The following is a 144,179-nucleotide window of genomic DNA, read 5'->3' as shown; positions in this document are numbered from 1 at the left end:
TGCTATGCACCAAAATAAGATGTTACCTGTGACAAGTCCTGTTCCCCAACAACCCACTGGCTTGCTGTTACGATTGTCCCTAATCTGCAATGTTTGTCAGGCTTGTGCTGCAAAATGTATCATGGCTACGAGAGTGTTTGGCGTGATGGTGCATAGGAATGATGGCATTATGTTCACCTGTAAAGTCGCCATGTATTTTTTGAGTGCTTTATACATGCTGATACCTTATTTTCTTTCTTTTTTTCTTCTTTTCTTCTCGACAGTCCACTCCCTCTCCTTCTGCCGACCTCTTGGGCCTGGGAGGTCCATCGGCGACCAGCCCAGGTGCGCTCCCTGCTGCTTCATCTGATAGTCTGCTTGTGGATGTTTTTGCTGACCAATCGCTGCCAGTTGCTGCTGTCACTACAGGGGAAGAAGATAACTTTTCCAGGTAGGATGCTAATGCTCAAAGGGGGATGCGAGATACGACTTCATAGGCTAGTACATTGAGAATGTTTTTTGGATAACCTAATATTGCCATAAGATTTGCCTGGGACAGCTATGTTTTCATACTTGTCTGAATGTAAGCAGACTAAAGTGTATATGTAGTCAAGATCTGAACACCTATTCAGCATAGTTCTCCAGTACATTACAGTTCCCAGTGTTCTGTCGGTTTAAAAACACTGCAAGTACTAAATACCAGATCCTCCTAGAAATACAGTCGGCTCCTAACTCCCCGTAATGGGGTGACAACATCATGCCCCTTGATGCACTGAAATGGCAGGAGAGGGGAAGAAACGGCAGGCAGCTGGTATGGGAGTGCTGAGAATATAAACTACTGAGCGTTATGGAGATGTGGTGAAGGAGACGTGTTGATGTCCAGCAGAGATCTCGTCATGGCAGACAACGGTGCTTGGGATTTCAGTACAGCAGTGGCAGAGTTGTCTGCTCACTACAGAAAGTTAGGAGTCCACTGGATTTCTGGAAGGATCATCCGGTATTTTCCATGTCGCACTGGATCTCTTTGAGAGGAGGGCATGTATATGAAGATCTGTGCTAAATATTTTTAGATTTTGCCTACACATACACTTTAAGGCCCAGATTCTCAAAGGGCTTACGACGGCGTTGCGCCGTCGTAAGTCCTAATCTGGGCCGTCGTATCTATGCGACTGATTCTTAGAATCAGTTGCTCATAGATATCTATTAGATCTGACAGGCGTAAGACTTGCGCTGTCAGATCTTAAATGCATTTTTTTTCCCGTCGCTAGGTGTCGCCTCGTCGTTTTCCCCGTCGTCTATGCAAATTGGCTATTTACGCGAGATTCCCGAAAGTACGCGCGGTCGACGCAGTGAATTTACGACGTTTCCGTAAGCGTAAACTTACCACTGCTATATGAGGGGTACGTTTACGAAGGTCCGTCGTATGCCATGTTAAGTATGGCGTCGGGTCAGCGTCGTCTTTTTCCGTCGTTTCCGTCGTTTTCCTAAGTCGTTCGCGAATAGGACTTTACGTCAATGACGCTCACATCGGCGTCATTGACGTTTTCCGTCGTGAGCTGGAGCATGCGCACTGGGCTATTTTTACACCCGGCGCATGCGCAGTTCGATCGGCGCAGGGGCGCGCTTAATTTAAATACAAGCCGCCCCCTTTGAATTACGCGGCCTTACGCTGAGCCATTTATACTACGCCGTCGCAAATTACGGAGCAAGTGCTTGGAGAATACGGCACTTGCTCCAGTAAGTTGCGGCGGCGTAGTGTAAATGGCTTGCGCTACGCCGCCACAGATTCTACGAGAATCTGCCCCTAAGTTGCATTTTATTAGTGTACATGCTGGGATTAGGGGAACTAATGGTGCTCCGTGTTGCTGCCTCTCTTCCCCTTGATTTTCTTTCTACCTGCCGCCGATGCCCGATAAAGCGAAGTTCCAACTTTCTCAGAAGGGGCTTCTGGGGAGCCAGACCCTTCTGTACATGATGCAGATGATTCCTACTACAAGTAAGCAAACCAAACCCAATCAGACAGGCACATCTGGATTATCTAACCATCCTCCTTTCCTACTGTAGTCTAGCTTCTCATTTCTAGTTGTCCATGGTATTAAAGCAGCAGTGTGCGCTCTCATACAATAGGCAGGGCAGAACGCCTAGGGAAAAGTTTTTTTATACTTATTTAATGCTTTTCAAGTGAAAAATGCTTTCTAGTCCCTATAGTTTTAGGTTGATGTATATCATAAAATAAAGGGTATTTAGTCCTAAAAAGGTGTATATACTTAACCTGAGCCATTTCTTTCATAGGGAGTGCTGCTCTGTATTGCAGAGATCTAAATGCTATGCATGCAAACTAAAAAAGGAAATGGACCTCCTATCTGGCTCACCAGCACCTGCAGTTTCTTGGTCTCGTCTCCATTAGTTTTACTGGCGATATCCCATCTAGCAGCCCCCCTAATAATTATGAATGCATAGTAACTAATATTTAATCCTGGAAAGAATTGCAGTTCTTTTATAGGGGCCAAGACAAATATTTGAAACAATAATTTTGAATGTCTCTTCGGCCATATTACTATATATTTAAATAAAAATAATATAAATTGTACTCATCCACTTGTCTGTCTACCCTGTGTGCCCAAGATGGGTATATCTGCCACTAACGTATCCATTTACCATTGTTTTAAAGGATAAGTTCACCTTTGGGAACATGTTACATGTCCCATCTGTGTTTAGGGAGGAACATGTAACATGTTTTGGCTCCTGCAGGCTCTCTGCAATCCCCCTTCTAATTTTGACAGTGGGACGGGGATCTTCTCCCCGCATCCGCTGTCACAATTTGAAAAGAACACAGCTCTGCTCACACGGCCATGTCGGTCATTTACAGAGTTCTGTAAATGAATGAATTAAAAGTGCTGACAGCCTTTGTAGCTTGTAGTTCTCATTGAATTACCAGGGTGCTGGTGGGCGCTCTAGTAGTTCATTGATTCTTCCTTACCTCAAATGTTGACTTTCCTTGGGTAGACACTGCTGCTTTAATCAGACTACTGTTACATGCAGAAATCTTCCATCTACCCATGTAACAAATACCATGTATCAGAGGGCCCCCTGGAGCGCTTTGATTTTTGCATGCATTGCAGTAGGAGTGCCCTAGTTTCCATATATCTAACCTGGTTCTGACTGAGAGACACTGCCCACATCAGATTAAATAACCTGCTACTGGTGGTCTCCCTGCCAGATAATCTGTGTATGCTTCTTTTATAGTATTAATAGTATTTCCTACAGCATTTTACTGAATCTTCAAAATGCTGCCATGTATGACTATAGTAGATTTACTAAAGTAAGGTCTGTGTCTTCACAAAGAGCGCCAATCTTTTTACCTTATTTTTTTTAACCCTAACTTCTCAATGGCATCTTAAAGTAGACCTGCAGTAGTCATAGTGCTGCAAAGGATTACAAGGCAGGTAGGCATTGTGCTTGCTTATTTCGTTAAAAAAATAAATACAATTACCCTCACAGGAATCGGTATGGCACATGACCGCATAACCAAATTACCTTATTTTTTTTGGAGTAAAAATAATACTTGGTAATGAAAATAGGATTTTATACTTCCTGTAAACTCCTTTTGTTTGGAGTTAGTTTAGGAACATTTGGGTTATACTGCCACCTACAGGGGGATTTGGGCACTGGAGAACAAAAAAGTGGCCAGTCTGGATCTCTTACTGGACATTAAAACGAGAAGTTGCAGACTGATGCGTAGATCTCTCTGTACTCTGTCCTCTCTATAAGCGTGTCCCTTGTTAGCACTGCAGTAAACTGACTGGCTGTATTTTCTTCTCCCAGTCTCAGTTTTGCTGTACATTGGACTGCGAGGGGCAGGTAACAACATGTTAAATTCAATTGCTTGCATTAAGGAAAAATACACTAGATGATGCAATCAAATAGAGGTTTATTTGTGAGATATAGATAGATAGATAGATTATATATATATATATATCTCTATCTCTGAAATTCGGTTTTCAAAGCAAACCTTGGAAAAAATATAGGGATAGCTTTTGCTGACCACCTCCTAAAATAAAAGTCTTGTTATGCTGGCTCTCTGGTTCCAATACTTTCTGACCTGGAAAGAGGATACAGACCAGGAATGCTAAAGTAAAGTTGATGGCCTTTTCTGCAATACGTGTTCCAGGTCTGTGACTTTTTAGTATTGAAGGCAAAGGGTCAGTATGACAGCCTGGCAATGGGCATTCTCACTTTATCAACAATGTAAGCCTCTGTATTACTCTAAGACCCCTTTCACACTGGAGAGGTTTGCAGGCGCTATTGCAAATTGACCCTAAACAGCTCCTGCTGTTTCTCCAGTGTTAAAGCCTGAGGGCTTTCACACTGGAGCGTTGTGCTAGCAGGACGGTAAAAAAAGTCCAGCTAACCATATCTTTGGAGTGGTGAACTAGCGGTGTGTATACTGCCGACGCTGCTCCCGCCCCAGTGTGAAAGGGGCTTTTATAGAGGGTTTACTCTCCTGTGTTCTTATTTTCTATGCATTTACCATTGTAACACCAGCAGGTAAATTGAGTGAGACACAAGAGAACCATTGCTCAACCCAGTTGTTAACGATTGGATTGGAAAGAAGTGAGGACATGCTGTGATCTTCTGGTCTCAAATAAAGGTGGGAGCGGGAAATTGTTCATATAGAGCAGGGCTGTCTCCAAACATTTCAAACAAAGGGCCAGTTTATCGTCCTTCAAACTTTAGAGGGGACGGATTGTGGCCAGTGGGATTAAAAAAAAAATTCCTGGGCCCAACATAAATGAGATAAACATGCCCTTGGGGTTGGTGGTCAGTAAGAGGCGGAGGAGGAGGAGTAGTACCCCATCATTGGTGTCGGTGGAAAAAATTAGTGCACCATCACTAATGTCAGTGGGAGGAAGAGTTGCCCCATCATTGGTGTCAGTGGGCGGCTTTGTACCCCATCTATACTAGTAGGAAGAATAGTGCTCCATCATTTGTGTCAGTGGCAGGAATTTTGCCCCACTTGGTGTTAGTGGGAGGAATGGTGCCCCAAAAAGGACTGAATAAAGGCTAGCAAAGGGCCACATCCTTGGGCTGCAGTTTGGAGACTGAGTGGTGTTAGTAGAGTAGGATAACATTCATGTACAGAGTTAAAACGAGGAACTGCTGAAATCAATATGCAGTCCAGGACCTGGCACACTACAAGTATTTGTTTTTACCCTCCCCTGTATTCTGCTGATGAACTGAATAGTTTATGAAGAGCAAGACACAAGGGTAGTTGAGTCTTTTGCCATGATCTAGGCTATGGCATCTTAAATAAGGCACATATATACTATTCCCAATGTTTCTAAATTGTTGTGTGCACACACTAAAGAGGAATAGTGTTTGGCTTTTTTCTTTAATGCTGCACCGTTGGAAATTCCCAAACTTTTATAATAAAAAAGCACAATGTCTACCGCCATCATTTTTGTAGTAGTATTATATTGGCTACACAAAAGCAGGTCCACTTTGTGAAATTTTGCTAGTTCAAATCAACTGCCGTCATAAGACAAATTATTTGTTCTGGCCTTTGTCATTCCCAGAATTCAATGTCATAACACTTAGAATGGAAACACATATGTCATTTACATTCTATGTGGCATTTTGTGCTTGCAGAATAGCCGTCAATAGAGAACCTTTCCTTGATGGCAGAAGTTCTAGTTCTCAAAATGCCATTTTCCTTTTAGTGCTTTAGTAAATTTAGTCATACTTTTTCCTTTACCCCTCATTAACGTTAAACTTTTTTGAACTCTTTTTTTTTTTTTTTTTCTCTCCTCTCAATAAGGGATCATTAATTTTATCTTTGTCCTACATTTTGAAGGTTTATCTGCAAAAATAATGGCGTCCTCTTCGAGAATCAGCTACTGCAGATTGGACTGAAATCTGAGTTTCGCCAAAATTTGGGTAAGCGTTAGTAATGCAATCTGAGCTGTTAAATGTTTATCCAAGCGGCAAAGATCTGTATAACCCCTAAATGCAGGGAATATAAATGCAGACACGATACTGGAAGCAATACAACTCCTACAGGTGTGCAAAATACGTACAATGCAACTGACGTTGGTTATTTTTATATTAATTCTCCTTTGTGGGTGATCATGTTTTAAAAATAGCGATTGGTTTATGTTTCAAGAATAAAGGTTTAGAAGGTTGTTTAAATGTAAGTTTCTCCTGCTTTAGTATGATGTAAGCTTGACAAAGGCCTGAAAGATTGAAGCATTGAATATATTGAAAGAATGCATAAGCATAGGTTTTTTTTTTTCATTAAGAAAACTGCATGTCAGACAGTCAGTAGATCCAGAGACTCGGGTTCAGTGCCAGGACAATGTCATTAACTTGGATGGCAAACCTGCGCCCTCCCTACTAAGGTGGATGAGCATTATGTGTCCGCAAAACCTCCTCCCTCCTCCCCAAAAAATCAGGCACTGTTCTGCACGTTTACCCCCTCAGCATAAATTCTCTTTGCAAGCCGATTCTCCCCAAACACAAATTTCCTTCTCATCCCGCGATTACAAGTCTGCCTTTGAGAAAATCATCCCTCCCAGTACAAATCTTTGCTCCCTTATTTCCCCCCTCCCACCTCAAATTAATTTCTCTCCCCAAATCACCCCTCTTAGCACACATATACCCTTCCACCCCCTACTAGCACAAATCTTTCCTTGCGCCCCCAATCCCCTCAAAGTGGTTGTAAAGCGGTTCTCCACCCTAAAGTGAAGTCCCGCTCATCGGAACCCTCCCCCCCTCCGGTGTCAAATTTGACACCTTTCAGGGTGGAGGGGGGTGCAGATACCTGTCTAAAGACAGGTATTTGCACCCACTTCCGGCCCGGCATTCACGGGCAAAAGACGGGCATTGCGTCACATCCCGTCGCCCCCCCGTTGTGTGCTGGGAACACTCGGCTCCCAGCACACAGCGGGAGCCAATCGGCGGGCGCGGCGCGACTCGCGCATGCGCCGTAGGGAACCGGGCAGTGAAGCCGCAGCGCTTCACTTCCTGCTTCCCTCAGCGTGGATGGAGGGGGGAGCAGCAGGGTGACGAGCGATCGCTCGTCATCTGCTGCGGACAGCGCTGGACTCCAGGACAGGTAAGTGTCCTTATATTAAAAGTTAGCAGCTGCAGTATTTGTAGCTGCTGGCTTTTAATATTTTTATTTGGCGGAACAAAAGGGGTTGTAAAGGTTTGTGTGTTTTTTTTTTTCACCTTAATGCATCCTATGCATCAAGTTGAAAAAACACATGGCAATCACAGGCCCACCAACCCCTCCGTTTTTTACTTACCTGAGCCCGTTCACCTGCTGTGCGCTTCCCCAGCTTCCTCTTCTCCATTGAGTCTCGGCATTGATTGGATAGATTGATAGCGGTGCAGCCATTGGCTCCAGCTGCTGTCAATCAAATCCAATGACGTGGCCACCGGGGGAGCAGGGCCGAGTCATATACTGGGCGGCTATGTATGCCGAGTGTATGACATGGGAGCGCGCCCGCAAAGTAACCCCCTCGGAAGAGAAATTCCCAGAGAGGGGGTTAGCTATTGCGGGGTGGAGCCACAAGAGTCGCAGTCCGACCCCAGAACAGGAGGATCGGGGCCACTCTGTGCAAAACTGACTGCACAGTGGAGGCAAGTATGTTTTTTAAAACCCACAAAGCTTTAGTATCACTTTAAGGTGAAAAAACATCTGTGCTGCAGCAACCCCCCCCCCCCTCACTTTTCCTTACCTGAGTCCATCCAATCCAGGGATGTGCACGAGTGCATCAGCTCCTGCCGCAGTCTCCCTCTAAATTAAACAGATTGATGGCAGCGGGAGCGATTGGCTTCCGCTGCTGTCAATCAAATTTGGGGACTGGGCCAGGTCTTGCTGTTTGTGTCAATGAATACAGCAGCCGGACTTGGAAGCGAGCACGCACAGGTGCCCCCAGGGAAATCGGCACTTGATGAAGAAAGGGGGCCTGGAGTGCCGGCGGGAGACCCCAGAAGAAAAGTATGGGGGGGAGGGGTCTGCTGAGTGCAAAACCATTCCACAGAGAAGGTGTAAGTATAGGCATGTTTATTTCCTACAAAAACAAAGCTTTATAACCACTTTAACACAGCATCGTCAACGACCACCCCCTTCCCTCACCCCCAACAATAAATCTCCCCTTACAACATCACCCCTTATAAAAAAAAAAAAAGCCTCCTCCTAGAACAAATCTCTCTCCCCCGTCACAATCCAAGTCCCCCCCCTACGTATCTAGTATGTGACCCAGTGCAGAAGAACGACTCTACCGCCATACTCCTATGGGAGGCGGTTGGCAAGGGGTTAATTTAACACAGTTGCCTGCTTGCTTAAGAATATAGAGCTGTTGCATCTGTAGCTTGCAGGTGGCAGTCTAAGCATTTATTTTTTTAGCCATGTCTTGATCTTTTTATTTTTTTTCTAGGTCGTATGTTTATTTTCTATGGCAACAAGATGTCTTCTCAGTACCAGAACTTCACTTCAACACTAATTTGCTCAGATGAACTTAAAGCCAATATCCTTTCCAAAAATGAATGGCTGTGCTTATGCACAAGTAATGGTACTCTACTTGCAGTGCAAACAGAGGTTGTGCAAAGCACAGAAAATTTTGTGTAAAGCGTAATAATCCTATAGGACTGGTATAGTATATATGTATACATTGTTCTTCCCTCCTTATGTCCAGCTCCAAAACATCCCGTGGGAATTTCTCTCCACTGCCTTGATGTAATGCCCGCTGAGAGCCCACCTCTTGGCCCCAGCCTCTCTTAGGCAATCGTATTCCCACTTTGTTCTTCCTGAGGGTTCCCTGATTCCTGCTTTTATATTGCCAGGTGGGTTAGACCAGTTCGCATTCAAGTCTATAGTCTAAAGCAGCCTTTCCCAAATTTTTTTTTTTTTTTTTTACTTTGGCGTAACCCTTGTCAAATGTTTGAGATCTCTGCAAATCCCTGAAAATATTTTCACATCTGCAGCTCACAGAACATTAATGTGTTTGATGGTCAGTGGTAATCCCTCCCACCGTGCCATTGTTCTCTCCCAGCGGAGGGGGCAGGGGGTTGTCAAGTTTTTTTATTCTTTTATTCCTGTCCTGCCCCTGTTGGAGAGCTTCACCCCCTTTATTTGTCATGTTTACCTTTTTGATGTTATGTCAGAGGCCAGGGCTAATGGTCATCTTTCAGGAGGCGATCATTCCACCAAACAGAAGTGTGACTAGTAGACCTGGGCGGATTACAGAGATCACTCCAGCACTCGGCGCCCCTCTTCATCAACACACATGGCGAACACCACTGAGCAGAACCCTGGCTGAGACACTCAAAGGATATGGTTCCTCCGTTCCTTGTTAAAATGCAATCTACCAAACCTGGCAATTTATTTTTTTCAGATTTGCAAGATTTTTTGACACCTGGTCTTCTGCTCACATTTGTTCTACCAGGAGGATATTGAGTTCTGAATGTTCAAAAGTAAATGTAAAAATTGCCATATTCTGGCAGATATTCTCACCATTTTATGCGGAATCTAATTGTAGTTGGTACACTGCCTTTTCTTATTATAAAGTGATCTCCAGTTAAATATTGTATATGCAGACGTAGTACAACTTTTTCAAATAGCGTACAGTAAGACACACATTAACCACTTTCCCACAGCGCCATAGACATTTTACTGCTACAGCGCGGTGGAGTTATTCTGGGAGGACGTCCCGTCCCTGTGACGTCCTCCCAGAATCCTTTACTCGCGCGCCCCCGGAATCATCTGTGAGACCCGGCGCATCACAGATCGAGGTAAATTGCCGCTGATAGCGGCCGTTTACCACGTGATCGCTCCGTCAAATGACGGAGCGATCACTTGTAAACAAACCGGCGTCATGTCATGACGCCGGTTCCTCCCTCTCCTCTCTGTACCGATCGGGATCGGTACAGTGTGAGAGGAGAGGGGGGAGAGCGGAAGCAGCAGCAGCTGCTGTGGGCTGGATCTGTGACAAATGCAGTCACAGATCCAGCCATCCCTCCCTGCGCAATACTCTGCAATAACACCAATACTCTGCAATACCCCCCATACTCTGCAATACCCCCCATACTCTGCAATACCCCCCATACTCTGCAATACCTGCTAATATGACAGAAACACAATTTTATTTTTTTACAGAATTTTCAGTGTTTTTTCTTTTATAGCGCAAAAAATAAAAAACCGCAGAGGTGATCAAATACCACCAAAAGAAAGCTCTATTTGTGGGGAAAAAAGGACAAAAATTTCAGATGGGTACAATGTTGTATGACTGAGTTATTGTCATTCAAATTGTGAGAGCACCGAAAGCTGAAAATTGGTCTGGTTAGGAAGGGGGCTTAAGTGCCCAGTGGTCAAGAAGTTAAAGGGGTTGTAAAGGTTAGTTTTTTTTAATTTCTAAATAGGTTCCTTTAAGCTAATGCATTATTGGTTCACTTACCTTTTCCTTAGATTTCCCTTCTAAATTTTTTTTTTTCTTTGTCTGAATTTCTCTCTTCCTATTTCTCCTCAGTAAGCTTGCCCCATTCATCCGAGCCATTCTGGCTGGGGGTTAGTCAGCCAGAACAGTTTACTGAGGAGAAACAGGAAGTGAGAAATTCAGACAAAGGAAAAAAAACATTTTGAAGGGAAATCAAAGGAAAAGGTAAGTTGCAGTAGCTTAAAGGAACCTATTTAGAAAATAAAAAAACAAATCTTTACAACCCCTATGAGCAGTTAGTCACTCATACACCATGTCCATATCCTTTCGTGTAGACATCACTGTGGGGAAGATTTACCTAAACTGGTGCACTCCTGAATCTGGTGCAGCTGTGCATAGAAACCAATCGGCTTTTAAAGCGGGGGATCACCCAAAAATCAACTTTCTGCCATTAGATCCAGCATACTGCTGACATCTGCAGTATGCTGTGTTTTTTTTTTTTTGTACTTATCGTTTTATCAGCCGTTGTTATCCGGCTCCGAGCGGGGATTTCCTTTCCGGGTATAGGCGTTCCTAAGCCAAGCGGAGTTGATTGACAGTGACGCTCGAGTGTTTACGGCGCAGTCAGCTTTACACGGCAGGCGCAGGCGCCGTAAACTCTCGAGTGTCACTTCGGGTATTTTTGGAAGGCGTGACGCGCTTTAGCAGCCCGTCAATCAAATCCGCTTGGCTTAGGAACGCCTATTCCCCACAGAAATCCCCGCTCGGAGCCGGATAACAACGGCTGATAAAACGATAATTACAAAAAAAAAAACGCATACTGCAGATGTCGGCAGTATGCTGGATCTAATGGCAGAAAGTAGATTTTTGGGTGAACCTCCGCTTTAACTTCAGCTTGTTCAATGAAGCTTTGACAATAAAACCTGGAAACTGATTGGGTTCTATACAGATCTGCACCAGTTTTTGCACTTTCTAGTTTTAGTTAATCCCTGGCATTCAGTATGTCTCCTCTGATGTTATAATGTTGCCGTCACTCATATTTTCTTGATTCTGCTATTGCTTTTATGGGGTCTCTCCAGCGAATCAATGTTATCTTTTTTCACAACTCATAAATCTTCTTTCTTTTTTACGATTGAGCTCATTGCCACCATTTTAAAACGGATTGTTGACTGGGGACTTGTGTACTTCCCAGTCTGCAGTAGTTACAAACAAACTGACAATGTCTCATCTCCCATAGATTTTGTAAACCGCACATTTGGCGAAATGCCATCTATTCAATGATCTGCTATTTTAGCAATTATCTTTCCTCTTCATTAACAGTCTTTTCACGCTTACTACTACACAGCTGCGTGCCAGTACCTGCAAGATGTTGACACGTTTTTCTCTTAACCACCTTAATACAGGGCACCTTCCTGCCCAGGCCATTTTTCAGCGCTGTCACACTTTGGCGATTGCGCAGTCATGCTACACTGTAACCATGTGAAATTTGTATACTTTTCTTCACACAAATAGAGCTTTATTTTGGTAGTATTTAATCACTTCTGCGTTTAAATTTTTTCCCATAAATAAATTAAAAAAAATTGAATTTTTTTTTTAAGAAAAAAAACGTTTTTCGTGGTTTGTCAGTAAATTTTGTAAATAAGTGATTTTTCTCCTTCACTGGTAGGCGCTGATGAGGCGGCACTGATGGGCGCTGCGCTGATAGCCAACACTAACTGTCATCACTAACGGCCACTGATTTCTGGCACTTGTGCCTCATGTGATCTCAAACTTTTATTGAGTAAATATGATTATTTGCTTTGTTTTCATAAAAACACATTTGCAGATAAGACCCCTTTCACACTGGGGCCGTGCCACGTCCGTGCTAGAGCGCCGCTAATTTTATCGGCTCTTTAAGCATTTCTTTTGGCCATTAGCAGGCCGCTTTTAACCCCTGCTAGCGGCTGAAGAAAGAGTTGCTTTTCAGGCGCTGTCCGTTCATTTCAATGGGCAGGAGCGCTCCCAAACCGCCCCAAAGATGCTGCTTGCATTCTAACGTCCTGCAAGAGCATCTTCCCAGTGTGAAAGCACTCAGACTTTCGCACTGGGGTGGCATGGGAGGCAGTTTTCAGGCGCTTTACAGGCACTATTTTTTTGCGCTAAAATGCCTGAAAAATGCCCTCAGTGTAAAAGGGGTCTTGGGTTTCACTGATGGAAACATCAAAAACCTGCTCTGCTCTGTAAGACTAATCCATTGATGTTACATGTTCAATATCATATTTGCAGTGTAAAAGTAATATGTGCATTTTCCAAGAGCAAGGTCTCTCAATCAGCAATGCCTTATTCTCCTTGACGGCCTTTCATGTCTGAATCTCCAGTCTAAGCCAGTGGAGGATACAGTTGATGGAGGTGCCCAGGTGCAGCAAGTGGTCAACATTGAGTGTGTGCAGGAGTTTGTGGAAGCCCCGGTTCTCAACATCCAGTTCAGGTATGGCCACCCTCTCATTTCTGTTGTGAGGGCGTTTCTGACCCCCACATCCTATTCAGCTAAGCTATTCCTTTTAGTCTTGTTGTGTAACAATGTCACGTGTTGCTGGAATTTTATATTGTACCTGTAGCATCCTGTGATACAATTCAGTTTCAGCATAATTTCCTTTCCTATACAGCTAGCAGGGGATAAAAAAAACGAAAGCTGATAATAAATTCAAACTGTGAATGAACACACTTCATGTACAGCATATAGTACTAAGCGGAGGTTTTGACAGCCCCTTGGTAAAAAAAAAAAAAAAAAACTTAAGTTGGAATACTAACAGTATGAGCATTTGAACTTTCCTTGGTGATTACTCTTATATAAATATATTTCAAGTGCTACACTTAGAGGTGCCCCTCTTCTCTCTTATACTCTGTAGCTCCTAATGTAGTTTACCTCTAATCCCCTTGTGGAGGCCGCCATTTGTGGATGGACATTTTATGGTTGCACAACCTATGGGTTACAAATAAAATTGGATCTGTAGGTTTGTTCTTAAAGCGGGAGTTCACCCAATGATGTTTTTTTTTTTCTCTTTTCCCCTTAGATGGATGCTCGTTTTGTCTAGGGGAATCGGTTAGTTGTTTTAAAATATGAGCCGTACTTACCGTTTTCGAGATGCATCTTCTCGGCTGCTTCCGGGTATGGGTCTTCGGGAGCGGGCGTTCCTTCTTGATTGACAGTCTTCCGAGAGGCTTCCGACGGTCGCATCCATCGCGTCACTAGTAGCCGAACGTCGGTGCGGCTCTATACTGCACCTGCGCACCGACGTTTGGCTTCTTTCGGAAAATTGTGACGCGATGGATGCGACCGTTGGAAGCCTCTCGGAAGACTGTCAATCAAAATAGGAATGCCCAGTCCCGCAGCCCATACCCGGAAGCGGCGGAGAAGATGCATCTCGTAAACGGTAAGTACAGCTCATATTTTAAAACAACTAACCGATTCCCCTAGACAAAACGAGCATCCATCTAAGGGAAAAAAGTGTTCTGTACGGGTGAACCCCCGCTTTAAGTTGAATCTGTTTGGAAGTCAGAACAGGTTCATTTTGTGTAGCTCCAGCCAAAAAAATATTTTTAAACTTTTTGGATAGCATAGGGAAGATTTATCACCCTGCAACATTTGTTTTGCTGTCTGTGCCCCTGTTCAGAAGCGTTCACCTCACTTTCTGTCCCGATGACAATTGGATTTTGAAAATTTTGGGTTGTTGTGGAAACCAGCCTTGGTGATAAAGCTTCAGTATCTTTTTCCCATTAAACTCTTACAAGTGAATTTCCCTTCCTAGGGGTACATTTTCTCTCACTTGTTGTCTCCCTCTGTTTGTAAGTCGGATATTTTGTAACTAGGGGACCGCCTGTTAGAATAAAAAATAAATGCATACATCTCCCCCTCCTGCTGCCATCCGGTGCTTCTCCAGGCTCTCCTGTGCCATCGGGGACCCAGAGAAAGAATCGGCCACCGCTGATTTTTTAAGAACAGGGCAAAAGTGATTCAGTGCTAAGTGCTGTATGTCTCCTGATTTGAACAATCGAACACCTATAGGGAATTCTGAAGAGACAAGTTGAGCATCACTCTCCATCCAGACTCTAAAATGGGTCGTTCCTAAAGAATGGGAAAAAGATAGATTTTGCAATACATTGTTCATTCCATGCCTAGAAGACTTGGTGCTATCCTTACAAATCGTAGAGGTCATACAAAATACTAGATGGAGTAGTTTTTGTTGTGGGTTGTATTTACTTTTCCATCAACTAATTTGAGTAAAACTAAAGATTTTGTAATCCAAGTTATATTATTAACCTTACTTTCATGTAATGAGCCAAACCAAAAACTCAGTTTTGTCAAAAATTGGGAAATTGTTCTTGTGTTAAGATATTGATTAAAATCTTACTTTTCAAAAGGGGTGTACTCATTTATGTTGATAGATATAGGGATATAGATAGATATAGGGATATAGATGGATATAGGGATATAGATGGATATAGGGATATAGATAGATATAGGGATATAGATAGATATAGGGATATAGATAGATATAGGGATATAGATAGATATAGGGATATATAGATAGATATAGGGATATATAGATAGATATAGGGATATATAGATAGATATAGGGATATATAGATAGATATAGGGATATATAGATAGATATAGGGATATATAGATAGATATAGGGATATATAGATAGATATAGGGATATATAGATAGATATAGGGATATATAGATAGATATAGGGATATATAGATAGATATAGGGATATATAGGGATATGGATGGATATAGAGATATGGATGGATATAGAGATATGGATGGATATAGAGATATGGATGGATATAGAGATATGGATGGATATAGAGATATGGATGGATATAGAGATATGGATGGATATAGAGATATATGTGTGTGTGTATGTATATGTGTATATATATGTACATACAGACACACACTTTACAATTTCTTTAAATGTACACTTACCTGTTTAAGAGCACATGGCTTCCCATGATCTGCTACATTCTGTATCCTTATAGAGATTAATAAGGAGTTAGACTGTGAAAGCTGAGTTTGCATGGTGAAAAAATTACACCATATTTGGCTACTTAAATGGGGGAAGTATTATCCCAAACTCATCTCGAAAGCCTTCTTTGTGATTTGGGGACAATGGGAATTCCATATAAGGCAAGGTAGCCTTGATGAAGGGAGACTGCATGTTCCCGAAATGTCAGATGTGTGACAGCAGTTGTCAAGTAAGCACCCAGAATGCATTTGCCGAGTGCTGGTCTTTTCTGTGCTGTCTGAAGAGTGAGGAGAGAGACATGTCCTACTGTGAAGCGATACAGAGCATACCATGGTGTATGAAATTAGTAGCTGCGATACCAGTATGTATAAGTGTTTAATAGACATTTTATGGTGCCAGGATTAAGACCATTGATTTGGGGAGGCATATTTTGAACACACCATTATGGGGATGTTGGAGTGTAAAACAGCTTGACTTTGCAATCTTCCCCAGATTATAGAGCTCAAAATGGTGTTGACTGTAGAACTAGCAAGTGTACCTTTTTAAAGAGAACCTTTACCCCCAGGTCATCTAAAGCTCGGTGTATGGAAACCCCTTTCTTCAGCAGGAATTGGCACTTTTTTTCCCACTGCAGCGATACGGGAACCATGCAAATCCACTGCATGTTCCAGCATCGCATGTCTCTCGGCGGCAATTCACACTGCCCTATGCAAACTGCTGGGAGTGTTGGATCTGTGGTTTGTCATACCAACTCAGTGTGGTTTGGAACTCGGAAGAGGCAGCCGCTTTCCAATGACTGAGGAGGATCAAGATGGTAACTCAGTACCTGGGCTTTTGCACCTCATCAGTGGATCCCAGCTGGACAACATTGGATCCGCTGGGCAGTAAGAGTATCTGAATTCAGCAATTCCCCTGCCAGCACTCCTGGCTGCTCCTCGTTCCAATGCCCCCTCGTCGCTAGCTTTGATTGACAGCACTGCTCTGGCCGCCAATGGCTCTCAGTACCCCAGCCAAACCAGTAAGACATGGAAGTGAGGGGAGAGATGAGACATGCACTGGATTGAATGAGGTCTTGGGTAAGTATAAGGAGGGGTCAGGGGCCAAAATCGATGCTTAAACATTTTTTACCGTAATGGCGGGAATGCATTAAGGTAAAAAAAAAAAATTAGGCTTTAGAACCACTTTAACGTGTCCTAAGATGCGACTGTGAATGTTTTATGGGATATTGCACATTTTTAAAGCCAGGCAAAGCACAATATGCTTTGTTCAGCCTGGGTGATATAATTCTAATGTACATTAAACATGCTATGTTGGCTAAATCTGCTGTTATGTTTTCTATAGGTACGGAGGAGCTTTCCAAAATTTCTCAGTGAAGCTTCCCATCACAATCAATAAATTCTTTCAACCAACCGAGATGGAAGGCCAAGACTTTTTTCAACGCTGGAAACAGCTCAGTGGGTAATGTTAACTCAGTTACTATATCATTTGAGTAATGTCGGCTCATTGAACAGCACATCCTGTGATTATCTAGAGCAGTGGTTCTCAACCTTTCTAGTGCCGTAACCCCTTGATAACATTTCCAAACTTGTGGGGACCCCTAACAGTAAAATTATTTTCGTAGCGTGGGATGCCCCCCTATAATTCCCTCCACTTCGGTAGACTCCAATTATTATTATTTTTATTAGTCTTTAGGTGATGGACCTGTTCTCCCCAGGGAAGTATTTTTATTTTTTAGCAATTTTTTTCTTTTCTTTGAACCTTCTATCAGCATCTGACTGCTTACTATACTGGGCTATCTAGCAGTTTCCAGATCAGTGTGTGCCTTGAGAACTGTACTTGGACCCCACTGTGTGCCTCTGGCACCAGATCCTGTGCTCACCTTGGCATGTAGTTGGCTGAAGAGCACTATAAGGGCGAGTTCACACCAGATGCAGTTCTGTGCACTTTTTTCTGCACTAAAAATGCATGCACAGTGTTTTCCATGTATTCCAATGGATCTAGTTCACACCAGTCTAGTCGGTTCCAGTCAGTATTTTAGTCAGTTTCTGCACCGTAAACTGACTAGAACTGACTGCAGTGGTGTGATCTAGATCCATTGGAATACATGAAAAACACTGTGGAATTGCATCTGATGTGAACTCTCCCTTAAGATCCAGGGCCTGGTCTATTTCTATGGTTTACCTTCTAAAAAATGCTAATACACCAAACCGGCTTTCATAAAAATGGCTTACTGTAATTTGTAACCTGAAGAAATCTACAAAATGGCTAGGTAGTAAATGGTAGTAAATGTTCCACTGGGATAACTTATACGGTGTAATTTTTTCCTTTCTAAACTGTTTGCTTGGGCGTTTGTAAAGAAAACTTCAGCAAAGTTTTCTTTATGGGTCTACCGCATGTCTATTGAGATGGGCAGTGGGTACATATTTTGTAACTGGTCATTTACGCTTTTCCAAATAGTTTACACAATATTTGCTAAGCTGCCCGATCTTTGCTCAACACTTGTGTACTATTCCGTTGCTCCTGCAGGCCCAAGCAAGAGATTCAGAACATTTTTAAGGCAAAGCTTCCGATGGATACTGAAATCACTAAAGCAAAGGTTGGTGCCCTACATTTAATTCAAAGACATCAAGAAGTTGAGGATTTGTGTTCTTTTAGCATTAACACTCTGAAAAATCTTATTGTATAGCTTTATCAAAGCTCAAACAATATATTTTGTTGGATGTATCCTATGATATATACGGATAGAACAGTTACCAGTCTTTTGCATAGCTTGGGTGATTTGTAATAGCAACTTTTGGCCTGTAGATGGCACTACTGGGGTGCCCTAAAATGCAAAAGATGTAAGCATAGAAGATAATTGGGTATCTTAAGTCAAAGCAGAAGATTCCAGCGCAGGGTCTTATTGACAAAGAATCCCAGTGAAAGAGCGATATATGTGCAAGTTGGTTAAGTTTATTTGAAAAGACTGTGACTAGGGAGAGAGGGGGGGGGGGGGTAAACTGCTGCCTATATGAATTGCAGACATTGAAAGTTGCCTGCACCAGCCTCCCAAAGCTCTCTGTTCTGAAAGAATTTTAGGTAAAGTTCTGGCCTTTCCTGATGGTTCTGAGGCTTGCCTTCCTCCTCTATATTGCGGTTAGGAATGTGTGCAGACGGGGGGATAGTGGACAAAAGGCCCAAGGTTTGGGAGGCTGCTGCAGGCATCCCCTATGTGTCCATTTATCATATTTGCTGTAGCAGTTTGGGGTTACAGACTGGGTTGGTGTAAGGACTGCAGACGGGGATATTGAAAGAAAAGTTAGTATGATGTCTTGGTGTTGAGGCTGAAAGCTGCCAGCACCAATGTCAAGCTGGAAAAAGCGAACTCTAGTGCAATAGTTAGTGATTATTGTGCATAGTTATGGTGTGTAATATCTCTTTTTTTTTTTTTAATCGATCAGCTTATTGGATTTGGACCTGCTCTTTTGGAAAATGTTGATCCAAACCCGTCCAATTTTGTGGCAGCTGGAATCATTCAAGCAAAATCCCGACAGGTGGGATGCCTGCTACGCCTCGAACCCAATGTGCAGGCACAGGTGAGTGATCTTAGGAGAGCTTGATAGCTGGTAATGGTCCTTATGGAATCCTCCAAAAAGACTACAGTTGTCTAATTTTCTTGTGTAAAATTAATTATAGCCACTTCAGCTCCAGGGATGTACCTGTATGTTGCTGGACTTTGAGTGCAGCTGCAGGCATCATCCCGGTATTGTTTTTTTAGAACCAATGGTCGGCTTTCTTGTAAAAGCAATCCTAATGGCTAATTAACCACTTGATTGCTTTTATAAGCAGCAGGAAGGGATGCCTTCCACAGCTTTCTCAGGCTCTCCTGTCCAAACTGGAAGACCCAAGTGACCGCCGGCTGATCATCGAAGTAATCGGACAAAAGCATGGCTCTGATGTCGGAAATGGGCAGCGAGCATACATCACTTCTGGTTTCCCTGGATGTAAACGGCACCATTTTTAGATGGGGAAAGCATTTGATCACATCGATCTTGACGTGACCAAATGCTTTTTGGGCAAAGGGGATATCTGTGGTCTTAGACCCCAGATCTCTCCATAAAAAGTACTTGTTGCTGCCTATTGCTATCACAGGGGATTAAAGAGGATTATAATGCGAATATTTTAACATCCTCAGATAAGTTGTGAAAATAACCCAATAGTAGTAGTAGGAGGAGGTGGGGGGAAGGGAAGGAGGCTTGGGGGAATAACTGGTAGAAAAAAAACATTGTGTAAGATCAAATGCATCAAGAGGTGAAAAGAAGACCAACGCATGAGAAAGAGAAAAGGGAGAGAAGAATAGAGTAGAGATGGGTAAGGGTCAACCAAGAACTTGCAAGGGCATATAAAGGATCAGCTTTGTAGATTTTTTTTTTGGGAACTCCTCGGGCAGTTTCTGGGAAAAAGCCGTCTCTGGGGATCTACGAATATTTACTCCCGACACTGAAGAAATAATATTGAACATTCAAATCCCAAATCTTGATACTATGGGGCATTGCCACAAAATGTGGTACATTTGTCCATTGCGCCGGAAACGGGAGGGAAATGCAGCAGAGTACATCTTTGCAGCTCATGTGGGAACCAGGTACCACATTGGAAGTGTTTTATAATTGGGTTCCATCAATTGTTCATCATTTTGGCACTTTTTAATTAATCATCATCGGCCGATTGTTTTAAAAAAAAGCCGGTTTTCTTCAGCAGGACTTGCAAAGCTTCTGTATCATAGAAGTCAATGCAAGTTGCCTGAAGTTTCATGTGGAGACTTGTCTCTGGGCAGCCTGCCAAGTGTGAGAAAAGATACCATGTTTCTACTTATCAATGATGTGTGTAGAAGTTCTCAATTTAACCATTTAAAGGCTAATTCTTTTCTGACACTTGTTGCTTACAAGTAAAAATCCTGTATTTTCGGATAGAAAATCACTTAGAACCCCCAAACATTATATATATATATTTTAGCAGAGACCCTAGGGAATAAAATAGCGGTTGTTGCAATATTTTGTCGCACTGTATTTGCGCAGCTGTCTTTCAAACGCAATTTTTTAGGGAAAAATACACTTTAATAAAAAAAAAAAAAAGTAAAGTTTTTTTTTTCCGTCCAAAAGTTTTGATTACCTGTTTTGTGCCTGCTTCCTGATTCCCTTACCGAAGATGGCGGGGGCAGCACCCGAGAGTATTTGTAGCTGCTGACTTTTAATTTTTTTTTTTTTTTTGGCGGAACTCCGCTGCTTTCACACTGGAGCAGGCAGGCGTTGATGGTAAAATGCCGCTAGTTTTAGCGGCGCTTTACCAGAATTTTAGCGGCGCTATTCGGCTGCTAGTGGGGCGCTTATAACCCAGCTAGCGGCCGATGAAGAGGTTAAATGTGCCCGTGTAGCACCGCTGCAGAAGCGCTTTGCAGGCGCTTCGGCAGCAATGCCCATTCATTTCAATGGGCAGGAGTGGTGGAGGAGTGGTATACACCGCTCCAAAGATGCTGCTTGCAGGACTTTTTTTTTTTTTTTTTAACGTCCTGCCAGCGCACCGCCTCAGTGTGAAAACACTCGGGTGATGACACTGAGACTGCAGGGGGAGCCGTTTTGCAGGTGCTATTTTTAACCCAAAAGCGCCTGAAAAACACCCCAGTGTGAAAGGGTTCTAACTGTTAGATTTAATGAGATGAAGAAACAAAAAATGAAAAATCGGCCCAAAAAAATCGGCATTATACATCGGCCACCGCAATTTCTAAATATCGGCATCGGCCAGAGAAAAACCCATATCGGTCGACCTCTAGTTAAAATATTCTCTTGGTTACTCTTTCACTAGTGTAGCTGCCATTACAGACATGTTTTTCAGGGTGCAACCTCTTGGTCTGTCAACTTTGCTTTTGTACTTTGCAGGTATTAGACGTGCTGACATCTGATATGCAAATGAGTGTGCCAGGAGATTGATTTATAAGTAGAGAAGGGTGACGGGCACAGAGTTGTCACTTTTCAAAAATAAAACAGGAAATTGCTCATAAAACTTTTTTTTTTTTCCATACAGATGTACCGGCTCACCATCCGCACAAGTAAAGAAGAGGTTTCCCAGAGACTGTGTGACCTGCTCTCCGAGCAATTTTAGACCTCAACCGATTTGGTTCCAGAACCCATGTCTTTGTGATCTTCCCTTACTGCCAGTTCCTTCTCTCAGTAAAATAAATATTCCTCACACATTGTCTGTTTATTTTTTTTCATCTGATCCAGAATCATACAGTACATGTCTCATTATTGCATCAGCTGGCTGTTGTAACTTTTATAAAGACTGGCAGCAGAACTTTAGGTGGAGAAGAGAAAATGGGTAATATGAAACAAAGTGAATGATAAAGCCTTGAGCAATGTTCTTCAAATGAATGATAAAGTGTCTACAGTAGGCATTCTGCAACTGCTATTTTACCTACCCCTACTTTTTAATCCACGTTTTCTCTGCAGAATAGCTTTTCTTGGACTCTGCCCCCTCATGACACCATTAGAGTAGTCCAGTAATCATAAGCAGGAGTCAATGGGATAGGCCTCTAAAGGTTTTAAACTCCTGATGGGCTTCAAGAATACAACCAAGTTTATTTAGGGATTGTAAAGCACTGCTCTGCTCCTAATCAGAAAGTAACGTGTATTTATATCTAAATACAAAATAATAAAGATTCTTTATGCTTTTGGCACACAGGAAATGACATAGACAATTAACACCCTGCTTTAAAGTGCATCTACTACACTCAAATTTTATTTTTCAATAGAATAGGAAAAGTTAAGAATTCCTGTTTTGTGATACAAAATAAATGGGATGCCTTAAAGGCATAGTCCAACTTTACAAAAAAATGTAATAATTGCACCCACATGCTGGGATGACATCGCCAATGCTGCCTGGACTGGTAAGTGCAGCCAGTTGTCCCTTCATTCACAGCCAGGAGGAGGTGTCTGGTGGAGCTTTGTAAGCTCCCGGTTACGTGTCTGTGTTGTAACAGTTAGTGGTTGTGAGGGGTTGCTCCATGGTGCACTTATCCAGGGGTAATGTTAGAGGGGAGAGCTGAGCTCTTCCATCTCCTGTTGGGTTAATGATCAGGGTACAGAGCCGAGTTTGCTTCCAGTGATCAGTGCCCTGGGTCTGTAGAAGAAAAATCTGTTGATTGGAGACACACTGATTTTGAGCCAAAAAGTAAAATTTTGGTCTCGTCTGACCAGAGCCCCTTCTTCCACATGTTTGCTGTGTCCTGCAAATGGGACTTATGACTTTCTTTTAATTAGGGTTGTCCCGATACCACTTTTTTAGGACTGAGTACAAGTACCGATACTTTTTTTTTTATGTACTCGCCAATACCGAATACCGATACTTTTTTTAAATGTGTCCCCAAACATATGCAGCCATGTCCCCAAACATATGCAGCCATGTCCCCAAACATATGCAGCCATGTCCCCAAACATATGCAGCCATGTCCCCAAACATATGCAGCCATGTCCCCAAACGTATTGCAGCCATGTCCCCCCACGTATTGCAGCCATGTCCCCTGTACCTAAATGATGCCGCTGCCGCGTTAATCACCGCGCGGGGAACATTACAGTCAGCTTTCGTTTGAATCGCTGTTTTCCCTGCCGCGCTGTGTATGGAGACACTCCCCCTTGCTCGCGATTGGACAGATCCGTCCAAGGGGGAGTGTCTATGCGCGGCGGGGAAAACAGCTATTCAAACGAAAGCTGACTGTAATGTTCCCCGCAACGCGGTGATTAACGTGGCGGCGGCTTTGCGACACGGGGGGGGGGGGGGGGGGGGAGTCGGGGAAGTATTCTATTTTGGCATCGGGGGTATTTGCGGGAGTACGAGTACTCCCGCTAATACTCGGTATCGGTCCCGATACTGGTATCGGGACAACCCTACTTTTAACAATGGCTTCCTTCTTGCCACTCTTCTATAATGGGCAGATATGTGGAGTGCAAGACTAAGGCCCCATGAATAAGAAGCGTTTTTACAAGCAGCATCGGGTGTTTGTTTTTTTTTTGTTTTTTTTTTTAATCCTACTGCTTAAAAACGTCTCTCCATGTTATTCTAGGGCAGTGATGGCAAACCTTGGCACCCCAGATGTTTTGGAACTACATTTCCCATGATGCTCATGCAGTCTTCAGTGTAGTTTAGTTCCAAAACATCTGGGGTGCCATGGTTCGCCATCACTGTTCTAGGGCCTCATGCACGTGCGCGCACACACAGGCTTTTAGGAGCTGTAAGTGGCATAGACGTTTTTGAGCTGCAAAAAACCCTGGCCAGCACGTTCTGAGGACCGGCGTTGTAAAAACATCTGACGCGGCTTAACGCTGGATACAGTCGCGTTAGGTTTTGTCTATCGTTATTTTTATTTTTTATGTAAAAAATCTATGGTTCCCTATAACAGCCCATTGATTTGAATACAAGTCACACCCCAAGTCGGATCATTGAAAAAAAACAGGACTTTAAAAGAAGCAGGCAGGTGTAAGGAGTTTAAATTTATTGGTAATCAATGATGAGTTCCATGAGGGTAATCCTGAGTATACATAGAAAACCAATATAATTCAGTGGATATACATACAGCAATTGCAATTTTCCACTTAATACAAATCGCATAATACAAATGATCATTAAGTTAGGTAAAACATATACCGTAGTTTGGCATAAAAACACGGCATATAATGGCTCTATGCATTTCGCGGGTTCATCCACTCTTCAGGAGCATGCATGTGGAAAGATTATTGCTGTAGTATAGTAATAATAGCAAGAATATCTGTATGGTCTCACCCTGTCACTGAAAGGAGATTAAAATGAGAATTAGAGGGAATATTTACCTAGGAAACCCCCCCCCCCTCCCCCAAACCACTCTCAACAGTACTTACATTCTCTGTATCTATGCAGTAGCAATGTGCCAACATGGATCGGGAACCCCTAGGGGTATCACTGGCATGAGCAGAAGTGGTTATGGCAGACTGGGACTCAAGGATGGTTTCCAAGGAAGGAAATTCCAAAAGATGACCATAAATGCTGAAAACAAAGGTACAATTGTAAGATAGACTGGGAACTCATATTATGTGATACCATAGGTCATCCGCCTTATACTTGATAAAGGATAGGGTAATGAGATGCTAATGAGTGTGTAGGTCAGGTTAGTGAGAGTAGAAGTAAAAATGATAAAGAGGTGAAAATACATTAAAAAAATATCCAATTCCTCTGGTGCCATTTTTTTTTATAGTAAAATGAATGTACAGCATGAATTAATGATGAACGAATGAAGGTCAGATTACCTAAATAAGTGATCCAAAGAGTGTCCAAGTAAGAAGCTGGAACCACTAAGTGAGTCAAACTGCCCCAGAATGGCTTATAAGGGCTAGGCTGCCACACCCACCAACGTCACGTGGGCGTGCATTGTGGAGAGTAGGCAACTGCAGCTGGGCGGACACGCCCCCTCCCCCCCCCCCAAAAAAGACAGTGCCAAAATGTCCCTTCACCTGGCCGCTAGATGTGAAAGGCGATGGGAAGCAGTGGTGCCATAGGCGTGGCACAGCAGTTCCATTGCATAGAGCGTGACGTCGATGACTACTACAGGGCTGTCCACCCACCCTGTGTGAAGGGGAGGAGGAAGACCTGTAGTACGCCTCACAGCAACGAGTGACACACGCAACTGCCAAAGATATTAGACTAACTAAAATGGGGGTGGGGGGAAGCAGCCCCACCCTATGGGGATTAGCCGGTGGAAGCAGGGGGAATTCCTTAATTGGGTATAATTGATATAAATGGCTATTAATCAGACCTGAAATTATATAAACAAGCGTGCTTCCATCTCTATTTTTTTTAGAAGAAAAATAAAACATTGGGACTTTAAATGAGGCGGTGATCGGGTAAGGTCAATTGATGATCTGACTCGCGGTGTGGCTTGTGCGCTGAGGATCTTGAAGGGGGGAATCCTCACCAAAATGGAGGAAAAAAACTGGTGTGGGGTTCCCCCCCTAAGAGCATACCAGACCCTCATCCAGGCATGCAGCCTGGCAGGACAAGAAAGGGAGGAGATGAGCAAGTGCCCCTCCTGGACCATATCAGGGCACATGCCCTCAACATGGGTGCGAGTTTGCTTTGGTGCAGGGGGGCCCCTGCGCCAGTTTTTTTTTCTCATTTTGCAGAGGATTTCCCTTCAAGATACTGATCATTATCTAACTTGTGGTGCAACTTCTATTCAAATCAGTGGGCTCTCATAGGTAACTATTGATTTTGAATAGAGGCAGAGAAACGCCAGGCGAATAATGGACGTGGTTTCAGCGGAATAGTGGGCTTTGCTTAAAAGTGGTGTGGCTCTAAGGGGGTGTGGTTAGAGTCTGAGGTGAACGAGGGATGGAGGGAGAGAAGGAGAGACAGCAGGCCCAGATCCTACACAACAATAGAAATATGTGTATTCCAGAAAGTTTAACAATCAGCAGATAAAGATACTCCAAACACCTGGTGTTAATGCTTTAATCAACCCGGCACCATGGTTGTTATGGTGTCAGGATGATTGAAGAGCATTATTTATATTATTACATTGTAATATAAAATGAAATCATTCAACTCGCCATAATGCTGAATCAGTGGGAACCCAGAGCGTGTCACCTGCCACCAGATACCGTCAGGTGCCCCCAGCAGAGTCTGTCGTTACATCAGGTGCCCCCAGCAGCGGAGCCCATCCTTACATCAGGTCCCCCCAGCGGAGTCTGTCCTTACTTAAGGTGCCCCCAGCAGAGTCTGTCCTTACATCAGTGTCCCCAGCAGTAGAGCTGCTCCTTACATCAATGTGTCCCTGGCAGCAGAGCCCCTCCTTGCATCAGTGTGTCCCTGGCAGCGGAGTCCCTCCTTACATCAATGTGTCCCTGGCAGCGGAGCCCCTCCTTATATCTGTGTGTCCCCACAGCAGCGGAGCCCCTTCTTACATCAGTGTCCCCCAGCAGCGGAGCCCCTCCATCTGTGTTTCCCACAGCAGCAGAACCCCTCTGTGTGTCCCTGGCAGCAGAGCCCTTCTTCATGCCGCGTCTGTCCCCTTCTGTGCTCAGTGGAGAGGGAAGGGGCCTCTGGGCCGTGCAACCAATCGCCTTCCGTGTACAAGAGTATTATCTACTTGTACACTGAAGAGAGAAGCGATTGGCTGCCTCTCCCTTCTCCACTGAACACACAGGGATTAGTCCTCACGGCGGCCATCTTTTCCTAATTTTCCTGGGACAAAAGCAAAATAAGGGGTATTGAATCATAACTTGATTGGGACGAGGGTCCAAAAATCGGGATTGTCCCAGGAAAATCTGGACTGTTGGCAAGTATGGCCATGTCTTGGTAGGTTTGCAGTTGTGCCATACACTTTCCATTTTCGAATGGTGGATTGAACAGTGCTCCATGAGACGTTTAAAGCTTAGGATATTTTTATAATAACCTAACCCTACTTTATACACTTGCTGACCAGCCGCCACAGTTATACTGTGGCAGGTCGGCTCTATTGTATGAATCGCCGTAGGTGTACATCTCTTCATGCAATAGATACAGTGGATGCACGCACGGCACAGGAGCCGATGCGCCTGGCCAGCGGCCGTGATGTCCATCGGCCACCCGCGATTGCCCCAAAGAGCCAGAACGGGAAACTGTCAATGTAAACAAACAGATCCCCATTCTGTCAGGGTAGTACAGTGTGATTGTCAACAGCGATCTCTGTACTCCTTGTCCGTCCCCTACCCCCAGTTAGAAACACCTCTCATGGAACATGTTTTTTAACCCTTTGTTTGCCCCCCTAGTGTTAACCCCTTCCCTGCCAGTGCATTTTTAACTTGCTGATCACTGTATAAATGTCACTGGTTCCAAAAAAGTGTCCGATCTGTCTGCCATAATGTTGCAGTGCCACTGAAAATCACTGATCACCCCCATTACTATTAAAAAATAATAACGATGCGATAAATCTATCCCCTATTTTGTAGACGCTATAAGTTTTGCGCAAACCAATCAATATACGCTTATTGGGATTTTTTTTTATCCCAAAAAAATTTGAATACATATTGGCCTAAACTGATGAAGAATCTTTTTTTTTTTTTGGGGGGATATTTATTTATAGCAAAAGTAAAAAATTGTTTGTTTTTTTTCTAAATTTTCAGTCTTTTATTTGTTTATAGCACAAAAAAAAAACGCAGAGGTGATCAAATACCACCAAAAGGAAGCTCTATTTGTGGGGGGAAAAAAGGATGCAAATTTTGTTTGGGTACAACATTGCACGACCGCACAATTGTCAGTAAAAGCTACGCAGTGCCGTATCACAAAAAATGGCCTGGTGATTAAAGGGGTTGTAAAGGTAAAAAATCCCCTTTACCTTAGTGCAGTCCTCCTTCATTTACCTCATTCCTCAATTTTGCTTTTGAATGTCCTTATTTCTTCTGAGAAATCCTCACTTCCTGTTCTTCTGTCTGTAACGCCACACATTAATACAAGGCTTTCTCCCTGGTATGGAGTGTCGTGCTCGTCCCCTCCCTTGAGGGGGAAGGGGGCTAGCAGGAGAGTCAGGACGCCCACTAACACACAGCTCCTTTCTCTATCTGCAAAGTAGAGCGTGTCCTGACTCTCCTGCTCGCCCCCTCAGGAGGCTTTCGCCACACCAGGGAGAAAGCCTTGCATTACTGTGTGGAGTTACAGACAGAAGAACAGGAAGTGAGGATTTCTCAGAAGAAATAAGGACATTTAAAAGCAAAATCGAAGGATGAGGTAAGTGATGGAGGACTGCACTAGGGTAAAGGAAGCTATTTAGGGGATTTTTTTTTTACCTTTACAACCCCTCTAAGGGGGTAAATTCTTCCAGGGCTGAAGTGGTTAAACTTCTCCACAGCTTTATCCCTGACCTGTCTGGTGTGTTGTTTGGCCTTCATGATGCTGTTTGTTTACTACGGTTCTCTAACAGACCTCTGAGGGCATCACAGAACAGCTGTATTTATACTGAGATTAAATTACACACAGGTAGACTCTATTTAATAATTAGGTGACTTCTGAAGGCAATTGGTGCCAATAGATTTTAGTTTGGGGTATCAGAGTAAAGGGGGCTGAATATAAATGCACGCCACACTTTTCAGATATTTATTTGTAAAACATTTTGAAAACCATTTATCATTTTCCTTCTACTTCACAATTATGTGCCACTTTGTGTTGGTCTATCACATAAAATCCCAATAAAATACATTTACATTTTTGGTTGTAACATGACAAAATTGAACATGTCAAGGGGAATGAATACTTTTTTTTAAGGCACTGTACAGACTGATTTTACTGTTGTGGGTTTAATAACATTTTAATGGTATTTCTGCCAATAGGATTACATGATTAAGTCTTGTCAGCAGCTGGTTACAGTAAATATTCTGGCATGATTTTATCATCTAACTAGCTGAATACCCGGCGTTGCCCGGTCTTCCTATCTTGACCTTTTGGGGAGGAAAATCATAGTAATATAAATATACCCATCTTTTATATAAGGGTGTAGGTAAGGGTTAATTTAACTGTCATATATTTTTATTTGGCATATAAGTAATATGTGTACCAGGTATTATTAAAATATCTCCAGGCGTACAGAAGTTATGTGGGAACATACATTTCCCATTGATTTGCATGGGACTTTAAACAAAAACCCCGACCCTCACAAATGGGGGTAGTTAAGGGATAAATTAACTATCCTATAGTTTAAGTGGACATATAAGTAACATGTGACCAAGTGTTATCGAAATATCTACAGCCGTTTGGAAGTTATGAAGTAACATGTATTTCCCATAGAGTTGAATGGGACTTTAAAGGAAAACCCCGACCATGGCAAATGGGGGTGGGTAAGGGTTAAACCACCTATCCTATGTTTGTTGCTGACATATAAGTAACCTGTGTGCCAAGTTTCATGTTAATATCTTTAGCCGTTTGGACGTGATGCTGGAACATACATACATACATACATACATACATACACACACACACGTTGAGTTTTATATATATAGACTTGGCAGACTTGGATCTAACATTCTAAATCTGTGAGAAGTTGCAGGATGTTGCATGTCAGTGACTCAGGAAGAAGTGAAGTCACAGGGTCAGCATATGAGGAGGTCATGAAGCATTTTCAGATGGAGGTCAGGAATTGTGCAATTCGCACTGGAGCCGCTGTGGAGATGTGTGAACCGGCTCCATAGAGAGCCGATCACAATCTCCTGATATGCGGAGAAAACTTGCATACAATTTGCACTGGTGTGAACCCAGCCTTAAAGCGGGGGTTTACCCCAAAAAAAAAATGTTAACATTAGATTTTTTTTTTTTATCCCTGTACATACCGTATTTTCACCGCCGCTTCCGGGTATGTCTTCTGCGGGACTGGGCGTTCCTAATTGATTGACAGGCTTCCGACCGTCGCATACAGCGTGTCACGTGTTGCCGAAAGAAGCCGGACTGCGAGTCGGCTCTATACGGCGCCTGCGCACCGACGTTCGGCTTCTTTCGGGCAACTCGTGACGCGCAGTATGCAACGGTCAGAAGCCTGTCAATCAATTAGGAACGCCCAGTCCCGCAGAAGACATACCCGGAAGCGGTGGTGAAAATACGGTATGTACGGGGATAAAAAAAAAATCTAATGTTAACATTTTTTTGGGGGGTTTCTGTCATTCTGACAACTCGGCTGAATCTAATGTTAACATATTTTTTTTGGGTGAACCCCCGCTTTAAGTTAAAGAAGCGATTTGGGTGTCTCCATAAAGAGGACCCGTCATCCTTATTTCTATTTCAACATTTCAGAAAATTTTAAAAATAACAAAAAGTTGAAGAAAAATAAATGTAAAGTGAGTGAGAGCAATAATTGTAGCGCTAGACCTACTCTGTACCCCTAAACCGGTAAACCGAAAAAGGGATTTAAAACGTTTCCTAAACGTTGCCTATAGAGATTTTTAGGTACCGTAGTTTGTCGCAATTTTAAAGCGTTATATATTACCTCATCTTTCAAATTTTCCCCCAAAATGGGGGTATATCTTTATTGTATTTCGACCTAAAAAATTGCAATGATCAAAATATAGACCCTCTGAAATAAAATGGCAGAGTTTAAAAAAAAATTCTAGAAAGAAATACTGATTTTAAACTTGTAAACAAAGTGCCAGAAAAAACTGTGATTGGCAAGTGGTTAGTCTCCTCTGCTACAGTGACCACTGCTGTCTTCTTGGTTCCGTCACTTGGCTACCCTGCTGCATAGTGAACATGGGGTGGTTTGCTTGGCACGGCTGATATACGTACACACCCACACACACACCCCTTGCATTTTTTTTAACAAATGCAAAGTACATTCTGTTTCTACAAGGTGATGTCACCACTCCAATGCTCCACCTTGTCCAAGCAGAGACTTCTAGCATTCAATGAGAAAAATTCAAGGTCTTCTGTGAATGACTGTTGTGTAGGGTTATACTTCATATTCCCATCGCACACATTCCTGGGTACGCTCTTGGGTTTGGGTGCTCGTAGCAACAACCAGCTGGATACTGGTACACGTTACAGTAGAAATATTTGCCAGCACACCATGGAACGACGTAAATAGCGTCCAAATGGATGATTTATTGCATGATCACAACACAAAGAGAGTGCAACGTTTCGGAGCCATGCAGGGCCCCTTCTGCTCACATGCCTGACGAAGGGGCCCTGCGTGCCTCCGGAAAGTTGCACTCTCTTTGTGCTGTGATCATGCAATAAATCATCCGTTTGGACACTATTTACGTCGTTCCATGGTGTGTTGTGTAGGGTTGACACATCATCCCTTTGGCTGGGTTCACACTTGTCCGACAAACGGTCCTACATTGGGAGCCTCATGTAGCATGACGTGTGAAAATCAATGTTTCCCTATGAGAGCTGTCTTAACTGGTCCTACACAAGTCGGTCCGACTTTGAAAATGCTCCCTGTACTACTTTTGGTCCTACATTGATCCTACTTCAGCCCATTGAATATCATTGAAGTCGGACCAAAGTAGTATCCTGTTCATGAAAGTAGGACCAATGTAGGATAAATGTAGGACCAATGTAGCAGAGCAAAGTAGGATGAAAGTAGTGTAGTAGTGTGAACCCAGCCTTAAATCCAGGACACATATTAATTACACATGGTCTGAGGCTGATTTAATGGAGATAAGGCACCAAGTAAGTTTAATTACCTTAACCACTTTCGGACTGGCGCACACCGATATACATCGGCAGAATGGCACGGGCAGGCAAATGGGCGTACCTGTACGTCTCTTTAAATTTGGTGCCCAGCGGGTGCGCCCGCCGCGTGCCTAGGGAGTGAGCTTGTGGGTCCCGGAAACTCGATGTTCGCCTGCGATTGCGGTCGGGAGAGGCAGAACGTTGCATACTGCGCGTCACGAGTTGCCCTGTTCTGCCTAGTGACAGGACAGTGATCTACTGCTCCCTGTCATCGGGAGCAGTGGTAACTGTCATGTCACTGGTAGCTCAGCCCCCCACAGTTAGAACACATCCCTAGGACACACTTAACCCCTTCAACGCCTCCTTGTGGTTAACCCCTTCACTGCCAGTGGCATTTACACAGTAATTAGTGCATTTTTATAGCACTGATCGCTGTATAAATGACAATGGTCCCAAACGTGCCAAAAGTGTCCAATTATTTTTTCTGAATTTAGTGGCATCCTTGAAGCATGTCCACTATTTTCGTAATTTTTTTAAATCTTTTTTTTATTTACCTTTATATTGTTCACTGGGGTAGAAGTAATACCCCCGTATAGTATATAACAGTATAGAAGCACAGTTTGGTTGCATATTCTGACATGATATTGATTTTTTTTTTCAGATATTAGGATCCCATAAGCCCTCTCCACATGTCACCTATTATCATAAAGTTGTTATCTTTTGTTATGCACCTAAAGTCCCCCCCCCCATGTCTAATCCTCCTAAAAGCAGCAGTATAACCCGAACCTCCTTTATCCCTCAGTGGTCTGCAAGAAATAGATTTTATGGTGAGTATAAACATTCTATCTTAAGCGTTGGAAATTTAAAAAAATACTCTACACAACTGCTTATGCATGAACAAAAGCTGCTCTGTACTCTATAATTCTGATTTGTTTTATTATGATAGAGACATGCTTTTACACACAATAGAATTAGACCGAACAATTGAACTATCCCTATCCATACATACTATGCTTGCAAATACGCATGTCTGCTATGATGATTTTCATCTTTAGGGCAGGCACTTTTTCTTGCAATAAAAAAAAAAAAAACTTGCTAAATACACAGTCTGTTGTATAGTTTTTTAAAATTGTATTTTATAACCTTTGCTTAAGTGCCTGCCCATCTATCATAATTTGATCCATTAGGCCTAACATAACATAAGCTCTCTTAAATGAAACCTATCTTGAGACATATGGGGGTGACCTTCAGAATATACTAACTGCCCCTTTGACTTCATTACTTTTAGCCACTGACAAACATTCAGCAAGTAAAGTCACAATAACCTGATCTGTATATTTGTTTCAGGTTAAGGACTCTGAAGCAAGATGGTCAGCAGGAATTCAGAAATTTCAAATGTTTTGATTTCCTGATAGGTTCACTTTTATTTTTAAAAATGGCTATCTTAGACATCTCTTAGGAAAGCTTCCATTCCTTAGAACACATATCAACTCCGTGGTGATAACTTTACCCACCATGCATCTGAAGACAATCAACTTTGTCTTCCTTTCTGTTAAAAAAAAAAAAAATCAACTTTATTGCCCTTAAACTCCTGCTACCAATGCAACACATATGTGCAATGCCCACATGCCGCACATATGGGTGGCAGACCTTTCTGTGCTAAGAGCATAGTGACCAATTTGCCAAAGACAGCTCTCGATCGCTTCTAATGACCAAAAGCCAATCCTGTGGTCGGTCATGTGATTGGCCAGTCCTTCCCCCCTCCCTTTGGGCATACAGACCCTCCTAAAGGGAAGTCAGGGCGGGACAGGAAGGAGTTAAAATATTATGCAGCTTTTAACTGTGGAAGTGATTGCTTCAATCAGAGTTGTCAGAGACTAATGCCGCGTACACACGATAATTTTTCGGCATGAAAAAAAACGTAGTTTTAAAAAAATGTCATGTAAAATGTGGGCTTCACATCATTTTTCAGCTTCTGAAAAAACACAATATTTTTTTCAAGCATGCTGCATTTTTTAACGATGTTTTAAACAATGTAATTTTTCGGGTTGTAAAAAATGATCGTGTGTGGGCTAAAACGACGTTAAAAACCCTTGCATGCTCAGAAACAAGTTATGAGACAGGAGCGCTCGTTCTGGTAAAACTAGTATTCGTAATGGAGTAAGCACATTCATCACGCTGTAACAGACAGAAAAGCGCAAATCGTCTTTTACTAACACGGAATCAGCTAAAGCAGCCCAAATGCGAATGGAACTTCCCCTTTATAGTGCCGTCGTATGTGTTGTAGGTCACCGCGCTTTGCTAGATCATTTTTTAAAAACGATGGTGTGTGGACAACGTCGTTTTAATGATAAAGTTGGGAAAACTTTGTTTTTTAGACATGCTGAAAAACGATGTTTTCTTTCAGAGAACATGTTACAAACGGTTACATTTTTATATGTAACAACTTTCTGTTCAACATCCAGATAACGCAAGCGTGTGTCTAAAACCAAACGCAGAAGATGACACTTATGCATAAAGACAACAGTTTATTATTTAAACTGTTAAGAAGCATTTCAGGTTAAGCATAAAGGTCTATTTTACACGTTTTTCAGATCTGGTGAATAAAATTGGTTTGAATTTATAAGACAGAATACATATTGATGCAAGAGAAAACATTTATTTGCTGGTGGAAATGCAATTAATGGTAACTTGCATTAGAACATGGTACTGTGTTACATTCACATTGTTCAATTATTTTGATCTGTACAATAGATTTTGATGAGTCGGGACAGTGAAGTTCTAGCGGTTTTACTGAGATTCTCACTGGACTGCAACAGCGGCAGCTTCCTTCAACTGCTTCAAATCCATCATGATACCTGAAATAAAAATACAAAAAATGTGACAAATTGGACCCCTTTTTACATTATATTATGCCAGCCTTTCTCAACACTGAGGAATCCTTCAAATAGCTTTCCAGTCTCAGAGAACCCCTGATAAAAATTACCATATCCATAGGTGCGGGCACAGGGTGTGCCAGGTGTGCCCGGGCACACCCTAATGACCCTGTGCTGGGCAGATTCCCCCTGCTACTTGGCTGCAGATAAAGGAACTGGGGAATCTCTTTCCTCCTGTTCTTTCTATGTCTCAAAAGCGAGACATCAGGGGTCTGTTTAGACCCCTAATATTTCACCTAGGCCACCATGGGGCTCCAAAAAAATGTAAAAAAATATATAATATTGTAAAAAAAACTGAATATATTGTAAAAAAAAATGATAAAATTGTGAAAAAGTAATAATAAAAAAATATAAAAAATAAACTGACACCAGTCTCTGCCCTTTCCACATTGTCCACTGCTCTACCGACACTGTCCATTGCCATATTGCTTTGGGGTGCACACCCTAATGCAATAGGCTGCGCACACCTATGACTATATCTACAACTCATGATACGTTAGTGTGATGGGCAGTGGGAAGAATGCTCCTTACACTTGTAGTCATTGGGAAGAGTAACCCCCTTACCAATGCCAAATCAATGGTGTCAGAGGGAACTTATCTGAGAGATACACAGCCCCTGTATACACATGGCTAGAGGGCAGAGAACACAGCCTTTGTTACTGATTGATGGTCTGCAGTGACAGCTTACTGGCGATATAGCTCAGGAGGGTTTGGACTAGTTTCTGAATATACCTGAGCTCATCCCTTCATGCTATGGAACATGTTGGCAGGACACGTGAGCATAGCTGATGACATAGCAGTATGTTGCTGTTCATTCATTGTCCAATCAGGTGAGACCACCGTAACTGGCGGCATCCTCCTGACTGTGTAGTCAGGCAGAGGTGTGTGAATCACAAAACTGGTTGGGCAGGCAGATAAGATGACGTTTTATTGGTATGCCTGAATCTCAGCTTTAGAGCAGAGTTCCACCCAAAAACCTCCGCTTTAAGTGCTGGTGACCCCCTGACATGCCACGGATACCCTCTTTTTAGGCATCTAGCTCCCACTCCCTCCCAGGGCTCTGTGGCACCGGAAGGAAGTTCATCTCTCCCCCTCCCTCCCTGCAATCTTCTGAGATGCGTCACAGGTCCCAGAAGACTGCCCGGCCAATTACAGCATGGCTCGCGCATGTGCAGTGCATGCCGGGCTGTGAAGCCACAGCCGGGCTCCCACAATAGTGATGCTGGCGCCGTGGAGAGGAGCGGGGCTTCGTATGCCCGCTTCGCTGGACCGTGGGACAGGTGAGTTTCTGATTATTAAGAGTCAGCAGCTACACATTTTGTAGCTGCTGACTTTTAAATTATTTTTTTTTCAGCGGAACTACGCTTTAATTCCCCAATATTATTCAGGTGAATACATTTTACTATTCTGCCAATCTGTGTTTAGTAGTGTAAATGAGAGTCAAAATCAAATATAAAAGCCATTAGAAGCTCCATTAGTAATAAAATGATTGGTGAAAACAGAATAATGTATTTTTCCCTTACCATGATTCAGACTCGCAGTATCCCTGACACTTGGTCAGTGGCACTTCAGCCGTGCAATTATCCTTAGTGATGGTGCCTTGGTATTGATGAGGGCTACAGCTGGTTTCTAAAAGAAAGGACATAAATGAATACGTTGCTTTGAAAGAAGGATCCCTTACATCATTTTCCTTTCTTATAATACAGTATACAACAATAGGGCTTCTCTTCTATGATTGTGTCTGTTTTTGGTCTACACTAGCATAGAAACACTGGGCCAGATTCACAAAAGAGATACAACGGCGTATCTCCGAGATACGATTGTCGCATCTATGCGACTGATTCATAGAATCAGGTTACGCATAGATATCCCTAAGATCCGACAGGTGTAACCGTCGGATCTTAGGCTGCAATTCTAGGCCGGCCGCTAGGTGGCGATTCCATTGCGGTCGCCGTAGAATATTCAAATGACTAGTTACGCCGATTCACTAACATCCGCTTTGCCCGTCGATCTAAATTTACGTCGTTTCCGTAGAGATGCGTCGTGTAAAACTAAGCATGCCCTCTAGGTGGTGTAACCAATGTTAAGTATGGCCGTCGTTCCCGCATCGAAATTTTAAATTTCACGTCGTTTGCGTAAGTCATCCGTGAATGGCGCTGGACGCCATTTACGTTAATGTCGAAACCAATGACGTCCTTGCGACGTCATTTAGCGCAATGCACGTCGGGAAATGTTAGGGACGGAGCATGCGCAGTACGTTCGGCGCGGGAACGCGCCTAATTTAAATGGTGCCCGCCCCATTTGAATTAGGCGGGCTTGCGCCAAGCGGATTTACGCTACGCCGCCGCAAGTTTACAGGTAAGTGCTTTGTGAATCAGGCACTTACGCTGTAAACCTGCAGTGGTGTAACGTAAATGGGATACGTTACGCCGCCACAGCGTAACAGATTTCTACGTGAATCTGCCCCACCATGGCTGTATAGTAGTTTTATCTCTGACAAATGTACTTTAATGATGCGTACACACGGTCGGAATTTCCGACAACAAATGTTCGATGTGAGCTTGTTGTCGGAAAATCCGACTGTGTGTTTGCTCCATCGGACATTTGCTGAATTTGAGAGCTGGTTCTCAATTTTTCCAAAAACAAAAGTTCTTGTCGGAAATTCCAATCGACTGTATGCAATTCCGATGCACAAAAATCCTACGCATGCTCGGAATCAATTTGGCGCACGCTCAGAATTATTGAACTTCATTTTTCTCGGCTCGTCGTAGTGTTGTATGTCACTGCGTTCTTGACGTTTGGAATTTCCGACAACATTTGTGTCACCGTTTGTATGCAACATAAGTATGAGCCACCAATCCGTTGGAAACAAATCCACGGTTTTGATGTTGGAAATTTCAACCGTGTGTACGCGGCATCAAACTTGTGCGTTCTCAGCCACAATTAACATCAGCAAGGTTCCCCAGTTGGGCTCGGTTTCTCACTGCTGTCACATGGGATCCAACTTGTGAGATCCCCAAGTCACATGACATGTCAAATTTATTCTCTCCCTAGGAGAGCCGTTTTAACTGATAATACACAAGTCGCTACAACTTTAGAACTACTTTGGTATGACTTGGGTACAATTTCAGCCCTTGTACAGGCTCCTAAATATCATCCAAGTCGTAACAAGTCGGAAAGGAAGTCGCACAACTTTGCCATCACAGCAGTGTGAACCAAGCCTTAAAGGGGTTGTAAAGGTAAATGTTTTTCATCAAGGTGAAAAAACATCATCGCCACCCGAGCCCCCGTCTTACTTACCTGACCCCTCGAAAGTCCCGCACTCGTCCATGTCATCCTCTTCGGTTCTCAGCCTGGCCGTTGATTGGCTAGGTTGGACGGATTGATAGCAGCGCAGCCATTGGCCGGCGCTGCTGTCCATCATATCTGATGACGCCGCGCGACGGGTAGCGGGCCGAGTGATACAGTCGGCGGCTATGCCCCGTCGCTGTATCACGGGAGCGTGCCTGCAAAAGCTTTCCACCATGTGAGCTTGCTCGCATGAAGGTGGAAAGCTCTTGAGGAGGGGAAGCCATGACAGCCGTCGAGGGACCCCAGAAGGCGTAATCAGGGCCACTGTGTACAAAACGAGCCACACAGTGGAGGCAAGTATAACATGTTTGTTATTAAAAAAATAAAATAATTGTTATCTTTAGTGTCGATTTAATTGATGGATTGTATTCTCCTGACAATCATGTCATTTCACAAACAGTTCACTGCTCTAATTACAAACATATGTTAAAGTAGAACTATAGGCAAACTTTTTTATTTTATTTCATTTTGGATAGAGTAACGAAGATTTTTTTTCACCATCTGTGTCCTGTTGCAGAGATTTCACTTCCTGTCCCATAGCCAAACAGGAAGCAAGAGGAAATCCCTGCAAGTTAAGGGAATTGCTTGGGGCCCCCAGGTCACCACAACGTGTGTCCTCATTGGAAGATTTCCCCTCTATTACTTTTTTTGGGGACAACCCAAAATGTGGGACTTTCTTTTACTCTCACTTTCAATGATAATGGTAAACAGGAGACATGGAAAGGATGCACAGACAGTGACAGAAACTGATGTGTTCTAATCCATCTACACTCTATCCAAAAAGTTTATGTTTTTCTAATACTTTGCCGAATTGAGGCTCAATTCACATCTATGCATATTGGTTTTGAACGTTTCTGCACTGCTTTTTTACTGCAAATTTTCTGTCTCGCGTCAGGTCTCCATTTCTAAGGACATGTATGACAACCCCAGAACACACACATTCAAAAACAAGGTAACAATGAAGGTTCCCTATTATTTTCATACATTTACTTTAGGGGCATTAGTAGGCAGGATCCTTCAAACACTCATGGTTCCAGCTCTAGACTGCTACAAGTATTTGCATTTTATTAATAATAAATAAAAGGCTGGAGACTACGTACGTGGTTTAGTTGTTGACTGGTGTGGCATGGTTACATTATTATCATGAGCTGTTGAAGAAAAATTAAAATATTTTAAATAAAATAAAGTACATATAGATTTAAAGAATGTAAAAGGATCTCAGTGTCACATTTGCTTAATCCCTTTGTATATGTCATCTAGATTTCCATCAGCCTGCTTTGCTTCTAACAGAAATGGCCACCCTACTACCTAGCAAAAAGTGCATGTACAGCTTCATTGCAAACACACTTGTTGTCTGACATACAATTCACGCATACAGCCTCGGGGGGTCAAAGAAGATACAACAAAGTCTGTCTTTGAATATATGATTTGTAGGTTTTCTGTAATGTGACACAAACAATTACATTTTCAGGTAAACCCTATGGTGCTATATTCTATTTTACTTTGCCACAGGCACATATTGCTCTATGACCTATTCTATAAAGTTTAATATGTTCTACTCCAAAAGTTCTCTTGAAAGAGTTTTGTTACATCACAAAGTTCAAGACAAGACCAGGAGCAGAATATTTTGAACGTCATGAAGTGAATCACAAGAGAAGGCCTGTATAGGTAACATTGAAACAAGGACAGTAGGCATTAGAGACATAGGCCGCGTACACACGATCAGTCCATCCGATGAGAACGGTCCAAAGGACTGTTGTCGTCGGTTAACCGATGAAGCTGTCTGATGTGCCTACACACCATAGGTTAATCAACCGATCGTGTCAGAACGCAGACACGTAAACCACGTTCAACGGCACTATAAAGGGGAAGTTTAAATCCAATGGCGCCACCCTTGGGGCTGCTTTAGCTGATTTTGTTTTAGTAAAAGACGATTCGCGCTTTTCTGTCTGTTACAGCGTAATGAATGTGCTATCTCCAAAACGAACGCTAGTTTTACGAGAACGAGCGCTCCCGTCCCCTGATTTAGTCTGAGCATGCGTGGATTTTTAACCGATGGTCGTGCGTACTAACGATCAGTTTTGACCTATCGGTTAGGCGTCCATCGGTTAAATTTTAAAGCAAGTTCCTATTTTTTTGACTGAAGGTTAACTAACCGATGGGGCCCACACACGATCGTCTGGACCGATGAAAACGGTCCATCAGACCATTCTCATCGGATGGACCGATCGTGTGTACGCGGCCTAAGGCTGGGTTCATACTGGTACGACACAACAGTCGTACTACTTTGGATCCGACTTTTCCCTGCGACTTGAAGTCCGACATGTGTCCGACTTCAATAAACAGGGATCTGACTTCGATCCTGACAATACCTAGCACTGTGTCTGGTATGTATCTTGAGGGGGAACTCCACGCCAAATTTTAAATAAAGAAACAGCATGGGTTCCCCCTCCAAGAGTATACCAGGCCCTACATTGTACCCCTACTCATTCACCTGAAAAAAAAGTGTCAATAAAAAACACACACAACACAGGTTTTTAAAGTAATTTATTAGGCAGCTCCGTGGGGTCTCTTCCGACTTCTTCTGTCCTCTCCGACTCTTTTCCGCTCACTCTGGTTCTTCTCCCTCTGTCCGGTGTCTCCTGCCGGGTCTCCTCCACTAGCTTCTGCTCTTTTTGCATCAGGCATTAAAGTGGAAGAGAGCATTGCGTCGACATCGGAAGAAGAGAAGAGGGAAGAAGATGACGAATACCAGGCAAGAGCTAGCAAAAGAGCGGGGCAAAAGAGCAGAATATAGCAGAGGAGGCCCAGCAGAAGACACCGGACAGAGGGAGAAGAACCAGAGAGAGTGGAGAAGAGCCGGAGGGGGCAGAAGAAGTCGGAAGAGACCCCCGGAGCTGCCTAAATTACTTTAAAAACCTGTGTAGTGTGTTTTTATTGACACTTTTTTTCAGGTGAATGGGTAGGGGCACAATGTACCCCCATATTTATTCACATAGGGTGGGGGGCCGGGATCTGGGGGCACCCTTATTAAAATATAAAACATTCTGATAAGCCCCCTGCCCGCAGCCCCCGACAACCAAAGGCCAGGGTTGTCGGGAAAAGGCCCTTGTCTTCATCAACATGGGGACAGGGTGGTTTGGGTTGAGGGCATGCTGCCTGGTACGGTTCAGGAGGGGGGGGCGCTTGCTTGTCCCCACTCCTTTTCCTGATCGGCCGGGCTGCGTGCTCGGATAAGGGTCTGATATGGATTTTGGGGGACCCCCCGCCGTTTTTTGTGGCGAAGGGGTTCCCCCTAAAATCCAAACCCGACCGAAGGGCCTAGTATGCTCTTGGTGGGTGATCCCATGCCAGTTTTTTTAATTGCTGTGGAGTTCCCCCTCAAGATCATCAGAACACAAGTCACATTTCAAAGTCGGATCATGCAAGAAGGCGATCCGACTTTGATCCGACTTTAGTCATATTCAATAGGCTGAAGTAGGATCAAAGTCGGACCAAAGTAGTTCAGGGAGCATTTTCAAAGTAGGACCAACTTGTGTCTCACCAGTTAAGGTGGCTCCCATACGGAAACGTTGATTTTCACACGTCATGCGACATGAGCTCCCAATGTCGGAGCGTTTGTCGTACCAGTGTGAACCCGGCCTAAGGACCCTTTCACACCTATGCTTTGCGGAAACAAGTGCTTTACAGTGTGCTCCTGCAATGCATGGCATTTTGAATGACACCTGAATGCACTAATGCAGGTGTGTCCAAACTTTGTTCAAAGAGAGCCAGATTTGATGAAGTGAACATGCGTGAGGACCAGGGGAGGGCTGGCAGGGGGGGCAGGGTGGAAATCTTCCCCCGGGCTGGTGACACTATGCACAACCACCGGCCGCCACTACCAAATGCTGTTTTTGCCAAGCAGGAATATGCCTGCTGGAGCTCTGTTAACACAGGTCACGCACGCTGCTCACCTCCCACTGTGCAGCCATGCCTGTGTCAGCTCCGAGGTAGATGGCTGCAGAGCTGAGCTATGTCTCGTCTCACACATAGCTCAGCCTCAGCGCACACCAGCGCTGACATCCCCTTCTCTCTCTGCACAGACACGAGGAGAGATAGAGCTCATCTGCTCCTCCTCCTTCTGAGTCTGCCCCGGGCATGTGTGGGCACATGTTTGAACCCAAAAAAGCATCAGACAGCCTGCCTGCACCTCTGCCTCCATCCTGGTAAGCTCACCCTCTCTAGTCTCTCCTGCCTCCCAGTGTATAAAAAGGGGTGCTTTGTGGACTTTGTTAAAGGGGAGAGGGCAGGCTTTGGTGAGCAGAGACCCTCTTTACACATTAGTCCACAGCATGCACCCTTAAATCAAGTTTCCCAGAACACCCCTTACATCAGATCTGATGTATATAGGGTCTGTGCGGACTCTGATGTAAGGGGAGGCTCTGTGCGGAATCTTGTGATCATGAAAAATCTTACTGTTTTTCTCGATCCATCACTTTTCCACGCTCCACTTGACTGGACTTGCCCCCCAGGCCTAAGGCTGCCAGCCCTCCCCTGGTGAGGACCGATTATTTTGCCTGACATTCTTTGAACCATTACAATTAAATGCAAATTTACTATTTTATGCAAAGTTTATGGAAAACGGCATACTTTTAATTTCGTCACATGAATGACAAATCTAAACAGGTGTTAAATCACTCTGCCTTTCTTATCTGAAGGCCAGATGAAAAAAAAAAAAAGGACGTCCAGATTTTAACGTCACAGATTTTAATCTATATCATCGTGGCACAGGAGAAGCTCTGACTCTCTTTCTAGATAACACTCTCACTGCCAGACCTGGTGCTTGATTGGCTTGTGGAGTTCATACCTTGACAGTGAAAACTCTATGTGAACTTTGCTTTACTCAGGCAGTGGGCGATAAGGAGGACAACAACAAGAAGGTAGTTGCATTCATCAGGCAAGTGGCCCAGGACTTTAAGACCCCTTTCACACTGAGGAGTTTTTCAGGCGTTACAGTGCTAAAAATAGCGCTGCTATACCGCCTGAAAAACTCCTTCACTGCATACTCAATGTGAAAGCCCGAGGGCTTTCACACTCAGGCGATGCTCTGGCGGAAGAGAAACAAATCTCCTGTCAGCAGCATCTTTGGAGCGGTGAGAGGAGCGGCGTGTATACCGCTCCTTCACCGCTCCTTCCCATTTAAATGGGAAACCATGGGAAATACCGCCCGCAATGCGCCTCTGCAGAGGCGCATTGCGGGTGGTATTAACCCTTTATCGGCCGCTAGCGGGGGTTAATATCGCCCCGCTAGCAGCCGAATCCCGCGGCAAATCCGACGGTATAGCCCCGCTATTTTTAGCGGCGCTATACCGCCACTACGCCTCCCGCCCCAATGTGAAAGAGGCCTAAGTGTTTGCAGTGGATCCCCCTGCTCAGGATCCACCCAGAGTGGCTTTCAATTCTCCAACTCCAAGAAGTATTCCGCCTTGATCAGGAGGAAAGGCACACATCTATAATTTAGACTACCTTCTTCTCTCTCAGTACAATGAGCTTCTGCTGGAGTACATAGATCAGGATTTTTTTTTTTTAGCAAAACAAGAAAAAAAAAAAAACAGCAGTGATTAAATACCAGCATAAAAAAAGGCTATTTTTGTGTGATTTTTTTAAAATAAAAATTCCTTATAGGTACAGTGTTGCTTTACCGTGCAATTGTCATTGAAAGCGTGACAGCGCTGAAAGCTTAAAATTTGCCTGGGAAGGAAGGGGGTAAAAGTGCCCAGTATTGGAGTGGTTAATGCATTCCCTGCATTAAGGAAACAATGTTTAGGTAGCAGGATCGCCCCCTCACCCCACCTAATACTCACTCAATCCAGCCTGTCTGGCACCATTGGTTCCTGCTGCTGTCAGTCAAATCCTATGACAAAGGAGCAAGGTCGGGGCCTAGCTGCACTGTCTAAATCTAGGGATGCAGGCAGCACAGATCAGGATCTAGCCTGTATAGGTGTCAAGATGGCAAGCAGTTTGCTATGGGGCATTTTCATAAAAGGAGGAGCCAGGAACGCTGGCGGGGGACCCCATTGCGCTGAGCAATTATAACATATTTGTTATTTTTTTTTTATTAAGACTTTGCAATCACTTTAATGTAGACTTTCATAAATGAGCATCATATTTCTAGTCACTTTTAGTTTCGAAAGACAACTGCAATATACTGTATATAAGATCTTGCATAAAAAATATTCTTACCTGGGGTGGATTGTGAGTGTTTGGTAGAAACTGATGTTGATATGGTAGTTGATACTGTAGAATATGTGGTGGGTTTTGTGATTGTTGTCGTGTGATTAGTGGAAGGTTGTGTTGCTTTAGTGCTCATAGTTGGGTGACTTTTAGTGCCTGCAACAGACAGAGCTGTGGTTAGAGTCAAAGTTAATGTCAGTAATGATGATATAGATCTTGTAGTTGGGAAAAGAGGCATTGATGCATAAATCAATGGAGTTTTTCCAGTAGTAATTTGGTGGACTTGGGTTGTTCTTGGGGCTAGTGTAATTAAATTGATGGTAATTGATCTGGCAATGGCTGAGTTATTAGAAGTCAAGTGAGTACTTTGTAGAGTATTAGATTCGTTGGGATAAGACTGTTTAATGGGAACAGCTGGGGCAATAATTGTGGTCGATGGGGTTTTAGAGAAAAAAAAGTTGATTGTTATTGGTGTTATTATACTTGTAGTGCTGTAAATACCTGTAGCAATTAAGGGTGTTGAGGTACTATCTTCAGTAGGGGAAACAAGGAAATTGTTTTTTGGAATTTGTGAGGGTGTTGTGTTAGTTAACTTAGTTAACTTACTACCAGCAGTCATGGAAATAGACGTAGTAAAAGTAGAGAAAACAGCATCTAGATTTGCACCTACTGTGGACTTTATGTTGGAAAGAACAGATATAGTTGATCTTGGCTTAAGGACAGACAAATTGACTGATAGAAAATGTCTTCCTGGACCTAATACAAGTACTCTACTTTGATCAGGCTTAGCTGACCAAGAAGTTGGAATGAATTTAGTAGAGTAAAAAGTTGTTCTAGGGAATGTGACTAACTGAGTTGTATAAGAAGAATAAACTGGGGTTGTATAAGAGGAAGCTGATATGGCAGGCAATGTGTTTGAAGAAATAATAGACGTAGAGGGGATGTGAGAAGCTGGTAGTGAACTTTCTGTGGATATAGTGATAAGGATAAATGAGTTTTTTGAGAAAAGAGTTAGTGCTGATGTACTGAGAAGAACTTGTGTAGTTGTTGAGTTGATTGATAATATAGTATTAACAGGTCGAACATTAGTAGTTTGAGTTGGAATTAGTGTTAGCCTAACGTAGGAAAGTTAAAGGGACTGAGGTGGTAATAGTAGGTAGAACAGAAATAGTGGGCACCTTGGTCAAAAGAACAGTTGATATTGGTGATTGTGTTACCGTTGTGGTGGTTATTGGTGACAAAGATAAAGAAACGGAAATACAAGCTATAGTTGGGGGAAACAGAAAATTTGGTACAGGATTTATGGAAGTACACTTCAGAATGGGTGTTGTAACTAATGTGGTTGAGGAGGTAGTGGTAGGTAATACAAGAGAAGTCAATATAGAAGAAAGAGTGGAGGAGATGTCAAGGAGCGAAGACTTTAATGGTGTCTGAGTCAATCTTGATACTGTTGTTAATGGAACTTGAATTGTTGATTTTGTAGTTGTTGAAAATATATTGAGACACTGTGTAGGTGTTTGAGCTAGGGGAAGATGGGTTATTTGAATTATAGTTATTTTGGACACAGTAGTAAGCACAGTTAATTTGATTGGAGTAGTACTAGTAGCAACAGGGAAATATGGTTTAGAAGAGACAGAGTATTTAGTGGTGGGAGAAGACTTAGTAGTTGTAGCAGTATTTAACATCGTTTTTGGCATAAATGTTGATGTAAAAGGAATTGTAACTTTATCATAATCTGTGATGGGTTCTGTCGTTGCTATTGTGGAAGTAGATGATAGGGAAGGGATTGCATAGCCTGAAGTGAAAAGAAATGTAGGTAGTGCATAGGTTATGGTGGTTCTGCTTTGCCATGTGGATTCTGCAGAGAAAAATTGTCAATAGCATGAGAGTAATCCTATAAGAAAATCTCAGTAACAATCGTTAAAAATAATCATAGCCACAATAAAAGTTGCTAGACTATGACTTCCCTCAGCATGAGTTATCCAAGGCAACATTAAAGTAAACTTGTATGGATATAAATATGGAGGCCACCACAGCTGACCTAATTACAATTACTATCTGCTCTGCTTTCTCTACCTTCAATCTTTAGAATTATTGTCTTGGAACAAGCATGTAGAAAGTCATAACTCCCAATCCACATACTTATTGAATATCAGTGACTCACAAAGTACTGAAGGCTCTGGCTAAGCATGACAGCCAGGAAATTAACAATTTTAGAAAATTTTTAGAAAATGGCAACCCTCATCGTCCCATGATTCCAATACCTTCCACCCTTGGTCCTGATACACAACCTTGTCTGAAAAGATCCATTCAGTATAATCATCATTAATTTTTTTATTTTATTTTTAGAAAATCAATCAGTCAAATACGTGCACAAATCTGTGTCGTCTGTGTGGTTGGTACCAAACAACAGATCTAAAAACATCCATAATTGGGATTAACATTGTTTTAAAAAATGATCAGCACTGTGTGTTCAGTTTTCTAGTTTGTTGGGAAAGTAGCCCCTTAATATATATTTCAGATAAATCCTGTTTTCAATTTCTTTTTATTATTCTTTTTCTTAAGTACAAATAAATTTACGTTTATACAAGATTCGTTACACTATGCATTTGTTCCCTCTCGTTGTTCGATATACAGATAAATTCTTATACAAGTCAGCACAACATTTTTATGTAGATTTAGGTATTCTGTGACCTAAATATGACAGATCTGATGTAGTTGGATGTAAACAGATACACGTCTTATTACATCCTCTGTCAACAGACCTAACATGGGTTTGTTAAAGTAGAACTAAATCAGCAAAGGTATTGGTTTTTGGATATCAGAGCATTGACCCCATGTACTGGTGCAAATACTCGGTAGAAGCACAGATGCGGGTATTGATGCTACCCTAGTTTTTTCTTTTGCCATCTGTGTCCCATTGGGGTGATTTCCCTTTACTTCCTGTCCCATAGCCCAAACAAAGTGAGAGGAAATCCATCCAAACTAAAGGAATATATATATATATATAGCACTACCCCCGAGGGAGCTGCTGGTTTAGATTTGGGGCTGCACATTACCTCACCATTCGTTGGCTATGGAATGAGAGTCTATAGAAACCTCAATGTCCACACAAGTTGTAAATCCTTTCCGTTAAACTTTATTTCTCACAAACTTGCACAGGTAGAGGGATGGAGGGTCAGTGTAAGGTTCAGGCACTTGATGCAGATCACTGGGGAGCTTTCAAGCTTCAAAAGTCACACTCACCACTTTCCTCCAAGTGGGTATTGCTCACCAGGATAGGCCCCTCTCACCGGCCTAGCAGCCGAGATAATGCACAGACAAAAAAAAAAGAATAACAGTCTCTGCCACAGACTTTAGTGCGATAAAGATCAACTGTTCAAAAATCCTCTGCCACAGGATTTAATATTCGGATATCCAGCCTTACAGTTTAGAGCCTTTAAGCTGACCCGGCACACTGTAAGGCATCATAGAATACGGTGCATCCTCCAATAAAGTGACCAGGCCTTCCCCGAGATACCAGCCTTCTGCTTGGTCCTCTCCTAGACAGGTCCTCCCCTGGTTTCCTCCATTGAGTGGCTTGCTCCCTTAGGACAGACAGTGCAGGACCACTTCCAAAGTTGAACTTTTGTTCACGACATTACGTTTAGGAGTGCGTTTTGTACAGAGTGCGTGGTTCAGGAGTGCATTACGTACAGAGTGCGTGGTTCAGGAGTGCGTTACGTACAGAGTGCGTGGTTCAGGAGTGTGTTACGTACAAAGTGCGTGGTTCAGGAGTGCGTGATGTACAGAGTGCGTAGTTCAGGATTGCCTTACATGCAGAGTGAACTTCACTCTGCATGTAAGGCAATCCTGAACCAGAGTGGGAGAGAGTGAGAGAGAGTGGGGGGGTCAGAGTGAGAGGGGGGGTCAGAGTGAGAGAGGGGGGGTCAGAGTGAGAGGGGGGGTCAGAGTGAGAGAGGTGGGGTCAGAGTGAGAGAGGGGGGTCAGAGTGAGAGAGGGGGGGTCAGAGTGAGAGAGGGAGGTCAAAGAGAGAGGGGGGGTCACAGGCAGAGAGAGGAGAGAGAGAGGGAGCAGGGTCTGGTCGAACATGCTCACTAACTTGGAATGTTTCCCGGGGCTGGCTCACTGGTTCATTTAGCAGTCAGTGTGGATGCTTGTTTTTAATCTTCCCGCCCACCTCCCCTTCTTCACAGACGAGCACACAGGAGGGACGGGACTCAGGAGAAGTGAAGCACTGAAGCTGTTTGGGACTTGGGAGATTGGATTGGATGGAGCACACAGGAGGGGTGGGACTTGGGAGAACGGAGAGTGATTGGTGGACACTGGACAGTGAGTACACATAGCAGAGCGCCCTGCTGGAGGGGGGGGGCGGGTGATTTCTGAAGACATGTAAGAGCAGAGAGCTGCACGAGGGGGGGCTTTTCTTGTTCTGCACCGCGGTCCCTGCTCGGCACTCGGGGCTCGTAATAGAACACTACATGTCTGAGCCAACCCCTAACGGCGCGCCTGACCCCGCCCCTCCTTCTCTGACGCCCGCATTAAGCGGCCGGTGATTGGCCAGACCGGGTGCATGTCATACCAGAGCCGGCCGTTTAATGTGGGCGTCAGTCGCTCCCTCCCCCTGGCCAAGTACGTGTACGCCCCATGTATGTAGCGTAAGTGCAACGCTACAGGCCGCCGCGCCGGGGGCTAAATTTATAAGGGAGCCGGAAGCCGGCCGCGGGACCGGCCCGCAACCCGACCAGCCCACTGGGAATTGTCCCGGGTTCTCCCGATTAGCCAATCCGGGCCTGGACTATAGGAATAATTAAAGTGGAAACTCTTCTTTCAAAAGAAGTAAAAAAGAAATTTTGCTCATTGTGTACCCAAGTAAGGCTCTGAGAAAGAGGGTAACCTCGAAACGCGATTTTTATGTTTTAACCACGACACAAGTACTGCTTTGTGAGTACATTTACCTTCTCTTTGCCTAATAAAAACATGTATCAAAGATAATGCACTAGGCCTACGCGCCTTCTGTTTTCTCTTATGTTTCCAGTGCCTTTGGACTTTGCCAGTCTTTAAAGGGCAGCAAGGTGCATAGTCCGCATTTACACATTAAATGGGAGCAAATTGATAACACATTGGGACCTATTACACAGCGGAGGAGAGCGAGCATTGTTACATTTTAAAAATTCAGATAATTGAAAATAAAACATTTCACCTGACTAACTGAATGGTACCACAGGTGTATTACATTTTTTTGGGACTATTTAGCGCAGCTTCTCTCATCTTTCTATCTATTACAGTGTGTATCTCACTTCAAGTTGCTGCTTTGTTTATATTATTTGTTTTGGTACACTAGCACGGTTTCTTGCCTAATACTGTATTAAAAATGACTCCTTTAAAGTTCCTTTGACAAGCAAAGTATACAAAATACATTTTTTAACTCTGCATATGATGATGTCTGGACTGATGATATAACACGATATTTGATAAAAAAAGAAAAAAAGACATTCAAGAAAAAAAAAAAAACACATTGGCCCGGATTCAGAGAGAATTTACGTATCTTTTTTCTGTATTTAGAAAGAAAGATACGGCGACATTAGCCTAAGATACGACTGGCATAAGTCTCTTACGCCGTCGTATCTTAGGGTGCATTCTCACGCTGGCCGCTAGGTGGCGCTCCCGTCGTTTTCAGCGTAGAGTATGCAAATTACCTAGTTACGCCGATTCACAAACATACGTGCGCCCGGCGGTAGTTTTTTTACGTCGTTTGCGTAAGTCGTTTTCATCGTAACGTTGCTCCTGCTATTAGGTGGCGCAGCAAATGTTAACCACTTCCTTACTGGGCACTTATACCCCTTCCTGACCAGAGGACTTTTTGCGATTTGGCACTGCGTCGCTTTAACTGACAATTGCGCGGTCGTGCGACGTGGCTCGAAAACAAAATTAACGTCCTTTTTTCCCCACAAATAGAGCTTTCTTTTGGTGGTATTTGATCACCTCTGCGGTTTTTATTTTTTGCGCTATAAACAAAAATAGAGCGACAATTTTGAAAAAAAAAAAATATTTTTACTTGTTGCTATAATAAATAGCTCAATTTTTTTTTTTTACGTTTTTTTTTTATCCTCAGTCTAGGCCGATGCGTATTCTACATATTTTTAGTAAAAAAAAAAAAAAAAATCGCAATAAGCGACTGGTTTGCGCAAAAGTTATAGCGCCTACAAAATAAGGGACAGAATTATTATTATTATTTTTTTTTTTTTTACTAGAAATGGCGGCGATCTGCGATTTTTATTGGGACTGCGACGTTATGGCGGACACATCGGACACTTTTGACATGTTTTTGGCGCCATTCACATTTATACTGCAATCAGTGCTATAAATATGCACTAATTACTGTATAATTTTTTTTTTTACTAGAAATGGCGGCGATCTGCGATTTTTATTGGGACTGCAACGTTATGGCGGACACATCGGACACTTTTGACACATTTTTGGCGCCATTCACATTTATACTGCAATCAGTGCTATAAATATGCACTAATTACTGTATAAATGTGACTGGCAGGGAAGGGGTTAACACTAGGGGGTGAGGAAGGGGTTAAATGTGTATCCTAATTAGTGTTCTAACTGTGGGGGAGGGGGGGTGACTGGGGGGGTGACCGATCTGTGTCTCTATGTACAAGAGACACAGATCCGTCTCCTCTCTCCCCTGACAGCACCGCTGTCTGCGAGAGCCGGGAATGAGAGATGATCTCATATGTAAACATATGAGATCATCTCTCATTGGCCGCACAGATCGCCTAGGAAACGGCCGCTCCGATTGGCCGTTCACGGCGATCTGTGACTGGCTGTGTCCAAGGGACACGGCCAGCACAGCAGTTCCCCGCTGCGCGCTCGGGAGCGCGCGCGGGGAACGCGAAAAGGGGCGGCCGTAAAAACACGGCCTCCCAGAGAAGTAGAGCAACCCGGCGGCCGTATATAGTCGTACGGCCGTCGGGAAGTGGTTAAGTATGGCCGTCGTTCCCGCTTCGAAATTTGAATTGTTTGCGTCGTTTGCGTAAGTCGTTCGTGAATAGGGCTGGACATAATTTATGTTCACGTCTAAACCAATACGTCATTGCGGCGTACTTGAGAGCAATGCACACTGGGATATGTACACGGACGGCGCATGCGCCGTTCGTAAAACACATCAATCACGTCAGGTCATAATACATTAGCATAAAACACGCCCCCCCTCCCACATTTGAATTACGCAGGCTTACGCTTTGTGAATACTGCACTTGCTCCTATAAGTTGCGTCGGCGTAGCGTAAATACAATACGCTGCGCCGCCGTAACTTAAAGCGCAGCTACCTGAATCTACCCCATTTTGTTGGACCAGTAAAAACAGCGTGCATTAAACGGTACTGTGGTAAAAAAAATATATAAAGTGTAAAAACTTACTTGAAGTAATTGAAGATGTTCCACTTTCAAGAGCCGCAGAAGATGGATGTGTTGACGAATAAGTTTGAATATTAACTGTAAAAGAAGTAGAACTGAAAGAAGGTGAATTAACGGTAATAGGGCTAGATAAGGTGGAGGGTGTATGTGAAGTCACAGCTGTGGTTGACATTGGTGTGGTTGTCTCTGTTTTCTTAGTAGATATAGTTGTGTGAGTTGTTGCATTCGAAGCAGGGGTTGAAATTGAGTGTGTTGTTGATGTGGTAGATTCAGATGTGGCTGGTGTATTTGTTGTAAGAGTTGTAAATGGTGTAGTTGCAGTAGATGTGGGTTCAGTGGTTGAAGTACTAGCAGTAGTGGAAGATGTTAATGTTGTGGTTTCAGTGGTCGTTGATGTTGTGGTTATACAACATGTGGGTGGTGTAGTTGTAGTTGGTGTTGTCGTATAAGATGTATAAATTGTTGAAGTCGTAGTAGGGGTTAATGTAGTGGTTTCAGTGATGCTTGGAGTATGAGTGGTCACTATTGTAGTTGGTGTTGTCTTACTAGTAGAAGTTGTTGTGTGAGTGGTTGAATTTGTAGTAGGTGTTGATGTTGTAGTTTCTGAAGTGGTTGGTGTATGTGTGCTATTTGTTGTAGTTGGCATTGTGGTGGAAGTTGTGTGAGTGGTTGAAGTAGGCATTGATGTTGTGGTTTTAGTGGTAGTGGAAGTATGTGTGGTCTCTGGAGTATTTGGTGTTGTCTTAGTAGTTGAAGTAGTTGTCTGAGTGGTTGAAATTGTAGTAGGTGTTGATGTTAAGTGTGTTGTTGATGTAGTTGTCTCTGAAGTAGTTGGTGTGTGAGTGCTCACTGTTGTAGATGGTGTTGTAAATGGCGTTGTGGTAGAAGTTGTGAGAGTGGTTAAAGTAGGAGTAGGTGTTGGTTTTGTGGTTTCAGTGGTAGTGGAAGTATGTGTAGTCTCTGGTGTAGTTGGTGTTGTCTTAGTAGTGGAAGAAGTTGGATGAGTGGTTGAGGTTGTAGTAGGTGTTGATGTTGAGTGTGTTGTAGATGTTGTAGTTTCTGAAGTGGTTGGTGTTTGAGTGCTCACTGTTGTAGATGGTGTTGTAAATGGCGTTGTGGTAGAAGTTGTGAGAGTGGTTAAAGTAGGAGTAGGTGTCGGTTTTGTGGTTTCAGTGGTAGTGGAAGTATGTGTAGTCTCTGGTGTAGTTGGTGTTGTCTTAGTAGTGGAAGAAGTTGGATGAGTGGTTGAGCTTGTAGTAGGTGTTGATGTTGAGTGTGTTGTAGATGTTGTAGTTTCTGAAGTGGTTGGTGTTTGAGTGCTCACTGTTGGTGTTGTGGTGGAAGTTGTGTGAGTGGTTGGAGTAGGCATTGATGTTGTGGTTTGAGTGGTAGTGGAAGTATGTGTGGTCTCTGGTGTAGTCTTGGTAGTTTCTGAAGTGGTTGGTGTCTGTTTTGTGCTTTCAGTGGTAGTGGAAGTATGTGTAGTCTCTGGTGTTGTCTTAGTAGTGGAAGAAGTTGGATGAGTGGTTGAGCTTGTAGTAGGTGTTGATGTGGAGTGTGTTATAGATGTTGTAGTTTCTGAAGTGGTTGGTGTTTGAGTGCTCACTGTTGTAGATGGTGTTGTAAATGGCGTTGTGGTAGAAGTTGTGAGAGTGGTTAAAGCAGGAGTAGGTGTCGGTTTTGTGGTTTCAGTGGTAGTGGAAGTACGTGTGGTCTCTGGAGTATTTGGTGTTGTCTTAGTAGTTGAAGTAGTTGTCTGAGTGGTTGAAATTGTAGTAGGTGTTGATTTTAAGTGTGTTGTTGATGTAGTTGTCTCTGAAGTAGTTGGTGTGTGAGTGCTCACTGATGTAAATGGCGTTGTGGTAGAAGTTGTGAGAGTGGTTAAAGTAGGAGTAGTAGGTGTTGATGTTAAGTGTGTTGTTGATGTAGTTGTCTCTGAAGTAGTTGGTGTGTGAGTGCTCACTGTTGTAAATGGCGTTGTGGTAGAAGTTGTGAGAGTGGTTAAAGTAGGAGTAGGTGTGGGCTTTGTGGTTTCAGTGCTAGTGGAAGTATGTGTAGTCTCTGGTGTAGTTGGAGTTGTCTTAGTAGTTGTGTGAGTGGTTGAAGTTGTAGAAGGTGTTGATGTTGAGTGTGTTGTTGATGTAGTTGTCTCTGAAGTAGTTGGTGTGTGAGTTCTCACTGTTGTAGTTGGTGTTGTGGTGGAAGTTGTATGAGTGGTTGGAGTAGGCATTGATGTTGTGGTTTGAGTGGCAGTGGAAGTATGTGTGGTCTCTGGTGTAGTCTTGGTAGTGGAAGTAGTTAAAGTTGTTGGGTGAGTGGTTGAGGATGTAGTAGGTGTTGATGTTGAGTGTGTTGTAGATGTTGTAGTTTCTGAAGTGGTTGGTGTTTGAGTGCTCACTGTTGTAGATGGTGTTGTAAATGGCGTTGTGGTAGAAGTTGTGAGAGTGGTTAAAGTAGGAGTAGGTGTTGGTTTTGTGGTTTCTGTGGTAGTGGAAGTATGTGTAGTCTCTGGTGTAGTTGGTGTTGTCTTAGTAGTGGAAGAAGTTGGATGAGTGGTTGAGCTTGTAGTAGGTGTTGAGGTTGAGTATGTTGTAGATGTTGTAGTTTCTGAAGTGGTTGGTGTTTGAGTGCTCACTGTTGTAGATGGTGTTGTAAATGGCGTTGTGGTAGAAGTTGTGAGAGTGGTTAAAGTAGGAGTAGGTGTCGGTTTTGTGGTTTCAGTGGTAGTGGAAGTATGTGTGGTCTCTAGAGTATTTGGTGTTGTCTTAGTAGTTGAAGTAGTTGTCTGAGTGGTTGAAATTGTAGTAGGTGTTGATGTTAAGTGTGTTGTTGATGTAGTTGTCTCTGAAGTAGTTGGTGTGTGAGTGCTCACTGTTGTAAATGGCGTTGTGGTAGAAGTTGTGAGAGTGGTTAAAGTAGGAGTAGGTGTGGGCTTTGTGGTTTCAGTGCTAGTGGAAGTATGTGTAGTCTCTTGTGTAGTTGGAGTTGTCTTAGTAGTTGTGTGATTGGTTGAAGTTGTAGAAGTTGTTGATGTTGAGTGTGTTGTTGATGTAGTTGTCTCTGAAGTAGTTGGTGTGTGAGTTCTCACTGTTGTAGTTGGTGTTGTGGTGGAAGTTGTATCAGTGGTTGGAGTAGGCATTGATGTTGTGGTTTGAGTGGCAGTGGAAGTATGTGCGGTCTCTGGTGTAGTCTTGGTAGTGGAAGTAGTTAAAGTTGTTGGGTGAGTAGTTGAGGTTTTAGTAGGTGTTGATGTTGAGTGTGTTGTAGATGTTGTAGTTTCTGAAGTGGTTGGTGTTTGAGTGCTCACTGTTGTAGATGGTGTTGTAAATGACGTTGTGGTAGAAGTTGTGAGAGTGGTTAAAGTAGGAGTAGGTGTTGGTTTTGTGGTTTCAGTGGTAGTGGAAGTATGTGTAGTATCTGGTGTAGTTGGTGTTGTCTTAGTAGTGGAAGAAGTTGGATGAGTGGTTGAGCTTGTAGTAGGTGTTGAGGTTGAGTGTGTTGTAGATGTTGTAGTTTCTGAAGTGGTTGGTGTTTGAGTGCTCACTGTTGTAGATGGTGTTGTAAATGGCGTTGTGGTAGAAGTTGTGAGAGTGGTTAAAGTAGGAGTAGGTGTCGGTTTTGTGGTTTCAGTGGTAGTGGAAGTATGTGTGGTCTCTGGAGTATTTGGTGTTGTCTTAGTAGTTGAAGTAGTTGTCTGAGTGGTTGAAATTGTAGTAGGTGTTGATGTTAAGTGTGTTGTTGATGTAGTTGTCTCTGAAGTAGTTGGTGTGTGAGTGCTCACTGTTGTAAATGGCGTTGTGGTAGAAGTTGTGAGAGTGGTTAAAGTAGGAGTAGGTGTGGGCTTTGTGGTTTCAGTGCTTGTGTAAGTATGTGTAGTCTCTGGTGTAGTTGGAGTTGTCTTAGTAGTTGTGTGATTGGTTGAAATTGTAGAAGTTGTTGATGTTGAGTGTGTTGTTGATGTAGTTGTCTCTGAAGTAGTTGGTGTGTGAGTTCTCACTGTTGTAGTTGGTGTTGTGGTGGAAGTTGTATGAGTGGTTGGAGTAGGCATTGCTGTTGTGGTTTGAGTGGCAGTGGAAGTATGTGTGGTCTCTGGTGTAGTCTTGGTAATGGAAGTAGTTAAAGTTGTTGGGTGAGTGGTTGAGGATGTAGTAGGTGTTGATGTTGAGTGTGTTGTAGATGTTGTAGTTTCTGAAGTGGTTGGTGTTTGAGTGCTCACTGTTGTAGATGGTGTTGTAAATGGCGTTGTGGTAGAAGTTGTGAGAGTGGTTAAAGTAGGAGTAGGTGTTGGTTTTGTGGTTTCTGTGGTAGTGGAAGTATGTGTAGTCTCTGGTGTAGTTGGTGTTGTCTTAGTAGTGGAAGAAGTTGGATGAGTGGTTGAGCTTGTAGTAGGTGTTGATGTTGAGTGTGTTGTAGATGTTGTAGTTTCTGAAGTGGTTGGTGTTTGAGTGCTCACTGTTGTAGATGGTGTTGTAAATGGCGTTGTGGTAGAAGTTGTGAGAGTGGTTAAAGTAGGAGTAGGTGTCGGTTTTGTGGTTTCAGTGGTAGTGGAAGTATGTGTGGTCTCTAGAGTATTTGGTGTTGTCTTAGTAGTTGAAGTAGTTGTCTGAGTGGTTGAAATTGTAGTAGGTGTTGATGTTAAGTGTGTTGTTGATGTAGTTGTCTCTGAAGTAGTTGGTGTGTGAGTGCTCACTGTTGTAAATGGCATTGTGGTAGAAGTTGTGAGAGTGGTTAAAGTATGAGTAGGTGTGGGCTTTGTGGTTTCAGTGCTAGTGGAAGTATGTGTAGTCTCTTGTGTAGTTGGAGTTGTCTTAGTAGTTGTGTGATTGGTTGAAGTTGTAGAAGTTGTTGATGTTGAGTGTGTTGTTGATGTAGTTGTCTCTGAAGTAGTTGGTGTGTGAGTTCTCACTGTTGTAGTTGGTGTTGTGGTGGAAGTTGTATGAGTGGTTGGAGTAGGCATTGATGTTGTGGTTTGAGTGGCAGTGGAAGTATGTGTGGTCTCTGGTGTAGTCTTGGTAGTGGAAGTAGTTAAAGTTGTTGGGTGAGTAGTTGAGGTTGTAGTAGGTGTTGATGTTGAGTGTGTTGTAGATGTTGTAGTTTCTGAAGTGGTTGGTGTTTGAGTGCTCACTGTTGTAGATGGTGTTGTAAATGACGTTGTGGTAGAAGTTGTGAGAGTGGTTAAAGTAGGAGTAGGTGTTGGTTTTGTGGTTTCAGTGGTAGTGGAAGTATGTGTAGTATCTGGTGTAGTTGGTGTTGTCTTAGTAGTGGAAGAAGTTGGATGAGTGGTTGAGCTTGTAGTAGGTGTTGAGGTTGAGTGTGTTGTAGATGTTGTAGTTTCTGAAGTGGTTGGTGTTTGAGTGCTCACTGTTGTAGATGGTGTTGTAAATGGCGTTGTGGTAGAAGTTGTGAGAGTGGTTAAAGTAGGAGTAGGTGTCGGTTTTGTGGTTTCAGTGGTAGTGGAAGTATGTGTGGTCTCTGGAGTATTTGGTGTTGTCTTAGTAGTTGAAGTAGTTGTCTGAGTGGTTGAAATTGTAGTAGGTGTTGATGTTAAGTGTGTTGTTGATGTAGTTGTCTCTGAAGTAGTTGGTGTGTGAGTGCTCACTGTTGTAAATGGCGTTGTGGTAGAAGTTGTGAGAGTGGTTAAAGTAGGAGTAGGTGTGGGCTTTGTGGTTTCAGTGCTAGTGGAAGTATGTGTAGTCTCTGGTGTAGTTGGAGTTGTCTTAGTAGTTGTGTGAGTGGTTGAAGTTGTAGAAGGTGTTGATGTTGAGTGTGTTGTTGATGTAGTTGTCTCTGAAGTAGTTGGTGTGTTAGTGCTCACTGTTGTAGTTGGTGTTGTGGTGGAATTTGTGTGAGTGGTTGGAGTAGGCAATGATGTTGTGGTTTGAGTGGTAGTGGAAGTATGTGTGGTGTCTGGTGTAGTCTTGGTAGTGGAAGTAGTTGAAGTAGTTGGGTGAGTGGTTGAGGTTGTAGTAGGTGTTGATGTTGAGTGTGTTGTAGATGTTGTAGTTTCTGAAGTGGTTGGTGTTTGAGTGCTCTCTGTTGTAGATGGTGTTGTAAATGGCGTTGTGGTAGAAGTTGTGAGAGTGGTTAAAGTAGGAGTAGGTGTTGGTTTTGTGGTTTCAGTGGTAGTGGAAGTATGTGTAGTCTCTGGTGTAGTTGGTGTTGTCTTAGTAGTGGAAGAAGTTGGATGAGTGGTTGAGGTTGTAGTAGGTGTTGATGTTGAGTGTGTTGTAGATGTTGTAGTTTCTGAAGTGGTTGGTGTGTGAGTGCTCACTGTTGTAGATGGCGTTGTGGTAGAAGTTGTATGAGTAGTCAAAGTAGGAGTAGGTGTAGATTTTGTGGTTTTAGTGATAGTGAAAGTATGTGTGGTCTCTGAAGTAGTTGGTGTTGTCTTAGTAGTTGAAATAGTTGTCCGAGTGGTTGAAATTGTAGAAGGTGTTGATGTTGAGTGTGTTGTTGATGTAGTTGTCTCTGAAGTAGTTGGTGTGTGAGTGCTCACTGTTGTAGTTGGTGTTGTGGTGGAAGTAGGAGTAGGCATTGATGTTGTGGTTTGAGTGGTAGTGGAAGTATGTGTGGTCTCTGGTGTAGTCTTGGTAGTGGAAGTAGTTGAAGCAGTTGAAGTAGTTGGGTGAGTGGTTGAGGTTGTAGTAGGTGTTGATGTTGAGTGTGTTGTTGATGTAGATGGCGTTGTGGTAGAAGTTGTGTGAGTGGTTGAAGTGGGAGTAGGTGTTGGTTTTGTGCTTTCAGTGGTAGTGGAAGTATGTGTAGTATCTGGTGTAGTTAGCGTTGTCTTAGTAGTAGAAGAAGTTGGATGAGTGGTTGAGGTTGTAGTAGGTGTTGATGTTGAGTGTGTTGTAGATGTTGTAGTTTCTGAAGAGGTTGGTGTGTGAGTGCTCACTGTTGTAGTTGGCGTTGTGGTAGAAGTTGTGAGAGTGGTTAAAGTAGGAGTAGGTGTCGGCTTTGGGGTTTCAGTGGTAGTGGACGTATGTGTAGTTGGAGTTGTCTTAGTAGTTGTGTGAGTGGTTGAAGTTGTAGAAGGTGTTGATGTTGAGTGTGTTGTTGATGTAGTTGTCTCTGAAGTAGTTGGTGTGTGAGTTATCACTGTTGTAGTTGGTGTTGTGGTGGAAGTTGTGTGAGTGGTTGGAGTAGGCATTGATGTTGTGGTTTGAGTGGTAGTGGAAGTATGTGTGGTCTCTGGTGTAGTCTTGGTAGTGGAAGTAGTTGAAGTTGTTGGGTGAGTGGTTGAGGTTGTAGTAGGTGTTGATGTTGAGTGTGTTGTAGATGTTGTAGTTTCTGAAGTGGTTGGTGTTTGGGTGCTCACTGTTGTAGATGGTGTTGTAAATGGCGTTGTGGTAGAAGTTGTGAGAGTGGTTAAAGTAGGAGTAGGTGTCGGTTTTGTAGTTTCAGTGGTAGTGGAAGTATGTGTGGTCTCTGGTATAGTTGGTGTTGTATTAGTAGTTGAAGTAGTTGTGTGAGTGGTTGAAGTTGTAGTTGGTGTTGAAGTTGAGTGTGTTGTTGATGTAGTTGTCTCTGAAGTAGTTGGTGTGTGAGTGCTCACTTTTGTAGTTGGTGTTGTGGTGGAAGTTGTGTGAGTGGTGGATGTAGGAGTAGGCATTGATGTTGTGGTTTGAGTGGTAGTGGAAGTATGTGTGGTCTCTGGTGTAGTCTTGGTCGTGGAAGTAGTTGAAGTAGTTGGGTGAGTGGTTGAGTTTGTAGTAGGTGTTGATGTTGAGTGTGTTGTTGATGTAGATGGCGTTGTGGTAGAAGTTGTGTGAGTGGTTGAAGTAGGAGTAGGTGTCGGTTTTTTGGTTTCAGTGGTAGTGGAAGTATGTGTCGTCTCTGGTGTAGTTGGTGTTGTCTTAGTAGTGGAAGAAGTTGGATGAGTGGTTGAAATTGTAGTAGGTGTTGATGTTGAGTGTGTTGTAGATGTTGTAGTTTCTGAAGTGGTTGGTGTGTGAGTGCTCACTGTTGTAGATGGCGTTGTGGTGGAAGTAGGAGTAGGCATTGATGTTGTGGTTTGAGTGGTAGTGGAAGTATGTGTGGTCTCTGCTGTAGTGGAAGTAGTTGAAGTAGTTGGGTGAGTGGTTGAGGTTGTAGTAGGTGTTGATGTTGAGTGTGTTGTTGATGTAGATGGTGTTGTGGTAGAAGTTGTGTGAGTGGTTGAAGTGGGAGTAGGTGTCGGTTTTGTGGTTTCAGTGGTAGTGGAAGTATGTGTAGTATCTGGTGTAGTTGGTGTTGTCTTAGTAGTAGAAGAAGTTGGATGAGTGGTTGAGGTTGTAGTAGGTGTTGATGTTGAGTGTGTTGTAGATGTTGTAGTTTCTGAAGTGGTTGGTGTGTGAGTGCTCACTGTTGTAGATGGCGTTGTGGTAGAAGTTGTGAGAGTGGTTAAAGTAGGAGTAGGTGTCGGTTTTGTGGTTTCAGTGGTAGTGGAAGTATGTGTAGTATCTGGTGTAGTTAGTGTTGTCTTAGTAGTAGAAGAAGTTGGATGAGTGGTTGAGGTTGGAGTAGGTTTTGATGTTGAATGTGTTGTTGATGCAGTTGTCTCTGAAGTAGTTGGTGTGTGAGTGCTCTCTGTTGTAAATGGCGTTGTGGTAGAAGTTGTGAGAGTGGTTAAAGTAGGAGTAGGTGTTGGCTTTGTGGTTTCAGTGGTAGTGGAAGTATGTGTAGTCTCTGGTGTAGTTGGTGTTGTCTTAGTAGTTGAAGTTGTTGTGTGAGTGGTTGAAGTTGTAGAAGATGTTGATGTTGAGTGTGTTGTTGATGTAGTTGTCTCTGAAGTAGTTGGTGTGTGAGTGCTCACTGTTGTAGTTGGTGTTGTGGTGGAAATTGTGTGAGTGGTGGAAGTAGGAGTAGGCATTGATGTTGTGGTTTGAGTGGTAATGGAAGTATGTGTGGTCTCTGGTGTAGTGTTGGTAGTGGAAGTAGTTGAAGTAGTTGGGTGAGTGGCTGGGGTTGTAGTAGGTGTTGATGTTGAGTGTGTTGTTGGTGTAGTCTTGGTAGTGGAAGTTGTAGATGGCATTGTGGTAGAAGTTGTATCAGTGGTTGAAGTAGGAGTAGGTGTAGATTTTGTGATTTTAGTGATAGTGGAAGTATGTGTGGTCTCTGGAGTAGTTGGTGTTGTCTTAGTAGTTGAAGCAGTTGTCGGAGTGGTTGAAATTGTAGTAGGTGTTGATGTTGAGTGTGTTGTTGATGTAGATGGCGTTTTGGTAGAAGTTGTGTGAGTGGTTAAAGTAGGAGTAGGTGTCGGTTTTGTGGTTTCAGTGGTAGTGGAAGTATGTTTAGTATCTGGTGTAGTTAGTGTTGTCTTAGTAGTAGAAGAAGTTGGATGAGTGGTTGAGGTTGGAGTAGGTTTTGATGTTGAGTGTGTTGTTGATGCAGTTGTCTCTGAAGTAGTTGGTGTCTGAGTGCTCACTGTTGTAAATGGCGTTGTGGTAGAAGTTGTGAGAGTGGTTAAAGTAGGAGTAGGCGTCGGTTTTGTTGTTTCAGTAGTAGTGGAAGTATGCGTAGTCTCTGGTGTAGTAGGTGTTGTCTTAGTAGTTGAAGTAGTTGTGTGAGTGGTTGAAGTCGTAGAAGGTGTTGATGTTGAATGTGTTGTTGATGTAGTTGTCTCTGAAGTAGTTGGTGTGTGGGTGCTCACTGTTGTAGTTGGTGTTGTGGTGGAAGTTGTGTGAGTGCTTGAAGTAGGAGTAGGCATTGATGTTGTGGTTTGAGTGGTAGTGGAAGTATGTGTGGTCTCTGGTGTCGTCTTGGTAGTGGAAGTAGTTGAAGTAGTTGGGTGAGTGGTGGAGGTCGTAGTAGGTGTTGATGTTGAGTGTGTTGTTGATGTAGATGGCGTTTTGGTAGAAGTTGTGTGAGTGGTTAAAGTTGGAGTAGGTGTCGGTTTTGTGGTTTCAGTGGTAGTGGAAGTATGTGTAGTATCTGGTGTAGTTAGTGTTTTCATGGTAGTAGAAGACGTTGGATGAGTGGTTGAGGTTGGAGTAGGTTTTGATGTTGAGTGTGTTGTTGATGCAGTTGTCTCTGAAGTGGTTGGTGTGTGAGTGCTCACGGTTGTAGTTGGTTTTGTAGTGGAAGTTGTGTGAGTGCTTGAAGTAGGAGTAGGCATTGATGTTGTGGTTTGAGTGGTAGTGGAAGTATGTGTGGTCTCTGGTGTAGTGTTGGTAGTGGAAGTAGTTGAAGTAGTTGGGTGAGTGGTTGGGGTTGTAGTAGGTGTTGATGTTGAGTGTGTTGTTGGGGTAGTCTTGGTAGTGGAAGTTGTAGATGGCATTGTGGTAGAAGTTGTATCAGTGGTTGAAGTAGGAGTAGGTGTAGATTTTGTGATTTTAGTTATAGTGGAAGTATGTGTGGTCTCTGGAGTAGTTGGTGTTGTCTTAGTAGTTGAAGCAGTTGTCGGAGTGGTTGAAATTGTAGTAGGTGTTGAAGTTGAGTGTGTTGTTGATGTAGTTGTCTCTGAAGTAGTTGGTGTGTGAGTGCTCACTGTTGTAGTTGGCGTTGTGGTTGAAGTTGTGTGAGTGGTTGAAGTAGGAGTCGGTGTTAATGTTGTAGGTTTAGTGGTAGTAGGAGTATGTGTGGTCTCTGTTGTACTTGGTGTTGTCTTGACACTGGAAATAGTTGTTTGAGTGGTTGATGTTGTTTCTGGGATGGTGGGTGTAGGAGTGGTTACTGTGCTAGTTGGTATTGTTTTGTGAGTGGATGAAGACATGGTAGGTGTTGATGTTTGGTGAGTTGTTGATGTGGTGGGTTTTGCTGTAGTAGTAGAGGATGTTGATGTTGAATGCGTTGTTAATGAAGTCATTTCAGAGGTGGTGGGTGTAGGTGTAGTCACTGTTGTCTTTGGTGTTGTCATCGTAGGTGTTGAGTATGTTGTTGACGTTGAGGTTTCAGTGGTGGGCGTAGGTGTAGTGACTGTGGTCTTTGGTGTTGTCATCGTAGGTGTTGAGTATGTTGTTGACGTTGAGGTTTCAGTGGTGGGCGTAGGTGTAGTGACTGTGGTCTTTGGTGTTGTCATCGTAGGTGTTGAGTATGTTGTTGACGTTGAGGTTTCAGTGGTGGGCGTAGGTGTAGTGACTGATGTCTTTGGTGTTGTCATCGTAGGTGTTGATGTTGAGTATGTTGTTGACGTTGAGGTTTCAGTGGTGGGCGTAGGTGTAGTCACTGTTGGAATAGGAGACACTTTTACAGTAGTGGTTGATGACTCTTTTGTGGCTAGAAGATATTTACACACTTTTTTTAAGGATTAAGGATCCTGTCTATAGAATTTAGGGGGGGGGGGGGTTCCAGTGTCCCGGGGGGGGGGGGGGGGTGTCCCAGTGTCCCAGTTTATAGTAAAACCAACGTTTGAAATTTCTTATAGTTTTTGCTGTTGAAATTTCGATTTTTTTTTGCTGGTATGGAGTTTTGTTTGTTAGATTGCATTGTCATATTTTTAAAGTGCACTATTGATATATTAGTATTTTTGGTGTGTTTGGTTTACCATGATTGCCTTGCTGTCTATGTTTGTCAGAACACGCTTATTGTCTTTTATTTCTAATGGTGCGATACATGCTTTGATAAATTCTTTACTTATTTTCTCATCAATTTTTATGATAGAAAGAATCAATCCATCAGTGACAACCCATTAGATCAATGTGACACAGACACGCGTCTACAAATAGGGGATCATTTTATGGCATTTTTATTATATATTTTTTATTAGAAATGGCGGCAATCTGCGATTTTTATCGTGACTGCGACATTATGATGGACACATAGGACACTTTTGACACTATTTTGGGACCATTTTCATTTATACAACGATCAGTGCTATAAAAATGCACTGATTACTGTGTAAATGACACTGTTAGGTAAGGGGGCGAGGAAGGGGTTAAGTGTGTCCTAGGGAGTAATTCTAACTGTGAGGGGGATGGGCTACATGTGACACAACAGTGATCACTGCTCCTGATCACAGGGAGCAGTAGATCACTGTCCTGTCACTAGGCAGAACAAGGAAATGCCTTGTTTACAAAGGCATCTCCCTGTTCTCCCCCGCTCCATGACACGATCACGGGACACCGGCAGACATCGAATCCACGGGTATGCGCGCCCGCATTGGCAGGATTTTTAAAGCAACGTACAGGTACGTTGCTTTACCCACACGAGCCATTCTGCTGACGTATATGTGCGTTGCGCGGTCGGCAAGTGGTTAATTGATAGTTAGAAACGATCGTAAGTTATCAATCACATCTCTGTTTTCACCATGCAATATCATAATCTGATTGAACGAATTCATGAACTAAGCAACTCAATACAACTGATTAATGCAACGCTATCGACAATTTCCCAGCCTGGTCGATTTGGTCGAATTCTATCTAAGCAGAGTCTAAGTAAATCGGAAGGGAAATTATGCAATTTGATTGTTCTGATCGAATGGCACATCAGTGGGGTGATAAAATGGAAGCAGGCATGACTACCACTAGTTATTTGCACTAAATAAACTTGCTTTATTTTGAGATGTTTATCTACTCATCCAGGTAGTTTCTGCAGGTCTTTAAAGGAGTTGTAAAGTCAGAAGGTTTTTTATCTTAATGCATTCTATGTGCAGTGGCCCCCCAAATATTTACCTGAGCCTCATCACTGTCCAGTGACGTCCACGAATGTCTTCTTCCATCTGAGACTCTGCCTCCTGATTGGCTGAGACTGAGCAACAGCACAATTGGCTCCCGATGCTGTCAATCAAAGTCATTCAGCCAATCAGGAGAGAGAGAGGGGGCGGGGTCGAGCCGCAGCTCCGTGTCTAAATGGACACAAGGAGCTCTGACTCTAATTGGGTGCCCCCAGAGCAATCTGCTTTCTGTGGGGGAACTCAACAGGAGGGAGGGGCCAATATCACAGAAAAGGGACCAGAGAAGAGGAGGATCCAGGCTTCTCTGTACAAATCCACTGCAATAGCAGGTAAGTATGACATGTTTGTTATTTTTATTGAAAAAAAAAAACATGACTTTACAATCACATTAAAACTACCAGGTTATACATATGGTGACCATCTTGTCCTTAGATAATTAACATCTGCAATGACACATTCCATGGCAATTGGATTAAAATTACCTTTTTATATGCTAGAATATTTTTCTGACAGCCATTACAACTGAGGAAGCTACCTGGATGAGTAATGAAATGTCTTTATAGCAAGTTCAGTTGAATAACTTTTGTTCTTGAATACTTACCAATTTATACTGTATCTTTAATAATATAAAAGCTGTAGAGTTAGTGTAATTTTCTAAGCACAGTTTCACTTTTTGGTGTATTTCATGTTGTTCATACTCACTCACTATGAGATTCATTTTCTGTATTCTGCATAAAACCTGGTTGATCCTGCTGCTCTCTATCTCCACCTTCTGTTCATGTCCCCAATTCAGCTAGGGATTTTGCAGCTCTGGAGGCAACTCTGCACATGCTCAGTTTTCAGTAAGTGTTTCTATGCTGAGCATTATCTTCTTATCACATCTGAGCAGCCCATGTGACTATAGAGTCACACACGTGGGGGTACACACAGTGGTAAATGACAGCACGCTCCCTCTCTTCTCCTCCATGCCCACTAACCAGCTAAACACAATGGGGCGGGATATTATATGTAGAATAACGAAGGCTTCACCTCCTAATTATTCCAATATACAGGCTGGAGGGGTGTGACACATCCTGTGGCTGGCAGAAAACCGCCCACACCATGTTATTTTCACAAAATAATGATTTGATTTCAAATATATATTTGTTTGTCAATTTAAAACAGCTTATTGATATTATTTATTTATTTTTACTCTGTATTCCAAAGGCTGTTTTTTTATTTTGAACATGTGACCAGCAGCAGAGGACTAGATGCTCCTCCTGCTTATGTTTCACTGCAGACAGGCTGGGAGAGAGCTGGGTCATGTGACAGCTGTATATCGATTAGGAAAAAATACTTAGATTTTTTATTTATTATTAAAATAATTACAGTGCCATTATTCACATACAGAAATAGAAGGGACAATGTAAATTAAACAGTGTGTGTTTAGTATCACTTTATGAATACTGGCAGAGTTTTATTTTGCTACTTGGGGGAGTCTGCATCCAGAAGCAGGTTCTCCTTCCTCTTCCACTTCCTACCTATTCAGCTGTAATGACCAGTGTTGCTCATCTTACTTTAAAAATGTAATTAGTTAGTTACAAATTCCTTTTTCGAAAAAGTAATTGCGTTAGTGACTCAGTTACTACATTGAAAAAGTAATTAGTTACTCAGCAAAGTAACTGACTTTTTTTTAAAATATTCTAAATATGTATAAAGGGCTCTCGCGCCTCCAAGTGAAAAAGAGGCGATAATGAATAAATAAAAAATTGCTGCTCAATCTAAATGTATATAAATATAAGTATATCTAAATACCCAAGTGAAATGAAAAAAAGAGTGATAAGGGCAATAAATAACAATGAACACAACCAGTGCTGAATGTAATGCTGCAAGTGCTAAAATGTGCGGATAATAATCCTATATTGCTAAAAAAACAACAAGTGGTAATAAAGTCCCATGAATTAGATGATAAACATGATCTTCATAAATGCATAGGCCTTCTTGTGCTATCAATATAAAATGTCTGGTGGTCCTAGTTACTAGAGTATTGGCCTCCCAGTAATATTCAAAGCTGATAATGGCTCTAATGTTGGCAGCCTCAAAGTTGCAAAATATTAAGTTAATACTCCAAACTGGTAGCAGTAGATTTTTCAGTAGAAGTACCCCAGTTAACATGGGTCCTTAAAGTATCGTCACGCACAGTCGCGCTTTGACTCCCGTTTTGAAGGGGCCAGCCGTGCATGACGTGACGCGTCATCACGTCCCGGCCGCAAATCGCATTCATCGGTCCACTGTGATGTCCATCATGACTGCACACTGGCCAATGCTGGGATCGCGGGTGGGAGTGTCTGTGACGTTGCGCTCTGCTGCCATCTAGTGGCGGTAAATGTAATTTCGGTAACGCCGCCCAAGTAATGGGAACGGCGTTGCCGAGAGGGCAAGAGTAATCAGGTAGATTACTCGTTACCCTCAAAAGGGGCATCGTTGGGTAACAGCGTTTATTTAGACGCCGTTACTTACAACACTTGTAATGACCAATCAGATTGTTAGCAAATTCCAATGCAATACCCTGATCACTCACTCCCTCCAATCAGGTTTGCCGGTCTCTCTGTATCCATCAGCCTCCCACAGCCCTTCTCCCATGGATCCTTGCTCTGCTACTACCGGTCCCCAGAGATCTTGTACTCCCTCCAGCCACTAGCTTGGAGAAGGAGAGGCAGAGAGGAGCACCACAGCAACCCAGTAGGCATTAAAGATGAGCTTGGGCATCCTTTGAACTTATCTTAAAGCTGTTGACTTTTAATAAATAGCCACTCGCCTGTCCCACAATCTAGCAGTGTGCTAACCTCAGCCATTTTCATCTCCTGTCATCTGTCCCTCGGCACTGGCGATGTTAACTGTGGACACCCAGCTGGAACAGCTTGCGGCTCCACAGCTGGGTACCCACTGCACATGCGGGCGCTGCACATTGTGAATGGTCCCGTATTCCCCTGGGACCTGTGACGTGTCCCAGAAGACTGAGAGGAGGGAGAGGGGAAGTAGAACATCCGCTTCTGGTCACCTAGGCGATCAGAGCCCAAGTGGGAGTGAGTACCTCTCAAAATCAGGTACCCACTCCCCAAAAGTGCTATTTTTTTACCAGGAGTGGTGGAGGAGGCCTTAAAATGGAAATTCCCCTTTTGGGTGGAGCTCCACTTTAACTTAATGTTTTGCCTTTGTTTACGTGCGCTGAGGGTCCAGGAATGACCGATCAACTTGGGTACAACCAGCTTGCTGGATTTCGCTTGAGATGATCGCTAGGGGCTGCTATTGCTACTAACAATAATCACTGTCTTCTTCCAGCAGGAATGGCTTTCCCCTGCCCCCCCACTGGGAAAAAACGTTTCGGCTGGAGGGATTCCCCTGTCAGCACTGTCTGTGCTGAAAGAGGAATTGTGCAAAAAAAAATCCTGCAACCCGTGGTTGCAGGAAAAACATTCGCACCATCTATGGCCGGCCTAAGGTTTCATTCAAGGTATTGCTTTTGCAGTTGCTCTTGCTTGCAATAGCAGGTATCTATCAAAGAAGACTTCTGCTTACTCCTCCCCCTAATCCCCACAACCTCTTCCCTTGTTAACCCTCATCCATTGAAAGTTTCACCTTTTTCTTTTATTTCTACCTACTCACCTCTTCTACAGTATAGTATAGCCAGTAGATTTGCTCAGAGCAGGCCAGATCCTCCTCTTCTTGGGTCCCTCTTCAGCTCTCCTTGCCTCTCCCTCCTGTTGAGTGCCCTACAGTCAGCAGCTTGCTATGGGGGCACCTGAGCTGTGGCCCGGCCCCACCCTCTTTTTCTCCTCATTGGCTGAGCAGCCGAGACAATCCTATAACATCGCTGGATAGAGAGGGGGCTCAGGTAAGTATTAGGGGGGCTGAGGGGGGCTGCTAAACACAGAAGGCTTTTTATCCTAATGCATAGAATGCATTATGATAAAAAAACTTCTGCCTTTACAATCACTTTAAGAAATGGCATCTATCAATGATGGAAAGAGTAGGTTTTCCTTTAAAGCGGGAGTTCACCCATAAAACAGTTTTTTCAAACAATCCCCTTAGCTTCATGCTCGTTTTGTCTAGGGGAATCGGCTAGTTGTTTTAAAATATGAGCCGTACTTACCGTTTTCGAGATGCATCTTCTCTGTCGCTTCCGGGTATGGGTCTTCGGGAGCGGGCGTTGCTTCTTGATTGACAGGCTTCCGACAGGCTTCCGACGGTCGCATCCATCGCGTCACTAGTAGCCGAAAGAAGCCGAACGTCGGTGCGGCTCTATACTGCGCCTGCGCACCGACGTTCGGCTTCTTTCGGAAAATCGTGACGCGATGGATGCGACCATCGGAAGCCTCTCGGAAGACTGTCAATCAAAATAGGAACGCCCAGTCCCGCAGCCCATACCCGGAAGCGACGGAGAAGATGCATCTCGTAAACGGTAAGTACAGCTCATATTTTAAAACAACTAGCCGATTCCCCTAGACAAAACGAGCATGAAGCTAAGGGTAAAAAGTGTCATGTGCGGGTGAACCCCCGCTTTAAAGAGACTCCTACTGGCAGATGGATATCTGCAAGGACATTTGGGGATTGCAGTGTGAACAAGCTATATCATAGCTCCCTGCTAGGAAAGTGCTCCTCTGGCATTCTGTGGTATGTAAGTGTCTGATATTTATATTACTTTTGGAAAGTGCCTTGTGGCTAAACAGTGCATGTGTTCAGAATGCATGTAAGGCAGGTGATCAAAATCCCATTGCTGCTAACAGAGCAATGTACATGGCAGTTCAGAGGCTGCGTTTGACCTGTTTTGCATTGTGCTGCTTTTCTTCGGGCACAGAATGCCCTATTGAGGTGAAGTTAGACAGCACACAAATCAGGGCAAATGCAGCTTTGCCTGGACTAGCATCTGACTGAGAGCCTGAGCCTGTCGCTCCCTACCCCCTCCACAGCCCAGCGACTCTCTGTTTAGGGAGCTCTGAGAACCGAGCAATTGGCGGTGTTTAATCGCTCGATTCTCAGTCTTAGAGACGGTGGGGGACAGGTTCAGCACCAGACCGATGCTGCATCCAGCTAGGTAAGTATGATTCTGAAAGAAAACATTCCCATACTTCTCTTTTAAAGGTCGGTTGGACATTAAACATAGTAAAGCCTGCTGTGGCCATGCATGTAGATTATGTATAATGTCTTACCAATGTCATATCTTACCATTGCTTTTTTTCTTAAAAGAAATAATGCAAACATACAAGATACAAGACACAAAAACAAAAGAACCCTATAGGAAAATGTTCACAGAATTCCAGTCTTACTTTACAAGAGGATGGAGGACAATTGCTGACATCAAAAAGAAAAATGCCGCGTACACACGACCATTTTTAATGGTCTAGAAAAAACGTTTTTTTCAACCCGATTCTTGTCAAGCCGGCCTTGCCTACACACGATCATGAAAAAAAAAAATGCTTGAGTAAAGCACAGTGACGTACAACACGTACGACGGCACTATAAAGGGGAAGTTCAATTCGGATAGCGCCACCCTTGGGGCTGCTTTTGCTGATTTTGTGTTAGTAAAAGTTTAGTGAAAGACGATTCGTGCTTTTCAGTCTTCGTGCTTTTCAGTCAGTTACAGCGTGATGAATGTGCTATCTCCATTACGAATGCTGGTTTTACCAGAACGAGCGCTCCCGTCTCATAACTTGCTTCTGAGCATATGCGTTTTTTTTCACGTAGTTAAAGCCTACACACGACCGTTTTTCACGATGTGAAAAACGACAACGTGAAAAACGACACGAAAAAATAGAGCATGTTCTAAATTTTTAATGCCCATTTTTCACGTCATGAAAAATGCTCTGGAGACTACACACGATAGTTTTTAATGACATTATAAAAAATTTAATTTTTCACATCATAAAAAACGGTCGTGTGTACGCGGCATAATACCTAATACACACAATGAAAAAATCGGACAAAAGATTGTCCATTTTTTATTTACTTTTTGCTTGCTAGTCTCATATTGAAAAGTAATAGGTTACATCTGCCTATTTACACCGGTCTCCCCTCCAATCTGATCCCTCTAGACAGAGAGGGACAGATCTCCTTTTATTTTTATTTTAGTGGACCGGAGGTAAGTGGGTGTAAATGGACACAAGTCCTTTCACATCCGCTTGTCAGTAATCAGTTGACTGTGGGTGAGTGGAATAATAACTTATTGTTGGGTTTATCGCCAGAAAAAGGGGAAGATGAGAAATGTGTGTCTGTTTATTCTTGGATTATACAGATGTACATGTAAGTACCATTTGCCTACTGTAGAGAAGGATAGATAATATTTCTGAAACAATACAAAGGCCTCAGCGCTGAACAGCACATGAGATGAGGAAGTAAACTCCTAGCTTATACACCAACATCTCCATACAACACCGCTGCCTTGTGAGCCAATCGATCTATATAGACCAGGAGAGCAGGCTTGAATCAAGCTATATATGTGAATACACATCATATGTCTGTGAGTGCAATCCTCGTATTTTTAATTGCTAATTTACAATAAAAACAGTGTTACACTAGGCAGGCCTGTCGGAACCCGACAGGCAAAGCAAGCATTTGCCTTGGGCCCTGAGCTGGCCAGGGCCCCCCGAGCTGCCCAGGGGCCCCAGCAGGGAGGGCCCTTGCCGCACCGCTGCGTCCTCCTGCAGTCCGGTCGGCCGTGTACCATAACCGCGCGGTACAGGAGAATCAGGTTCCTGTTCCCGGCCGGACTGACAGGAAGTGCACACACTGAGTGTTCACTTCCTTTCAGTCCGGCCCCGGGAACAGCAAACTGAATCTCCTGTACCGCGCGGTTACGGTACACGGCCGACCGGACTGCAGGAGGACGCAGCGATGCGGCAAGGGCCCTCCCATGCTGGGGCCCCCGTGTGGACACCAACATCTGCCGGCGTGTGCGTGTGAGGATAGAGGTAAGCCGCCAACCCCCCCACCCCGTTTCTCAACTGAAATTTCAATTTTTTTTTTTGCCTGGGGCCCCCAAATGTCTTCAAACTGCCCTGACACTAGGGTAGCCTCTGTGCTCTCTCCCCCTTGGTATTGTTTCAGATTCATGTCCGCCACCCAGTGGATTTGTGAGGGAGCTGCAGCACCTAGGACAAGAGAACTTTTCTTATAGACTTTCCTATAGACTGCAATTGGTATAGAAGTTTGTATGGGGACAGCGCAGTTTTTGTTTTTTTGTGTGTTTAGATAATATTTCTGAACTGGGTAACAGTAGTACTGAAACAGGGTGAATATGTACATACCTGTGCTTGAGTCTGGTGTTGGAGTTGTAGAATGAGTTGATGTAGTAGATACAGGAGTAGTAGTTGGTGCCGATGTTGTGCTTGTTGGCGTATCTAAACATGAAAAGGTGAAAATTATAATGATTTTGAAATAGGAATATGTCTGTCTGTATTTTCACTTCCCCTAAATCAAATAATGGATGAACACCACCCTAAACCAATAAAAAGCAATCACTTTTGATTATATTTTATTTTGCTCAGCTCTGAGAATTGACTGGCCAATTCTCCTGGCTTTCACTGCTGTTAAGTGTCAGAAATTGATGTACACTCAACTCACTCCAAACCAAGTGACAACATTTCATGCATTGAGGAGATATATCCATCCCACCCATCAATATTTATGGGTAAAAATAAAAAATGTGGTTTTACCCAGATCTTGTTTCTGGCTTTTTGATTGGTTGTTGCCAAGCAGGACAATGTCCAGAAGATGGAAACTGGAGGGTGGTATTTCCCTTGTGAGGTCAGTTGGCCCACATCCCGAAACATGGATGGAATGTCCACCCTCCAGATGGAAACTGGAGGGTGGTGTTTCCCTTGTATAGGTATGTGAGGTCAGCTGGCCCACATCCTGAAACAATATAGAACAAATCACTCAATGAGTGCGTATCCTCTAAATGGGACTTTAAATTGGGTCGCTGTTGGCCTCTGAGTAAATAGTAAGGATCCTTACTATTTACTCAGAGGTCAACAGTGACCCAATTTAAAGTCCCATTTAGAGGATACACACTCATTGAGTGATTTGTTCTATGTCCACAAGATGTGTCCTCCTAAAAATGACTATTGCCAGAGGCGTATGGAGCTTATCTCCATGTGTCATGAGCAGCAGCCCTCGTAGCAATGCAGAACTAGTCAGTAACCATTAGCAACCATTACACTTCCTGTAATGTGCATTGAGCTGCCTACAGTCCCAGAAGAAGGGGTGGATCTATCAAGGCCAAATATTATTATCGACACAGAAGGGGTACACACAGTGACGGCTTCTTGCCAGAAACATTTACTTGTTTGCAAGTATGAAGGCTGGTTAGGGGATATGACTGCAACTAATGAATATATTGGTTACAGTGTGTTTTTTACAGCTAGATAAGCCTTTTTCAACCTTTTCATAATTTGAGGAACGTCTCAATTAATGCTCCGCCTTCAGGGAACCTCTGCTAAAAATTATTCCATTTACAACTCACTGTACATTAGTGTGATGATCAAGGGGAAGAATGATACTTACATTGGTGGTCAGTGGGAATAATCTCCCTCTTACCTATAGCCAACAATATAATTGGTTTCAGTGGCAACTTATTTGAGTGGCAGAAATTGCCCCTTGCCCAAGGAACCCTAAGCAACCTCTGGAGGAGCCCTGTTTGAGAAAGCCTGAGCTAAATGGTAGCGCAGACTACTGGGTGGGGGCTGTACACTACTGGATGGTGGTATATTATATATGGTGGGGGCTGTATACTGCAGGGTGGACCGTGGAGGTGTGTATTACTGGGTGGGGCTGTATGCTGGGAATATTAGTCTGTTAGGTGGGCAGTTTTCACTGCTGGTTGGAGCATATATTGCGCGATTACAGATATACTGCTGAGCGGGGGTTGTGTTCTGCAATGTATTATGTAATAATGTTTTTTTACTGCTATATAAAAAAAACTGCATAGAAGACACAGACAGAAGAACATGATTACACGGGGTCTTCATTGGACCTTCACAATTCTGCTACATTGTTGTATATCAAATTATAACTAACATTTCAGCCCAGTACTGTGGAGTTCCTTTGGCAACCTCTTTTTCTTGTAGCTCACACTGCCTCTGGCTCACAGAATTTGATGTTGACACCATTGACATCCAAATGCCAAAAAAGTTGTTGTTATCAATATTTTATATATATAAAAAAAAATGTAGAGAAAAATTTGGAGGCTGCTATTGCTGACCTTTTAAAAAAAAAAAATGCTAGCCTCGTAGAAATGTTCGTCTTCTGACTTTATTAATAGATTCTGAGCCACTGATTTGGAACAATCATTTAGCAAATGAAATCCGATCTGCCAGCTTGTTCCAGGTCAAGGACTCAAAAACAATTAAAGCCATTAAATTTAATTAAATTACATTGGCAGCCAGCATCCTTTTAGATGGAAGGCAATCATTGCAGTCTCTAGGTTATTCCCAATACAAGTTTTCAAAAATGTAACCACTAGAGGGAAAATTATTTAATTAGGATCAACAAGTGGATAAAATGGTTGAAGTCAAGTTAAAATGACTTTAAAAAAACATTAATAATAATAATAATAATAATAATAATAATAATAATAATAATAATTCCAAATGTTAATATTTCCAAATGTGTGCACATACTGAAAATGTACTTAAAGTACTGTATTTATTGGCGTATAACACTCACTTTTTTACCCTGAAAATAGAGGGTAAACTGTGCCTGCGTGTTATACGCAGGGGGCTGTGGAAAGTTTTTTTCCTGAAACTTCCCTCTTAAAGTTAGGGTGCGTGTTATACTCCTGTGCGTGTTATACGCAGATAAATACGGGTATATCCAAACCCAGAAAGAAAAAATATGTATTTATTCCAGCTCACCAGTCCTTAGTTGGGGTGTCTGCTTTTTTTTTTTAGTTTCTCTTTGTTTATTTCACCTGATCACCCTGCCAGCAATGCACTTCCTGTCCTAGAGTGACAACGCTCACTCACTGCACTGTATTAATGGAGGTTGTTACCCTAGGTTACCTAACTTATTAGCACTACAAATATCCCCCGCTTTATCTCCATTACATAGGTAGATGGTGTTTTGTAATTCTGTAGCTTACAAGGCTGATAACATTGTTTGAAATATTAGTTCAGTGCACAGTACGTAACAAGGACATTGCACTTCTGGCAGGATCAAAAGCAGTTTTTCTGTACTTGCAGAAAATGTACTTACGTTGGTAAAGGAAACCAATGCAATCTCCACATCTAAGGACTGCTAAGTTGCAATACAGTATATTATATGTTTGTTTTTGGGTTTAGATATCCTTTAACACAGGGGTCTCCAAACTGCGGCCCGAGGGCCAGATGTGGCCCTTTGCTAGCCTTTATCTGGCCCTTGGTGCTTTATTCCTCCCACTGATATGAGCCACTATTCTTCCCACTCACACCAACAAGGGGGCACTATTTCTTTCACCGATACCAATGATGGGACACAATTACTCCTACTAGTGGGGGCACTACTCCTTATCCTACTGACTGCAAACTCTGAGGCCACAGTTACTCTCACCAATGCTGGGCCTGGGGAATTTTTTACCCCCGCTGGCCACAATCCGGCCCTCCTAAAGTCTGAAGGACAATAAACTGGCCCTTGGTTTGAAAAGTTTGGAGACCCCTGCTTTAACACAATACGTCCCATGAAAAGGGAGTTACCGCTCCAGGTGGGTATGCTGGACAATCAATAGCTTCTCAGGAGACCAGGAGTGCCGGCAATGCACAAGGCAAAAAGTAGAGGCTAGAAGAATGGACAGCCGCACTTCCAAAAAAAACCTTAGGTTGTCTTTATTTTAAAACAGATAGAAAATGCACTACAAAGTACAGCAACAAAATGGAGATAGCAGCCTACGCTTTTCACATTGCAATCAGTGCTTAATCATGGCTAAGCACTGATTGCAGTGTGAAACGCGTAGGCTGCTATCTCCATTTTTTTGCTGTACTTTGTAGTGCATTTGCCATCTGTTTTAAAATAAAGACAACCTAAGGGTTTTTTTGGAAGTGCGGCTGTCCATTCTTCTAGCCTCTACTTTTTACAATACGTCCCATAATGGCTCCTAGTGTTCTTCTAGTGCAGATATTTAGATATTTACAATACAGTGAAAAGAGACTACTCACCACAAGGCTCACATGTCTTTGTATCTGGATTCCAATACTTTTCATGACCACACTGATAACAACCTGTATTGAGAAACAGAGATAAACAGAATTTTTACTTTGTATTCCTCTCACTGTATAAGTAAAGCAATGCACATCCATCAAATAATATAGATTAGAGAATTAAATGCAGAAAACAGCAGTAGGAAAGAATATCACTTTGACTTTAGGTAGAGCGGCGTTGTGATTTACAGAGGATGTATGGGCAATGAGGTTAGTATACCATCAGGATAAATAAACTCTATTTTAATGATGTTGAATGTTGTCCAGAGACACCTTGGTATGTAAAATGTATGCAACTTTTTTTTTTTATTAGGTTTCTTTTTTATCTCTGACAACAATGAGTGTTGACAAATGTTGCAGTTTGGGGTGTACAGTATGTAATGAGTCTCTACTTTCATTGCCCCTTTTGCTGGTTATAACGATTGTTGTATTTCTGCACAGCCCACTGAACCAGTGGCCTAGGGCAGCAGGATTGCCAGGGGCGGCACACAGCCACCCACAGGTCATGTAGATTGCAGTCAGTAATACGTTTTCATTGTCAAAGCCTCCAGACTGCTGCCCTTCCTCCTAGAGGCAGAGCAGTTCAGCTTTGTTGTAGTCTTCCCTGTTGAACGTCTTCATTTTTACACAATAATGTGTTGTGCACTTACAGTTAAATAAAAACTTAGGGCAAAACGTTTTCATCTTGGATAGAGTAAGGCCCCATACACATAAGAGGATTTATCCGCGAATACGGTCCAGCGGACCGTTTCCGCGGATAAATCCTCTCGAGGATTTCAGCGGATTTCTCTGCGATGGAGTGTACTCACCATCGCATTGAAATCCGTGCCGAAATCCTCTGGCGATGACGTGTCGCGCCGTCGCCGCGATTATGACGCGGCGACGTGCGCGACGCTGTCATATAAGGAATTCCACGCATGCGTCGAATCATTACGACGCATGTGGGGGATCCCTTCGGACGGATGGATCCGGTGAGTCTATACAGACCAGCGGATCCATCCGTTGGGATGGATTCCAGCAGATAGATTTGTTTAGCATGTCAGCAAATATTCGATCTGCTGGAATCCATCCCAGGGGAGAAATATCTGCGGAAACAGATCCGCTGGAGTGTACACACCATAGGATCTATCCGCTGAAACCCATTTGCTGGGATTTTTCAGCGGATGGATTCTATCGTGTGTATGGGGCCTAAGGAAAGGTTATAACAATAGCTTCCAACTGTCCCTGATTTCGAGGGACTGTCCCTGATTTGGAGAAATGTCCCTCTGTCCCTTATTCCTCCTCATTTGTCCCTCATTTTGGTCTGATCCATATAGATGAATATAAAATGCACTTTCTATCTATCAAAAATGGCTTTCCAGTGCTAAACCTTTCATCTGATTTCTAAATTGCTGCATTTGTAAATTCCAAGAGCCAATATAAAGAAATAGTAGTGGAAAAAAAAGCACTTTTGGGTTTAACCAATCTTGTTTTTTTTGTACAATTCTCCTTTAAGGGGGCGTGGCAAGGGGGTGTGTCCTATGCCTACATACGTTTGCTAATAGGTGTTACTCATTCCCATCTCAAAAAGTGGGGAGGTATGGTTATAACCCCTGTCAGTTTTTTTGTTTTTGTTTTTTGCATCTGTATCCCGTTGGGAAGATTTCCCTAGGGTTCCTGTCCCATAGCCAAAAGTCTCAAAGTTAGAGAATACCTGTTTGTCACCAAAACTAGTGTCCCAATTGGAAAATGTGCCCTTTATTTGACAAGGAAAATGTGCCCTTTATTCCTGTTATGGTGACAACCCAAAATCCAGCATTTCCTTTTACTTTCACTCTCTGTGATAACGGTAAATGGACAAAAAAAAAAAAAGAGGGTGAATCTTCCTAATGGCAGAACAGACAATAAAACCTGTCAGTTCTTCTGATCGCTCCACAGTCTATCCAATATTGAAAAAAGTTTTGCCATTAGTTATACGTTTAAACACACACTTGGCACTAGAACCTTGACAGAGTAAAGCCGTGTACACACGGTCAGATTATTGGACAATTTTTTTTTGCTAGCCTGAAATCAATAGTGAAGAGGGTAACCATCAGAAAATTTGCAGAAAATTTTTGGACGACAGAATTCAACATCAGAAGTGACGTAATGGGGGTAATTTACTAAAGGAAAATCCACTTTGCACCACAAGTGCAAACTACAAGTGTAAAGTGCACTTGAAATTGCACTGAAAGACGCTCTGCTGATTTTATCATCCAATCATGTGCAAGCTAAAATGCTGTTTTTTATTTCCCTTGCATGTCCCCCTCAGATCTACAGCGACTGCACTTCCAAGTGCACTTTCAGTGTAATTTCGAGTGCACTTTGCACTTGTAGTTTGCACTTGTAGTGCAAAGTGGATTTACCTTTCGTAAATAACCCCCATTGTGTTGAATTGTTTTTCATGTGTTTTTTCGTTTCTGAGCATGCCTAGTCTTGCTGTTCAGATTTTTTTGGGCCAAAAAAACATAAAAAATGGTCAGAAAATCAGATGTTGTGGTCACATCAGACAACATTTTTTGTCTGCTGAATATTCGTAATTGGCTGTCAAAAGCAGCATACTAATGATCAGAGAATCGGGAGATCGTTCATCGGACGACATTTAGCGGGCCTTAAGTGCACAGTTTGCTCAACTATTCTAGCTATTGGTTTTAACTGTACTGATGCAGAATGGGCTGACACTATTGGCATCTCTGCCCCCAGCTTGGTGTGTCTTGTGAGGCTACGACATCTGGCCTTGTTGGGCTCAATTAACATCTATGCATGTTGCTTTTGAGCGTTTCTACAGTGATTTTTTGCTGTGCTTTCTGTGTTTTTTACTGCGATTTTTATGCTTTTTTGGGGGGGGGGGGGGGGGAATTTGTAAAAACGCGGTAAAAACGCACTACATGCTCTTAAAACCTATTGAACCAAAAAAAGCAACAAAGCACGGTTTTGCATTTAAAGAAGTCCCTGACCCTTTCCAAAAATGTAGAGGCACACAAATGCATTGATGTGAACATGTTCCATAGGAACCAATGTTAAAAAAATGTCCTGCATGAAAAAACGCAGAATAGAGAATAGAATAGAATTGAATACATCAGAGAATGGCATAGAAAAGAGAAATAACTCTACACCATAATAGTACTGTACCTTCACTATTTTGATGTGGATAGCCATGAGGAGCAAATGGGCACTGGCAAGGCTGGTAATGCCATTTGCAAGTCACATTAGGATTTATTTCAAAACCATTCCCGTTGTCAACGTGTGTGTTTTTAAAGTCGCAGTAAACAGCTAAACAAAAAGAAAAGAAAATGAATTGTTTTAAACACCAAAGTTTAAAGTAGAACTATAGCCTCTTAAAAATATGTGCTGCAGAAGCTAATTATAAATACAAACCCACGTTTATTGTCCCCTTGCAAAGTCACACATACAGTATACCTATTAAGGCTATTAAGGCTATCACTGTAATACATTTAATGCAGCTTCCTGTGATGTAGTGGCAATGATGCTGCTCTGCTCCAGGAGCAGAGTCGCCACTCTTGTGTTGGCTGTGCATGCATACACTCCAGTGAGATGAGAGGATATCATGGGGCCATAGACAACACTGCTGATTCAAACGCCAGTAGCTTTGCCCTCTTCAGATTGGCAAGTCCTTGGTACTAAATGAACAACACAAGAAGGGTACACCAATCTTGTGCATTACCCATAAACATAATTTATTAAAATAAAAGTGAATAAAATATACTTACAAATAACATATAGTCACATGCCAGCACATCAATAAAATGTAACCCTCAGGAAGTGGGCTTAAGGCCCCTTTCACACAGTCAGACCATTCAGATCTCTCCATAGGAGACAGCGGCGCTGGACAAGCCCCTCCTCGCTCAGTAAGCACAGATGGACCTATCATCCGCCGGCTCAGTGGAGATCCACAAAGAGATCTCCCGCTGTGCTGGTGGGAGCTGGCGGACTCCGCTGCGACGGATCCGCCTAGTGTGAAAGGGGCCTAAAAGTTTAATACGAGGACCTGGACAACACTCCACAGCAAAAACAAATTCTAACGTGTTTTGAGGGGCACACCCTCTTCTTTAGAGCTCTGGAGTCCTGTTGTGAGGATGGCACTTCAGTGATGTCTTGACTTGTGGCTATGTCATTTGTAAGTATATATTATTCACTTTTATATTATTAAAGTGTGCTTTAGGGTAATGCTATAGGTGGGGGCGCCCCTCTTGTTGTGTTTTTCAATTAGTTTACTTTATGAGGCTTGTGCATCACAAAGCAATTAACATCATAATATATTACACATATATGTCTAAAGAAACTCACTAGAGTCTCTTATAACACATGTGAATAAATTTTTTTTTGATTTATTAAGGTACATCTGAAAGCTCTGGTATAAATACCAGAGCTTTCAGATGTACCTTAGTAAATCAATTTTTTTTTATTCACATGTGTTATAAGAGACTCTAGTGAGTTTCTTTAGACATATATGTGTAATATATTATGATGTTAATATTTTAAAATCTTCCTGTGCACAGTTTACACATATGAATATACATGGGAACAAGCATATTGAATGTATTCATTGCTTAGGCAAGCTTGGCTTCCTGCTTGGTAGCACTGCACATTGATTGGGGTTTACTGTGGGCCGGATTCAAAGAGATTTGTGCATTTATTACGGAGGCGCAGGGCAACAATTTTGCCCTGCGCCCCCGCAATTGTTTTGTGCTGCCCTCGATTCACGGAGCATAAGCTCCGTAAATTGCGCGGGCGCGCCGGCAAAATGCCCGGCGCAAGAGCAAGCAATTTAAATGATCCCGTAGGGGGCGGGAATCATTTAAATTAGGCGCGTTTCCCGACGTGCATTGCGGCAAATGACGTCGCAAGGACGTCATTTGCTTCAAAGTGAACGTGAATGGCGTCCAGTGCCATTCACGATTCACTTACGCAAACTACGTAAAATTCAAATTTCGCGACGCGGGAACGACGGGTATACGTAACATGGGCTGCCCCTGCTAGTAGCAGGGGCAGCCTTGCGCGAAAACCGCCGTACATAAACAACGTAAATTGCATACGCAGGGCTCGCACAACGTTGTGAATCGGTGTTAGTATGCAATTTGCATACTATACACTGAGCACAACGGGAACGCCACCTAGCGGCCATCGCTAGAATGCAGCCTAAGATATGCGGGCATAAGAGCCTTATGCCGCGCAGATCTTAGGCTGCAGTCGGCGTAACGAGGTTCCTGAATCAGGAGCACTCGTTACGCCGGGGCAAGTAAGCAATTGCGCTGTGTAACCTATGGTTACACAGGCGCAATTGCTTCTTGAATCCACCCCTGTGTCTTTTGGTGTTCCCTAAGCCTTACCCATATTACCCAAGCCATGATTTTTACACACCATCAGCCCTACAAGCCTGAACAGGTTGGAATAAATGGATCTATGCATTCAAGTTGCATCTGTGCAGTGCTGAATGCAATGCTGGCCCAGGGGCAAAAAGAGTGATCTACATGGCTCCAAACACCAGTTCCTTAAATGAACTTTAAATGGTTCTGGAACTTTTCTGTCATATGTACTATTCCCAAACTTGACTGCAGGAGAGGTATCATCAATCTAAGTATACACAGCACAAGAAGCATCATAAAAATGTTCTGTTTGGTTAAGTGACAGGATTAATGATGCACTGTATAACCAGTCACTAAATTCGGAAATAAGGACAGACAGATGACTTACGACAAAAATCGGGTCTTCTCCAGTCAACACAAACTCCAGCTGAAAGGCAAGCTGCAGCATAGGCAGCAACAGCTTCACACAGGCATTCACAGTCCCCTCCTGTGTCGCATGCGCATGCATCATTTAAACAAGCATCATAGTATTTTTCATAATTCACCTGCAAACCAAAAACAGAAATTCAGGAGGTTCACTGGGAGAGCAGTTTCTCAAACTCCAAACTACCAAAAAGACAGAAACAGAAGCAGGAGGATTTTGTTCTCTCAGCCTACTATAATTTTATACTTTAATAACTAAAATGTGACTTGTGTAGCCTGACACTTTATTGCTAGCCATACACTTTACAGTCTGATAGTACAACCTCAGTGCAATTTCAACTTACCAAACTATGCAGTGTGAGGGCCTACCCAAAGAAGCTTTTCAATTTGTAAAGAGCAATTTGAGGTACTAATTAGACATGTGCAATTTATTTTGTTCCGAATTCTTTTGAGGACGAAATTTGACAAATTCAGCAATTCAGAAATATTAGAATTAACGAAAAAACCCGTTTAACAAATTTTTGGGAAAATTCAGAAATGAAAAAAATTGAAAATAATAACGACAATCAGAAAATTCAAAAGAACAAAAATCTGAAAATAAGAATGAAAATCTGAAAATAAGAATGAAAATTTGAAAATCTGAAAACCTGAAAATTTGAAAATCCGAATAGGTGAAAATCCAAAATAATAACTAACTAACTAACTAACTAATAATAACTATTACTAACTATTAGATTCTAGGTATTGAAATTTCCTTTCAAATTTGGCTGCTAGTGAACGTAACAAATGCAAATCAATCAATTACTAATTATCCACAAAAATTAATGTCGCATCTAAACAAATGGAACATAGCAAATTAATAATAATAATAATAATAAATAATAATAATAAAAACTTTTTATTATTGTTATAATTTATTATTAATAACTCATTATGTTCAATTTGGTTAGATGTGGCATTTGTTATTTTGGAGAATTCTTAACTTCGGATAAATACGTATTCGTTATGTTCACTAACAGACAAATTTCAAAGGAAATTCCAATACCTATAATTTAATAGTTAGTTATTATTAGTTAATTATTATTTTGGATTTCCAAATTTCTGAATTTCCAAAATTTCGCATTTCCAAATTTTTTACTTTTCTAATTTTCTAATTTTAGAATTTCAGAATTTTTTGAATTTTAGGATTTCCAAAATGTTTAATTTATTAGATTTAACAAATTTCAATCATAACAAATGACCCAAAGAATGAAAAAAACTAATGAAACTAAAACAAACACATTTTTCTTAAATTTGTCTAAACTTTAAAATATGATTGGTGGCTCGCAAAAAAAGTATTATTGCCATTTATTTTTAACATGAGCATTTCTGTGTCAGCAAGGAGTGTGTTCCAGAATCACTAACGGATGTGTTTCAGGATCGCCAGATCACAAAGGGGAGCAAGTGCACTACAGCAATGTTTGAAAGAAGAAATACGTAACACAAATGTTTGCTGAATAAATCCTAAGGTTTAATTTTAAAATTTGATTAGTGCTTAGCTGTAAAATTGCTACAAACTTTAGGAGCACTTCTGTATAAAAATAATTTCCTTTTGACACTTCTGACAAAAAAGACTGAGAAAGATTTCCTCTGTAAAGAGACCATAGAGGAAATTTTCTACAAAGAAAGAAAACGGCTTTCACTTAACATGAAAAGGTGGAAAGGTACCAAATATGCTTAAATGTGAGAAGAAAACATACAGTAGTATTTCTTACCAACTTATGGCACTGGGTAAAAGGATCTTTTTGAAGAATCTGGCAGCTCATTTCAGCCCAGGTCTTACGCTTTGGGTTTGCTCCACAGGCATCCACAGCAAATTCTACATCCATACACGTTGGCCTGTCTTTCCACGAGTTAATGAACTCAAGTTGAGTGGCGGCCACATACTTGCTCCTAGTTTCAAAGTCATCCTTCGTATTTCCGTTGTAGTTGCCACAAAGCCCACACACTGATTCCTGGAGGATGAATATTGTGATCATATAAGATAACATAAATAGTAAAAGCCGTAGTTAGGGACTTGGCACAAAAAAGAAAATTGTAAAGGTCCATTATGGAATAAAAAATAACAAATTATGTAAAATAGACCCCACTATAAGGTTTGTTTTACAAGTCCATTTAAACAATTATTTTAGCATAATGTATTGCAATAAAATGTATGTATATAGGTTTTCCCTTTCCTTTATATTTCTTTTAGGAATTCATCTGCTGAGAATGTATATGTTTTCATGTGTTTTCTAATTCTTTGTAGAGGGTCCAAGATCCACACAAGCTAGAACACTTCTTTTATGTAAAGAACCTCCTGGTTTCCAGATCTTTCCTTCAGCCCAGTGTCTTACTCTTGGCTAATGAGACCAGCACAGTGATGGACCAAAAGAAGAGTGGGAGCACACCTCCCAACTTTTTGAGATGGGAATGAGGGACACCTATCAGCAAAAGTATGCAGGCATATGACACACCCCTTGCCACGCCCCCTTAAAGAAAAATTGTACAAAAAAAAAACAAGATTGGTTAAACCCACACGTGCTTCTTTTACCACTACTATTCCTTTATGTTGGCTTTTGGAATTTACAAATGCAGCCATTTAGAAATGAGATGATAGGTTTAGCACTGAAAAACACTTTTTGATAGATAAAAAGTGCATTTTATATACATTTATATTGATCAGACCAAATGAGGGACAAATGAGGAGGAATGAGGGACAGAGGGACATTGTTCCAAATCAGGGACAGTCCCTCGAAATCAGGGACAGTTGGGAGCTATGTAGGAGGCACTGGTAGAGCTGGTAACCATAGGCTATGAAGGTGACCTGGTTATTGGAGAATCCTCAGTACTAAACAGAGGATAAAACCCAACATGCAGACACCTAGAGGTGCCAATCTCCAATGCGAATGATGGTTCTGTTGCAGCTACCGGTACACTTTAAAATTCACTGGAATAGGAACTGATATGAATCTTGATCATGAATGGACATATATTTTGCAAAGTAGGGTTTATTATGATCGGCCTGTATACAAAGTACACCCAAATTGCTTGCAGGCATCTGGGAGAGTTATATGAAAGTGTAGTTTGTTAGAAGCTAGAAAACCACAGTCATCATTTTCAACAAAACCGTATTCTGTGTTGACAAGCTAGCCAAAACAGCCAGAACATATTCAATCTCATTTGAAAGTAGTGTTATAGATCTACCTCCCTTCCACTCCCTCGTTATAGTATAGTAATAGTCAAAGAAAACAGCAGAGCATTTTCTACGGCCCCATACACACTATTAGATTTTTTACAGATTTTTGTCTTCAGATTTACCAAAACCATGTAGTGCAAGGGCCTGCCTGATTGCATACAAATTAAAACTTTTAAGGTTCGACCTCATATTATATGGTTTTGGTAAATCTGCAGACAAAAATCTGCAGACAATCTAATAGTGTGTATGGGGTCCATCTCGCTGTACAACATGCTACACTTATCTGCCGCTACAATACAGACCATTGTGTGTACAACACTATGATAGGTTTGTGTGAAATACACATAGTTTATGACTAGGACATGAAATTACATTCCAGAGGCAAATCAGATGATGTAAACCAGGGGTTTCCAAACTATGGCCCTCCAGTTGTTTAGGAACTACAATTCCCAATATGCCTAGTCGTATCTGTGAATGTCAGAGTCTTACAATGCCTCATGGGACTTGTAGTTCCGCAACAGCTGGAGGGCCGTAGTTTGGAGATCCCTGATGTAAACAAACATGGTTAGTCCATTTGTGTCCATTATATTGGTATAATTATTCAACTATATGTTCAATTGAATAAACCGCAAAATATCTCCTTTAAAAAAAAAGTATTCAAAATAGATAGAATATACTTTAAAGGAAATAATTGGGTACAAAATGGGACTAAAAACACAGTGTCCTGTAAACTAAGGGGGATTTCAGAATAAGGAATGTACATATACATCTAATGTACAATAATCGCACATACCTTGCCAAGTTTCAGAATCTTTATGAATAAATTCATGTTCTTGTTCCAGTGGAGTGAGATGTAGAATTTATTGGGGATGGTGATATCAAACATGGTGAAAAGGGTGTTGTTGTGCACTTTTATATCCACATTTGGCGTGTCTTGTGAGATGGAGTATTTTTCATCAAACAGCTTCAGTTCTGTGTTCTATATAAAAGAAAGTTTGTTGAGCATTTCATGAAGCTGAACAGCTTTTTTCTGTTTTTGGTAGCTTACTTTTAAAAGTCTGATTAGGGCTCTGGTTTCAGTTGTTGGTGCCCCAGGCACTGTAAGCAGTAGCACCTTGATACTAACCTTTCAACGAAAAGTAAAATGATGATGCTTGCCCAAGACCAGACACCACAGAGTGCCTGATATTACCTTTATAAGCCAGAAAACACTCCCATGTGTTCTTGTCTGAAGCTAAGTTTATTTTGTTACTAGAGACCTGAAGTCATGGTTTGACAATATAAAGTGACCTGGGGAATATTCTTGAGACAGAAGGATTGCCATTGGTGATAACCTGTATGATAAGCCTCAGGAAGAATTCCTCTTAGACCTTTGAGCCGTATAATAGCTGCAGACTAAATTATGTAGCCACTCAAGCCTCATACACATGACCGGTTTTCCTGCCGGGAAAACTGCCAGGAGAGCTTTTGGCTGAGAAATCTGGCCGTGTGTATGCTTCCTTGCAGTTTTCCCGACAGGAAAACTGCCGGGAATCCCAGCAGGAAAATAGAGAACCTGCTCTCTATTTTCCTGCCGGGATTCCCGGCGGTTTTAAACCAGGTAGTTTTCCTATGGGGAAACACGGCAAGGGAGCATACACACACCCGGGATTCCCAGCCAAAGCTCCCCCCGCAGTTTTCCCGATGGGAAACCCGGCCGCGTGTACACGGGGAAACTTACTGAGCAGGTTCTCGGTTTTCCCGTCGGGATTCCTGGCGGACTTTATACCGCCGGGAATCCCGATCCTGTGTACAGGGCTTCAGAGTATGCAGGCTTTTATTAAGTATTTTTTTTACAGCAATTTTTACCTTGTGGCAGCATTCCTTTAAAGAAGAATTCCAGGTATGGTTTATTTTTGCAGAGTTACGTTGGTTCAATAACTACATAGTTACATGTAACTATGTATATGCCATACCTGGCTGATGTCCCTGGAAGCTGAAAATACTGAAGTAGATACATCAATACTCCGGTGATCTCCACCCTGGGGTCTGTGTTGAGCAGCTGGCCTGATGCATTGTGAATAGAGGAAGTTGGCATTGGTGCCATTTAGAGAATACTTTGTATTTTCTGAATAAATATAAATCATTCTCTGATTGGACAAGGTGGAGAGGCAAGGAAAGTAATGTCACATCTAAGATGGAAACTGTACTTGAAGCTAAGATGGAGGTTGTGTAATTGGGGCCTCAGGACTTAAAGGTACTCTTCTGTCGTGGGTCACCAGTAGTCCGGGTAGTGGACTTTGAGATGCTAAAAATGGGTTTCTATTGGACCAGGTGCTGCAGGTTAAAGCTGCTGAGCCAAGTGCTGCTGCCAGGAAAACCAGGCTACATTGGATGGTTTCTGAATCCATGCTGCCACTGCACTACTAGTAAGATGTGTGTGTGCTGAAAATCCCCTAAGGCCACATAGGCTATTTCTATCTTTTTGCTGCAAAGTGCTGTCCCAGGGAATGTGGAACACTGTGGAAAGCTGACTTGAAAAGGAAGCCCCGGGGAAGGGGAATGACTCTTTTGCTAGCCCTTGTGGGACCACTGGAGTTTTTTTTGGACCAACGGCGGCCCAAAAGATAAAGAAGTGTCTCTTCACGCTTTACGGGGCTCTGTGTGAATGGGCCATAAAAGAAATTAATAGATTCTAAATAAAAAAATTAGTAGGTCTTAAAGCATAATTCTGTGCGCTTTTTTTCAGCATGTAACATTACCATGTAACATTACCAACATGGAGATATAAAATATAATCTGTAAATTTACAGTTCTTACCCCAATTGTGATAGTGATGGCTCGTGAACAGGTGGCTCCAGTGGTACTGCAGATCACATTCTCTGTTACTATCTTAAACGAAGCTTCAGATGTGTTCATTCCACATCCATCCTAAACAAAATAGAAATGTAATATATTAATGTATGATATATCAATGTGAGGACTACAAATTAATAAATAATTAAGAGAGTGGTCTTAAATTTCTACCTACTGCTGCCTAAGGACACACACATACTTTGCATTTGAATCCTCTACTTCCATTTTCCTTAGCTAGTAGTGGTTAGTCACATTCAACTGGATTTGTTCTGTAATTGTTAAAAACATTTTGCAGCTTATCTGAGCATCCTCAGTTCCTTCCCCTTGGTTCTTCTCCTACACTCAGTCCCCGGATACAAGACTTGCTCTACTCATTGTTCCATAAATTAAAATACTATCATTGTGCCTGCCTATCCCAGCTACAGCAACTGAATCTCAGGACTTCAACACCGGAACTATTAGTGTCAAGCTTTATGTATATAAAATTATCCTGACTGCAACAAGAAAACAAAATAAGTGACCATAAGTGACGTTTAACTTGCTAAGGAAACTAGTGTGCTTAGATTTTAAAGCCCAACTTCTGTAAAATAAAAATCACCCTTGCAGTCGTCCCCCACCCCCACTGTTCTTTATGTCTAAGGCAGTGATGGCGGATCTTGGCACCCCAGATGTTTTGCAACTATATTTCCCATAATGCCAATGCACACCGCAGTGTAGTTGAGCATCATGGGAAATGTAATTCCAAAACATCTAGGGTGCCAAGGTTCGCCATCACTCGTCTAGGGGATTGTAGAATAGAAGAGCACTCTGTCCCTCTGCCTGAAGTTCCAGTCTTTGGGAGGAGCCTCAGTGTTATCATGTATTACACTGGAGTGGTTACAGAGGCCAGGTAAGTGTTTAGGGACTGGGGGGGGGGGGGGTAGGAAACAGAATGGAGTGTTTTTAACCTTATTGCAAAGAAAGTTATAAAATAAAAAACTTTTAGACCTTAAAGGAGCACTAAAGGTTCGTTTTTTATTAGATCAATTGATTGCTGTAAGCTAGAGCATTTAAATATCACTTACCTCGTTTTTCCTTTTGATCTCCAAAATACAGTAATCCAGGTTTGAAAATGCCATTTCCTGTTGCTCCTCTTCTTGCTTTCCACCAGCATCTGAGCTGTTTTGCATGGTGGAAAGCAGAATGTGCTCACCCCCTCCCTATGACTACAGCCCTGCGTGAAGATGCTCTCTTATCCCTCACAGGCATGGAGGCTAAGCCTAATGGGAACTGTAGTTGCCATTAGGCCGTGATGTAGCAAGAATGAATGCGCACCGCAAACCAGGAAGTCAGTGAGAATAATGATTCAGGAGTGACGGAGGTGAATGAAACAGCTCGATTTCAACAGGTATCAAACTAGTTATAATGCAAAACATTACTTTTTACTTTATAAGCTACTGTCAGACTTTAATTTAAAAGGAAAATATTTTTGTATTTACAACCCCTTTAACTCTATATGTTATGCTGAGGAGGCTGGGGTGGGGCTTACAGAGGAGCTGCAGGGATCCATTTTCAGTGTTAGAGGGACCCTGATGGGGTGATGAGTAAAGTAGTTATTTACACCTTAATCCTCTGCCCCTAGACTAAACGAGAATGTAACCATGTGGGGCCCTACTGAAAAGGTAATTTTTTTTAATTTCCTGGAGTTGGGCTTTAGGCTGATTTCACACTGTTGCCTTGCGGTTTTCATACGTTTTACCCAGGGTTTTAGCCATGGTTCTATAGACTTTCTATTACGTCATGTATTTTTGGCACGTTTTCTGAAAGCGCACCAAAGATGCAGCATGCAGGAATTTTGGTGCACTTTTATAAAATATGACCAAAACAGGTGATCTAATAGAAAGTCTATGGGACAAAATGAGTGAATACCACAAATAAACCTACACTATGGCCAAACTGCAACGCAGCAGTGTGAAACTAGTCTAAACCATTGCAATGCTCACACCTGATAGATCAACAGACATGTTTATAGCCTAAACATGATCCAGAAGGAACCCAATAAACCCAGATGTTATACAATAAAAAAAAATTGTACATTGCTTAGACATTTATTTACAGTAATGTGCAAAAAAAACATTAAAATACAACCATATGAACAATATTGTTAGCACAATAATGCAAGGTACTTGCTGTGACTTCCTTTTTAAAACATATTTCAGGTAATGAGGTCATAATTCTTATGTGTTTTGTAGAATTGCACCAACTTCATAAGGGGAATCCATAATGTAGTTAACCACTTAACGACAGCCCACTGTATATATACGTCCTATTTTTAAAGCTGAATATCTCGGTAACGGCAGCAGCTGCTGCCAGAACCGGGATATCCACCTTTACAGTGGGCTGCCGTGTAAACGATAACGGCGGTCTCCGCGGCGGATTCACCGCGAGATCGCCGTTATCGGTGGCGGGAGAGGGCCCCCCCCTTCCCGCCGCTTTTCCGCGCCCTCCGCCGCTTACCGGAGCCGTCGGTAGCGGCGGAGGAGATCGGATGTTGCCGCCTGGAGAGTGAGGACTGTAGTGAGGGCAAGATGGCCCCCACCCGTCCTCATAGCTCTGCTGGGCGGAAGTGACGTCAAAACGTCAGTCCCGCCCAGCCTCTTAAAGAGACAATTTTTTTGTTGTCATTTTTTTAAATGACAAATTTTCCTTTTTTTTTTTTTCTTGCATTGAAGCCTAAATATGAGATCTGAGGTCTTTTTGACCCCAGATCTCATATTTAAGAGGACCTGTCATGCTTTTTTCTATTACAAGGGATGTTTACATTCCTTGTAATAGGAATAAAAGTGATAATTTTTTTTTTTTTTATTTCAGTGTAAAAAATAATAAAATTAATAAAAATAAAAAAGAAAACAAAAAACATTTTTTTTTAAAGCGCCCCGTCCCGACGAGCTCGCGCGCAGAAGTGAACGCATACGCGAGTAGCGCCGCCATATGAAAACGGTATTCAAACCACACAAGTGAGGTATCGCCGCGATCGTTAGAGCGAGAGCAATAATTATAGCCCTAGAGCTACTCTGTAGCTCAAAAAATGCAACCTATAGAATTTTTTAAACGTCGCCTATCAAGATTTTTAAGGGTAATAGTTTGACGCCATGCCACGAGCAGGCGCAATTTTAAAGCGTGACATGTTGGGTATCATTTTACTCGGCGTAACATTATCTTTCACAATATATAAAACAATTGGGCCAAATTTATTGTTGTCTTATTTTTTAATTCAAAAAAGTACATTTTTTCCAAAAAAAGTGCGCTTGTAAGATCGCTGCGAAAATACGGTGTGACAAAAAGTATTGCGATGACCGCCATTTTATTCTCTAGGGTGTTGGAAAACAAAATATATATATAATTTTTGGGGGTTTTAAGTAATTTTCGAGCAAAAAAAACAGTTTTAGTCTTGTAAATCCCGAATCTGAAAAACAGGCTCGGGGCTTAAGTGGTTAACTAGTAAAATTACAAACTTATTTCAAACCCAGTTATTCCAAGGAGAGAAGGGCAAATCAAATGTTGTAGGTTCTAATGCAGATAGTGAAAACAAAGAATATAATTGGTTGAATTTGGAGTAAGACTGAGTTTAAATAGGTTTTGTATAAAGAAGGGCATCTAGCACCCATACTTTGGCTTGTGTTACTGTTGTTGAACCAGGGAAAGCCACTTTGTCACAAACAGAGGTCTGTATCCATTGAAAGAAGGACTGTCTAGATGCTACATAGGATTCATTTGGAGTCACTAAATGACACAGAGATCTCTGGGACACTCTTGAAGTCACAGGGATGAACAGGTATGCATTGAAGTCAGTAGATGACCTAGGATGCTTTGGGGGCCACCCGGAATGCCAAAGCACATTGCAATCACTGAACAACACAAGAGACACTGGAGTCATGGGGCACACAGCGAACACTGGGGTCACTGGCTGACACAGAATGCTCAGGGGTACACTGGAGTCATGGGGTGTACTGGAGTCACTGAATGACACAGGATGCTCAGAGATGCACTGAAGTCAAATGCTAAACAGTGCACACCGGAGTCACTAGGCATTAGAAATTGGAATGTTGGCATAGAGTACAGAGGAAACACGAAGAAGAAGACAGCATGGTAGAAATAGAGTGACACTTTGCTTGAACAATTAGGAGAGCTGTGCTGGAGGCTCTGAGAACTTCTTGGTCAGCGTGGGAACACAGACTTAATGAAGGAGCACACATGCTTCAAACATGTACCACACCTACCACTCCAGCCTCCAGTAAGCGATGTCACATCTGCTTACCCTGTGTGCCTACGCCAACCAGGAAGGTGACAGTAGTGCTTTCTATGCTTGATGAGCGTTCTTTTTAAAGTTTCTTGTGAGTTGACAATTTATATATGTGAATAAACAATGTGTGTTTAGTAATACTTTCGGATGGCTCTGCTTCCTTCTCCCCATGCATTTTGTGTCACAGATTAGACCTTTACTTTCTTGGTGTCTTCTGAGTGGTGCTGATCAGGAGAACTATTTCCCCACTGATTTCAGTGCCAACATTCCAGATGAAACCCGGAAGTGCCAGTGGTCGTATGACATAGAGGAGACCCAGCACTAGATCCCAAGAGAGATGAGTTTGACTCACTGAGGTCCAAATATTACTTGCTTGCTGCCTTTTTGTAGTCATCTGTGTGAATATGGCCTAAGGCTTAATTTTTTATTTTTATTTTTTGGTTTGCTTTAAAGTGGAGTTCCTCCCAAAAGTGGCATGTAATTTTCTTGGGGGGAGTGGGGGCTTAGATAGGAGTGGGACTTCCTGTCCCACTTCCTCCTTCCGCCCAGGGACCGCCTAGGCGACTCCTCCTCTCACCTTAGGTGGCCCCTCCCTTTAGGTGATCTCCTGGGACACGTGACAGGTCCCAGGAGATCGCCTGTACACTCATAGAGCGCAGCGCGTCTCGCGCATGCACAGTGAGTGCCCAGCCGTGAAGCCGAAAGCTGTCATGCCAGGTGCCCACAATGTGAATGGAGGTTCCAGCGGAGAGGAGCGGAGCTATGGGCAGCCGCAGCGCTGGACCATGGAGCAGGTAAGTGTCTGTTTATTAAAAGTCAGCAGCTACACTTTTTGTAGCTGCTGACTTTTAATAAACACAAAAACACTGGAACACCGCTTTTAAGAAATAATATTATAATATTTTGGATGCCAAAACAAAAGCCTGACTTTTTTTCCAACGATAGTAATTCAACTTTTTTCAACAAAAATTCTACACTTAAGTTTAACTGCTCACCGTCACTAGAGTATATTCGCAGTCCCCATCAAACAAATACTGTTGTCCATCAAATGTTTTTATGTGGCTTTCTCCATACATCATACATGTTGAGGCACAGCGTGGGTTCTCGTTGCACTGCCAATGGCCTCCACTGCAGGTGCTGTGGGAGAGATACAAACAGAATTTACAACAGATACAAATATATGACTCATTGTCAAACTTTCAATATAACAGACATACAGAACAGCATCAGTGCAGAATTGAAACCCTACATCATGATTGCCAAAATATCGGGTTCTGCATTATATAGTCCAAAAAATTTGGTTATGTTCTTTTTCAGCAACAGCCCGCATATAGCTGTCATTTAATGCTGCTTTTGACTTTTGATACACAAACCATACATAAAAGGTATCATAGCATTAACAAAGACCAAGCAGGAGCAGGATTTGATTTACATGTATTTGAAAGAAGGTAAATTAGTTTCTCTTACCAGCTCTGGCACTCCCCATGCATGGACTCTCCACTCTTGTATATGATACCTCCATATTCACAGGAACATTCACTTTCAAGCACACAACTACCATCGTGGTCCTCATAAGTACCAGCGGGGCAAACACAACCAGCCTCACACTTGGTTGGTACCTGTAAATGCATGCAAAAATATCAAAGCGGTTTCACTACATTAATTAACCATCTAAACTTGGATCTACTTAATTGGACAATGTCAATGTAAATGGACAAGGATATTTTTTATATGACCAACACTCAAAATTAAAGCTGATGTGTAGGCCTACTTTGTATTCCTTGCCCCCACCCCTTCAACATGCTGGACATGGAAATGAAGTGGGGGTCTATCTGACTTAGGGCCCTTTTCACACAGGCAGAACGATTAGACCCTTCAGTCTCCTCTATGGAGCAGTGGGTGTCAAAGGACATTTGTCTGTTGACACCCGCCAACATCTTATCCTGTCAGCTAAAAACAGATGGGTTGGGATCTGTTTCCATCCATCTGGCCTTTTAGATCAGATAGTAGTCAGATGTAAAATCAGGAGGTCCATTTACATCTGACCGCCCATAGAGAAGAACAGGCTGTAACACGGACCAGCAATCCTTCTGCTCAGTGGGGATCAGCAGGTGAACTCCAACAGAGTTGTGACCACTCCAAGGCTCCTTAGAAGCTGCCACTTCTAATATACACTATGAGAAGGTCACAGTGTGCAGTCAAATCAGTAGAGGAGCTTGTACAACTATGCAAAACTAAGGTTAAGGCAGGAGTTAAGCCTTAAAGTACATACAGTTTGTCATGACCGAGCTATGTACACTTTCATTTAATTACATTTTTTGTCTACCTGTCAGGCTGATGCTTTGGCTTCAATGCTTTGTGAGTCACTAACCCAGACCAAGTATAAAGATGGAAAAATTCAACTTTTTCCCTGAAATTCATGTGCTGCATGCTTGTTCAGGGTCTGTGACTTAGAAGTATTGCAGGTAGACATAGTTAGGCAACTGTCATTTTCAAAAGTAGGCCTGCAATAGCAGACTCATGCCCTGTACACACAATCTGAGTTTCGGTCGGAATAAACTCTGACAGGTTTTTTCCGACTAAATTCCGTTCAAGCTGTCTTGCATACACACGGACACACCAATTTCCGACTATCAAAAACGCGGTGAAGTACAACACTACGATGAGCCTAGAAAAATTAAGTTCAATGCTTCCGAGCATGCATCGAATTGTTTCCGAGCATGCATGTTTTTTCTCCGTCGGAGTTCCATACAGATGAACAGAATTTCCGTCGGAAAAAAAGAGAACATGTTCTCTTTCTAAATTCCATCTGACTTTTTCCATCGGAAATTCCGATCATGTGTACAAAGCATAACAATAACATCTGGCTTAAATATTTGCTTCACTCACACTAGTGATTTTTATCAAATGTCACAAGTGACAGTATTTTACCTGAGCTGCAGAGAATTTTGTAAATGCTCCTTTCACTTTGCACCATTTTTTCTAGATTTCCCTATAAAAACAAGTGCCCAGGAAAACCCAGTTGGCGTACAGAGAGACATCCGTACTCAGAGGTGAGCTAATGTGCTGTGAAACTGTCATTAATGGTTCCTGAACAAGGTAAGGGGCTTCTAGATTACTTGATTCCTAGCAAATGATGACTTATCCTCAGACCCTTTCAGTTGCCGGCTGGGAGATTCCCCATCCAACAGCTGAAAAGTAAACAAGCGGCATTGGGGTGTTGACTGACATTCACCAATTATGGCTATGGCTCATGTTAATTAGTGCTTGCTAAATATAAACACAGCTTTTTCATTCATATGAAAATTATTTAATACAGAAAAAGGGTAGGGTTTGGGGTATGATACATGCATAAGGGGGGGGGGGGGGGGGAGACAATGTAGGTGCTTGTAGAGGCAGATACTAGCGCTACGTGAATAGTGAAACATGAATACTTGTGTAGCACCCTTGTCCTAAACGGGGCTGCTAGTAAATTTAGTGGTGCTAGGTGCTAACTAAGCCTGGCTAATTTATAGTCTCTGATTAAATGGGTTTCTCCTAATCTTGAGTTTAACTGTGTTTTTTCTCTTTTGTCATTAGGTGACACTGTTACCTTTGGCATTATTATGATAGATTACAGTGAATTCAGGTTATGGGTGAGTATGCTTTTCTCAGCCAATCAGCAGGAGTTTCTTTGAGGCTCCTGTGATAGTCTATTTATTTAAAGAGAGTCAGGGGATCAGGGTTCTTTCCACCCGGCCTGGGTGGGTGCGTGTGGAGCAGCAGCAGCAGAGGTATAAGCCTGAAGCCTGGGGCCTAACCATGCGTAAAGGGGCTTGGCCTAAGTGGAGCCTGATCGCTACCTGGAGGCAAGGGAGAAGAAGTTGCCAGAGGGTCAACAACTCTTGTTGCGGGAGGCAGGTGCAAAGGGATGGAGTTCTGAAGGAGTACCATAGGAAACTCTTCATCATCTGGGGACTGTAAAGTAGCTGGGAAAGCTTCAGGAGAGAACTCCTCCACAAAGTGCAGTGGGTATCTGTTAGTAAAGCTTGAAGGAGTACAGCAGGTAGTTGTGAGTAAAGCTTGAAAGAGTACACCGGGTAGCTGTGAGTAAAGCTGAAGGGGTACGACGGGTAGCTGTAAGTAGAGCTTAAAGAGAAGTACAGAAAACCTTGGTTTGAGAGTAACTTGGCTTGAGAGTGTTTTGCAAGACAAGCAAAATGTTTCAATAAATTTTGCCTTGATATACAAGCGATGTCTTGATATAAGAGTAGCGTCATGTCACCATTGAGTATAAAAAAGAAGAGAGGACCCTTTAAGTGTAGCAATATGGTTACATTTAATGAAGGTACAACATTTAGCAACTTATTGCTACACTTAGAGATGCCTCTCTTCTCTTTTATACCCTGTAAAAAAAAATCTTTGATATACAAGTGCTTTGGATCACAAGCATGTTTCTGGAACGAATTATGCTTGCAAACCAAGGTTTTACTGTACAGCAGGTAGCTGTGAGATAAGCTTGATGGGTCCAACGCGTAGCTGTGAGTCCGAGGAACCCAGTGGGTAGCTGTGGGTAAAGTTGAAAAATACAGCGGGTAGCTGTGAGTGAAGCTCGAAAAGTCCAGCAGGTAGCTGTGAGCTAAGCTTAAGGATCTATTGTGGGATACTGTGAATGGGGTTGTTGCTATGGGAGACAGCGGTTGCTGGGAAATACAGATTGCTGTATTCAGCTTAAAGGCCCTTTTTTGTATTGCTGTCTGCCTAGTTCTATTTTTGTCCAAGTGAGATTGCTTCTCACCAATCACAGATCAGTCCTCATAGTCTTTTTAGTTAATGCCTTAACCTGCTTTTAATTTATCCACTGCTATACTGTATGTGCTCCAACTTGGAGACTCCAAAATATAGAGTTAGGACCGCAGTACACAGAGTAGCCTTGGCGAGGCACTGCGGCTTTCACATCATTTTGCAAATGTGTGCAACTAGACCCTTTTTTTTAATGTGAATTGTTAGACAGGTGATTTTTTTTTGCTTTGCAGGCTAGCTAGTAAATGTGATGGGAATTTTTTTTGTATGTTTGTGATAGTCATTTTATTAACTTTATGGGTATAGACCCAATATTTCCTTGCAATTAAACTTATACTCATAATAACTTGGAGGAAGCTTACACAACGAATGCCAGTGGCCAGAAGCTGACACGTAGGGGCACAAGCTGCTCCGTATTTATCAGTCAAGGATCCACACGTTTTCATGACTTTTGGGGCCTCACAGGTTTCTTAAGAAGATAGAAATAATTAGATGAGACACATACAATTCATTACAACAGCAGACAGTGTTATCATCAAATGGCATAAAATCTATACCAGCAAAATCAAGTGCTTGTCCAATGCAGTTAAGTTTCCCTCTGATGCAGTAACTGAAAAAAAAAACATATACCATTGTCAGTAAAAAAAAAAAATGCTGATTTTGCAATAGCATAAAAAAAATTGATGTACAAAATAGATGCTACAGATTTCTAGATGAACCCTACTTTACTTTTTGGTTATTGGGTGGATCTCACTGCCTAGTCTCTGTTGTGGGTAACCCTGTTGGGGAGATCTCCATCGACCCCTGGTCTTCTCATAATAACAAAAGCCCTGCTGTGAGTTGAACTGTTTTCTTTCTCACACAGTCCAGGTGCAAATAGTGGAACTTGTATTGAAGTAAAGGCAAAACAGTTCACAACAAACCCAGTAGGAGGAGGCCCAAACAAGAACATTCACAGATGCCAACAGTGTTTATTGGAGTCGGTACCACCCGAACTGACAGCATCTGTCTGGAGAGGCTTGATGCTGCCTGGCCATTCTGAGCCCAAATAGGAAGATATCCAAGGAGATTTTGAAGCCTTAAGCTTTCCTTACTCATTTGGAACCTTTCCTTACTACTACTTAATACTGTCCCTGGCAGAGGGGTGACATGTCCCTACACTACCCACATGCAAATGCATGCCAAACCCAGGGGCCAGGTTTTTAAATGGACACTGCCACACCTAAGATGGCCACCAGAGTCACATGGGTGGCCATCATCCAATTGGATTACTGCCCCAGTGACTCAGGAAACCATAGAGGAACCATGTTCTTCTTGACTACCTCACCCTTAGTACTGCTGCTGTGATTGAGGGACACCTGTAGTGAAGACAACAGACTGCACCTGCCTACTGTTAAATATACCTGACGGTAATAAAGATCCAATGTGTGATAAAACTTGCAACACTCTGCCCAAGGGTAAAAAAGTATTCTGGAGGATTTCACCCTAAAGTGTCAGGCACTAAACATTGCCAATGCTAATGTTACAGATGACATGGAGATGATCTATGGTGCCTAAGTTAGCTTTTGGATTCCAGCACTGCAGATCCATTGAACAATGGTAAAGTGGATGAGACCCCTGTAAAAAACAAGGAGTGGTCAACAGAGGAGCCCATTAAATAAAAAGATGCTTCCAAGTGGATTATTCAGGAAGATTGGCATTTATTGATCATAAGCACAAGTTAGAGCATACCATCAACACGTTTCTGGGCTGAAGGAATGCATGTAATGGATGGGCCATGACAGTGTACTCTACACTCTTCCCTAACAAAATGGGCAATAAAGAGCCACGAACAGCAATGATGTGTGTTTTAACTTGTTCTTCTGATCAATAAATACTGATTTTCCTGAATAATCCACTTGGAAGCACTTTTTTAATTTATTGGGCATTTGTAGGCTAATAGATGCACACCCCCCTGACCCCAATATGGTGGGCTCCACTGCTACAACAATTTTTTTTTAAAGTAGCCATGTCTATTTTATTTCATTATTAGACACCAATCTCATCTATTTTAAGGGATTTGTACTTTATTCATGCTATGTACCCTGTCAAAGCTACCCACCCTCGTTATATATTTGCAGTGATGATATTTTGATATCACTTACCAAGTAAGTCCATTGAGGACTGTTTGCTGGTTAGGCTTGATGACAGTATTCTCATTCACATAACAGGGACATTGTGATTTGGGGACACATCTGTGCTTATCATCTAAATAAAACCCCAAAGGACAGTTGCAACCTCCAATTGGGATGTCATTTGGGTAACACTCCAGCTGAACATTAGAGAGAGACAGGCAGGTCCGTCCACAGGCAGTAGTGTCATCACTGTATGTCTGGTTACCGCTGCAAGCAATATCTACAGAGAAGGATGTAAAAAATGTAAGTGAATGTATAGTGTTTTTCTTATATTTTGTTATTTTGCTCAGGATGAGAATTTTTTTTTTTATTGTGGGGAGTATAACATACTGGATAAGGCACATACAGTAAATATATACCGTATGTCTTTCTTTTATCCAGTAGAAAATGAACTCTAGGCTTGTTTTCATATGCATACTAGGCTAATCTTAACTGATTTGCTGAAAAATAAACTGTTTACGGAGCTCAATCTCTCAAGCTCAAATTAAAAAATACACACACAGCTAGATAATCTAAATAGTGAATTCACTCCTACTTCCTCTCTCTTTTGGTTTGTAAATATATATATATATAGAGGCAAAGGAGTTGATTTACCAAAGGCTGTTAACTTTGCATGGAAATTTGCCCAGAGCTTAGTGAAGAAGGGAATCCTCTGCTGTTTTTCTCTTCATTTCATGTGATTGGGTATTCTTTGCAAAGTGAAATTTCACTACATTCTCTAAGCTGTGGGGCAAATTTACTTGCAAAGTACAACTTCTCTTGCAAAAGGAACAGTCTATTTGCCAAAGAGTCTAAAATGAGTGCTGTGCTCAATTTTCGGAAAAAAAGAATTCTTTGCTAATCCATGGTGTCATGGGTACTCACCATAATAAATAGTAGTTTTTATAAAAACTACTATTTTGTTTATAAAATGAAGTGTGTGAGTGCACGTATATACACTATACAGTATAATATATATATATATATATATATATATATATATTTTTTTTTTTTTTTATTTAGCATCAAACTCAAACTGCATGCTGAATGCACACACTAATACTGTTTAGGCAGAATAACATGCACATTTCAACAACTAGTATTACTGCCACACTAGATGGCACAGTTGCATCGTGTATAACGAGTCTCATCAGTTTATTAAAGAATATATCACTAAGTATGTTATATTATTTTTTAGACACTGTGCCAGATTTAAAGCATAAAAAATAAACAACTGCACCAGCAACGGAAATGCCGCACATGCAATAAAAATGCTTCCTTTATTATAAAGCCAGCTATTATATAGCCAGCAGGAACAAGTTCACTTCTGAAATATTTCACAATGGGCACAGTGCTTTGTAAAATAAATGTTGTTTCTCATTCAAAGTGCATTGTGCTCTCAGATCAGTGTTCTGAAAATCTGTGGCTAAGTCCAAGATCTATCCTTAGAATACAAAAAAGCTGGAATAAGATTTAAAATGCTGTAATGTGATTTTTCACTAGATAACAAAAAATATCAGGGTATGCATATTCATCTTTGAAATATGTAAGCTTGATTTTACTAAATTATCTTGATAAATTTGAACTAAAACTCCAAGCACATATAGTAAAAAAGGTACATTTTTGTGCTCACTGTAAAACACATTTCTACAGTAGTTTATGGTGGAACACATGAAGTCAGTCCTTGATTGTTGGGTATAGCTGTTGCCTCTAAGAGGCCGGACACTAACAAATCCAGGGCTCAGTGCGCTCTATTGCTACACCCCGCATGTGCTGCACAAGCCAGGCAGTAGCAATCAGTAAGCAAATTGTAGTAATAAAAGCTAACCTTCATCTTTAGAATAAATGTAACTGTGGTAACAAGCCAAAAACGCAAAGAGATAAAAAACACTTTTGATCCCAGTTTTTAATGGTGGACAAAGGAAGTTATTTCTTGTTTGATGGGATCCCCAAAACAGTCCCAAACAAGAAGGGGGTAACAGAAAACTAATATTAAAATAATCTTAAAAGACCATTGTGTGATGGGATCGCAGTGCTGCCTTACATCCAAAACTAGCATCTGTGGATTTAGCCATATTCACACAGAAAAAAAATGTTTTCCTTCATTGAGGGACATACAGTTATGCAGAGAAAATTGGGGTTATACTTATAGAAACAAAACAAAACCAAAAAACTTGGCCAGCTCGTATAACCCTTCCCATTACTGGCATGCCTACGTCTTTTGCTATTTTCCTAGGTAGGTGGACATTTCTTTTCTACTTGGCTCCCAGATTCTGACTCTTTAATCCAAGAATCACCCAACTCTTTGCTTCTGCATGAGAGTTCGTGGACTGATGGTAGCCTCATTCAAAGCTGTTTGTCCAGTTTGACTCCAGAACACTACAGCTCAAAATTCTGTCATTTTCAAACAAAAAAGTTCAGTATCTGGACAAAGTGATTCACCTGCCACCAAGGATGAAGTGGCTCAGAGGTTTGGTTCTGGAGTCAGATAAATCCTTTCTTCGTTTTCAACCACAGTGGCAAATATTATAATATTTAATGGTATGAAATTTACACCTTGTATGGCAATTATTACTCACTGCAGTTGGTGGCACTTCGCCAGTTCTTCACCTGGACTCCCTTTGCTGCACAGGTCCGGGCATAGGAGCCCAATGCAGAACAGATGAAGTTCATTGTCTGCTGATAGTTACATGCTTCATAGACACATCTCTGAAATATATAACACAAATATTAATCTGTGATTTACTTACACAGTGCCATGACTGCATGCTGTGGAGAGCATATGGCTTACGATAAGACTTAGCTAGTAAAAGAGAGAAAGTGGAGATCAGTATGAAACTGGTGTTTATTCTCAATTTTTCCACCATATTGTAACAACAGAGGTTTTTGTTTTATTAAGATAAGGGGTCAGAGGGTCATTCTGTGGAAGCAGTCAAAGGAGTAACAACTTTCTTTATGTGCTGGAGACAACCAAGTCTCCCTTGTGATCACCAAATGGACTTTCTCATCCATAGAAGAATGAAGGCCTAGGACCGAGTTTCCCCAGGGGTTCCCTATCCTCTGGCTCGCTGAAAGAAGTTCTCCTAGCTCCATAAAGTGGATGAAGTTAGCCGAAAGGAGGACTTGATCCTCACTAGTCAACACCGACAAGAGGCGTACTCTGGGACGTGGAAACAGTGGAACATGTTTAAATACTCTGATGAAGGTCAGAATCTTCGAGGGATCGCTTCGACCCCTGACGACTAGTTCCACCCTGCTCCTCTACGGGTGAGACTGTGGATCCCTGGATACTTGGATGATGTACTAGAGTAGAATTGCTCCCAACAGAAACCTACAGAATTCCATGTTCGTGAACAACTGTCTTACATTGTTGTGCAGATAATTAAGGGTGCCTAGTAATTTTAAATAGGCTGCCAATGCATCAAAATGCATATTTAAATGGACATGAAGCATGTTTTACACAAAACACTACAACGCACAGATCGTTTACGTCTGTCATTATGGTGGGCTAAAACACATTTTGAATGCCACCCTAATACACTGCTATGTGTTTCATGTGTTTCGACGTGCCGCTGTAGCACAAAGTAAAACATGGGTTTTACTTACTGAATAGATCTAAATGAGACTTAAATGTTCCTTAGCACAAAATTAGGTATGTATTTTTATCTCTAGTAGAGCTAATGAAGAATCTGTGCTGTGGAAGTGAAGCGAATGTTGGTTGGAGGATAGATAATGGGCTAGAAGCAAGGCGTGCAGAAGCCATATAAATGTGGCTACGAGGAGAGAGGACAGAATGTCTCTTAGTTCTGGTTTCCTGTGTGAATAGTCAGATTGTGGTATACTCCAGGAGTATATAGCTCTCCTAGGATAAGCAGTGAGACCAGGTGGTAAAAGGTGGATTGCATAAAGTTGAGTCTCTGGCACCCTCACTCATAGAGCCCACTGAATGCTGCAGAATGTGACCTGGGGGGACTTAGTAACTATGCAGTTCAGAAACTTATGCTGGTGTGAGACATTATCTATACTCAGAAGATGTAATGAATGTATGTTTGCCTATTGCACTTCATGTATAAACCTCTCTGTTCAACACTGAAGTGCCTCACTCTCCAGGAACGGGGCCTTACACATACCCAAGAAGAGTTTCAGAGGCTTGACCTACCCAACTAGAACTGATTAGAAAACATGGTTCAATACTGTTCCTCTGGATAATGGAGTTATTACATGTCCTGCACAAACTGGATACAGACCTTTTGACTTTTTGCTTAATGAGTTTTCCATTAAAATCAAAATGAGTCATGATCAGGGCTCAAGTCCTGTGGGAACGCGTGGGAATGGAATCACTGCACTTTTTTCACAGCAGGAACTCAGTTCCCTTTGCAGGACTAGAGCAGCCGAGAGCAGCCGAGCCGCCCGAGCCAATCCTTCACTAAGCGGCGATGCCCAGCTCGAGATACTGTCAGGGGCAGGCGAACCTTAGTAATCCTTTATGTTACTGGCCGCTTCCTGTATATGGATTCATCGGGTAGTGTGCGGGTATTCCGTCACTTCCTCAATGCCGCAATGTCTCCTGGGGGTTTTTGTTCCCAGGAGACATTGTGGAGGTCTGCCGCGAGTTATCGAACGATTTATAAAGAACTTGCTTCTTTCTAAATCCCGCGATAACTCAAGGCAGACCTCCGCAATGTCTTATGGGAACAATGACAAAAGCTCCCAGGAGACATTGCGGCATAGAGGAAGTGACGGAATACCCGCACACTACCCGATGAATCCATATACAGGAAGCGGCCAGTAACATAAAGGATTACTAGGGTACAGTGGATCGAAAAAAAAAAACATGCGATTTAGTAATCATGCATATGAGCGTATCATTTTTTTTTTTTTGGTGGTGGAGTGGATCTTGGGTGGGAGTTCCCACACTTTTTTCCCCAGGACTTGAGCCCTGGTCATGATGCAAGTAAACATAGCATGACACACATCAATGCGTGCTATGATACATTTTGATATTTAATTCAAAGTGAATGATGATTGTAATGCATGTTAACGATCGTTGACACATGCTGATATGTGTTTTGATGTGTTTCCATTAATTACAATGGAAAATACAGATGGAGAAAAACTCATAGGTCTAAATCCAAATCTTTTACTTTCATACCTTGTAGTAGGGTTCAGGATTCACAAGTGAATGGCATGCATCAAACGGAGTTCCCTTGTTCACCAGAGCTGCACAGTGTGCCTGTGCAAACAATTCTAACAACCAAAATAAAATAAATAAAGTTAGCCTGGAATGTAATACAGTATGTGTTATCACAGCCAGAAGCACATGTTAAATTTCTCTAATAACATGAAATATTGCATCCTTTTTAAACAGGAATGCCTAATTTTCTATTCTATAGCTACATCTGTATTTGAATTGAAATTTTCTAAGACAAAACAAATTATTTTCAGTGAAATTTTTGACCTCATTTGAGATGTTCTGAGAAACCTGAATTATTCAAAACAGGCCAGTTGTCCGTATTATAGGGTACACATGTATCCAGGGTAAACAGTACTGCTTGTGACTGCATGTAGTATGTATATCTTGTCTACTTTATTAATATTCTTTATCTAAAGTTTTTACCTTCTTAGCACTATCAGTATGTCATTATTAGGACAATCGCACTGAATTGTGTTTGCACTTACCATTGGATATACTCATGGAACATGGATTGACGTCCATAGTTTGGCCTGCCTTACAGTTTGCAGCTGCTCTCCAAGAGTCAACAAATACTGTCACCGTTCCTTCTATAATTCCAGAGCTGGACATGAAGTCATCCTCGGTTTCACTGTTAAAGTTGCCGCATAAACCTGATACAAATGTGATAAGTTAATAACTGTGTCTCACTGCAAAAAGACATAGCTAAACATAAATATATTTACATATGGTATGTTTTGGGCATAAAAAGCTTGGCATTGGTAGTTTTCAGCATAAATAAATGAAAGTCAAAGATCGTATAAGTGCCTCTAAGTCCCAAACTATCCATTACATGTAAAGTAAAATCAGCCCTTAATTTTTAACCTCCTGCTCATCACTTATCCTATTAATCTAGGCCTTAAAGTGGAGGTTCACCCGGAAATAACATTTTTTAGTCTTAGATTTCTTCTCATTTTGTCTAGGGGAATCGACTAGTTGTTTTAAAATCGAAGCTGTACTTACCGTTGTAGAGAGCGATCTTCTCCGCCGCTTCCGGGTATGGGCTGCAGGACTGGGCGTTCCTATTTTGATTGACAGTCATCCAACAGGCTTCCGACGGTCTCTTCCATCGCGTCGCGATTTTCCAAAAGTAGCTGAACGTCGGTGCGCAGGCGCCGTATAGAGCCGCACCGACGTTCGGCTTCTTTCGGCTACTCGTGACGCGATGGATGCGACCGTCGGAAGCCTGTCGGAAGACTGTCAATCAAGAAGGAATGCCCACTCCCGAAGACCCATACCCGGAAGCGGCGGAGAAGATCGCTCTCTACAACGATAAGTACTGCTCGGATTTTAAAACAACTAGCCGATTCCCCTAGACAAAATGAGCATCAATCTACGGGTAAAACATTTTTTATGGGTGAACTCCCGCTTTAACTTATAACCTTTGCCACTTACTATGTAACCCAACCCCTCAAAACTAAAAAGCTAAACCCAATATCCAAATGTTCGCCCTTAGTTGAGGTAGTTGCTTTACTTCACATCACACCCAGTTCCCCAGAATGTTGGTCTTGTCCCCTTCTACTCTGTGAGCTTTGTAGTACTTACAGTATGAGATGATTTCCAAGACAATCTAATTTCTCCCATTTTTGTATTACCTTTGGTGTTTCCAAAGAAATCTCTGTTCACTTTAATATAAGCACTGAAAACAGGAATTCTCTGCACCACGATTTCCAGACCAAATGTTGTATACAGGATGATAGTTGTGGACGACTGTCTTATGACGAATACATTATCTATAAGAATAGAAAGTATATTTTCTGTAATTATAAAATGTAATGCTAGGATTTCTTTTTAGTGTAGCCAGGTGCTGGACTACAGAAACATGAAGGAGGAGATATTTTCCTATATTCAATTAGTTTACATTCACTTTCTACTCAGATACTGGTGTTATGCTGCACCATTTTCACCACCATGCTGATCTGAATGGCAAGTATCATCTTATGCCTAGTCCTTACTACTAATCACTATGCATGCTAAGTTGTGTTATTTCCTTTGTTAATCCATTTTCATGCTTGTTTTATGTGCCTGTTTTCTTAGACATGGTATTATTACTGGTTACCGGGTATTACCAGGGATCGGCAAGGTGTTCGAACACAGACACTGGTGTCCATGAGCGGTCCTTGCCCAGTGTGCAGGACAGATGAATATGCTGTCTGACAGTCACAGCATCTACTGATCCACCTCCCCCACCGCTGCACGCTGGTTGGTAGGACTGCCAGCATCCTATCAACTAATCAGGTGCTTGCCCTACCCCCAGGCCCTGACCTTCAGAGGAGGAGAACAGAACTTTCCTCCTCTAAACGTGCCCATGCCTGGTCTCAGTGCCCCGGCCCCCAACTTCCTCATGAGTAGTGTATGTGTCCTTTTCCTATAGCTCCACTAGAAGAATCGGATCATAATGTAAGGGGGATCTATGGGGGATCTTACTCCAAAGGGGGATCTATGAGGACCCTGCTCTAAAGGGGGATCTGTGGGGACCTTGGCCTGCTCTAAAGGGAGTATTATGAGGACCCTGCTCTAAAGGGGATCTAAGGGAACCCTGGCCTGCTCTAAAGGAGGATATATGGAGACCCTGCTTTAAAGAGGATCTATGGGGACCCTGCTTTGAAGGGGAATCTATGAGGACCCTGGCCTGCTCTAATGGGGGTTTTATGGGGACCCTGCTCTAAAGGGGGATCTGTGGGGACCCTGCTCTAAAGGGGATCTATGGGGACTCTTCTCTAAAGGGTGATCTATGGGGACCCTTCTCTAAAGGGGATCCATGGCCAGAAAGTAGACAGAGTGTTTTTTTTTGATGGTTTTAATTTTAAATGTACTTTGGTGTCCTTTACTAAAGTCTGTACTTTGGAAAATGTCCGCCACAGCCTTGGTCCGTGGTTATCCCTGGGTATTACTTTTAGTGATTTTCTGTGATATTGCATGCTCTGTACACTCAACCTTGTGTGTCAGAGGGGTTGATGTTCTAGTGGAGGTCCAGGCAAAGAACAGAGGCACATGTTAACCAGCAGCTCCTACCGGGGTAGTGCTGCATTAGTTAATAATTAGGCTTCATTTCCATGGACGTTTTTACAGCCACTTTTCTGAGCGTTTTTTTGCAGCTTAAAAACGGCTCTCCATGTTAGTCTATGGCCTCATGCCCACCATGACGTTTTTGAGCTGTAGTAAGCTGGGCCGTTTTGAACCTGCAAAAAAAAACTAGTACCAGTGCGTTCTGAAGCTCCAGCGTTAGAGTTGTAAAAACGGCAGACGTTAAAAAACGCTATGTATGTAATCGCTGTATGCGATTTAACAACGGGAAAAAAACACGCATGCCCAGAAGCAAGTTATGAGACGAGAGCGCTCGTTCTGGTAAAACTAGCGTTCGTAATGGAGATAGCACATTCGCCATGCTGTAACAGACTGAAAAACATGAAGACTGAAAAGCGCGAATCGTCTCTCACCAAACTTTTACTAACACAAAATCAGCAAAAGCAGCCCAAAGGGTGGCACCAAATGGAACTTACCCTTTATAGTGCCATCGTAAGTGTTGTACATCACTGCGCTTTGCTCGAGCATTTTTTTTTCACGATCGTGTGTATGCAAGGCAGACTTGACAAGAATCACGTCGAGAAAAACTTCGTTTTTTACATGACATTAAAAACGGTTGTGTGTACGTGGCATAAGTACTAAGTACTATCCTAATGACATATCTAAGTGAAAAGTACGTACAGTACATAGGCAAAGTTGATCTCTAATTAAATAGCACTAAGTGCAAAACAAAATGCTTTGATTTTGTGTAACGAGGGGCAGGGTTTAATCATAGGTCTTCACTGCTGACTCCTACATCCAGAACAGCCATAGGTGGCTTTTCATCAGAGCAACTGCTGTCACCCACCTAACTGAATTCTCTTTACGTTCTTGTGCAGAATCCATTAGAGTGGGTAGGACAAAAATATTTGTATCACATGCTCTATTTTGAGAGGAGCTTATGAAGAATTCTCTTAGGACAATGTTAGCTAGGTTGATGTGCAGAGTTCAGCCTGTTGAAGCTGTTCTTTACTGGATATGTATAAGGAAAGAGCCGTTTATTGTACTCCTTCCAAAGACAGGGCTTTGCTAAATATTCACAATAGTAGCACTTACCCGAAATAAAAGGTAGCTGGGTTATTTGACCATCCACTGTGATTTGATCACTCTTAGACAATGTTATTGCACCCTGTAGTGAAGGAAGTAAAGAGGGATTTAATTATTATTATTTCTTTCTTATTTACTGCAGTGGCATGCAATATAACAACCACCAAATATCTACTCTCTATGTAAAATTACCAAGTAATATATAAAGGCATTCAAAAGAAATAAACTTCGCTCAATGAAAACTTGCATATACAGGGTGGGCCATTTATATGGATACACCAAAAACAAAAGTTAGATTCAAAATGTCCGACTTCAAAATGGCCGCCATGGTCACCACCCATCTTGAAAAGTTTCCGCCCTTACATATACTAATGTGCCACAAACAGGAAGTTAATATCACCAACCATTCCCATTTTATTAAGGTGTATCCATATAAATGGCCCACCCGGTTGGATCCATATAAATGGCCCACCCTGTAGAATATACTGTCAAGTGATTTAAAGTGTAATATCCTTGCAGGATACAGCACCATAAACATTAGTTATGTGTAATGGTGTGTATCCTATTACCACAGATGGCTGTTTCTGTTAAAAAAATCTTGTCCTCAATGCTCCTCTGCCCCCCTCTTCCAGGATCTCCTCCATCCATTCACAGAATGTGATGCATTACGGGAGAGTAGTAATATGAGTTTTGTGAATAGCAGAGAGGGACGTAGTGGCAGTCGAGTGGGGAAACTTTTCTCTGTATCGGCTAGAAGACTCAACACAGCAATAATGATAGGAAAATCTGGATGGTTGCACACCAAACTGAGATCCAAATGCCTTTATTCGCATAAAACCATAAAGAACATGAAGAGCACTACATGTACAAGCAAGGAAGAATGGCACTCAGCACAGCATTTGATGGCTCTGAACAGGTAGCGAGGGGAAGACTTTTATCAGAAGCAGCCACCTAGAGGTAATGGGCTACACACCTTTACACATAACTAATGTTTATGGCGCTCTATGCCAAAAAGATATATACTAAACTTCAACAGCTTTACATTTTCTCAATAAGAATGGTAAAAATAAGCCCAGCAGCAGGCATGTCTTGTACCTTACGGAGCACTAATATGAACATCAACGTATCATTATTGGAAAGCCAAGTAAATATCATTAACAAAACTACCATTAAAGGAGTTGTAAAGGGAGAAAGTTTTTTATCTTAATGCGTTCTATGCATTATGATAAAAAAACCTTCTGTGTGTAGCAGCCCCCCCCCCCCCAAATACCTACCTGAGCCCCTTCTCTCTCCAGTGATTCCCGTGATCCCCTCAGCCATCCAGTACACTCCTCCTGATTGGCTGAGACAGAGCAGCGTGGCCATTGGATCCCGTGGCTGTCAATCAAAGTCAGTCAGCCAATCAGGGGAGAGAGGGGATAGGCCAGGTCAGGGCTCTTTGTCTGAATGGATACACAGAGCTCTGACTCAGGATGGGTGCCCCCTGTAGCAAGCTGCTGGCTTAGGGGGCAATCAAAGGAGGGAGGGGCTAGGAGCAGCAAAGAGGGACCAGAGAAGAGGAGGATCCGGGCTGCTCTGTGCAAAACCAACTGCACAGAGGAGGTAAGTATACCATGTTTGTTATTTAAAAACAAACAAGCCTTTACAATTACTTTAAACAGAAAAAAAGTGTCAGCTTTTTAACCCTTTCCTTGCTAGAGTAATTTTTGCATTTTTTGCAGACATGTTAAAATGTTCATTTAGGCCTGAAGATTAGTATAACCTCACAAATCGTATACATTTTTTGAAAGCGGAGACCCTGGAGAATAAAAATAAAAATACACTAAAGTTAATTTTATTGCACTACCCTTTTTTGGTAAAATATATCAGGTGAGGTTGTGTTGAGTACCAAACATGTCAAGCCTTAAACTGTGTGTGCCTGTGAAATGGTGAAAAACGTCAGTACCCAATATTGCCCACAGGCAAAGCTTTAAAAGCCCATACAAGTCATCAGTTTAGACCTAACTGTGAATGGGCAGCTGTATATTCCTTCTATTAGAAAGCCAACAGTAGGCTAAAGAGATGTGACCAGACTCCTGGCAGCTATAGGTTGAAAATACTTTTGTGGTTACTGAGAAAAGTGGTGCAAAAATGTGATGACGGGAAAAGTTCAGGAGCTTACAGTATTCAGGATACAGCTTTGTGCTGCCAAATCTGGTAAAAGATGATTTATATTTTTTTAATCTGGGCTACAGCCATACCTCCCAACTTTTTGAGATGAGAATGAGGGACACCTATCAGCAAAAGTATGCAGGCATAGGACACACCCCTTGTCACACCCCCTTAAATGAGAATTGTACAAAAAACAAGATTAGTTAAACCCACAAGTGCTTTTTTTTATCTTTATATTCCTTTATATTGACTTTTGGAATTTACAAATGCAACAATTTAGAAATCAGGTGAAAGGCTTAGCGCTGGAAAACACTTTTTGATAGATAAATAGTGCATTTTATATACATATATATAGATCAGACCAAAATGAGGGACAAATGAGGAGGGAAGAGGGACAGAAGGACATTGCTCCAAATCTGCGACAGTCCCTTACAATCAGGGACAGTTGGGAGCTATGGCTACAGCACTTTGCACTGCCTACAGAACATTATCTAAAGGCCATGTATGATCTAAGTTTAAGCAGATCCAAGTTCCAGTCATGTGGTGCAAAAGCCTCATAAAGTAAAAAAAAAAAAACTTTCTTTACTTTCCTTAAAGTGAGCCAAAACATCCTTAATATACCCCCCCCCCCCTCAAGCACTGCAGCCTTTACTGGGATTATTTTAGCAATTGAAGCAGTGCTGTCACTCCAGAAAGCAGTGGGCGGGACTAGACGTGGCCAGGTAATAACTGACAGGCTGCAGACTTGTGAATTAGCAGTGACAAAGCTGGTAGCCACACTCCCAGCAACTTCTTCTAATCCCACTGTAGTGCGAGTAGACACTGCCTACATGAGTGTGATAACCCTGTGATGGTGTGATGTCACACCATCACAGGAAACTGCATTAGGTGGATTTCATTGGCAGGATCAACAGGTATTTGTAGGACATTGCATGGAGACTAAAGCCCTGTACACACGATCAGTCCATCCAATGAGAACGGACTGAAGGACCGTTTCATCGGTTCACTGATGAAGCTGACTGATGGTCTGATGTGCCTACACACCATAGGTTAAAGAAGCGTTCGGTTCAGAACGCGGTGATGTAAAACACAACGATGTGCTGAAAAAAACTAAGTTCAATGCTTCCAAGCATGCGTCGACTCGACTCCGAGCACGCGTGGACCTTTAACCGATGCTTTTGCATACTAACCATCGGTTTTGACCGATCGGTTAGGCATCCATCGGTTCAATTTTAAAGCAAGTTCTAAATTTTTGGACCGAAGGATAACGGACCGATGGGGCCCACACACCATCGGTTTGGACTGATGAAAAGGACCTTCAGTCCGTTTCCATCAGTTTTGACTGACCGTGTGTACAAGGCCTAAGAGAAAACTGTAACTTTTGCAATTAATGGCCATAGTTCTACTTCATCATTTTATCATTGTTTAAAGTTTTGAGCAGGGGGAGGCCTGGCTGCATTTGACACTCCTAACTAATTGAATAAGACCTCTGAGCAGGGCTTTTTTTCAGGGGGAACTTGGGGGAACTCAGTTCCACCACCTTTGGCTCAGACCCTTTTTTTGCCTGCTCACCACAATCACTTGTAAACACAGAAGTCTGGTTTCTGTGTTTACAAGTGACAGCTCTGCACTCTGTGTGTAACCCCCCCTGAACTCTGCACTCTGTATGTAATGCAATTCTGGTATTTAATGCCCCTTTAATACCCTTCTACTGTTTGTGAAATCTGAACGGGGTCGTGGTTGAGTTCCTGCACCTATTTTCTGAGAAAAAAAGCTCTGCCTCTGAGTGATATGAACTTTTGGACCAGACGCTCCTCAATACCCACCATTTCAACATCAAAGAATGTAGACCTAGTAGAAATATCTATTTCTATACCACCAACATATTTGATTGTAGATTTTAATGGCATATACAACTATAGATTTTAATGGCTGAAGAAACTCACATTTGATGTTAAGTAGATAATACTTGTGAAACAGGTTTCTGACGAGCTCACACCGCACTTTTCAAATGTTCCCATTATGGTGCCACCTTCAGGGAAATTGGGGCTCTATGCATGAAAATACACATGAATAAATGTTATTGAAGATACATGTTAAAGTACATATTGGAGTCTTTCTTAAACATATTTCCTATAAGGAAACAAGGCTATCACAAAAATCATGGCTACAGTATAGATTCGTTCTACAAGATAAGTACAATAAATATAGCAAAAATAATGCACACTTGTAGTTAAACCATGTCTTTTGAAAAGCAACGTCACAAAGACAACGTTTTTTTATTTCTACTTTTTCACTTTAATTGAAGTTTATGTTTGTGTTGGTTTTTTCTGCAGTTGTATCTGTTAAAGTGGATGTAAACCCTCTCCTATACCCAGTGAAGTGAACAGCCTCAGATGATACACAGGGAGGAAACAAATCTCCCTACATAAGTTTTACATGTAAATCTGCTGTCTTCAACTTGTATATCCTGTAGAGAGTGCACATCATGTTAGAGATTTTCTCTTCCTGTTCAGCACTTGGCATACAGCCAAGACAGCTGATTGCAGGAAAGGCACTCCCCCCCCCTCCATATAGGTAAAGGAAGGAAAGAAAGAATATGCAGAGCTGTGCTGTGACAAGACAAGACAAGCTCTATGCTAATTTAAAAACATCCCACAACACAAATTTCAGGCTGGTTTTATCTCAGTTGTCTGAGAACTTGTCGTAAGTTACAGTGGGGATCGAAAGTTTGGGCACCCCAGGTAAAAAAATGTATTAATGTGCATAACGAAGCCAAGGAAAGATGGAAAAATCTCCAAAAGGCATCAAATTACAGATTAGACATTCTTATAATATGTCAAAAAAAGTTAGATTTTATTTCCATCATTTACACTTTCAAAATTACAGAAAACAAAAAAATGGTGTCTGCAAAAGTTTGGGCACCCTTTTTACCTGGGGTGCCCAAACTTTCGATCCCCACTGTATCATGCTGATAACAGAGCAATGAAACAGCAGAAAGACAGGACTTAGCGCTTAGGAGAGAGATAAAAAACTATACATATACGTGCCCAGGTTAAATTTCATGAATTGGGTTTACATCCACTTTTTTGTGACTTAGGCCTCGTACACATGACCGTTTTCCTCGACAAAATCCGTCAAGAAACTTGGTGGCAGAGCTTTTTTGCCGAGGAAAACGGTCGTGTGTATGTTTTTCGTCGAGAAAACTGTTGTGTTCTCGACGAGAAAAAAAGAGAACAAGTTCTCTTTTTTCTCGTCGGGAGTCTCAATTTCCTCGTCATGTTTCTCGTCGGGCTGGTTTACAACGAGAAACACGTTCGTGTGTATGCTTAGAGACCCGCGCATGCTCAGAATAAAGTATGAGACGGGAGCACACCTTCGGTAAAAGTAGCGTTCGTAATGGAGATATCACATTTGTCACGCTGTAACAGACTGAAAAGCGCGAATCGTCTCTTACCAAACTTTTACTTAACACGCTTAGCAAAAGTAGGCCCAAGGGTTGTGCCAGTGGAATGGAACTTCCCCTTTATAGTGCTGTTGTACGTGTTGTACGTCACCGCGTTTGAGAACGACGAGATTTTGTCTTGACAGTGTGTACGCAAAGAAAGCTTGACAAGATTTTCGACAAGCCTGACAAGGAACTCGTCGAGGAAAACAATGTTTCTTTTACGACGAGTTTCTCGGTTGTGTGTACGAAGCCTCAAATGATAAAACTGAAGAAAAATTGGATCTCCCTAATGACACACCTAAAAACGTCAGGACAAGGCTTTTTAATGAACTCATTGCCAACATTTCTAGACATGCTCAGACACTAATATTATATATGTTTTTAGCAGCAAAAATGACAATTGCTAAAGCATGAAAAAATCCAGTTGTCCATATAGCCACCATCAAAAATAAACTCTCTTGGATTTTGCTCCAGGAAAAGCTGGCCAGCATTCTTCAGGACAAGAAAACAAGATTTAAAAAGATCTGGAAGCCTTGGCTGCGATATTTGAAATCTACAGGCTAACAAGGTAATGGCGACAAAGCATTGGGATCCCACGTGGGAGAAGAAATCTATTGATCCATTCTTGTACCTTCTCTTACTCACCCTACTTATTTATTTTTCTCTTTATTTCCTCTCTTTTTTACTGTTGATTGTTGTATCCTTACATGTGGTTTGAATGATAGATCATTGTTTTCTTTTTTTTTATGTTTGATTATGCACACCACTGAAAATCATCTGAGCTTTTCCACACAGACTTTGGGAAATGCTTGGATCATGCTTTATGCCAATTCATTGATTAGGAAATTGGGCTTTAGGTGTTTTATGTTAAATACATATTTTGTTTCTATGCTTTTGGGCAACATATTCTGTAAACCTGAGCTCATTAATTCCTTCATTTAATTTTTGATTCGAAGGTCTGTAATCATTTAGGCCTCTTTCAGACAGCACGGACACCAAGTGGATACGCCTGCCCAACTGGGAATCTGTCTGCTGTTCTTTATGGGGCGGTCAGATGGAAACAAACTGCCTGTCCATTTCCATCTGACTGTCATCCAATCCAATCCAATCCCCCAGATGGATGGGGAACATATCCCTATCCATCTGTTTTTAGCAGACCAGATTGGATGCCGCCGGGCGTCAGCGAACATGTGTCTGGGTGTCAGTGGACATCCACCGCCTCATAGAGAACAATGGGATGTCCGATCGGGTCCACCTGAAAAATGGACCTGATCGGCTTGCTGGTGTGAGAAGGGCCTTATGCGGTAAAACAATAAATATATTACAAAAGAAAATATTGATCTCTCATAAACTCTATGATAATCTTAAAGATATAGGCCACTTTGCATTGGACAAAGCCTAAAGTATGATGCCTGTTCAATTGAGTCTTAGCACAAGGAAAATCAATGTATAAAACATGGAAGGAAAATATATATTTTTTATTTTACTAATAGTCTTACCAAGACCAGGACATAAGTACAAATTCCATGAAACCGGTATGAGTTTGTGTCAAAAGTTGTGATCACTGAGCCACCTTCTATAGCACATCTTCCGGGACAAGGAGTGTTTGTGCAGCTCCACTGCCCTGCATTACATTGGCTAGAGAATACAAAAAGCAATGAATTAATGTGCAATTATATTTTATGTATGTTAGTTTAACAAATTGTCATCTAATTAAACTTTTAGTTTATTATTTTTTGTATTAGTTAAATACACTATCCTTGATAAGCCTCCTATACTATAAAATGGTTTGCCAACATAGACATCCTATGACGAAACGAGCAAGGTGGAACTTGGTACAAACCCACGTCACTTCCGGTCTGTGGTTATCCGGTCTGTGGAACGCACGTCGGCCCAGACCTCTTGGACTGTGTTTTTCCATGCAAATCAGGTACATGTTATGCCCGCTTTTAATCTATTTTATTTGATACAATAAAATTCACCCATTCAGATTCATACTATGAGTGCCCGTTTTAATGTCTACATACATGAGGATATCCTACGGTGTGGTGTGCCATGGAGGAGGTGGTTGATCTGGATACTGCAACTAAACCTGACTACATGAGCTGTACCCCTGCAGGGGTATAAGGATCTGGTGAGGCTGGAACTGAAGGGAAGCACGTGTGTCACTTCATTTCCTGCACAGGATTCATGGACAGTGTATACAAGTCACTTTAGATACCTGCACAAGTCACTTTTGGCAATATTGCAATTTGCACTAAAGATTGGACTTTAATTATATATATATATATATATATATATATATATATATATATATATATATATATATATATATACACAAACAGTATATATATTCTTCAATTTATGTAGGTTAAAAGTTTATTTAAATTTTACTTTTATTTTTATGTCCATGTTATTTTTTACATACAGTAAAACCTTGGTTTGAGAGTAACTTGGTTTGAGAGCGTTTTGCAAGATGAGCAAAATGTTTTAATACATTTTGCCTTGATATACAAGCGATGTCTTGATATAAGAGTAGCGTCATGTCACAACTGAGTATAAAAGAGAAGAGAGGAGCCTCTAAGTGCAGCAATATGGTTACATTTAACGAAGGTACAACATTTAGCAACTTATTGCCACACTTAGAGGTGCCTCTCTTCTCTTTTATACCCTGTAAAAAAAATGCTTTGATATACAAGTGCTTTGGATTACAATGTTTCTGGAACAAATTATGCTTGCAATCCAAGGTATTACTGTATTTACATTTGTTATCTTTTATCTTTGTGTCTATATGCACCATCCGGTGTATCATATAATAGGATTGATGGTATTGCACTTTTCAAGTTTTTGAGTTTGGTATTACACTATGCACTTTTAGAGGTTTTAATACCTTGACCACTGGTTCATACAATTTTTTTGTTTTCCATACCATTTTTGGAGAGATTATATATATATATATATATATATATATATATATATATATATATATATATATATATATATATATACCCCTAATAGCACTTACACTTGTGAAGTATTATTCACTTTTGAAGGTTCACTCTTCAGGTGACGGGCAGCGCCACTCACCCCTTTCTTTATTTCACCAGCCCAGCCTATTCCTAAGCGCAGAATCCCACAAATTATATACCTGTGAATGACTGTCCATGTCCACAGCCGATCACTCACAGGTGATCACTGCATAAGCAATTACATGCGAGCAGCCTTGATTAGCTGTGGGAGCGAGCAGGCTTTCATTGCTTTCAATGGGGCTGCCTCAGCTACACCTGAATGTGGCCTAACCAGAGACAAGTACACTAAATTTATGACTTCCATCTAACTTCACTTGCTGCATTCTTGATCCAGGCACATTACAAGTTACTGTTGGCAAGACAGCTAGGCAACCAGTGTTTGCAGAAAGAGGTCGGCACTGGCAGCCCCTATATTTATTTTCCTGATCTGTTGATTGAAAGGTGATGGTGACACTTCTATACATGCCACACGAACCTAACCAATTATTTCCATTCTTTGAAAATATATGAAGACGTGTTTCTGATCTGGTGTAAAAGGAATTGCTTTACATTGCTCAATAGGCAATCATGGGTAATTGACTATGATGGGAACATTTCACAGACAGACGTATTAAGTTTTGAAACCTAATAATAAACATTTATTGGAATTCACATGGTGTTGCCCATAACTCACACTTACCATGTAAATGGGGAGATTAGGAAACTTTTTACAAGTTGTCACAGTAGATTCTGATGTGACACAGATAAGTAGGTTTTTGTGTAATGACCAATTGTGAAATGTACGGATAAGCTGCCACGGTGACTGCTGCTAGACAAAGCGGCAAATTACGCAGCAATTAGAATTATTTGGCCAGCTCTATTTGCCATCTCTTGGTGTGGTCCTTTTATTGTCATTTGCTTATTTGCAGGACAGCTTTTATTTCCCAGCCCAGTGACTCACCTTCATAAAAACTGGTACTGTGTATTATGCTTAAAGGACCAATGCAGCCATATATAGAGCTGTATATTTTTTATATTTCCATACTTTGAAAAATGTATGAACCCCTGCTGATTTACTTTTGCTATTTGCCCTGGAGACTGCTTTCACTGAGACTAATTCCGAGGAAGAATCAACTTTTTTTTTGATCCTAAGGAATTATTATTACTAGTATTGAAATTAGCGTTAAGTAACAACATCAACCCTGAAAAACGCATGCACCTGTGTTGTACATATTCGAGGATCCAAAATATTAAAAATTTTTTTTAATGGGGACACCTGATCCAGTGACAACTATTTAAGAGGAAATTTCTCACAGTTTGGAGAGATTTCCTCTCACTTTCAGTTGTGGGTGTACAGGATAGGAAACAAACAGTCATCTCCCCATTCGGACACAGATGGCAAAAAAAAAAAAAAAAAAACCCAGACCATACTCTATCGAAAGTGGACAAAAAAAGTTTATACCTTAGATACTTTAAACTGAGACCCCATACTATTACAATCTGGAGAATATGGGCCATATTCTCGTAGATTTGAGGCGGGCGTAGCGTAAGCCATTTACACTACGCCGCCCCAACTTACAGGAGCAAGTGCTGTATTCCCCAAACACTTGCTCCGTAGTTTGGGGCGGCGTAGTGTAATTGGCCCGGCGTATCCCCACGTAATTCCAAGGGGGCGGCTTGTATTTAAATTAAGCACGCCCCCGTGCCGTTCGAACTGCACATGCGCCGGGCTTAAAATAGCCCAGTGCGCATGCTCCAGTTCTCAACGGAAAACGTCAATGATGCCGACGTGTGCGTCATTGACGTAAAGTCGTATTCAAGAACGACTTAGTAAAACGACGTACCCGACGGGAACCTAACATGGCATACGTGGGACTGGCGTAAGGTTACCCCTCATATAGCAGGGGTAACCTTACGCTTGCGCAAACGACGTAAGAGACGGTTACGCGACGCAATTTCGTTCAGGAATTGGCGTATCAGGCGTATCAGGCTCATTTGCATAAACAAATGAGACCTGAACGTAAATGCCATCTAGCGGCCGGCGGCGAATTACATTTAGGATCCGACAGTGTAAGTGACTTACACTAGTCGGATCCTAGCCTAAATCCGGCGTATCTTGTTTTGTGAATACAAAACAATGATACGCCGGCGGGAAATTCGATATACGCCGGTGTATCAGTAGATACACCGGCATAACTTGTTTGAGAATATGGCCCTATGTTCATAGGTTTTGGGATTACAACCTTTTTGGGTCACAGGAGAAGAGTCAGTTGACAGGACCGAGCCATGCCAAGTTTAGGAAGGACAGTTCAGGATTGATAATATTTGGGAAGGACAGTTCGGGAAGGACAAGGTCTGACAATATTCAGCTGGGAGCTGAAGTCAGCTGTGCCCATCTTTCCCCAACTTGGTGCTTCATTGAGTGCAGAGCAGGGTGCATGGGTCCCCGTATCACTTTCCATGGCCTCTATGGCTGGTAAAAAATCAAATCAAGTGCAATCTACAGTGTATTTGAGTCTTTTAGACTCCTAGTGTCTCATTAACCACTTCTATTTTGGCACTTCTCTCCTACATGCATAAATCATAATTTTTTTGTTAGAGAATTACTCAGAACCCCCAAACATTATATATGTTTTTTTTAGCAGACACCCTAGGGAATAAAATGCCGGCCATTGCAACTTTTTATCTCGCAGAGTATTTGCGCAATAATTTTTCAAACGCCTTTTTTTGGGGAAAAAAACGGTTTTGTGAATTAAAAAATAACAAAACAGTAAAGTTAGCCCAATTTTTTTGTATAATGTGAAAGATTAAGTTACGCCGAGTAAATAAATACCCAACATGTCACGCTTTAAAATTGCGCACACTCATGGAATGTCGCCAAACGTCAGTACTTAAAAATCTCCATAGGCGTTGCATATTTTTTTTTACAAGTTACAATTTTAGAGTTACAGAGGAGGTCTAGTGCTAGAATTGTTGCTGGCGCTCTAACGCACGCGGCGATACCTCACATGTGTGGTTTGAATGGCGTTTACATATGTGGGCGGCACTTACGTATGTGTTCGCTTCTGAGCGCGAGCTACCGGGGACAGGGGCGTTTAAACATTTTTTTTTTATAATTTTTTATTTATTTTACTCAATTTCTTTTATTTTTACACTTTTTAAAAAAAAAAAAAATTTTGATCACTTTTATTCCTATTACAAGGAATGTAAACATCCCTTGTAATAGGAATGGTTCGTGACAGGTACTCTTTATGGAGAGATGCGGGGTCAATAAGACCCCACATTTCTCCTCCAGGCTGGAAAGCATTAGATCGTGAATTTTTTTTTCACAGATCTAATGCTTTCAGCCGCGATTGCGGCTGTGTTTACATTCCAGGACCCGGGCGTGACGTCATAACATCGCGCCCGGGCCTCCGACGATCATAGAGATGACTGGTGACCATCTGGTCACCAGTCTACTCTATGGTTTCCATCCGACGCCGGCGGATCATTTCTCCGGGTCTCCGATGGCAAAGGAGAGCCCGGAGAAGCACCGAATGGCGGCGGGAGGGGGGGCGTCCCCTCCCGCCACCTATAAGAACGATCAAGCGGCGAAACCACCGCTATGATCATTCTTATGGTGCACAGAATCGCCGGCTGAAGAGATGGATATCTGAATGATGCCTGTGGCTGCAGGCATCATTCAGATATCCCCACTCAAACCCAGGACGTCATTTCACAATGGGTGGGTATTGAAGTGGTTAAAGAGAACCTGTCACCAAAAAACATCACTTTTTGTCCCCTATGTTATGAAAAAAAGTTAAGTAAAATAAAAAATAATTTCAAGTTACACCCAAGCACATAAAATCCAGGTCTTCCTTCCAGGGCGTGGACGCATGTGTATGTGAGTTTTGGCACAGCACACAGCTCTGAAGGAAAGGCACAGTAAGCCATTCCTTCAGAGCACATGCACCAGTGACGTCACTGGCTGTTGCTCACTGGAATATATTCTAAACAGTGTATGTTTAGTAGATATTAATTTTACCTACAGGTAAGCTTTATTATAAGCGTAAATGTAGATAAAAATAAATATGTAGAGTTTACTACCACTTGAATTTTTAGTTGTTTGATCAATTTCAATTTGGGCTTTTGCTACTGAGCTCAGTAACCAGGCTTTTGTTCAACAGAGCAGCTTAGAATGGACAGGTACATGTGCAAAATAACCTAGAGCCACATCTGCTGGATGCAATTAATAATGCAGCATATTCATTTAAAATGGTTCATGTTTGCCTAACAAGGTTTACAGTGTATTTGCTACCCTTGTGTCTGAATTATTGGACAGCCTGTGGCAAATTTGATTTGCAGTGTCTGACAGATTTATTACTAAAAATAAGACAGATTTTCGCTTTACAGACGCATAAATAAGAAGTGGTCAGGATCAGATTATTTTTGCAGGACTTGCATTTTGCAGAGCAGAGTAGGGACTGGCCAGAAAGGGATTATTTTGACACAGGTGGCCAGCTTAAAGGGGTTGTAAACCTTTCGTGTTTTTTCACCTTAAAGCATCCTATGTATTAAGGTAAAAAAAACACTTTGCAGTGTCCGGCCCCCCAGCCCCCCGTTTTACTTACCTGAACCCCGAATTTCTGTCGGGGCGATCCCACGTCGCTCTCTCCGCAGCTTCTCGGCTCTTCATTGGATATATTTATAGCAGTGCAGCCATTGGCTCCCGCTGCTGTCAATCAAATCCAATGAGTCAAACGCTCGGCGGCTATGGACACCAAGTGTATGACACGGGAGCCAGCCCCCAAGGTAACCCCCTCGGGAGAGACCTTCCCAGAGGGGGTTATCTATTGGGGTGAGGAGCCGAGAGAGGCGCCGTGGGACCCCAAAACAGGAGGATCGGGCAAAACAAACTGCACAGTGGAGGTAAGTATGACATGTTTGTTATTTAACCACTTGATTACCGAGCCTGTTTTTCAGATTCGGTGTTTACGAGACTAAAACAGTTTTTTTTGCTATAAAATTACTTAAAACCCCCAAACATTATATATATTTTTTTTTCTAACACCCTAGAGAATAAAATGGCAGTCATTGCAATACTTTTTGTCACACCGTATTTGCGCAACGGTCTTACAAGCGCACTTTTTTTGCAAAAAAAAAACACTTTTTTGAATTAAAAAATAAGACAACAATAAATTTTGCCCAATTTTTTTATATATTGTGAAAGATAATGTTACGCCGAGTAAAATGATACCCAACATGTCATGCTTAAAAATTGCGCCCGCTCGTGGCATGGCGTCAAACTTTTACCCTTAAAAATCTCGATAGGCGACGCTTAAAAAATTCTACAGGTTGCATTTTTTGAGCTACAGAGGAGGTCTAGGGCTAGAATTGTTGCTCTCGCTCTAACGATCGCGGCAATACCTCACTTGTGTGGTTTGAACACCGTTTTCATATGCGGGCGCTACTCGCGTATGCGTTCGCTTCTTAGCGCGAGCTCGTCGGGACGGGGCGCTTTAAAAACATTTTTTTTTGTTTTCTTATTTATTTTTATTTTGTTTATAATTTTTTTACACTGAAATAAAAAAAAAAAAAATTGATCACTTTTATTCCTATTACAAGGAATGTAAACATCCCTTGTAATAGAAAAAAAGCATGACAGGTTCTCTTAAATATGAGATCTGGGGTCAAAAAGACCTCAGATCTCATATTTAGACTAAAATGCAAGAAAAAAAAAAAAAAATTGAAAATGTCATTTTTTCAAATGACAAAAAAAAAAAATGTTTTGACTATGGGCCAGTAAGCAAGTGGTTAAAAAAAACTGAACCTTTTGTGTCACTTTAACCATGTATTTCAATGTATGTGAACAAAAGAAATCCCTGTTTTGTGCAGTTTGCTGGAAAGGGTATATAGCAGTGTGCAGAGGGTTTTTCATGACTTTTTTGTGTGGTGGGTATATCTTCTCTATTGCAGTGCAGGTCGTGCAGGTCACTGACCAGAACATGTATTTCTCCTACAACTTCTATTTACCTAATATTGGCACTATATCCACTGGAGCATTTACATTTGCAGAGCAGAGTAAGGACTTACCAGAGAAGGGTTACATCGGTGCAGTTGGTCAGCTTAAACATGTGTTGCAATTTATGCGATCAAAAAAATCATTGCTGTCCTGCAAAGTTTGCTAGTTTTCAGATTTTATTCAGCCACAGTGCACATTTAGAGCAGGCAAAGGAGCAATTTAGCACTTAGACTGTAAAGCTGGCCATACATGGATCAAAATATGGCTGGTTCAGCAGGAACACCAGCATTCAGTCAGCCCATGCAGCCAATGGGCTGCAGCATTGATTAGTGTATTATGATGGTGGGGGAGTCCCACAGCGAGGAGGATTTCCCCATTCACCTTGAATGTGTAGATGAAGAAATCTGTAATATGTGGCCAGCTTAACCTTTTAAAGCAGAGCTCCACCCTAAAGTGGAAATCCCGCTGATCGGAACCCTCCCCCCCTCCGGTGTCACATTTGACACTTTTCAGGGGGGAGGGGGGTGCAGATACCTGTATAAAGATAGGTATTTGCACCCACTTCCGGCCACACAGTCTCGGGCAGACTGCGGGCATGACGTCACCTCCCGTCCCCCCGTTGTGTTTTGGGAACATTCGGCTCCCAGTACACAGCGGGAGCCAATCGGCAGGCATAGCGCGACTCGCGCATGCGCCGTAGGGAACTGGGCAGTGAAGCCAGAGCGCTTCACTTCCTGGTTCCCTCACCGAGGATGGCGGGGGGGGGGGGGGTCAGCAGAGTGACGAGTGATCGCTTGTCCTCTGCTGCGGACGGCGCTGGACTCCAGGACAAGTAAGTGTCCTAATATTAAAAGTCAGCAGCTGCAGTATTTGTAGCTGCTAGCTTTTAATATTTTTTTTCAGCGGACATCCGCTTTAAGAAATATATTACATGCTCTATCTCACTTCTCCTGTTTAGAATTACCTTGCTCTGCAAAAGAATTCATAAATGTCCTCTGAATGTTCACATACCTACATGAAACTAAAAGTGTGGCTATAACAATCTAATCTGTTTTCCAAGTGAAACAATGTGTGACACAGATCATAAAGCATATCACAGGGCCAACACCTGCTCCAATTGTGTAACTGTCTTAGTGAAAGATGTCGACTAAGAAAGAAACATTATTACACAATGGATGGGGAAATTCTCCTTTGTATAGCTTGCTTGCTTACCAAACACTGCAATCAGTACGAATATGTTCTCCAGGGCTGTAGATTTGTCCATTGAAAAAACAAGGGCAGTCGCTGACTGGGACACAGGTGTTGTCTCTAGACAGGTCATCAAGAACAGTTCCTACAAAAGGTATAAGATGTTCACATAGTTTCTTATCAGATGCCATGTATCTAAACTAGAATCTATGGTATCAAATGGAAACAAATCACAGCTTGTAATTTTTTAGTTGTTCTTCCAATTTACATCAGTTGGAGAAAGGACTCCTGAAAATGTAGTGGCAGCATATCTACTGGAATATCTATATACTCAGTTAGCTGGATTCACGTAGACCTGCCTAACGTTAGGCAGGCGTAGCGTATCTCATATACGCTACGCCGCCGTAAGTTATTGAGGCAAGTGCTGCATTCACAAAGCACTTGCATCCTAAGTTACGGCGGCGTAGTGTAAATGTGCCGGCGTAAGCGTGCCTAATTCAAATTGTGAAGAGGTAGGCGTGTTTTATGCTAATGAATCGTGAGTCGACATGATTGACGTTTTGAACGAGCGGTGCATGCGCCGTCGGTGGACGTATCCCAGTGCGCATGCTCCAAATTACGCCGCAAAGACTCATTGGTTTCGACGTGGACGTAAATTACGCCCAGCCCCATTCACGGACGACTTACGCAAACGACATAATTTTTTTTTAAATTCGACGCGGGTCTAGCGGCCGGCAAAAATAGACAGCTAAGATACGACGGCGTAGGAAGACTTGAGCCGCTCGTATCTTAGCTAGATTTAAGTGTATCTCAATTTGAGAATACACTTAAATATACGATGGCGCAGATTCGGAGTTACGACGGCGTATCCACTGTTACGCCGGCGTAACTCTACGCGAATCTGGCTACATATGTGTAATATCCTTAGAGCTAGTGGACAAGAAGTGTTGTATAACAGGCCTAGTACATTATCAGAAAATCGAACAAACAATCCTTCCATTTCACTGTTCGTACCATGCTGAAATTGAGAATGCCATTAATAGTATGAAAATTCTTAAATGTCAGGGGAAGAGTTATTGTGTATGTAGCTATGTTACATGGTAGATTATTGTTTCTGATCATGTGCGCTCTTGTTCATTTGATTTTTTAAAGACGAATACCGTACTAATTAAACAACAATCGGTTGTTCTGCTAACTAAGAAAAAAAATTCCAGCATGCCCGTTCAGAATTTTTTGTCTAGACAGTTGTATTATATATATATATATATATATATATATATATATATATATATATATATATATATATATATATATAATATTATATTGTAATATACGAACACACAAAATCAAATGATTGTTCCAAATATGGATATTTTTATCCAATTTTGTAATAATGTGTACTATATTTAATATCAGCAGACTTAACCAGTATTGCACTATTTTTTTTAAATGACATGCTCTGTCACTTTTGGAGCATTGAAGGCATTGGTGTTATTAACAAAGTTATAGGAAACCTTCACACATTAGTAAATTATGGTGCAATATTCTTTGAAAGACACCCCAGCAACAAAGGTGATCCATGTATCAACATGTTCACCCAGGATTTATACAATGTTTATCCAAGATTCAACCATTTTTCACATAAGAGTCAATTAGAAAAATGTATACATTTTGGTAGAAAAAGGTTGTGTAAATCTTACATGATGCCATTGATAAATAGAACCTTAAAGGGCTTGTAAAGGAAACATTTTTTCCACCTAAATAGCTTCCTTTACCTTAGTGCAGTCCTCCTTCACTTACCTCATCCTTCCATTTTGCTTTTAAATTTCCTTATTTCTTCTGATAAATCCTCACTTCCTGTTCTTCTGTCTGTAATTACACACAGTAATGCGAGGCTTTCTCCCTGGTGTGGAGAAATCCTCTTGAGGGGGCGAGCAGTGTTAGTGGGCGTCCTGACACTCCTGCTTGCCCCTCCCCCTCAAGAGACTTTCTTCACACCAGGGTGAAAGCCTCGCATTACGGTGTTGAGTTACAGACAGAAGAACAGGAAGTGAGGATTTCTCAGAAGAAATAAGGACATTTAAAAGCAAAATCGAAGGATTCGGTAAGTGAAGGAGGACTGTACTAAGGTAAAGGAAGCTATTTGGGGAAACATTTTTTTTCCTTTACAACCCCTTTAAAACAACACAGCAGAGTTTCAGCTATTTTTAATGTATGATATCGCTATATAGTGTGTTGTGGTGCATTGTGTTGCAAAAAATCTATTTAAAATAAAGGAGCTGCCGTAATACAATGCATGTTAACACACGTTGAGTTTCCACACTGCATAGGGGTGAACTTGGTTGATTCAGAACAAGTATGCAAATCACAATTGGTCTACATAGTTTTTCCAGGTCAGCGATTCAAAAAGTATTGAGCTAGTGGACCAGCATAACAGCATTTTCAAAATAAGAGGTCAACAGAGACGACAGCCCATGTGTTTTTCCCATGACATGTCTCTGCGCTTTAAAGTGGCCTTAGCTTAACCTAGTCAAGTTTAAGTCCCAACAGTGATATTGTACAACAGGACTTTCTCAAGGAATAAATGTGCAAATAAAATGGCCAGGGCAGCATAATATCGTCAGTTGTGATAAGGCCAAAAATATATATATTGTGGTTGTGGCAATGATTGGCTCTGTTGCCACCCATGGCTACTTTGTTTTGATTTGATTTATTCTTTAAATGAAAAATAAGGGATTTTGTTGTGTTACATGGCTAGCATGACCCAATTTCCTAGTCTTTTTGTCCTGGCCAATGGGTGTAAGTTGGTTGTTATATCCAACATCCCAAATAACACCATAATACATTTTAACTATTATGTTTCAATTAAGCCTGCATTTGGTTTTATTGGCTATGGCTAGGAGTTATTCCATAGTGCAGTGAAAAGTACCACAGAAACAAAATTCAACACTCAACACTCAACACTGAAGACTACTGTATGGTGCAATATGTATAAGGACTTTCGACGATTCCCTGGTTTTGGATTGTTTTCTATAGTACCTTAAATGTTCTGCAGTCAAGCAAGGCTAGGCCCCTGAAAGAGCACTGGAAAAAAGTAAGTTAGGTCCTCCATGCAGTAGGAGAATGAGTTGTTTGCATACATAGTCAAGTCAATTCGGATAGTGCTAGTTGTTCAATTAGGACTCTTTATTCTCTGTTATTTTATACTATCCAAGTTACCTGGTGGGCAGAAGCAGCCATAAACACAGTGTGAATTACATGTGTATTGAGGGTTCGAACAAGTGGGGCTGCAGGGATTTGCGCATTCTTCATAAATCTGATTGGATGGACATGTGCCCAAGGCTAGAAAGGAAAAAAAAAGGAAAGAAGACAATAGGGATAATAAACATTAGCATTGTTTAATTATATAGTATTATAGCATACATCAGTTTTGCCAAGATAGTATTTAGAAACCATGGTGTCACCTTCACCCCATTTCTTGGTAAATTGCCACAAATTTTGATTTGTCACTGATGCAGAAATATAGAGGAAGTTGTTCAATTAGGACACATGTTCTGGTGACAATTGTTCAAGGAAAGAATCCCCTTGCGTTGGGGCCTAGTGGAGAGCATAATAATTTTAAAGTGCCTTTTTACTGTAATGTAGGTCTCTAAGGGCCTGATCCACAAAAGGGATACGCCGGCGTATCTACTGATACGCCATCGTATCCCTGTTTCTATCTATGGAACTGATCCACAGAATCAGTTTCACATAGATAGGCAGAAGATCCGACATGTGTAAGGGACTTACACTGTCGGATCTTAGGATGCAGTACCGCAGCCGCCGCTGGGTGCATTTCTCGGCGAAATCCAGCGTCGGGTATGCAAATTAGCACTTACGGAGATCCACAAAGCTTTTACGCTTTGTTTTTTCTCCGTAAGTATTAGTTTGCCGTCGCAAAATTAGGGCTGCTTTTACAAAGTGTAAAGTTAGTACACCATGTAAAAGTAGACCCTTCTTTCCCGCGACACTGTCAAATTTTTTTTTTTATTTTTTTTTTCCCTGCCGCATCTCTTTTTTTTCCCGACGCAACTTTTTTTACCCGGCGCGATTCACAAAGCTCGGCGTAACGTAATTTCGCGCAATTAACGTCGGGAAAATCGCGTCGGGAGCATGCGCAGTACGTCCGGCGCGGGAGCGCGCCTAATTTAAATGGGACTCACCCCATTAGATTAGGAACACCTTTGCGCCGGACGGATGTAAGTTACACCGCTCAAAATTTCTAGGTAAGTGCTTTGTGGATCGGGCACTTAGGTAGAGATTTTGAGGCGGTGTAACTTAAATCCGAATATTTAAGTTAAGCCTGCTCGTTGTGGATCAGGCCCTAAGTTATTTTCCTTCAGCCAGTGGCCTGAACAAAAAAAAGAAAACCAAAAAAAAATTATTGATCAAGAAAAAAAATTCAGCATGTCTTTCGTCAGAAGTCGCTCAGTCCTGCTCCTGGCAACCTGCTCCCTCTTTGGCTGTGATTGACAGCAACGGGAGAAAATGGCTAACGCTGCTGTCTCTGAGACAATGAGGAGGCAGAGAGCCAGGAAAGCCACTGCTCTTATGCACATTGTTGGATTGAGATCTGGCTCCGGTAAGAGAATGTATGAAGGTAAAAGATCTTCAGCCTTTAGAATCACTTTAAGCTTTACTTAAATAACCCTTATATAGTTAAAAAAATTGAAATCTGGGTACTGCCACTTTGCCTTGAATGAATTTTTGAAGAGGTAGGGGTTTCCTGTACCTCCCTTGTGCAAGGACCCAAATTCTTACAGGCACATTTACTTTCCCCCCTAAATGAATCCCCCTAAAGAAGCCACATGACCCTGTGGCATAAGGTGTAGGGGAGGGGCATCTGACAACACGTTGTTTTGAGTCTGACCACGAGGGTAATTCAAACTGTATGGCTGATCTTCGCAATCGGTGGTTTATGTATACTTCATTGCTGGATTTGTTTGGTGCGCTTGAATTGTTTAATGTGAGTTCAAATATTGGGGGATTGGGCAATAAGTATAGTGTTTTTAAAAAGGTATAAGCACTATTGTTTCGCAATTCTTTTTTTCTATGTATATGTCTGATCTACAATATGATATGAGGATACCAGGAAGGTGAAGGATGGGGAAAGAAGAAGGAACATACCCACTGAATATATCCCATTGAGCCCCAGAGGGATGAAAAAGTGTTTTGACCTTACTTAACTGTAGGGTCACATTTATTAACATGAGAGTACATGGATGGTTGGAATATGAGCACTAGTGATAGAGAATATACATACAGTATGTGAAGAGGATTGGAATACATTTTGACTGTATATGAGATATAACATAAGTGGTTTCCCGTAAGTGTGATTAATATAAACAAGACTAAAAGCAAATTTTTATGGTGTTGGGACATGGGTGATATTTTCCGTTTTACACAAATTCATATGAAATTGTATATATATTTTTTTGCTCACTGGATGGTATATGTATAGTATATTCTTTTTAGATTTGTATGTGTTTTCTTATGCTGTATTGGACAATATTTATTAAGGGTATATTGCTGTGGTTTTATATTTGTTGAATGTGTTAGATGCAGGCACCTTTGTTTTAGAATTTTTTCACATAGCAGCTCACAAGGTTTTACGCATATTGGTTACACATCAGTCATACCCCTTTGCTAGTACATGTTGTATGACCTCCTTTACATTTTACATAAAGCATTTTCTTGTTTTCCTGGTTCTAACATGGCTTAAAACATTGTGATAATGGGTATAAAATATGAAATGATTGTTTCAACTGTAAAATGGAAGGAAAAATGCGTTGCCAATAATTATACAGGAAACATCTGCCTCTACTTCTTATAGGCACAAGCCTACTGTGCCTAATGGTAAATCTTTCTATGACTATTAATGACTAATGCTCTTTCTGCCCCTTAACCACTTAAGGACCGTCTCCTGCACATATACGTACAGGTACGTCCTGTACTAGTACCCATCCGTGGGTCGCGGGGGCGTGTGCCCGCGGCGCATGCCCGCGACCCGATCCGTAGCTCTGTGACCGGGACCGCGGGACCACGGCTTCCCTGTTCTTCACTGTGGCGGGAGCATAGATCGTGTCATCCCTTTTATAGGGGGACACAATCGATGACGTCACACCTACAGCCACACCCCCCTACAGTTGTAAACACACTTCAGGGAACAAATAACCCCAACAGCGCCCCCTGTGGTTAACTCCCAAACTGCAACTGTCATTTCCACAGTAAACAATGCATTTTAAATGCATTTTTTGCTGTGAAAATGACAATGGTCCCAAAAAAATGTCAAAATTGTCCGAAGTGTCCGCCATAATGTCGCAGTCACGAAAAAAATTGCTGATCGCCGCCATTAGTAGTAAAAAAAAAAAGAATTGATAAAAACGCAATAAAACGGAGCTTTGGACCGGGTCGCGGGAGCACGCCGCGGGCACGCGCCCGCGACCCACGACTGGGTACTAGTACAGGACGTACCTGTATGTACATGTGCCCAGCCGTGCCATTCTGCCGACGTATATGTGCAGGAGGCGGTCCTTAAGTGGTTTAGGGACAGAAAGAGCATTAGTCATTAATAGTCATTCTCTGTTTGTTTGCCCTTTTTGATCCAAGCGTCAAATACAAAAATTCTATGATATAAAAGAAATGAGTAGAGCAAATATGATCTTAGTCATTGTAAGTAAATGCAACTCCTGTGTAAGAAAAATAAGATGCTCTTTATGAGCTATGCACTTTTGGACCAAAGTTGCAGTTTATGTTCTGAACAGCTTGAAGCGTCACTGACACTGAGGAAATCAGTAATACTTACTGAGCAATTTAGCCCAACCAAATATTTGTGCACTTATCACTGCAGTGTGTTTGGAGAGAACACATTTCAAATTCTCCCTTTTAATGTATGTAATGCATTTTGTATGCACAGACAATGGACAGAGCTTTATGCACAGTCACAGTTTATCTTCTGCATGATTGTGCTTCACTGCCAGATTTCACCAGCAGATGGCCCTACAGTTCTGCTGTTCCCAAGTAAAAGTAGAGCAAGCCTGTCCAAATCCAATGAAAGAGTGAGTTCAACTGTTGGGACTAAATCTTCAAAGAGGTTGCATTATGTCTACAGTGCTTCATACCTCACCTACCTAATTCCAGAAAATGATAATGGCACTTTAGAATTGAAAGCTGAAGTTTAGTCATCTTACAATACCAAACTCATTATTCCTAGCTCCCAACTGTCCCTGATTTCGAGGGACTGTCCCTGATTTGGAGCAATGTCCCTCTGTCCCTCGTTCCTCATAATTTGTCCCTCCCTTTGGTCTGATCTATATAGTTAAAATACACTTTTTATCTATCAAAAAGTGTTTCCCAGTGCTAAACTTTTCATCTGATTTCTAAATTGCTGCATTTGTAAATTCCAAAAGTAAATATAAAGAAATAGTAGTGGTAAAAAAAGCACTTGTGGGTTTAACCAATCTTATTTTTTTGTACAATTCTCCTTTAAGGGGGCGTGGCAAGGGGTGTGTCCTATGCCTACATACTTTTGCTGATAGGTGTCCCTCATTTCCATCTCAAAAAGTTGGGAGGTATGCATTATTTAGTGTAATCTCATGTCTTGCAGGCTGCTGCTTGTTGTAAAAATCATCCAATCATGCCACCTTCTTAGCTGTTGGATATTGCCCTGAGCGGCTATTTTCCGGTACTGTGCAGATTCACAGTACATGTGTGATGAGTTGCACCTCTTGCCTGTAGCCTTCTGCTCTCTCCGCCATTCAGAGACCTTTAACTATTACTCTCCCACAATGCAATGTGTTCTGTGAATGGAGAAGGAGTGGATGAACCACGAGACCTCCACCGCCAATTTAGATAACTTATTTGATTGTGGGAATAAAATTTGTAAAAGGTCACTAAATGGTGGAGAAGGCAGAAGGAGATGAGTGAGTGAAATAACTGCTATAGTACTGCTGCTAGTGAGAAGAGTTGTGCCTCTCGCCTGTCCCCTTATGCCATCCAGAGAAAACATGCTACTACAATGCAATATGTTCTGCGGTGGAGGTTGTGTTATACATCCACTCCTCCTCCTTCACATTGTGGGAGAACAATAGTAAAAGTTCTCTGAATGGCAGAGAGGGCCTTACACATTACTACAGTGTTCAGTACTGGACCCCCCCCCCGTTAGGTTTAACATTAAAGCGGAGTTCCGGACACAATTTCACCTTTTAAATATAAATACCCCTGTAATACACAAGCTTAATGTATTCTGGTAAAGTTAGTCTGTAAACTAAGGTCCGTTTTGTTAGGTTGTTACAGCATTTAGACACTTTATAAAATAGAAATTGACTGGGGCCATCTTAAGTGTGTGCATCATGAAGCCAGACTGTATGACTTCCTGGATTTCAGCCTTGCAAATCTCGCACATGCTCAGTGCTGCACAAGCAGTGTCAGATCAGGTTTCAGCACCTGTGCTGTCCAAGTCACATGATTCTTTGAGACTGGGGAGTGCACAGACTCCTGGAAAGTTACACCCACTACATTCCCAGGAGTCTGTGTAGGTTAGGAAGCATTAAGCACCTAGGTGCAGGAAGTGGGAAGATTAACTATTCTGCCTAGCAACAACACTTTGAAGGCATCTAAAAAAAAAAAAAAAAATTCGTAAAGGACTAATGATTTTTTTTTAAAACTACTGATGTAATGTTATATTTATGGGTGTAACTCCACTTTAAGGTAAAAACAGCAGCATTATATATGCAGCATTTAACATGGTTCTAAGCCAAAAGTTTTTATTTTTTACCTTAATGAATTACTTGCAATAGTTGTTCCCCCTGACCCCCAAATGCTTTCCTGAGTCCTGTATCTATTCAGTGCTATGCCAATCTGAACCAGTGCTAGTTTTTTCTCTCTTTACTCTCACAGATTTAAAAGCAGCAGTGGCAGCTATTGGCTCCTGCTGCTGTCAATCAAACCTTGTGAGGTAAGAGCGGGGGTCAGGGACGAGTTGTGCTGTGTATGTCTATAGATACACACAGACCAGCTCAAGATTGTGCCCGCACAAGTGCCCCCATAGCAAGTGGCTTGCTATGAGGGCACTCGGAGAAGAGGAGGAACCAGAATCGCAGGCGGAGGACCCCAGAAGGGGAGGATCAGGGCCACTCTGTGCAAAACCATTGTACAGAGCAGATAAGTATATCATGTTTGTTATTTTAATAAAACTGAGCTTTACAACTGCTTTAAACCCAGAGAAAGAGACCTTAAAATATATCCTGTAGTATTTAGCTGTAAAACTGCAAAGTGGTGTAACTCATCAACTGGAGAACATACAGTATAAGTGCACGTTTATTTTATTTTTTTCTAGTTAAGCCACTGAGGCTGTGGCCCATGCAACACCAACCTGACATATCTGAATTAGGGATGCTAGTAGCTGTGACTTCCTTAGTTATCAGGGCCATCTTAATAAATTGGCACACCAGGGCCCAGGTGCATGGGAGACAAATAATCAGGACACAGGGAGGTGGAAAGTGCTGTGTTAGGGGGGGGGGGTGCACTGGCAATTTGGCTGTTTGTGCTGCTCTTCTTTGATAGGAGCAACTGCAATGTCACTCCTGTTAGAAGGAGCAGCAGCTAAATTCATCTTTCTTCTTCCTCCTGCAGGGGACAGAAGAAAGCTGGCACTGAGAACTTACCTCTGTCTCAGCACGGGAGAGGAAGGAGGGGCTGCCTTCAATGCAGGTGGGAACAGCATTAGTGATCTGTGAGTAGAAGGGTGGAAGGGGGGCACAACTCTGACATGTGGGGCACTGTGATGGGGTCACCTGATGTATGAGGGCACTGTGATGGGGACACCTGATGTAAAGGGGCACTGTGATTGGGACACCTGATGTATGGGAACATTGTGATGGGGACAACTGATGTAAGGGGAGACTGTGATGCGGACACCTGATGTATGGTGACACTTTGATGGAGACACCTGATGGATGGGGACACCTGATTGATGGGGACAATGTGATGGAGACACCTGATGTATATGGGCACTGTGATGGGGACACCTGATGTATGGGGACACTGTAATGGGGGAACCTATTGTATGGGGACAGCTGGTGAATCCGGGCGCTGTGATGGGGACACCTTATGCAGGCTGGTAGAGGCCCCAGTGCATTATTTAGCCCAGGGACCCATGATGCTATTAAAGCGGAGGTTCACCCAAATAACATGTATATAAGATCATATTCTTTATACTTCCTACATGTACAGTATGCTCTTTTTTTTTTGGCTGTACATACCTTATTATGACTATTTTCCACCCGACTTCCGGGTACTCACTCCCGCGGGAGTAGGCGTTTCTTTGCTGTGCCGCAATGTCATCTGGGACTTCGCCCAGATGATTGACGTCCTTGAGAAAAATTTCCCCCCCGGCGGATAAGGCCCCCCTATTGCGTAGGCGCGTCACGAGTCACGGAGTTTCCGAAAGTAGCCGAACTGCGAGTCAGCTCTACACGACGCCTGCGCACCGACTAGGAGCTGTTTAGAGCTGACTGCGCAGGCGCCGTATAGAGCTGACTCGCAGTTCGGCTACTTTCGGAAACTCCGTGACTCGTGATACGCCTACACAATAGGGGGGGGGCCTTATCCGCCGGGGGGAACTTTTTCTCAAGGACATCAATCATCTGGGCGAAGTCCCAGATGACATTGCGGCACAGCATAGAAACGCCTACTCCCGCGGGAGTGAGTACCCGGAAGCTGGCTGGAAAATAGCCATACAGTAATAAGGTATGTAAACCCAAAAAAAGAAAGGGCTTACTGTACATGTTGGAAGTATAAAGAATATGATCTTATATACATGTTATTTGGGTGAACCTCCGCTTTAAGATGGCACTGCCTGTTATAACAAAGAGAAGTAATTAGCAAACAGAGAACTTCAGCCTAAACTGAAAACCTCTTCATTATGTACAACAGAGAAAAATGTAATATACTAAAGATGGCCATATTCTAGTAGAATTTATTTTTAAAAAAATGTAATTTTAAGAACATTCTCTAATCTTTCTGGGGTCAAATCAACGTTTGTTTATGACCTCAATGACAATAATTTTTTTTGTTTAAATACTTTCAAGCTACGGTATTTAAGCCATATATGTACTGGTGAGAAGTTTTGCATGAATGCTCGTTTGATGGTCTGTTCTTGAAGACCTACAAGTGTATGGCCAGCTTAAAACTTGCTACATCTTTTTTAGGCTTGTTCATAGAGTACTCACAGCAGAGGTTCTTGGTCCTCCAGTTGCTGAGTGGCTGCGAGCACAAGGCACACCTTGTAGAGTACTCTGAAAGTGTTGCACATGCACAGTTGTTGTCCCCTGGAATGTCACATTCCTGCAGGTCCCGCTGGCACCGTTTAATAAAGGGAATTTTGGATACCATACAAGTAGCAGAGACCAGATCCAGAAGATTATAACACTGAGTAAGCTAGAAGAAAGGCAAATACATTTCAGTTAATTGTTTTATAACACTGCAGATGAGAAGGTTAATTAAAAAGTCAACTTACATATTGATGATTGTTTAACGTGTTTATCTGTGGAGTCGGAGGAGGGCAAATTTCATTTGGGTCATCAATCTGCTGTAAACTGGCATACTGATAAGGAGTCAAAATTTTTCCTGTAAAACACGTTGCAGAGGGTTATTTACTATGAATAGGAATAGGTACACTCTCCTGTGTGGAAAGAAAGTTTACATTGCTGATAATTTACTACATAGCAATACAGTATATGGAACATGTGTACGGTGTATGCAAATGTTTATGCATGGATAAGCACGTTCCACATTTCATAATTATTTAGGGTGATTTTACTGCCTTTCTTAAGTGTTTTTCAAGCATTGTGGAGAAATAACATTAAACAGTATTTCTTTTAAAGTAGAACTATAGGCAAAACTTTTTTTTTAAATTTTTGGATAGGGTAAGGGATGGATATAATCCCAGTTTGTTTGTCTCAAATGTGTCCCATTGAGGAATTTTCTTCACTTTCTGTCCCATAGCCAAAACTGGAAGTGAGAGGAAATCCCTGCAAAGTGTGGGGATCCATGGGTGTCACCAGAACTAGTGTCACCATTGGAAGATTTCCGCTCTATTATTGTTCTAGTGACAACCAACATTTTGGGATTTTATTTTAGCTTTAGTTTTGGTGATGAAGGTAAACAGGACTACTAGAGAGAGTGAATCTCCCTAACGCAGACACAGGCAGAATTGAAAACATGCCAAAAATTCTAATCCATTTCCAATATATCCAAAACATTTAGTTTTTTTACTTTAACATTTCTTTAGCCTTCAGTTTTTGTCTGATTTTGACCCAGATATAATAATGTCCACCTTTTTCAGAAAACGTTAACTAACACCACAAACCCTACCCACTGTCCAGGTCCGTGCTGTACTTACCTCTGTGGATGCAGAGCTGTCAGTGCCCACGCAACCCATGAAGCGGTCTGGGGATCTGAAATCCCTGCTCTTCTCCCTCTTCTCTGTACAGCATTTCTGGGATGGTCAATTCCAGCAAAGAGGTTTACTGTGAATTGTCCCAAAAATGCTGCACAGAGAAGATTGGGAAATTTCAAATCCCTGACCTGCAACATGGGCTACATGGCCACTGACAGCTCATCTCCCATTTAGGTAAGTACAGCATGGACAGTGAGAGGTGGGGAGGATGTATGGTGTTAGTTCATCTTTTCTAAAAATGGTAAACTTATCCTTTAAACGTCCCCCCAATCCCCTCCACAAACACACACAAATAGTTCTTGGGTGACTTCAAGAGTTTTTCAACCTTAAAGGGGTTGTAAAGGTAAAAAAAAAATCCTAAGTAGCTTCATTTACCTTAGTGCAGTCCTCCTTCACTTACCTCATCCTTCAATTTTGCTTTTAAAATGTCCTTATTTCTTCTGAGAAATCCTCACTTCCCGTTCTTCTGTCTGTAACTCCCTACACGGTAATGCAAGGCTTTCTACCTGGTGTGGAGTGTCGTGCTCGACTCCTCCCCTGGAATACAGGAGAGTCAGGACGCTCTCTACGTTGCAGATAGAGAAAGGAGCTGTGTGTTAGTGGGCGTCCTGACTCTCCGGAAGTCCAAGGGAGGGGGCGAGCACGACACTCTACACCAGGCAGAAAGCCTTGCATTACTGTGTGTAGTTACAGACAGAAGAACGGGAAGTGAGGATTTCTCAGAAGAAATAAGGACATTTAAAAGCAAAATAATAGCTCAAAAATGGCAAGCACATGCCCCCCCCGTCCGTAGAAAATTGGGTAGCAACCATTAATCTAACCATCTCCAGCGAGAGAGTGACCTTTACCAGACAAGGGAACTATGGGAAATTTGTAAGACTCTGGGGACCCTGGATGAGGGCTGTGGGAGATCCCTCATAGGGGGACCTAGCGGCGGAGCTGCCCTGGCCCACTGAGACTCCACCTCCTCTGCCAACATGGGATAATTACTGTCCAATAGCCCAGCCGTCTCGAACGGGGAGACCCCCAGGAGGGAGACCTGGTTAGAAACCTCCTCAGCCAGACTTTCCCCGTCAACGACTCATGGTGGTAGCGAGGCTGGCAGACGGACCCGCCCATTGCCTAGATAGGGAAACGACGAGGGTGGTACGCTCCTTAGTATTGGGGGAGGGGGAGGGAGACATAAGGGAAGGACACGAGGGGGAATATGAGGTGGAAGGTAGCTCTCTCCTTTTTTCCTCTTTTTTTGCTTTGTGGTAATGGCAAATGTAGATTCCTTCCTCATGGTAAAAGACTGTCACTTTCTATGCTAATTTTGTAACAATGTTAATTGCACCTGTCAATCACTGAATCAAGAAAAGCAAATAAAAACAAATGATTATATAAAAAAAAAGCAAAATCGAAGGATGAGATAAGTGAAGGAGGACTGCACTAAGGTAAAATAAGCTATTTAGGGAAAACATTTTTTACCTTTACAACCCCTTTAAAGCTAAAGTTGAATATGCTTATATTTATCCCTTCATCAGCATGCTAATGAAATGTTAAATAAAAAAAATCAGTTTTCATTACATACAGTACCTTATTTTACATCCAGGAAGCTAAATCTGCAAAATGTGAATCTGCTCCTATCATGAAAGGGCCACTTGCTTGTATTTACTCCCCAGGCAAAAGGTTCCCAGTCCCATCCCGCAGCAAGCATTGGTATCTACTATGGCTATCGCACCCAATTTGAAATATTACCTAGGGGTGCATGTTGTGTGATAAATGCCCTTCAGAGGGCGATTTACTAACACTTGAGAGTGCAAAATCTGGTGCAACTCTGTATAGACACCAATCAGCTTCCAGGTTTTATTGTCAAAGCTATTATGCACAGCTGCACCCGATTTTGCACTCTCCGGTTTTAGTAATTCAACCCCAAAGGTTGTGTTCCATAAATGATCTGCCTTGACGTGATTGTAGCCGTATTAGTGCAATTGTGATAGAGAAAATTGAGTACTGTCCGTGATCCTTTTTTTATCTGCACTAACACAATTTTTCAGGACAAGGTTTCGGGTATGTCCCCTTCTTCAAGGTCCAAGCAGTACTCTCTGGTACTAAATGATCAATGATCTGAGAAGCTTACCATTAACCACAAAGTCATCCTTGTGGACACCGTTGAAGTTCCCACAAAGTCCACATGTTCTGTTCATGTAATTTTTGTCCACTTCCACCTATTTATAAAGAAACAAATATAGAGTAGGACTTTTACATTATTATTAGTAGCAGTGTTCACTATATACACTAGATCAATGAAATGCCCATATGAACTTCTTCACCATGTACCCTGTGTTATGCATCAAGGGTGTCTTACACTAGAATGAACATATTTCGGCTGATTTACTTAAAAAGTATCTGGTGATATGCAGATGAAATAAGTAAAAATGTAATTTATGAAGTAAATACCTAGTCACAAAGTATATTGTATGAAGATTCTCAATCTCTTTAGTAAATCAGCCTAATTCTCTAACAAGGCAGGTTTGTACAGACATTCTAAGCCCTGCAGTGTCCCAACCACATAAGGACATTATCACCCAGTGGTTCACACACTCACTAGGGTTTCCTTTTCAATTACATTTGTACATAGGGCATATATATATATATATATATATATATATATATATATATATATATATATATATATATATATATATACATAGCCACACTAGCATGTTGTGCTTCCTTTTTGACAGAACAGTAGCTATTGTTCCTGACATGATAATAAAAATTTGACATATAAAAATGATGTCCTGGTAAATGCATGGTAGCTTCCTAATGGATGTTTAAATTAGGGATGGTCATTGGGGAAAGCTATAGGGGTTGATTTACTAAAGGCAAATACACTGTTTACTTTGCAAGTGAAGTTGCACTCTGCAAGACAATTTTTAACAGAATTTAGTGAATGTTGTGATGTTTGTAAAAAATACTGAATCACATGCAAGGAAAAAATAAAAATAAATTTTGCTTGCGCATAATTGGGTGATGGAAATCAGTAGAGCTTCACCTTATTCACTAAGCGCTGGAGAAAATTTCCTTGGAAAGGGAACATCCTATTTGCCTTTGGTAAATCAACACAAAATGTCAATAAAGATCCTTGATGCCGCATACACACGATCGGTCCATCCGATGAGAACGGTCTGATGGACCGTTTTCATCGGTCCAAACCGATCGTGTGTGGGCGCCATTGGTTATTTATCCATCGGTTCAAAAAAAGCCAACTTGTTTTAAATTAACCGATGGATTCCTAACCAATAGAAAAGAAAAAAAAACGATCGTTAGTAGGCACAACCATCGGTTAAAAATCCACGCATGCTCAGAATCAAGTCAGCGCATGCTTGGAAGCATTGAACTTCGTTTTTTTCAGCACGTCGTTGTGTTTTACGTCACCGCGTTCTGACACGATCGGTTTTTTAACCTATGGTGTGTAGGCACGACGGACCATTAGTCAGCTTCATCGGTTAACCGATGAAAACGGTCCATCAGACCGTTCTCATCGGATGGACCGATCGTGTGTACGCGGCATTACAGAAAACACCGACCCTCTGACAGGTAAGTATACTACTTCTTGTCAACCAGGAAACTTTCACCTGCTTTCTTTTAGAACCTAAATGGGGTACTTTAAGCTAAATTAGAAGAACTTTTGGTATTGTCAACTTGCTGTCGCAGACATGTCCTGTAATGTTGGTTCATAGGATGGTCATAATTTTTGGGCAATTATTGAATAATATCCTAGGGTACCGCAACTTACCATGAGATTGCTGTCACTGCTCCATGTCACAATCAACTCAAATTCTTTTTGTTTAGCAAACAGCTTAGTTATAGCCCCAGTTTTGACAATTTCAATTCCACTTGTCATATAAGGTAGACTTATTTTCCTAGCAAAAAATAAAACAAACAAAAAACAGAAGAATTATAAAAAAATCAACTATGAAAAACAAATAAATATGTTTTGGTAAAGATACTGAAAAAATTAAAGAGGAATTAAACTTCCATCTTTTAATTGTACCTAATAATAAGGCTTACCTATAGGTAGTGTAAATATTTCCTAAACGTGCACTGTTTAGAAGATATTTACTGTACATGCAACCACTGACATCACTGGAACATGTGCTCTGAAGGAACGGCCACCCGTGCAGTTCCCCAGACCCCTGTGTCATGACCGACGGCTTCCATTGTAAACCGATGGATGTTTATTTAAATTTATTTTTGGTAGAGTGGTGAAGGATTGCTGTCTGTGTCTCTGCTAGGGAGACTCACCGATTCTGTTTGTCTTGGTAATCACTCTCATCATGACTGAAAGTAAGGGTAAATATAAGGCCTCGAGCACACAGGACCTTTGCTTTTTTCCAATGAATGACAGTACTCCTGGCTAAAGAAAAAAGCTGCTTAAAAAAATTGCCTAAAGCCACTCATTTCACACATGTTTGGGTACGTTTAGGCACCTCGATTGTTTGAGCGTTAATGGATTCCATTGGTCAGAAAATGAATTTATTCTGGCAACTGGAATTCATTAATGCTAAAACGCACCTAAATGTGTCTAGTGTTTAGACACATTTAGACTGGTGATGGTTTTTCTTTTCAGCCTGTTCTAATATGCATGTCATCTCCTATGTGTGCATGGACACATAGGAGGCTAACACAGGCTATTATAGAGGTTCTTTTACACACTGAAAAAAGCCAAATTCCTGTAAATGTGGCATTTTTGTAAGCACACTCTGCATAAGACCTTAGATCTTGAGTTGCCACCAAATCAAGAACACAGGGGAAATCTTCAGAGTGTACACTTTTTTTCATAACAACTACCTGAAAGAGGATTTCCCTTACTTTACTGACATTAGGAAGTAAAGAAAATTCTCACAAGTGGAACATATGCAGCAAAAAATTAACCAGAGGTTTTAATCATTACATTTTCTAGACAAAGCTGAAAAAAACAATTATGGCTTTAGATCAGGACTGTCCATCCTGCATCCCAAGATGGCTATGAATGAGTCCCAACACAAAATGGTAAACTTACTTAACCTCCCTGGCGGTATGATTCTTTCCGAAAAAACATGCTGAAAGCGGTAAAGGAAATTTGGCGTTTTATATTGTAGGTCTGTAATTTTTAGAAATAACTCACTTAAATCTGACCAAACAATATTCTAATAGGCATCCCGGGTATGACATTTTTTTAAAAACAAAATTATAAATTATAATATAATAAATAAATATAAATATAATAAATAATTATAAATAATTATAACAAATAATAATATAATTATAATAAAAATTATTCAATAATGTAATCAAATTAAAATCACTGAAATTTGCTCAGTTGCAGAATTGTTGCTGTCATTATTTTTATTTTTTTATGACGAATTTCCCCACAAATCGCTATCGCACAATTCTGCAAGTGATTATAATTTATTATCGCTGTTTTTTAGCTGATCTAAAACTATTTTTGACATAAAGGGACACTTTTGGTTGCTATGGACAATCTACAGTTTGCAGGGAGAAAAAAAGGTTTTTATTATATAAAATGACATGCAGGACACAGGACAGACCACTAGGGACAGGGGTGTGTGTTTTTTTTACATACAGTACTGTAATCTATAAGATTACAGTATACTGTATGTAATGTGTTTGTTTACGTTTTTGAATTTGGCGCCGTTCTCCGTCCCCGTGCGTCGTAACGTCGCAGGGAACGGAGATCGGCGTCACACGGAGGCACTATGTGAATCGAGCGAGGTCCCGCTCGCTCACACAGCGCGGTGGCATCGCTGGATCCAGGGACAAGGTAAGTAAAAAGTGCCTGTGGATCTAGCGAGGCAAGCCCGAGACTGACTCGGGGTTACCGATCGTAGCAGGAAAATCTAACCCCGAGTCAGTCTCGGGAACACCGCCAGGAAGGTTAAAGCAGGTGTGAAGTCACTCACTACTGAGAAATCCTGTAATCCCCAACAATATGTGTTTTTTTACAGTGCCTCTGGGTGCTCACGTGACCTGCTGCACTCTCCTTTCCTGATTTGAGCACTACAGCAGGTTGGGCTGAGATTCCCTGTTGACATCAGCCGTGAGGACAAGAGGAGAGCGGCGGGAGGTCACGTCAGTGCCCAGCGACGCTGGAAATAAGGTATTTGGTGAAATATTTAAAAAAAAAACACAGATACTGCACATTATATCTTCCTGTAAGAGATAGGATTACAGGATTTCTCAGCAGTAATTTTACAGCTATAGCAGCGAGAGGGGAAGGGTGGGGAGGAGATGTATCACACACAGACTCCTTAGCTGACAGGCAGGGAGGAAGGGGGAGAGAGCGGAGACTGGGATGATGGAGTCAGGTAAACTGTCCATAGTATTATAGATCAGCTGCCATAATTACCGTGGTCAGTTTACATAGGTGGACACAGGAACAGGCAGGATCAACCAGGTTTTTTAGAACACAGAGAGGGACAAATGACACAGCACAAGCACTATGCTGTGTATCTTGCTTTTTTTTTAGGGTTATGACCATTTTAAAAATGTTAATTTTTGGGGGGAAATTTTTTGTAAAAATGCGTTTACACTTAGCAAACACGCAGGCTAAGAAAAATTTGACAGCGTCTCTTTACTGGACTTTTAAACGTTTTACCTTCCCAAAGAATAATATCCCATTCTAGTCATCAGTTTTTGGTAGCACCTATATTTGTGAGCAACTGTTTTCAAGGATGAAGCACATGAAGAGCAAAATTAGAACCAACATATCTAATCAGCATCTTGAGAATTCAGTGAGAATTGCTACTACATCCATCAAACCAGATATTGATGTGTTAGTTTAGCTAAAACAATGTCAAATATCACACTAGTTTTATAGTAAAAAATATTACAAAAAAATTGAGTTTTATTGCTCAGATAGGTACATACATTATCTATATCAATGGTGATTAACTTGTGATTTGCCTGACTTTTTCTGAACATAAGCTATCCTTATTGTTAGTGTGTATTATGTGTGACCCAAGACGATTCCTCTTCTTTCAATGTGGCCCAGGAAGGTCAAAAGGTTGGACACCACTGCTTTACATACATTTTAAGAACATTTGGACTTACTTTCCCATGATTGTGATTGTGTTTCCATTTACAACAATGTTGATGGCTCCAACCTGTATCATAATTCTGGTAATAGAAGTTCCACTTGATCTCTGCACTTGGACATTAAACTCAGGGGAGTTCGTGTTGCAGACAGTGGCAAATACAAAGTTGCAAGACCCAGTGAACTCATAGAGATCGTTGTCAAATGTAAAGAAGTGGTTGTTGCCCCAGGTGGAGCAAGTTCCTTTGCTGGAGCCTAGAAAAAGGTAAAGATAAAACACCAAATAGGTTACCTATATACAATCAAATGAAGACATGTATCATAAGTGATTGGCATATTTTTTAATTTGTTGATAAATATGAATGTGCTATTTTTTTTCGATAATTTTATTGTGGTCTACTTTTATTTTTTAAGCTAATCTTGCTTTAGGGAGTTACAGGTGAGTCCAAGTGCAATGGAGACAAAATTTAGATCATGTTTTTGTACTTTGTATTGTAGTAATTTCATTCAGTATGGTTGAATTACTGTTCTAACTTTTTTTGTTTTATTTTCAAGGCTTATTGCTAACGACACAGAGGCCCATACAGCATGCAAGAGCGCTTTGTTTATGTTTGGGCTATGTGCAGGCAGCCTATGTTAGTCAATAGAGATGCAGATGCTGTACAGACTCACCTGAACAGCATGCAGGTATGGGTGCAAAGCCCCGAACACAGACAGTGTGTCGTCTCCATCGACTAACATAGGTTGCCTACGTGAAGCTCCACACTGCTCTGGATACATAAACAAACAACTTTTGCTTGCTGTACGGGTCAATGAGCCCTTAGTATTTTTTTTATATTAGTTTAGACATATCATCATAAAAGATACGTCACTTTCAAGGACTCCAGGTATAAGGTCTTGTTTTTTTTGTTTGAAAATAACAAACACATCATACATACTTAAATGTAAAAAATCCTAAGGAAAAACCAGAGGAAAACACTGCGCTAATACGTGATGATAAAAAATATGATATTAAGTGACAAAAGCAGCTAGTACCTATTGCTCAAAATACCCAAAGCAAAAAAA

General features: G+C 41.9%; 3 protein-coding genes and 1 long non-coding RNA gene across 8 annotated transcripts in view; 1 reads left to right on the top strand and 3 right to left on the bottom strand.

Moving 5' to 3' along the window:
* The window catches only part of LOC120917307 (AP-2 complex subunit alpha-2), a 140,632-nt gene extending 118,968 nt beyond the window's left edge, over positions 1 to 21,664 (top strand). For 2 of the 4 annotated variants that reach the window (XM_040328510.1, XM_040328512.1), the window contains 9 exons: positions 264 to 430; positions 1,898 to 1,975; positions 5,834 to 5,916; positions 8,424 to 8,513; positions 12,762 to 12,885; positions 16,777 to 16,893; positions 17,962 to 18,031; positions 18,876 to 19,010; positions 21,493 to 21,664. In XM_040328510.1, coding sequence (XP_040184444.1) covers positions 264 to 430; positions 1,898 to 1,975; positions 5,834 to 5,916; positions 8,424 to 8,513; positions 12,762 to 12,885; positions 16,777 to 16,893; positions 17,962 to 18,031; positions 18,876 to 19,010; positions 21,493 to 21,570 — 942 coding nt within the window. In that variant the 3' untranslated portion in view covers positions 21,571 to 21,664. The remainder of the gene's footprint in view (positions 1 to 263; positions 431 to 1,897; positions 1,976 to 5,833; positions 5,917 to 8,423; positions 8,514 to 12,761; positions 12,886 to 16,776; positions 16,894 to 17,961; positions 18,032 to 18,875; positions 19,011 to 21,492) is intronic. The other 2 variants (XM_040328513.1, XM_040328511.1) reach the window with 1 other exon arrangement.
* A 12,475-nt stretch (positions 21,665 to 34,139) lies between these two features.
* On the bottom strand, positions 34,140 to 62,694 carry LOC120916763 (mucin-2-like). Of its 2 annotated transcripts, XM_040327698.1 has the most exons (7): positions 55,427 to 62,694; positions 53,464 to 54,964; positions 51,560 to 52,350; positions 44,139 to 44,285; positions 39,014 to 39,061; positions 36,086 to 36,191; positions 34,140 to 34,484 (listed from the first exon to the last, which is right to left on the bottom strand). In XM_040327698.1, the coding sequence occupies exons 1-7, from the start codon at positions 62,634 to 62,636 to the stop codon at positions 34,307 to 34,309; spliced, it is 9,981 nt and encodes a 3,326-aa protein (XP_040183632.1). In that variant the 5' UTR covers positions 62,637 to 62,694; the 3' UTR covers positions 34,140 to 34,306. The 2 variants fall into 2 exon arrangements, with proteins under 2 accessions (XP_040183632.1, XP_040183631.1); XM_040327697.1 differs by having other exon boundaries at positions 34,142 to 34,484; positions 53,464 to 62,694.
* Positions 62,695 to 71,437: 8,743 nt separating this feature from the next.
* On the bottom strand, positions 71,438 to 78,640 carry LOC120916771. The gene is made up of 3 exons (XR_005744103.1): positions 78,506 to 78,640; positions 75,314 to 75,376; positions 71,438 to 71,524 (listed from the first exon to the last, which is right to left on the bottom strand). It is a non-coding gene; the product is annotated as an uncharacterized LOC120916771 (long non-coding RNA).
* A 299-nt stretch (positions 78,641 to 78,939) lies between these two features.
* MUC6 (mucin 6, oligomeric mucus/gel-forming) lies at positions 78,940 to 135,193 on the bottom strand. Its single transcript, XM_040327737.1, has 19 exons — positions 134,802 to 135,193; positions 126,751 to 126,873; positions 123,556 to 123,676; positions 114,834 to 114,972; positions 111,833 to 111,937; positions 107,745 to 107,817; positions 105,218 to 105,355; positions 104,072 to 104,236; positions 103,545 to 103,639; positions 100,972 to 101,101; positions 98,384 to 98,633; positions 96,797 to 96,849; positions 96,602 to 96,708; positions 92,925 to 93,076; positions 92,453 to 92,594; positions 87,140 to 87,250; positions 85,134 to 85,319; positions 82,878 to 83,117; positions 78,940 to 79,014 (listed from the first exon to the last, which is right to left on the bottom strand). The coding sequence occupies exons 1-19, from the start codon at positions 134,962 to 134,964 to the stop codon at positions 78,940 to 78,942; spliced, it is 2,568 nt and encodes an 855-aa protein (XP_040183671.1). The 5' UTR covers positions 134,965 to 135,193.
* Positions 135,194 to 144,179: the final 8,986 nt, after the last annotated feature.

This window comes from Rana temporaria, chromosome 11, assembly GCF_905171775.1.
Source record: "Rana temporaria chromosome 11, aRanTem1.1, whole genome shotgun sequence".
NCBI lineage: Eukaryota > Metazoa > Chordata > Amphibia > Anura > Ranidae > Rana > Rana temporaria.
Note: the sequence above shows the minus strand (reverse complement) of the source record. Positions and strands in the feature narration are given on the sequence as shown.

Coding starts and splice junctions, on each gene's coding strand:
- LOC120916763 (XM_040327697.1), bottom strand. CDS start 62,636: ATGACAACACCAAAGACATCAGTCACTACACCTACGCCCACCACTGAA. Junction 44,286..51,559: donor AACATCTTCAATTACTTCAA/GTAAGTTTTTAC, acceptor TGTCTGTTGCAG/GCACTAAAAGTCACCCAACT. Junction 36,192..39,013: donor CCAGTCAACAACTAAACCAC/GTACGTAGTCTC, acceptor CCTTTCTTTTAG/AAACCAGCTGTAGCCCTCAT.
- MUC6 (XM_040327737.1), bottom strand. CDS start 134,964: ATGGTATCCAAAATTCCCTTTATTAAACGGTGCCAGCGGGACCTGCAG. Junction 123,677..126,750: donor TGGCTGCTTCTGCCCACCAG/GTAACTTGGATA, acceptor TACCTTTTGTAG/GAACTGTTCTTGATGACCTG. Junction 87,251..92,452: donor GCGAATATACTCTAGTGACG/GTGAGCAGTTAA, acceptor TATTTTGTTTAG/GATGGATGTGGAATGAACAC.